Genomic DNA, 143,186 nt, shown 5'->3' with positions numbered 1-143,186 from the left:
CTGATGAGGATGCTAATAAATCTTCTATCTATTTAATTAAATTTACTGCTATATTATGCACTTTTGGCATTGCCCTGTACCCCTGGCACAGCTTGATGGAACTGTCTGGTGGATGCTAAAAGCACTGAACAAATACTCAGCTTAAAACAAACCATACAGCAGAGGAAACTTAACGTGATTTAGTCATGGGATAAGCCTTGGATGAAGCTCTCAATGTGTTCTTAAGCCTTATAACCAGAGGAATTTTAGGTTACAGACAGAAAAGTTTATGAATAGCATTTGTTATCAAACCAGTTTAGTAAAAACACCTTTAGTTCATCAGAGACAGAAAAAAATACAAGGTTAAACTTTCCTTAAAAAAAAAAAAAATTGGAAAAAAATCAGGTTTGGGGTTTTTTTTTCCCCTCTGCTTCTGGCTTTTCAGTGCATCCAGAAGAAGCCAGGCAAGAGGAGCCACGCAGTTTCTGGTACATTTTTCTGTTTCCAAACTCCTCTCTTCTCCTTATCCTTCCTTTCTCCCACAAGTCCCTTTTAGAAACCTCTGCCCTTTTCCCTCGAGCCTGGTACCTCTGGGCATGGATTTCTAGGGCTATGATGTGGAAAATCATTTTTATCCTGTAGAGGAAGCTTGGAGAAGACGATGCCTTGCAGAAGCTGTTGCACAGAATGCTGTGCTGAGTTTTAGGCAGTAGGCAAGAGCTGCCCACCCTGTGAAGGTCTACAGCCCTTTTAGGTAAGAAAATCCATGAACATCATCCTCCAGTCCAATTCTTTGCAGTAATGTTTATTTTTTCAAATGAAATGAGTAATTCCTGAGAGAATCCTGTAATATTTCCCATGTATGGTTAGAAATGTAAACATGTTGGGAAGGGATTCAAGTGACCAAGATTTGGAGGGGTGAGGGATGTACTTTAGCCTGTTCATAAATTGGAGAAAGTCACCAAAAATTTTTTGCTAAATAAACTAGATGTAGATATAACTGCTTGGTTTGGGATTTTTATTTTAGGGTTTTTTTTTTAGTGGTTGCAGAAACTGCTGGTACTTCCAGCCTCCTTCTGGAAGAGCAAGGCAGAACAGCAAACTCTTTCCATCAGGCCACAGATCATGCAGCAGATGGCAACTTTGGACAGCCTCCGACCAGGCTGGCTGGAATTAGAGATGAGTCCCATCCCCTTCCAAGTGAGCACAATGCTAGGCTGAACTGGGAATTGGATCATGTCTAAACATTGTGTCTGGACTCGGGATGCAGCAGAGTTTTGCTGTACCTGATCCAAGGGCTCGACTGGAGCCAAGTTCTAATTAGGGCTCGTACCTTAACAGAGAAATGCTCTGTGTGCTGCCAACAGTAGCTCTGTGTTACCTATCTTCTCTGCTGAGGTTTTAGGGAAGATAAACTGTCTCCAGGGCACAGCTGGTCTCTGAAGGCTGCTCAAAGCAGTCTGTTTTAACACCTGAAAACCAAAAAAAAAAAAATTAAAAAAAAAAAAAATCCCCCCCAAAAGAAAACCAACAAAAAACCCAACTCGTTATCTGATTTGGTAACTTGTTTTCCTTGCAGACAGCTGGACTTAGGAGACACATCTATGAATACTCTCCTAAAAATGAAAGCCAGGTAACCTCTGAAGTAATCAGCAGCTTTTAAGTAGTTGTTTGCAAATCAGGAGCAACTTGCACTTTACCAACGTAGCGTGTAGATGAAAAGAGGCAATAACTTGAAAATGAACTTCAGAACAGCAAAAGGCAAAGCTTGGGAAACAATTCTGAGGGCAGTTGTTAATAATGTGGATGACAAAAACCAGAGGAGCCTCTCTAATTGGTTTTCTGAGTCCCCCGTTCTCAGGCTGGCTGATTGGAGCTGTGCTGCCTAATGTTACTTTCCACTCTGTAATCCCTTGCTGTGCAGAGGAAGGGAGAAAGTGTTGTGGGACTGCAGCAAAGGCAGCCCTGTTTTCTCCTCCCTGACAGTCCATGTGCTCTTGTGAAAATAGCTGAGGTTTATTAAATGGGTCTAGTGTCTGCATCCTGTTGTAGGCAATCCTTCTTCATGAGACTCCTTGCTGTGGAGCCGAGCTCAGCTGCAAAAGGATCTCAGCACCTCATTCTTTTTAGAGCTCACCCTGCCAAAGCCCTGCACCAGGGACAGAGGTGAGGCTCTCCCTGGCCAGCAAAAGAGGCACAGAAAGGCTCACTCTGTGCACTACACTCAGGGTAACATCAATCTACCCTTAGGTAGGTATGTGTTGTCTCCCTCTTCTTTTTTTTTCTTCTAGAAACTACTGTTTTACAGAAAAAAGCCCAGCTGTATTCTGTGCTCATACCTTGTGTTACATCTTGTGGACATCTGACGTTGTAGATTGTTTTAGGACATGTGCCTTTGGATTTATTTGTATGAAGAGCAGGTCTCAGTCATGCTCTTCCCCAGAGCTGTGCTCCCCAACCTGCCCTGGGAGGAGGATTCACAGCTCCCTGTGCTGGGAAAATCACTCTGGGGGGATCTGAAGGGCAGAAACAAAGCTTCCTCCTCCCCAAGATATCCAGAGGGAAGCCAAACCCCAAATGGCTGTGGGTCCTGACGCTCTGCCCATCAGGCCAAAAGAGCAATCTCACATCTACTGCAAATTTATGGGTTAATATCTTGAAAGTCTGTCATAGTAAAGGCCATGCAATACTTCAGGCTGCTTTAGCATGCGCATCTTGTTAACATGCCAGCCTAATTCCACTCTTTTGCTTCACAGACAAGCACCACTTTATTAGCCACAAATCCATTATCTTCTCATTTGAAAGGCTCTGAATAGCTTATGGCAACATTCTGCCTTTGTAATACAACAAGTCTTTTCACGTCGGTTAAAAATACTTTAAGAAATGAAAAATAAAAATTCAACAGTGACAGACATTCCAGTCGTTCCTTTCATCCTCCCTGTGTGAACCAGCAGGTGCAACTTGACATTCTTTAAACAAACCTTCCCCCTGCTTTGTGGCTGAATAAAGGCTTTGACAAATGCTTATCCTTTGATATGATGTGTACTTGACAAAATTCACAGGGAGATCTGAACTGCTGCTTTGAAGCAAATACTTATTAGAACACTGGAGCACTAAAGTGCACTGTGATTTGGCTCGGTTGCTAGTAAGACATCAAGTAAAATGTGCCCATTATGTCAATTCAAAGCCAAATCTAAACACTGACTTCTGAAAAAATCTGAGGAGAACTTGGGGCTGTGCAGCTCTCCTGATTTATTGCTTATCTCATTTGCATTTCCTTCTCTGTCTGTCAGTTCCCCTCTGCATTTCTAGCTGAGCAGTTGGTGAATCATCTGGAATGCATTAAATATTTTCCATTACTTTATTTTGCTTTCCACTTTTAAGCCTTCTCCCCTTCCCCCCAGAAATGCAATGCACTTCCAGCTGAACAGGAAAGAGGATGGAAACCTGTCTCCCTTTCACAGCTTCAGGGCTGCTCCAGATTTGTGTTTCATCCATCCAGGTATTCAGCGTGGAATATTTGGTCTAGATTACTTGGAAAGGTGCCATGACCAGCAAAGGGTCGAGAAAAGACTCAAGTTGTAGCCCAGGAAAGATTTGTAGGTGGAATGAAATTCATTCACCTCTTTTTGCCCAGAGAGGGGGAAAAAAAAATAAAAAAAAGACTTGTAGAGAACACCTTTCATCCTTTCTCTCTATTAATGCCTTGAACATTGCTGTGAAATGTCACAGTTCATTGTGAAATCTTCTTTCTTTGTTGCATGTTTGTAACCCTCAGCCTGCTTTTAGCTGTCTGGGCACAAGCAGGCTGCTTCAGACATGATCCCCCAGGTCTAGAGAGCACTCAGAAAATGCCTGACCTGCCTCTTCCACAGCAGCTGGCAGGTAATGCCATCCTGGTAGAGGATGTCTCTCTGATCCTAACAAGCTGTCCAATTTAGCAGAGGTATTTCAAGATGCATCTTCAGGCATTCAGGTTCAAATTTAAAATCTGTTGTCAATTTTAAATACTGATTATAAGTAAACCAGGACAGCTTCCCTGGATGCGTCATTTACTCACTTTACCTTGGCAAATTTATGGCAAGTCTTGATAAGTTTTTAACAGATTTTCTGTAGTCTAATAACCTCAAGCAGAAAGCTTTTCTCACAGTTTGGGCTGAATAAATAAATAAATACATCAAACAACAGCAAGCAAGTAAGTAAGGAGAAAGGTGCTCCAGGTTTTTTGTTTCCTGTGCTGTCACAGAAAAAGTGCTTGGAATTCTTGGTTTGTTGATGTGTTCAAGTGGGAAATTACACTCATTTATTTTTCTGAAAATGACCATGTAAACACATCAAATTTTAAGTTTTGCTTTGAAAACACAGGTTACACTCTGAATATCACACCTTACAGCACATAAACACAGATATAAATACACAGAAAAAAAAAATCGACTTGCAAGGCTTGCTGCCCTGGGGAATGGTTTTGGAGGATGTGGGCAGGGAGTCCAGAGGGCTTTCCTTGGCTTGGTGAGGATTGGGCCATTCAGACATGGCACTGGGCTGGCAGCAGGTGTACTGAGGTCAGCCTGCTCAGCCCCAAGTGGAACTAATTTTAGGAGAGAGTCGTAGATAACTTTCAGGTAATCCTGCTGCAGAGAGTGCAGTGTGGGCTGAGGCTCTCACACAGGGTTTGTCATGAATACATATTATTATATTGGCTCTTCACAAAATATTGAAACTGGAGTTAAAAAGGCTTTGCTCTAGTTTTTATTCCTATTAACTGAACTTAGGCATAACAGTGGAATAGCTGATAGTTATGCTTGAGACTGGTTGGGATAACACCCCATGATGAGGACTCCTGCTGCTGATATGCCAGCCATCAGCACCTACTGCCTGAAGAAAACATGCACCAAAACCCAAACTGGAGCTGATAATAAGAACAGACTAAAACCACAGCCAAGAAATGTACATGCTCTGGAAAGGTGGTCTCAAGGAGGAGTCATGTAAAATAGTTCTTAGAATGTGTAAACTAGTTTGAGGAAAAGTTTAAATATGTATAATTTATGAATATGCAATAGGCTGATGCAATAGAAACGGTACAGAAAGGGTGTCTCTGAAATAGGTGTGCTCCTGGCTGAACACCAGGCTGTTAATCTTGGTTTTGTCTCCTATTGTCTCTTATTAAAACCTTTAAGTTTTACCAGGGAGTGTACCTCGTTTTTCACAGGGTTCGTTTCTATTTTTGCACCTGGACAGCGCTAGGGGCTGAATCCCTCGGGACAGTGAGGGCACAGCAGCTGTCAGCAAGCCTGGCCCTGTGGCCCTGGGGAGGACAGTGCCACCCGTGTCCCCTGGGCCTGGCAGGGTGCAGGGAGCCCGAGCAGAGCTGGGGAGCTGTGTTACCCTCCTGCCATCCCCACACTCAGCCACACGTGTCCAGCAGGGAGCCAGCAGCACCCTGCCTGGGCTCAGCAGGACAGCAGTGCTGAGCCGGGGAGCTGGGCAGGGCTCTATCCCAGCAGGCAGGAGCTCAGAGCCAGTCCTGGCGCTGGCACCGGGGGAACGAGGCAGACCTGCTGATGCTGCTGCTCTCGGATTTTGGCTCCTGGACACGGGGCCAGAGCTCTGGAGACGCCGAGGCTGTGATATCCCAGCAGCATGGCTTGGCAGCATCACCTCCTGCAGCCAGAGCTGCCCTGCTAATCACCGCAGGGGCTCAGCAGAGGAGCTATTAATTAGTGGTGCTAAGCCAGGAACGGCAGAGAGTCCTGCAAAATTCATATCGGTGTCAGCCCTGAAAGAGCTTCGCTCTATTGAAGAGATTAATGGGCAGTGTAGAAAGTGAAAACCTGCTGCTGCATGTCTGCTTTGGCTGCACCCCTCGGTCTTTCATGATAGTGTGAGGGCTGTCACCCCTCTGCCAAAGGCTAAAGGAGGAGCTTTATTGTGCTTTTTGTACACAAACTGCTTTTCAGAGAACCTGCATCTGAAATAGATGCAGCTCGTGAACTCACATGAGACATGGGGCATAGCAGAGCATGCAGGGGAAAAGAGTGCACCAGGCTAAATGTAGAAACCCCAGAGAAATTCACTGTCAGGTTGGAGTAAAGGACAAAAAAGAGGAGCCATCCTTTCCATGTCTGAGTGTTTTTTTATGTATGCCAGTGAGACTCTCCCATTTTCTTCCATGGGAAATACTGGAAAAAGCCAAACTGTAATGTGATTATATTCCTCAAACTAGCTATTTGTAAGTAAAATGTATTTCATCTTCTCCAATAGAAACCGGGGGAGTAGGTAAGGTGATTTCTTTCCCTGCCATTTTCCACGAGTTTCAGTCTCTTCCCACGTCTGGTAAATGTTTCTACGAGTCTGTAAAAAGACATCTGGGAGGCTCCCAGGCTCCCAATATTCAATTAGCATTTAGTACTACACTCTTCTCTTTTCAAATTAAAAACTATGCAGTTACCATAGCAACCTAAACAAGATAAGAATCTGAGTGAAGACAAGCTGATTTAAGTGAAGATAAACAGACAGCAGTGTAGATATTTTAAATTAGTCTGGGAGTTTCTTGATTGGCTGTGGTTTTTGTTTGTTTCTGAGGGGTTTTGTTGGCTGTTTTTTGTGGGGTTTTTGGTGGTTTTTTCTTTCCTCGTCTCAAGGTGTATTTGGAATAATAAACTGTAACCCTAACCTGAAAGATCTCTGGCAATGACTATGAAGTAAGAAGACACTGGTTTTGCTACAGAAAATACATCCAGCACAAAACCATGCTCTTTTACAAAACTCCTTGAGCTCTGCTTTTAAAACTGATTTTGTTTAGACAACTGCAAGTAGTTATAGCCATCTCCCTGTTTTGTTTGTTGTTATTTCTTTTCTTAATTAGGGGCTGGAAGAGTGTGCTGAGATTTGGTGTGGGCAAGGAGTGCTGAGTTTTGTTAGGTAAGCAGGTGGGTTTGTGCCATATGACATTTAAAGTGCAGTCTATAACATGTTTGCACAGTGCTTGGATCAATGGATGTCCCTTTGGACACGGGCAGATGATGATTAACATTTGGTTTTGTGCAGATGGAGCTTCAGAGATACAAAAGCACACATTCTGTATTAGTTTTGTGAAGATCAACCACAGGTATGAACCTGAACTTAGAGAAATTTCCCCCAAAATGCTGGCACTGTGCTCCCCTTGGTCAGGGTGGTGCCCTTGAGCTTGTGGTGAATGGGACGCTTCTAAGCCACAGAAAAGCCCTGAACAGCCCACAGAGATTTCCTGGCCTTTCAGAGCAGTATTTCTCATGGTTTCTGGGGCATTCTGTTTAAAATGAGGCTGAGGAGAAGGAGCTGATTCCAAACTTCCAGTGTGCAGTGTTTGCCTGCAGTGTGTTCCCTCTCCCACACGACCAGGTGGTTAAAGCTGAAGCTGGAGGGTCTGACCACTGACTCTTCTCTGCCAACCATCCTGCTCAGTGAGTGTTTTACCCTGTCTATGGAGCCTCTCAGCCAGGATTTGGCCCCAGGAAGCCAAGCCAGTGCATGTGCAGCTCACATTACCCTGCGGGGTGACGAGCTCAGGAAGAAGTCACTTCTGCTCAGCTCATGTCAGTGCAGCACAAATGTTCCCGTAAGAGGTGATTCTCTGCCCTGCATCCGGTTGATTGAGGTGATTTTTTGCTGTGATGACAGTGAAAATGAAGGCAAAATACATTGCAGTAGTTTATGGCACATTTGTGTTGTCCTGATACCTCTACAGCAGCGTTCTGTGTGAGATCCTATACGGTGTGGATAATAAGAGAAATTAGGTATTCCAGCTGCAAAAACACAGTGTGCAGAGAATGATGTGCAGTTCAGCTGCAAAAATACAGCATTTTTGTGACATTATGTTCAGCCCTCTTCCCCTGAGACCTCTCCTTCCAGGTCAGTGTGGACAAGGCAGCCATGGCCAACACGATGGGAGTCCATTTGCTTGGCAATCAGGAGATTTGCCTTTCTGCAGTTGCCAGTTCTGTGCTTCTAGCAAATATCAAAGTCAAGTGAAGAAAATTGGATTGTCTAAATCTCTGTTAGTAGAGATAAACACATTTTGGTTGGGGTGGGGAGGATTTTGTTAGAGAGAGAGAGGGTAAAAATACATATGTTTTGAAAATATTTAGTTTCCATTAAAGATGCAAATTCACAGCTTAGACCATTTCAGTAACGTGTGTCCCTTTTTGTCCTTCTCAAGTTAAAACATACCTTTTATTTGGCTTTATTTATTTCCATATTGTCATCACTATCTCCACCTTTCATCCTGGTAGATTCACTGTATGATCCCTGTCAGAGATGTTCACTGATCCAACCCTAATTTGTCAGGTGTGTGTATATTGCATTACACACTTGCACCACTTAGGGGTGGGCAGCAACTTAAAATTCCTCTGGGAAAAACCTTTTGGGTTCCCTTTTCTTATCATGTGCCTATCCTGGATCATACATGGCTGGATGCTTTAAAAACTGTTTGAAAATGGGAGCTCATAGAAAGAAAATCCATGAATTGCCTGAGTTCTGTCTTCAATCAAGGTTTATGAGATTTTAAATTCTTATTATGTAATTATAAAAACAGCTTTAAGGATGCACAACCAGAAAGTCTCAGCTGGTAGGATTAGGGGAAAAAAAGTCCTTTTGCAGCAAATCTACTGAAAGAAACAACTGAGATTTTGTGTAGTCTTAAATTTTCCCTAATCCAATACATGCTGTATTCCATTCAAAGCATCACTTCACAGTGTGACTCTCAGCTAGTGTGCATATAATTCACTTACTAATGCAAATTGAATGGCCCAGGAAATAGCTCTTCTTTAAGAGAAAAAAAACCAAAAAAACCACAAAAAAAAACCCCACCTCTTGTAGGAAAACTAAAATTTGTTTGTTGAACAGTGAAATTCAGAGCTTTGTACTTTGTGTACTTGTTTTTCTTACACACACATCAGCCTATTGCAAACCCCTCAGTGATATTTTATAGCCTAAGGTGGTCAGGGAAAATCCCAAAGTGGATGAGCTGCAGGCTGGACACGCTAACAGGTTCCTCCAGAGCTGATTTTGGTTATGGACCACGTGCCAGTGGGACAGGCAGAGTGCAGAAGGCTATGGTCTATTCAGAAATTCAGATTTTCAGGAGTCCCAGATCACAGTGACAGATTTGGTGCTGAGACTTGGGGCGATGAGGGAAGTAGGTGTGTTTGTCAGCTGCAAACACTGAGGCAAAAAGCATGTTTTAAAGAGGCTGAAAAATGGTGTGAACTGTGCCGTCCTTAGTGCTGGATGTGGCAACTTGAGGCATCATCGATGAGGTTTGTGGTTTTTTTTTTGGTTTGGTTTGTTTGGTTTCCATTTCCCCGCTTACAGTGGGTCTGTTGCAGCTGCAATAGTTAATGAAGTGCTGAAAATGGAGCTGTTTTTCTGCACAGGGGGAAAAGCCTTCCCTCTGCTGGCTCCCCACGGGCTGCAGGAGTCCCTGGGATGGGTCAGGAGGAGAACTTGGCCGTGAGCTCAGGCAGCAGAGCCTGATGAGCAGAGCTGGGGAGCCCAACAAACAAACATCCCGGCAGCTGCATCCCACCCAGGCTGGGGAGGTGTGCCTGCAGCTCAGTCCTGTGCTCCTGCCTCTCCCTGCAGCAAGGGGGGCTGTGAGCATCCTCCTGCAGGCAAAAAGGACTTTCCTTCTGGATAAAGCCCTTTGTTTTGCGTTTGTCAGCCGAGGTGTTGACATTTGTCTTCTTTTGGTTTATTTCACGTAAAGCTCAGCCACAGACATTCTCACAAATAAACAGACATGCAAGACTTTTGCTAGAATATTTACTTTTCCAGTGTGAAACTAATGAGTGACATATTTCTTTACCAGCTGCCTTGGCTGTGCAGTCCCTTCCTGCAAAGATCATGCCCTGAGAATGAGAAGGAAAAATAAAAAATAGTTCAAAACCTGGTAGAGTGATAGCAAACACATAAGTATAACTGAACAATTAATTGAAATAATAAATTACTCACTTCAGCAAGACCCTGAGTGAATCCCAGCCCTGGACTTCCTGTGCTGTGTGAACAGCCCTGATAGTGTTTATTTAAAGGGGAAACATTCTCTGCAAGGAAATGGGTAAATAGAGACCTCAGAAGTTCAAAGCTAAGGTCCTGCAGAAGAAATACCAAAGCTCAGGGCTATGCCCTTGATTTGTGTACACCATTGGTCACAATTCATATCAATCAAAGATCTGCCTCTTGGTGCTTATTCACATTATTTAGTCTTACTGAGCTTGCAAAAGTTGATCTTTTGATTTTAGCCTGTAGGAGCTGTTCAAGCTTTAATGACAGGTGAAAGTAACATCAGATTTACCTGATTTGGACAGTGGCTGCCTGGTTTTGGTTCTGTCTTGAAACAAAAAAGAAGATAGATGTATCTAAGCATAGAAGAAATTATCAAAGCAGTTAAAGATGTACATGTTTAAAACTGCTTGTCTTATGTTCTGGAAGGCTCTGGAGAAACAATTATCCAAAGACATTTTCTGGCTGCACCAACAAGTCGAGGTCAACCCTTTTATTTGCCAATACCTTCTGCAGTGTTTATGTGAGTTAAGTAACAATAATTTTCTACAGCATGGGTATTTCCAGCATGTGTGAGACAAATTTTGCCAAGTAGATGAAACAAGAAGACATCTCCAAAATGTGCCAGTGAGGCACAACATCACATTTACAGCAGGGACAGCTTGTCAATAGAATTGTTCCTCTCCCAGCAGCATCTGCTGGAGCAGCAGACAGAACATCCCAAAGAAGTGTCAGAGATGCCTAAAATAACAATAAAGTTATTTTCAAGTTATTTTCTAAGGAGGTATCTTCTTCTGCCATGGCGTGACAATAAAGCTGTCAGAGATTTGAGCAGGCAGTTGGCCCCAGAGCACAGTGCATCAGATCTGAGTGCTTGCACAAGTCAGATACAGGAGCTGTAGCACAAATATCTCTGAGAATACTACAGCTCAAGTGGTCTGCTGTGTTCATCACAGACTGAGTGTTGGGGGAAGTACTAAACCCAGTGATAAATTCAACTTTCTACTGAAATTTCCAGCTTGATCGTTGCTTGCACCACCCCCTGTTGGATACCTGGACCCCACAACACACCAGGGTATCTCTAGAGCTGCTGTGGAAGATGAAAGGTGTAACATGGCCTGTGCCCAAGGGCCATCCATTAAAATGCTTGGCTTTAGCTCTGAAACAGTGTGGGTAACTTCAGAGGGCACTGCATTATTAATTTAGGTCTGTTAGCAGTGGCATGAGCCCAGGAACACCCCTTAGACCTGTGAGGGCAACTCAGTTTCTCTCCTGTCAGTTCACACTTGGTACCCCTCTTTCAAAATTGTGTAATTCCAGAATGTAGCAGAAAGCAGTCTGGGTATTTTGGGGAAAGTGTGTGTGTGTGTGTGTTTTGTTGTTGTTGTTTTATAGGGTCATTTGGTTTGTTATTTTCTTTGTTTCGTTGTTTGACTTTTTGTCCTCTATTCTTAACAGGAGAGATATTTTTCATCTGCTATTTGTGGAAGTGTCTGAGGAAATGGACCACCACACAGACATGGTAAATTGGCTTTAATTTAGTGATAATTCAGCACCAAATTCTTGATCTTTATAACGACTCCCAGGGGGTTTTCAGTCCTACTTTTCCCTGGTTTCATTCCAACCCTTGCTAACCACATCCACAGGATGACAACAGTGCCCATCAGGAAGTTTGCACTAGTTTTACACTGTATGTCTAAAGTGCCTGGTTGGGTATTGTTTGACAGGACAAAATATGCATTAAAAATAAAAAAAGAGGAAAGCAAAAGCCTGTGAAAAATGATTTGATGCTTACACCAGCATGAAAAGTATCTCACTGGCACCACTGGTGCTGTTTCACAGTGCTGAGATGATTTTAGCCCTTGACAAATTTAGAGCCTGAAAAGGGACACAGCAAATGTTAACGCAAGTGCCTCCAGGGCATTGATTTTAAACACCTCAGCTTCACTTTGATTTGCCATTTTTAGGCAGGAAGTTTATTAGAAAGGAAAAATACATGCTGCAGGAGAGGAGAGGCTTGTGGTAGTTTCCAAGTCAGCACTTACGTGACTCAGGTTCATTTGGAGGAGAATAATTTATGGTGGTGTGAATAAATAATAGCTGTGAGTTCTAACTGTCCAAACATGATACATAATACCCTGGGAAAGCTTCCTTTGCTGTGTGCTAATGACTGATTGTTGGCTTTTATGTCACGAGTGACTGTGGAGAGTAAATCATTGGGAAATAAGTGACGTGCTCAGGTTTGCTTAAGCAGCACTTGTCAAACTGCATCTTCGAGCCATGTGAGACATGAGTTCAGCTCACTGCTGCAATCACTGTGGTCTCTTTGCCTGCACTTCTTAGCAACCATGCAAGATCAGCTGCAGAATTTAAAATATCAATGGTTCGGTGTGATCTGTGTCGCACAAAATCTCTGCTATATCAGCATCCCTCCTTGTGGAAATAAATTTATTGAGACCTCATGTAAGTGACCAGCTCATCTGGGGAGATCATCTGTCAACTAATCCTAAAAGCAACACAAAAATATATTCTCTCATGTGCTCATTTTGTGTGTGGAGAAACATTTTCAAGCTGTTGTTAATCTCACCATGTTGGCTGCTCCTCTAACAGCATCCACAGCAGGAAACACTTCCCTTTTTTTCTCAAGGCAGCTTTACTGAAATGGCTCTTTTTCCATTATTTTTTTTTACATCATCAAAGAGAAGAGTGCTGCATGCTTTTCTCCCTGCCTGACACTGCTGCTTGACAGAGAACCTTGAAACTTTGTCATGAAAGGAAACTATCTAAAACGTTGCTTTGATTTTCAGTTGCATCTCTTTGTTGTTTCTATTGAGGGACCTTTTGAAAGGCAAGGATTTTTTTCTCTATTTGCAGATGAAATAAAATTTTTGGGTAAGGAGATAACTGGACAATTCCAATTTTTTTCCCTGCGTGTTGAAGCCTACATTTGTTGTGCTTTCTGCATAAGCAGTTTTCTGAGTTGTTTCCAGGGAGAAAAAATAAACAAACAGAAATAGTGCAAAGAGTAGTCTCACACCTTACAGGAGCAATAAAAATTTCTGTCTGTTCTGTCACCTTTCTTATCCCAGGTGACAATACATTCATGGAATTTTTCCTTGGCTATCCTTTTTGTAATATCCAGGCACTGAGGTTCACTATCAGTGCTGTGTAGGAAGGGAGGCTTGGCCTTCTCAATCTCAGGCTTTTGACAAGGACACAATTGCTTTCAATGTCACAGATGAGATTTAGGTTTTTTCATGTCTTCCAGCCCTCTGAAAGTGCAGGTTTGGGGTTTTTAATTGTTTGATGTGAACTACTGTTCTTAATTGGATTAAGAACATAAAGGCAGGAGGATACCAAGACCTCCTCCTTGTATTTTGATGGCCATGGGTCATCACAGGTTTGAAGCCAGTCTTGAGGTGGTGACATGGATTTCCAAGCTTTCATCTCTTATTTAGAGGTCACTGAGCCTGACAGTTCAACAACTCAGCAGTCATCCTAGTCAAATCAGCTCTTCTGGCCTTTTTTTTCCTCTTTTTCTCTCTTTTGCATGTATTCATGGCAAGATAAACCTGCCCAGTGAATGACAGGGTGAACCAACCCCACTGATAGTGAATAGGTAGGTGGTTGTGCTACTGCACATGGCTTTATCCTGCTTTAATTTCCCACAAAATACTTGTATTATTTTTAAACAGGTTTTATACTGGAGGGAAGTTGTCCCCTGCCCACATTTGTGCTCAGTTCTGTTTACTTTGGATCCAGTGCACTCGTCTGAATTTAGCATTCAGTGAGCAATTCTCTCTGGCAGTCATATGCATAACTTCTCACCATCTGGCATCACTGTGGCTACTGCTGGCCCAGTGCAGTTGCCATGGCAGTCAGTGGAAATTTCTGAGGGTGACTTCACAAATCCAGCACAGGAAAGAAAACCTGTCAATCCAGAGAAGAGCTCAGCACCCAAGTGTACCTCTTATCTTTTTCCTTTTCCCTATTTTTGTTTTGTGGAAAGTGTAAGCCCCACCTGGCAGGTGGGAGGCACTGTCTCCAGATTCATCCAGGATTTCTAAAGGGGTGGAGGATTGTAAAAACAGGTCCAAGAATTGTAAAAATAGGTCTTCTGAGAGCCAGGTGAGCAGCCTAACTCTGGTGCCATCCTTGAGACAACAGCTGTGGCAGGAAATCATAAAGGTAGGAAAATCAGGGGGGGAAATCAGCTATCACAGCATCACATACATAGATCTGGAAACAGATCTTTGCTGCTACTAAGAAGAAAAGGAAAAAAATCCCTCTAAATCCTTCTATGGTTAAGTTTGTTTTAACAAAGGTATGAGTGTGTTCGACGTCTGATTAATGCAAGTCCTCCACGGTTGCTCTGGAATCAGAGAATTAAAAGGTTATGTTGAACAAGGTTCTTAAATTAGTTGAATGACTGTAATCAAGGGCAGGATTTGGCCTGGTATCTTGGTTTTATTGATGTCATCTACTTCATATGTCTCTAATACAATGGAATTACGAGAGTGCTTTCAGTCCCTGTGACCCTCTTATGAGTGAGACCAGAACCTCACTAGGAAAAAGAGAGCTACAATATTTCAGAGTTATTTTCCTGCAGACTTTCATACTATTATCTTTTTCTCCCCTCTTCAGTGTATTCTTTTTCTGTGTATTAAAAACCACTTTCCCTCCTCTGGAGAGATTTTCCCTATCCCATGCCCTCTCTACTCCCAGCTTCCTTGACCCTCTTTTTACCTTTCTTTTCACACGATACACAATGTGGGTTGTTTTCAAACAAATGTGAACTTTTGCTTTGTTCTGATTTTATTTGTGGCCTGAAAAACAAAGCACATTAACTTGAAACAGACACTGAATTGCTTATGGGGGTAACTTGCAAAGTACTGATGCTTGGAAAGCTCCCAAAAGAAAACAAAGCCCAGCAGTCTTGCCTTGTTTGTAGAGCTGATGGAGATCATTGACTCCTAAACCTTTGCCATCTCCTTCTAACCAGCCCCCTAAAATAACAAATACATGGCTTATGTCAAACAGTTATGGTCTTCTGGATGGTGAGCCAGACATGAGGGTGACATCCAGACTGTTCCTGCACATAAACATGAGTAGCTGGTTTTGGGGGCAGCTCTGTGCCACGCAGCCAGGCTGAGCTCTTTACTCCCACCAGGAATCTGGCCTGATATTCCAGGGAGAGACACCCAAGAGATGGATGTAGAAAACAAAGCTCCCCCCACGTGGCCTGAAGTGCCTCCTCAGGGATTTTCCCTTGGTGGTGTCCCGATGATGTGCTCGGGCTAAGGGGGAGAGTGGGATTTTGTGGTTGTGCTCTTCCCGCACCTCAGTGCCTCAGAGCATGTGTGATTTGAACCAGCTCGTGGGGAAAATGCAGTCCAGTCATGACACATCAGCATTCATTCAGCTGAGTGAAATGTTTTTCTGTGCCTGTGTAAAAATAAGAAAACTAACATAGGCAGGTGCTGTGGTAAAAGTGTTATTTAAGACAGTTCCGAATAGAGCAATTGCTCACACAAAATTAAAACTTTCATAACAAAATTTCACCTCATTGCTAAAGAAATCTAGCATTTTACACATATGGTAGAAAAGTGTCATTCTTTACTGATGCCGTGCTGTTCATGCAGTTCCAAAGTTCAAACTTTGCAGCCTTAAGGGTGGACCCCAGCTAGAACTTGCACACAGAGAAGAGGACACCTCTAAACACAGCTTTGTCTAAAGGCACGAAGGTGGGAGTTATTCTCCTGCTCAAATGGGAACAAAAGAAGGGCTGCTACAAGAAATGCCATTTGTTTCTAGTTCTTTTTTGGAAACAGCAGTAGTGTTTACAAAGCTGCTGCTGGTAAAATGCAGAGGCACAGCTTCTGCCTTTGCAGGGTCCCCCAAAGAAAAAATAAAATAAAAAAACAGCAAAAAACCAACAACAAAACCAAACCCTAAAATAAGAGTGATAGTATGGATTCTAAATGTGTGTTTGCTTCCTAGGCTTGGTTGCCTTACCTTGCTCCATGGGAATGTTTCCTGCTTGTCACAGAGCTGTGCCTCCAGTGCTGAGCCCTCCAGTGGCAAAGGTTCCTCTGCAAAGGAAACCTTTGTGTTTTTTCATGTCTTCGAAGGGCTGCATGCCAGACTTGCAGGGCACATTAATGTCATCAGTCCTATGAGTTAATGGGAATATTAATTACAGTATACTTTTCTTATTGATCTCCCCCTCATATTTTCCTAAAATATGTTTCCTCTTTTTGCTTGGGTTTCCTTATCCTTCTTTCTTTCCCTGTCCCTCTTACTTTCCTTTGTTTTGGACATGATAAATTCAACTGTATAAACACCCATCTGACAAAACCAGCATGTGATAGGCAGGCATACCAAAAGAAGGACTGGGTTATTATCTCTCACTCCTTGTACACAATGGATGACTTTGGTGAGGAGTGGGATGCTGAAAACCTCATTTCTCTCTCTCATGGCTCTCTGGAGGGACCCCAGAGCAGGCAGTGGAGTCACCCTCCTTTAAAAACTGACAGGAGACACCAGCCCTGAGAATTTCCTCTCACAGCACTCTCTCTTCCACTGCATTATGCAAATATATTACTTGTGTTCACTGCTCTCAGCATTTCTTTTTCAGGCCCCATTTAGGCAGAATTACTGAAGTCATCTAGGTAATAACGTGTAAGAAAATAGACTCATTCAATGACAGAGTTTGAAATTGCAATTGGCCCTTGAAAAAGTGGGTGAAGTCAGGGACAGGTAACAGATGGTGGCGGTGGCTAATATTTCAGCTTATTATTTTACCACATGGGGGTCTGAGCCACAGATTTTCATGCTGAAAATAAAAGAGAAATTAATCACTGTATGACAATATATTGGTTAAATAGTGCAGTGATATTTGCCTCCATCCAGAAACCATATGCAAGGAAATAGGTTCCAAAACAAGCGTTAGGCTGTTTTTTTGTGGTGACAGACGTCATGTGACTTCAGAGGGAAAAGAGCTCCACCATTTAGTTTGTACAGAGAAAATGAATTTTCTGGCTATGCTAAGGAGTCTGAGAAAGGAAACCAACATGCAAACACCCCATGGACTCTAATAGGAAATGATAGCTTCTCTGTGGAATTGAACTGGGAATTACATCACATGCAGAGGACTCTGTAGGATGGTTAAAAACAGAAATTATTTTGTTCTGTGTTATTTGACAGTCTCTCAGCCTGCCTTTCTTCACTGAGGGTAGAAGTGCTTTGGTTCCTGCAGGCCTTTTTAAGTAAATTCTATTCAACTATAGTAAACTTTCTACAAAAGAAACATACAAAGAGCACTTCTGTCATTTCTATTTCTCTGTAAATGCCTCCCAAAAATTCTATCAAGGTGAGATCATTTTTCCATTCTGGTCATCCAGAACTTAGGTACTAAACTTCCAGATAACTTTCCTGCTATCTTCACTGTTGTTAACTGTGATAAGGAGAAGGACCAGCTCCAAAACACTCCTGTCTTTATCTGACTATCAGAATGTGTTCCAGAACCCACTTCAGACAGAGAGGACTTGATTTTAGAAATCAGGTTCACAACTAGAGAGAGGGTGGAATACAGCTTGAGCCTGCAGCAAATCCCACAGCCCTGCCCATGCTTTGGCATGCAGAGAAAACCTCTGAGAAGAGGTCAGGACTTGGTCCAGTGCACTATAAATATAAATAACTCTCAGTGGTGATTTTTGGAGGTGCATGTATGGGAGTAGGAGCAAGAAAGGGCCTTTTCCTCTGTGTGTGTGTGTAGAAGGAAATAAATACACACAATTTGGTGATGTATTTCACACATGAAGTGCTGACAGAATTATTGGAGGTATCTATCACAATTCACAGTGCTGCACTGGGCCTCAGTGAACAGGTCCCCTAGAACTTCTCCTGTGTCTCTACATCCAAAAGAATAAAAATCACCACTAAAAAAAAAGGAAATTAGTCAATTCTTGTAAAATTGTTGCTCAGATTAACCTGATGTTGTGGTTAGTGGTTCAAACAGCCCTGGCTATACCTTCTTTTCATTTGACTTCCTTTTAACACTGACCCCAGTGTAACCCAGGGTGTTTGATCAGAATTTTTGTTACTAATGAAGGTGTAGACCAGGCCTCTGACACTGTCATTCAAACCAAGGGGTGCAAGTGAGTTGAACCTTAAAATGACTCCAATTGAAATAATTTGTAACAGAAATCCTAAGATTAATCTGAAGAGGTTTTTAGTGTTTCTTTTGTTTTTTCTTGTATCCCCCAGATTAATGTTTTGCTCATTTGGCATTTCTTAAATTTCTGTTACCTCTAGTCCTTTTCAAACATCAGTAGAAACTCTACTTTGTGAATTCAGGTAGTGAAGTGAGTATTTAGTATATTTTAATACTAAAGAAGCCCCAGTGTTGACAAAGGAACATGAAATACAAGTTTTATTTTCAATAAAAACTGTAGCTACAAGACATCACCTTTTCAGTACTCATCAATCAGATTTTATGGACAGACAGTTAACTGCTCCAATGCATAATATCAGAGAGTCTGATCTGCTCATCACACTGGTGGTGTCTTCCCCTTCCCAATGGAACACTCACATGGTAATGTGAACACTTTCCCTGGGTTTTTAGAAGGGTTTGATTGTGCAAACTTGAGAAGGTGTCCACACCAAACCTTCCCCCTGGCTCCTAGAGAGCAGGAAGGAAGGAAGGAAGAAAGGAATGAAGGAATGTGTTCCCTCAACAGAAGAGTCATATTTTGCTCACATTTCAGTGTGAGCCTGCCTATTGTGTTTGTGAAACACACTGAGGAGGCAAAAGCTGAAATTGCAGTTTATCATCCAGCCAGACTGATCCATGGTTTATCTGCAGCTAATTGCTTACTGCTTACCCTACTTTTAGCTGCATCCCCATATGCAGGCTGCTTCAGCCTTTAAATGCCTTCATTAGGAATATTAATTTGTCCCTCAGCCCAGAAGGATGCCCAATTGTTGGGTCAGCTGTTAAGAAAGGGAAAATAGTCATTAGCACCAGGCAGCTTGCTTTCTTCCATTTGATCAGATTACAAATGATTAATCAGAACTAAAGACTTCCTACAAGCAGGCAGCTCCATGTTTGAGGAGAGTCCACATTGTCCACCTCAATGCATGCCTTTTGTGAGGTATCATTTGCCATGATTTTGTATTATTTATCCAGTAGCAGCCCCTGGATGAATTGACTTATCCTCTGCTTTAACCTGTACTGTCAGAGGGTGTAGTTCAAACAGGAACACACAGCCCCTGTGTTATTTAGGTAAGGAAAGTTTATTACTTCACATTTATAGAGCCCTGGTTCTCCTGTGCCTTATAATCACAGAGGTCCTTTACAGCACAACCAGGAAATGAACTCACATCCATTTCTTCTGAAGAAATTCAGACTTACAGATTGGACTTGAAATCACAGCTTCTGCAGCTCTATGAGAATATAGTGTGACTTTCATCCTGTTGCTCTACAGTGTATTTTAAAGCTGTTTTGGTCAGTTTGACAGCTGTTGGAAATCAGTTATCACTCTCAAAGCCAAATGAGCTTCACTTGTTCAGAGTGTACTGAGGACTCGGCCTCTTCCAGTTCCTGCAGAGGAAGAAATTCAGTGTGCTCCATGACTTTGGAGCTGCCTAAGGTGGTAAATCTGTGTTCCTGAGATGCTCAGCCCCTTTGAAACTCTCAGCTCCTGAAACAAAAATGGATAAAGGAAATTAATGAGCCAGGCTGTGCTTATTTTTATCATGGCCAAAGTAGAATAATCACCTTGCCAATATTGGATGGACCATAGTGACATTTAGAGGACAGGCCCATTACAGGTGACCTGGCTGCTCTCTAAAGAATCTCTCTGCTTGGAAACTCAGGTTTTCCTTCTCCTCAGGGACAAACATGCTCCAGTGTTTCCTGAAGTCTGCTTCCCATCAGTGAGGCATCTCCATCCAGTCCCTTGATTGCAGCTCTCTGGGAAACTTTGCTTAGTTGGAAGTTCAAATACCTCTTAAGAATTTAATCTGGGAAGGCAATATGCAAATTTTTTCAACAGCCATGGGGCAAAGGCTTAAGGAGAATTTGTTTGCCTGCATCCTCCTCCTCAGTGACTGTGCATGGCTACAATCAGCACTTGTTCTTAATGAGGGAGCTGGCCTGGAGAGAGGAACCCTGCTGGATGGAAAGCCCAGCACCAGCACTCCCACCGAGCCTGGAGCTGGCTTTGCATATCTCCACCCTCCAAAGAGTGTGTTTCAAAAGCCCACAGTCCTTCAGGGGTTCTGCCCCAGGCGGTGTGAAAAGGAGAGATGGATTTTCTGAGCACAGGATTGCCCTCAGAGGAGCAGGAGGGCAGCACCACAGTGCTGTGTGCAGCCACCCCAGTAAATCAGAATGGTTTCCAGGGGTCTCCAGCTGTGTTACAGCCCCTCTGCTGCTGCTCCTGCAATACAGCCACTGAGAAAAGCAGCAACTTACACAAGGGCTGTGATCCTCTAAGTGCTGCAGCTCAGAATGCACCCACATGGAAGCACTTCTTGAGGGAGAGAACTTTGGTTTCTACATTACCAAACTCTTCAGCTCTCTCTGGGCTGGCTTTATTTGGTACAGAAGATGGGAAGGATGAAGGCACCGCTGGTCTGGCTTTTAAGAAGAAATTCTGGCTGGCCACACAGCTCTTGCTCTCATCCAGCTGGGGTTTGTCACATTGCCACAGCTGAGTGGCTTCATCAGTATCACAATATGGGCTGAAATCTGCTTTTCACCTGAGTTTTTATTGGAAAAGAATTTTGCCCCCCATGGATTTTGAAATACTTGAATTTTATATACTGTGAGTGCAGGTGGGCAAATTAAAAAACCTAAGCATTTATTGATTTTAGGCCTACTTTTTAGCATATCTCAGGAATTTTGAAGCTGGACATGTAGCTGAGGGTTTCTGCAATGCTCTGAGGTGATGGTGGCACATCTTTGGAACTCTTGATACATGGCTGAGGAAAAAGCAAGACATGATCATGCCCTTTGCATGTGTCCTGTGTTATCTGGAGCCGTACTGTGGAAGTGAAAGGGATTGCTTCTGCTGAACAGAAGGTGTTCTACTGGCCTCTGGGCTTGGGAGAGAGAGTTTCTAAACTCAAATTTCCTTTCTGTCAGCTCATGTAACCATAATTACCAGGTACTGGTCCCTCTTATCCCAGTCCCCTCTCTGACATCTGTGCAGAACTCTGAAATTCCAGACATATTGGTGTGAATCTGTGTGAGTACTCTGGTTGTGGGAATTTATTTTATTTTTTTTAAAATTTGGGGGATTTATTTCTCTTTTTCTGATCAGGTGCACAGCACACTTCTGGTTCCCACACCAGAGAGGAAGCAGCCTCTTGCTGTATGCTCTCCTGGGCAGTAATTACAATTTCTCAGGAACTAAGTTGAGTTTGTAATTCAACATTTCCCTATAGCACAATTGTGTAGCACCTATACAAATATTTGTTCCTCTTAAATGCTTGGAGAAAGAATAAAAAAACCCAAACATTATAGCAGAAATCAGAATAAGTGTAAGGTAGTCACAGGAACAAAACCTTTTATTTCCCTGTCCTTGAATCTTGTACAACATTCATTAAAATTGTTGTAATACTTCCATTGACTTCTGTAAGAATAACTGCTAGATATTTGTAGTTCCTGGTGGATTCTAGATGGATGTCCCTTAATCTATTTATATATTCAGTTGGCCTTGTAGAGGCACAACAGGCACATCCTTGGCCAGGTATGAATCTTAAGGAGCAGCAGCATGGACTCCAATTCCTGTGCTCCTCCAGTCCTGGAGGATTACAAGTCAGATAAAGGAATGAAAGTAATTTTTTTCTGATTAACTTTGTACTCAATCTTCTCCTGGTGTCAGGCTAGTACAGGTTACACCATCTTTTATTCTGTACCAAACAGTCACAGAGGAGAGGATAGCATGACAGATAAAGCCGTGGTGGCTACCACTTTCTGGTCTTTTTTTAAGTCCTTACAGATGAGCATTTAGACCTGAACAAAACCTGTGAGATCTGGAGGGTGCCACCCAAGATTTCTTGTGATTTTTGAATAGTTTTAGTATTCCGCAAGTCCACAGCAAGAGAGATGGAAAATGGAATGTAGACCAAGCAACTATGACTTTTCCCACATCTTTATTTTAATTTCATGTGGAAGGAAAAAAGGCCAGGATGGAAAATATTTTAGAAAATTTATTTTTATAATTGAATATTCATAGCCAGCTGGTGAGAAATGCTGGGATTATTAAAATATGTGTTTCTCTCATGTGGAAATAAGACATCAGATGTCTGTCCCCATCACAAAGAAATGAAATTGAAATGACTGTCAAACTATTTACACAGTGATGGCTCTTATTTAAGCTGTCACCCTTAACACTCTGCAGCAGTCCCCCCCTCTGCCTGCATGGTGGTGCTCCCAAACAGGCAAAGGTGTGGACTCAAAAGCAAACTTTCATGGGGGCTGTGGAATTTTTGCCTGTGTTTGGGTTGGACTGTATGAACTATTTCAAACATTGCATTTTGGTGAGTGATGTTTCAATATAATCTATTTGGGTGGGGAGAAAAAAATCCCTCAGTGATTTGTGGGGTTTTTTTTTTGAGCACCTACTTGTTTGTATGAAATTTTTATTTTTAAGAGGGTCTCCTTTTTATTTCGCCCATGTGGAGTGGGAGGCCACGTTAGACATCCAGATGAACTGATAAAATTGTTTTATCTCATTGTGTTGAATGACAAGGGGCTCAAGAGTAACAAATTCATGATCAAAAAGTCATAGAATGGCTTTGGTTGGAAGTGACCCTAAAGCTCATCCAGTGCCACCCCCTGCCATGGCAGGGACACCTTCCACTGTCCCAGGCTCCTCCAAGCCCCATCCAGCCTGGCCTTGGGCACTTCCAGGGATCCAGGGGCAGCCACAGATGCTCTGGGCACCCTGTGCCAGGGCTCACCACCCTCACAGAGAACAATTCCTTCCTAAAATCCAATCTAAACCCATTTTCTTTCCATCTGAAGCCCCTTCTCCTGTCACTATGTGATCCTTCCTCTGGGTGACTTCTGAACCAAAGACTGTCCACGGGGTTCCAAGTAAAACAAAAATTGAGATTCATTTTAGCTTTTTACAATGCAGCTGCAACTTAATGTTTGTGTCCAAAGAGGCCTAAAGGTAATGGCATGTGAAATTGTTCCTCTGCAGCACTTTGGATCCATGAGAGATGAAGCCATCATCCTTATCTCTGTCTGCAAAACTTGCAGCAAGGAGAAGAAATCAGCTGTAGAAAGCTAAGTGTTGGTTAACTTTAACTGGAAAAAAAAGTAGATTAAAAAAATTACAATATTCTCAAGTGCTCACTACTCAAAAGTTAGTCATGAAAAATTAGGATATCAAAACCAAATCAGAAGTCTTAATGAAATAAAAAGAGGTGCTCTCAATTTGAATTCCAGTGCTAAGCTATTAAGCAGCACATTTCCAAGTATTTTCAACAGCCTTGCGGGTGATGTGGCATATGTATATTTTACTGTGCTTTGATAGTAATTGTATTTCTGCAAAAGAGATTTGTTCTAGGTTATCTGTTGAGATTCAGCCAGGTCTTTAGTGGAAAAAACCCTGCCTTTTGTCCACGTTTCACTTCTGCATCATCAGCCAGACTGTTTCCATATAAAAACCGTGACTGGAATTTGCAGGTATGTTAGTTATTGGTGATTTCACACCTGCTGAGAAGCCAGACCTTTGACAGCTATAAACAGATGCCTCTGTAACACATTTGGTTCTGCTCAGAAAGTGGAAATGTTGTTTTAGTCTCTATTAAAATAATAATAGTGAAACCATAGTTTTACCCTGAATAGTAAAATTTATGCATGCACGGTCAGGAAAAAAAACTCTACATGATAAAACTATTCCTCTGTTCACTCAGAAGAAATATTTTTTGCTTAAATTATTTTTTTAACTACACTTTATCTGGTGCAAATGTTGAGCAGAAGCAAAGTTGGACTGAGGATGTTAAATCTGTGATTATTCATCAAGCGTGATCTTCACCTGGAGTTTCAGAGCCAAATCCAATGGGTCTGCAGGCAAAGTGCATTACCTGAGAAATACTGCTTTTCCATCCTTTAGGTGTGAAAAGAGAGGTCAGACATTCTGTATAATAATCCCTGGTTAGACAATTTTAGCTTCTGAAAATTGTTGTGCTGTAGCAATCCAGAATGTAGCCAGAGATGAGCCACTAAATTGAAAATGGCCCAGACGTAGCCTGTGAGGCCTCAGTTAACTGCAATCTTAATTAAAGCTTGACTGTGGGCAGAAAAACCAAACAAAAAAGTTCTTAAAAAATGCTTAGAGGTCGTTACAGTGGTTAGTAATGCTTTGCAATAATGTGTGTGCCTTTTCAGTCATAAATGGATTGCATAAATGATAGATGGAGAAGCTCCCATAACCTGATGAGCTCATTATGGAATTAGATCTTTAACTCAAGTGCAAGACTAATCATAGAGGAAGAATGTTCATGCTGAAGCTGGTTGAAAAGAATGGCAACTCAAAAAGCTTTAGAAGACATCAAAAATCTTTAAAAATCAAGTTACACAGGTAACAAGAGCAGAATGTGCAGAGAAATCTAAGTTTCGATTTATTTATTTTTAATTAGTGAGTGCTCTGTGTAGTGCAGTGAAACAAGCCATGTTTGCCAGTGTTTCCCCACTTAATACACTTTATGAGAAAAGTCCAGGTCCTGAAACATTTAAATCTAATTGCCTCTGACATGCCTATGTCTATTTTTATATTTTTTTAATTCTATTTTATGTATTTCTCTTGTTGGTATCCAGCTCTTTCTTGATCTCTGTTGTCTCCCACTTTCATGTGACCTTTCTTAACTGTTTTCAGCTTCCTTTTCCTTTCATCAATGGGGATTTCAATAGGGGTGGCACTAAAACCTGCAGAAGCTCCTTTGGTGGGGTGTTGTGCTGTGCTGTGGTTTTGAGGATGCCTGTTTCCATCAGGAAGCTGAGAGCTGGAAGACACTGCTGGAGGAAAAATGCCTGTGGTGCACAGGAATTTGCACAGCTTCAGGCCTGGATCCTGCAGCAGCTTCCCCTCTCCTCCACTGGGGTGAGACCCTCAGTGCTGGGAGAGCTTTGGTTGTGATCTGGAGTGTGGAGATTAATTAAGCGAGGGGTGGATACCCAAGACGTTCGTAATTAACACCTTAAGTAAGTCATAACCCAGGACTCCAAAGATGAGAGCTGCCTGCTTGACTGATTTACTAAATCACACATTCCCTCTTGACCACTCTTTTAAGGGTACAGTCTTTGCCAGCTCCGTGCACTTGCTTTGGGAATCATTCACCTCAGATCATCCTGCACTATCAACAGCTCAGTATTCTTTCCCAAGCATGTTAAATCCTTTGAACCTGCATGGCTTCAGAAGAGCTGATTAAACCTTTTAGACCTGTGAGTGGATATTTTGTGTGTTGAAGGACTTCATCTCGCCCTTAAAGCTTGCTGGCTATGGGGGTTCCCCACATGAAAGGTGTTCTCCCTCACCTCTGCACATGCTTCTATTGTCACCCTGGAAAACTGTCATCACTCCAAGGGGGAGTCTAAGAGGGAGAAAGTTACCTTGAACCTTATTTTCTGCTACAGAGTGGGCACAGTTTTCAGCTTCACTGAAAAATCACTATATATATAAAAAAATAATATTTTTGTCTTCTTTCAAGGAGTTTCTTACTTTTTATTTTCAGAGAGAGCATTTGGAGTCTAGTCCAAGACTCCCGAAGTCTAAGAGAACCAGGGACAAGAAGGGAAGCCAGCATGGCTAAAAGCAAGCTAAGGAGGTTATTAGAAGTATAAAAGACACCCTTCAGTAAGTGGAGTCCAAATGGAGATTGCAGAAAAGATAATAAACCTTCTGGCAAGCTAAATGTGAAGCCATAATAAAGCTGGCCAAAAACGATTTTGAGGAGGAATGGTTCAAAATTTAACAATAAAACCTTTTTTTTTTTTTTTTGATACATCAAAAGCAGGAAGTTTGCCAGCAAGTTGATGGGGACAATATATTACTGAAATGTAGAAAGACCATTCTAGAAGGACAAGTCCATAACAGAAAAGCTGGAAAGTATCATTCACAAGGGTGAATGTTCATTAAGGAGGGTTTCCCTGTTGGAGCCAGTTGCTGGGGACTGTCCTGAGGAAATGCTGATGCTGGGGCAGTTTGATAGTAAAAGAGATTAGAATAAATCAACACAGCACAAGGGGTAAGGGCCGTGTTGTACCGGTGCAATTTGTGCAAAAACTCTAAAGAAGCTGAAGGAGCAGTCACCTCTTATGGCACCTTACCCCCTCAGTCAGCCTTGGGCAAGAGATTTATGATATTTTGTGTCTGACTCTGCTTTTCCAAAAGACTTCAGGACAACCAGGCAATGATAAATACGTGTCTGGCTTTCATATTTCCAAACTGATCTAATATTCCTTTGTTACAGTCAAAACAGCAACAAAAAACCCCAACCCAAGCCCATGCTTATTGCAGAGCGAAACAGCTCAAATTTCCAGCCTCAGTTCTTTTGTATGAATAATTGTTCCAAATCCAGTTGAAAGGTAATACTGGGGTTTTATCTTTGCTTAATGTTGACAGGAGACCAATTTCTGTTCCAGCTTGAAGTCCAACCAGCTCCTTCAGTCTGATTCAGATTCATGCACTGCCCAACTGGAGTGGAGAGGAAGAAACAATTCCACCTAAAAATCAAACAGGGACTGAGAGACGTTTGGTGGCTCATATTTAGGAGAAAAGCTGGTGTTCCCATTCCATGTGTATCACTGTGGCTGGTTTGAAGGGCTGGACTCAGCTCTGTCCCTAGTGCTCAGGGGGAAAATAAGGATTAAGTGATAGTTTTGGTTAAGACATACAAGAGCCACCTGGTCCCTGCCTGATCACCAGAGAAAGTCAGAACAGCCAGTTCATATCCAATTTCCTCTGGTGCCTCTGGAGCTCTGGAAAGCAAGGAAAAAGCCTAGAGCTCTGCACTTCATCTCTTTCCTTCAGCACTCCCATTCCTTGGCACAAACACTGCCATCTGCATGGAGAACTGAAGTACATTTGAGGATAAAAATCCATTTTGCCCATCTTGTACCTGCTAAGCTTCTGCACAGAAAATCACTTCATCTGGCCCTTTTTTTGCCCTCTGTTTTTACAGTCAGTGCCATAAACAGGAGGCACATAAACATTCCTAGGAGCTGTGAGCAGGTAAGCTCTGTGTGGTAGGGCTGTGCTGAATAACAGCACAAAGCTCCCACTTCTGTGCAGTAAAACTCTTCCTGCCTGTGTGGTGCAGGGCTGGGACATTTTGTGTGTGGAGATGAACCCCAAATGCCTGTTGATATAAACCAGATGGGCTCATTCCATCCCAGTGCTTCTTAAATACAGAGAATGTTGGTGGTGGTAATATGTGGGCTTGCTGCTTTCAGTTTAGGTCAAGGTCTAATTTTACTTTCCAGTTTTACTTTGGAGAAGCAGGGTGGTTGTTCCCAGCTGGAAAAACTTTGACCAGCTTATCTGAACATAAAGATAAGCTTTACCAAAAATGGGGAATTGGAACCCAGCTGTACTGAAGAGGATCTTAAACACTGATCCCTGAACCCATCTCGTTTGTTTGTTTGTTTGTTTGTTGTTTTATTTGAGGTTTTGGCTTGGTTTTCCTCTAGTCATGAATGGCACATAGAGACAGTAACTGTAAATGAGCATCCCCAGGTGATTGTTGCATTTGTTATACTTTGAGCTGCTGGTTTTGGTCCTCTTTAGTGTCAGACACAAAACCTTTTGGGTGCTGTGGTGCTGGAATTGCCTGCAAAGCCTTCAGGAATGAGCAGGCCATTCAGTGACCCTTGTAAACATAACTGGAAAGGACCACCTGCTTACCTGGGAATGCCTTCAGAGCATATTGCTGATACTGTTTTTGTGAAATATTTTGGGTTAGCTACAAGAGAAAAGTAAGTAGTTTCTCTTTAATATACTTCAAATATATTCTTTTTTTATTTATGATGATCATAGCTGTCTACACTAACAATTTTTTGCTTTTATCTTTGTTTGCAATTCAAAGGGTGAGATTTTTTCCAGCTTTATGAAACTTGCATAATTATAAATTTTGTAATTTTTCAAACTGAGACAGAACTATCTTAATTCCCTTTAATTCACAGACAATATGACTTGTGGAGGGGAGGATGAATTTACTGAGATTTACTTCAGATGTGCTGCAGTTACTTCATGAGATCTTCACATGCCATTTCAGATGGTCATCTAAACTAAATCTCTTCCTTTTGCATTGGTGGGGGGAAATCCTCTTTGCCCATCAATTGAAATAGAATAAAACTGTTATGTCTGTGCTTACAGAACATCACCAGTCTGCAAATGGCAGGACTTGGTGAATTTGTACCACAGCTGTTCCTGAGGATTGCTTTGCTCTTGGTTTCTCCCGGCAGTGTTTCTGCCTAAAATAAAATAAAATAAAATAAAATAAACAGAAATTACCATTTTTGCACTGGTCTTTTTCTTGCTTAAAACACTGTGGGGGTTGTAGCTGCCCTGTGGCTGTGGGAGAGGAGGAGGATGAGGATGAGGATGAGGATGAGGATGAGGATGAGGATGAGGATGAGGATGGGGAAAAGGCTGGGAAAAGGTCAGAAAAGCGGGATGAGGATGAGGATGAGGATGAGGATGAGGATGAGGAAGAGAGTGAGGGGGAGGATAAGAGTGAGGATGAGGATGTTTATCTGGATGAGGATAAGGACGAGGATGAAGATGAGGATGAGGGTGTGGATGAGGATGAAGGATGAGGATGCAAGTGAAGATGAGGACAAGGATGAGGATGTAGATGAATATGAGGATGAGGATGAGGATGAGGATGCGGATGAGGATGAGGATGCAGGTGAAGATGAGGATGAGGATGCAGATGAAGATGAGGATGAGGATACAGATGAAGATGAGGACAAGGATGAGGATGTAGATGAATATAAGGACGAGGATGAGGATGAGGATGAGGATGAGGATGAGGATGNGATGAGGATGAGGATGCAGGTGAAGATGAGGATGAGGATGCAGATGAAGATGAGGATGAGGACGAGGATGAGGACGCAGGTGAAGATGAGGATGAAGACGCGGCGCTCTCCTGGTGCCGCAGCGCCACCGCGCGTCCCCTCCCGTCCCCGCACCGCTCCAGCATCTCCGGGAGCATCTCCGGGCGCATCTCCGGGCGCATCTCCGGGCGCATCTCCGGGCGCATCTCCGGGCGCATCTCCGGGCGCATCTCCGGGCGCATCTCCGGGATCATCTCCGGGATCATCTCCGGGCACATCTCCGGGATCATCTCCGGGCACATCTCCGGGAGCCTCGGCATCCGCAGCCCGCGGGGAGCGGGGACACAAACACCTCTGGAGCTCCCAAAGAGCCTCGGAGGGGTGCTGGGGCTGGGTGTGAGCCTGTCCCTTCCTCCTTCAGCTGGGGATGTCCGGGATGAGGAAGGAGCACCGTGCCTCGTGATTTAATAGGAAACAAAGAGGTGCTGCCCCGCTGAGCTCCACAGCAATGCCGGTGTCCCCGGGCCATCTCCTGCCTTGTCCACACGGGAAATTCCATGCCTGAGCAGCCTCGGAGAGGATTTTCACAGACAGCAATACACGCACATGTATTTACCCTACAGCAAATCTGAACAAAACCTTTAAAAGGGGGCCTTACTCCTGGAAAATTGATTTATGGAACAGCAAATGGAGAGATAGGTGATCCCCAGGAGGAAAAGAAAAGGTAAATCATCACTGGGAAGCATGTGGAAAGATCACCGAATTCCAAGTTGATGTTGTCAGACTGATAACAATATTAGCAAATATTTTACATAAGCCTAATTTGTGTGTTTCCAGGTAACTGTGCTGGGTTTAATAGCTCATGTAAACATAACAAGATCTGGTATATCACATAATATCAAAGCACTGAGCGAGAAACTGGCAATTGCTCATCCAAAATAACGCAGTTTGACATGAAAGGACTTTTGCCAGCCAAGGTAGAAACTCTCCAGTGGCGGGGGGATGATGTGTTTTGTCTCTAAAATATGGGATTCTCCACAAACACAGGCTCCACTTCAGTACTCAGCCATGAGAAACATCCCTTTCTCGTTGTTTTTGGTACCTTAATTGAACACATTTGCCCAAGGAGGCAGAGGTGGAGTGTCTGAGTGGTCACCTCACCGTGGCTGATGTCAGCAGACACACGGCACATACACCATCCCCTTTTGTCCCCTGAGCTCCCCTGCCCCACAGTTCAGAGTGCTTTGTATGGGATTTCTTATTTGTGCTGTCTCAGACATCGAGTGTTTGTGTTCCTTTTCGGATGAACTTTGGTTCTGACCCTGCTGAGGGTGCATTGCTTGTTTTGGAAACACTTGCAATATCCCTGGACTGTTTGTTTTCCACCCCAATATGCTGCTACATTCCTGCAAGCTTTCTCTGGTTGTAATGCAGTGTTTGGCCGGGAAACAGAGGATACAAATGAAAAACAGTGCCCCAGTCTTAGGGAAATGTAGTGAAACTGTGACAGAAAGTGTTTTATTGGAAACAAGACAAAGATTTCCAGAGAATTAATAAACAAGCAGCTGCTCAGCATCTCTGCAAGACCATCAACTCCAGATGTGTATTTCCTGGAAGGATCAGAGTATTTTGTTTAACTCTCTTCCTCTGCCCTCAGCAGGTAGGAGAAACAGAGTTCAGGTCTGGTGCTTATGCTCCAAAGGAGAAAATTAGATATTTAATAAGTGTAGCAACAATACAATTTGCATGACCAGCTAACCATCTGCAGATTTTTTTCCAGTAATAGATCCAAACCACTGACTTTCTCCAGGTATTTGTTGAAGACCAGCACTTAGCAGCACATAAAGAGTCAGGCTCCAAAGGGGCAGCAGCAGGAAAACACCTCTCCCCTGCAGAGCACAGTCTGTCTAATGTCAATGCTGGGTCTCTTTTGCCAGGGCAGTGGAGTTTTGGAAGGGTCAAGACCTGTATTTTCCAAAATAAGGGCCCAAATCCTCCACAAAAAGATAGAAATTCCAAACACAGTGATGGAGAACATGAAAGCAGACCCTGGTCCCCAGGAAGTCACAGCACCATCAACTTCTTGCACTGGGAGAGATGCAAGTTCAGCTCCTGAGGTGAGACCAGGTACTGAATTCAACAGCAGCTGGTTATGCCACCTCAGAGGGCTAGAGAGGAGTTCTGCTGCCCTGCCTCTGCCCTGACTGTGCTAAAAATCCATGATAGCTAACATCTTTCCCTTCAAAACTGCATATCCAGAAGGGTACAACATATTCCCTGTGGAGAGACCACAGACTGGCCCAGGAGAACAGCAAGGGACTCTGTTCTCCCAGAAGTACAGCTTGAAGAGCTATTGAACCCAAGTGTTAAGACCAAAATATTGCTGGATGTCACCAGATGCTTTGAATCCAACGACAGAAGCAGAAAAATAAGTGTGAGGCAAATCAGAGAAGGAAGCCCAGGTAGGCACTGCCTCATCCAGAAGCATGAGGATGCTTGGAAATCTTGGAGCTGAGAAAAACTGAGTGAAAGAGATGACCTTTTACAAAAGCTGAGAAAGAGGTAAGGTCCTATCTGACCAACCCAGTTTCTTTTCCTGGTTTTTGAAACAGCAAGGGAACTGATCATTAAATACCAGTGGTGGGCTCGGCAGTACAGATGTGGCTGAGCCTAGCAGAACCCAGTGTGCCTTTTAAACTGCAAACAAAGCTATTTTATTGCTAAGGTAAGCAGGTGAGGCACAGACACTCACAGGGACCTCAAAATGCTTTGTTTGCACTCAGGTGAATTTCTGTGTGAGCACACAGTGAGCAGCAGGACATCCAGGAATCTGCTTTCTCTTCATACATGAAAGGAGGGGACTAACAGAGAGAATTTCCCTCAGGACACTCTTTGGACAAACCTTTTCTTAGAAAGTAAGAGAGTCAGGAGACAGGATTGGCTTTTGCCCTGTGAGGTGGGGTAACAAAATTGGCATTGCACTCTGGAAAAGTGAACCTTGTGGCCAGCAGCACAAAGTCTGAGTGGACAAACCCTTGGTAATGTGAAGGTGTGGAACATCACATGAACATTGCAGCTCCAGAGCCACCTGGACCTTCTCTCCCCGTAACAAAGCAGCACAAATGGGCTGGGAGCGGCAAATAAACCCAGCTGCAGTCTGCAAAAGACATTGCTGTCGTTGCAACTTCCCTCATCTTTAGGAACTGAGCATCTGGACAGAAAGTTCCTGGTGGGGGTTTAAACTTGGTATCGCTGCAGAAAGCCAGCATGGCTTATGTTCAACACTTTAAAAGGTTGTAAAAGTTAAAATACTGTGCATTTATATATAGCAAAATGTACAGCAGACATGGGGAGTCATCAGATTTCTGGCCTGTCTGGAAAGCTGCTTTCTCACTCTCTGTATACATCATTCAGCAGGGACAGCTTAAAGCTGGTGTCCCCATGTAGGACTGCCACAAACATGTTTTTTTTGTTCTTTTTTTAAAGTCAGAGATCTCTGGACTTATTGCCTTTCTCCTCTGACTGAAAACATAAACCTCTGCAATTGCATACAGGCAGATCTTTGCTCTGGTGAAGATCAGCACATAACCTAAATTTTGGCTTTGAGATCCTCAGTGTAACAAGACAGATTTCCAGAGGGACGAAAAGTTGTGGGGTGCTTGACTTCCAACAGCAAGGGGAAGCCTAAATTCCTTCTGTGCCCTTGGATATCATTCCTTTGTGTACTGTTCTGCCACTTGCCTAGAAAAACAGTTTTTGCAATTCAGGAATTAAACACAGCATTAGCAGCAGGAAAAACAGTGCACATAAGGAAGAAAACCCATTTGGTTCTGGGCAGAGACACAAAGAGCTTTGGGGCTCTGTTTGAATATTCACTATGCAAACTTTTGAGAAATTAATGTCCACTTTTTAAGTTTCATTGGTTGCTTTTTGTTTGTTCAGTTTTTGGGTTTTTGTGTGGGGTGGAGGGATGGAGGATTCTTTTTTTTTACACTACAACAGGGTGTAGCGTAAAACTGATTAAATCCATTTTATCCTTCATTAGCAATGGTCTCTCCAGGCTTCTGGTAGCAGCTCAGCACTTCAAATATTGACAGAGTTTGTTCTTACTTTCTTGTAAATGAGCTAAACTACATTTTTAACCCTTGAGATCGTAGATCACAGCTCTGCTTCACCAGCTTTAGCTAAGGATGTCACTGACACCCTAAACAGAGCAAGGAACAGCTAAATGTACCCACTACTAATACTGTTAGTGGTGAGGAACCTGGGACTCCTGGGATCTCCACCTTTTGATGTAAGTCCAAAGCCAATTGAGAAGAAAGGTTGCTACAGAGTGCATAAAGGTGAGAGAGTAACCTTTGAAGTTACCTGCTTCACAGTAGCTCTAAAAACCATTTTATTTTCTGTGGGAATAAAACATGGAAAGTTGACTCACTCATCATTCACATCAGTGGCTGGGCTTTTCAGTGACATGTAAACAACTCATCAATCCCTCTTAAGCCAAATTATTGTGATTAGATTCTGTTTCCTTGTTTGAAAAAAAAAATAGCCTGTGTTTCTAATTCTTGTCAGGGTCTTTGTTGAGTCTTTTGTGTGTAAATAAAGTTCAGAAAGTAATAATGCAAGGCTTAAAAAAGATGCAGAGTGCTCATCTTATGTGAAGTGTTTATTTTTATAGGGTGTGCTTTTAAAGAAGAAGACTGTTTTAAAATAGAGCATGCTTGGAAATGCTGTTCATTTATCCTTGTCTAAAATGCTGAGTGCCTGCAAGAGCAGCCTTTTCCTGTGGGGACAGGACACCAGTCCCTCTCTGGGCTGTTTGACCCAGACTGATTTCATTTCCCCTGCAGAGAGGGGCACCCCGAGCCCTGGGGTTTGGAGCCACCCCAGTTTGGGGCAGGCCCTGATGTTGGTTCCCATCTGTGGGAAACAGCAAATGCAGCACAATGACTTCACTGGGAGCCTTTTGTGAAGCTGCCAATGAACTACTTAGGAGACCTCTGGAAGAGTGTGGAAGTGTAAACCTCCAGCAAGACACAAACGCCAGCTCATCTGTACAGCTTGGGTAATGCCTCTGTTGCCCCTGGTGCTTGTATAAAGTCAGGAATTACAAGGTGATGGGGTTTGCCTGCTCCAGGCAAATGGGTTTGTTAAATCCACATGACCTCCTGTCCCAGAAAAAAAAAAAAAAACCTCTAAGCAAAAGGCTGGATTTTACCCAGGTTTAGAAGAGCAGATTGCTTTTCCATGGGCTGAGCTGGCAGGAGTCTGTCACCAGCTGCTGGCAATGATCAAACACTCTGTGATAAGCTAGGAAAGAGTTAGCCTTGCTTTAATGACAACTGTGTTTTGGTGAGGTTTTTTGTGAGCTGAGTTCTGGTTGATGAAAATCATGCCAGAACTTAAAGAAGGGGAAACAACGTTGCTGGAAAGGTGAAATATTGCCAAGTGGCAGTCAGAAATATTGTTTTATAGATGGACTGCTCTTTTTTGAGGCATGTTTTAGGCAAAGCCATTTTTATTTGGTATTTTAAGTTCCCCAAAACGTAAAACCATTCACATGCAGCTTAGCATGTGTCTTATGTCCTACTAATGATGTTTTAAATATTTTTTTAAATATTCTGGAATTCTGGAAGCATTGCTCTCCAGTTCTGCAGCCCTCACACCTGCTCAGTTTCCACACAGAGGGTGGCAGCATTGCTGGTGCTTTTTTGTGTGCGTGTTTTGGGTTTTGGGGCAGGTTGTTTCAAGTTCAGTGTTATGTCTGAATGGTCATTTTGGTTCCTTGTGTGTGTCCTGCCCCCAGTACTCAGCCAGAAGCCGGTGTACCAAGGTGGGGTAAGTCTCTGACTTTTTTCCTTATTTGCTGAGCTACTAGAAATTCCTGAAAAAAGCCCTCAAAACATAAACTCAAAACTTTTCTTTTTAAAAACCATGTGATTAAGTCCTGAATTGCATAAAGTTGTAGCAATTTGCACCCACTCAGTTGTTCCAAGTGCCTGTAAGCAACACACCAGCTCCCTTACAATTCAGCTGCTTATTCACATATCCCTACTGGAATTAGCTGCCCCTTGAGCAGAAGGATGTGCCCAGTGTAACAAGGAGAGTATAGCTATTTTGTGGACTGAAAGCATTTATCAAAAGCATGAATATCTCAATACCTTGATTCTTACTCAGAAAGTGGTGTCTAATGATAACCTTCTTATCCACTGGGTGTTAGCTATTCTGGTTTTCCTTGTATTTCTTTTTTTTTTGGAATATGTAACTTCTATTTTGGGCAGATGAAATGTGAAATTGTGCCCAAATCAGGGCGGTAATTTTTATATAAAAAGTTTTTGTGGCAGTAAAATACTAAGTGTGTACATATGATGAATGACATTAAAGAACCAACATCAATGCCCCAGTCAGTGACAGGCAGGACTGGAATGACAAAAATGAGGGTGGCCCTCTTTCTTTGAAAATGATCTAGAGCCAATCTTGAGCATCAAGACCCCTCAGTCCACCAGAAAACATGCAGGCATCAAAGCATGTAAACTAAACTGCTGTAGTGTAATTGAGAACCAATTTCAGGACTGGCTTTCACTTTCAAGGAAATTGGGACATGTGGATTTGTAGCACAAGTGCACAGGAGCTGAAAATGCAGAGCAGGTCCAGCTGTTCTGTATAAATCCTGAATGGCCCTTGCTGAAATGATTATGCCTCAAAATACAATGAAATAAATCTGATGAAGGACAAAAAACAGGAACTGGTCCCTTGCCCTGATCTTCTTTATTTCCACATGTAGTTTTAAGCAAAGTCTGTTTTCCTCAGGTACTATTAGGCAATTAATAAACTTAAATATCTAGAGAGTATGGATGCCTATTTGGATAGCCTATTAATTGGAGCCTGTTCTTTTCTCTGATGCTGGAGATGATCACAATCTCCCGAGTAAAGCATTAGACCACTAGAACAAGCACAGCAAAAATGAACAAAAATATGCAAATACAACTTAAAATGAAAAGAAACTTGCAAATACTGCTTTATTTAATTCTTACAATAGGGAGGCACTTTTACATTAAAAAAGAAGTGCAGATGTTTCATTATTAACTACAAAACCCTAAAGTATTATTCCATGAAAACAAAGAGAAATAGTGTCTGTGTGACAAAGTGATTGGTTTTTTCCTTTCATTTCATTTCTATACAATTTATTACATTTAAACAAACAAAACCCAAAAAAATCCCTAAAAACCAACAGCAAAAAACCTTTTCCTCTGTTCCTGCAGGCCAGAGGCATTTAGAACACTGATGACACTTTGCTTTGTGCTCCTCATCTCTGACTTTCTGTGCTTGCTGTAGGAGGCAGAGTCTGACCCAGGGGCTTTCCAGGATTAATGGGTGCCACAGAGATACTGTAAATAAAGTGATCATGTTTTTATTCGATGTCAAAAGTCTCAGTTCAGCTCTGCCTTGCAAGCAAAACCTGCTTGTTTCAGTCAAGTTATTCTACAACCAAGACCTGCACGCAGAGAGTGTGTTGGAATGGTGGAAGAACAGGGAATGATGACTGCAGGAAAGGATTTCTCCTCCATGGAGTCAGAATTCCAAGCTTGTTTTCCATGCCATCCTACAAAAGTGACCTACTATTAACGACACTGAGCTCCTGGGTGTCAGCTTCTGCTGGGCAGACTGGGAGGTTGTACTGGGTCAAAGCTGGGAGCAAATCCTGTATTCCACTACCCAAGTGGGAAGTGGAGTTATCAGTAAGCTCAGCCAAAGCAACAGTAACACTGAACGATGGGCTCAGATTCTGCAACAGTGCTGTACTAACCCTTGCATTTAACACTGGAAGAAACCTCACTGATGCCACTGAGGATATCCCTGGAGAAAGGCAGTCCTCCAAATGAATATTGTCACAATCCATCCTTCTGGACGCACATCTCCGCTTCAGCGTCTCAAGTGAAGACAGCAGAGCTGGGGTCAGGAATGCTGGCAGATAAATGTCTCTCTGCTTGATGGATGAGAGGATATATTTATACCTCACAGCAATTCTCTTGCTATTTATTTGGTTTGGGGTTAACAAAACCACCAGGTGAGCTGCAAAGGGAGGCTTCTGGTGGGGTGAAAATGAGCTTGGAAGTGGAAAGCACACTCAAAGGATGTTAAAGAAATATCGGAAATGCTCAAAATCAGCACACCTGAGGAAAGCAATACTTTTCTAATTACCTGTTGGTTTATTAAAGTTGGCTGAGCAGAATATGGCTTTACATTCTGATTTTACTGGCAAAATTCAGGCTTTCAGTGGCAGCTGGACTCACAAATAAATCTGTTCTGGAGCTCTCTGAAGGCAAGGTTACCCAAAATAAAGGGAATATGATGGATCATCAGACTGTGCTTATGTCGAGCAGTGCTAGATTTGATGGAAGAAGTATTTGCTGCAATTCTTTGGTTTTACTCAGCAAATTCCTGTTTGATGTCCTGTTCAGCAGAGCTACTTCCTTCCTCTGTTTTTCAAAATTGCCTGGGGTGTACTTAACTCACTTTGAAAGTAAATGACCTGACCTGATCCAGAACTCTTTTCAAATTCTAAAGCTGGGTTCTAAAGACAGACAAATTAAAGCTGGTCCAGTGTAACCAAAACTTTTCAAAAACTGAGCTATTTAAAGGAACACTTCCACTTTGAAGTTGCTTTACCAACATAGAAACAACCTGTAAACATATTCAGAGAGAGATTCCAGGGTATTATTTCTTTAACCAAAAGCATATATTACAAAACCTGTAGAGATTCTTCTTTGCATGTTATGACTGAAAAAGTTTAGTAAGTCTGGTTTCATTTAGGTTCTAATACATTAAAATTGTTTGCAACTTGTAACTTTGTGCTGATATATGAAATATAAGAAATAAAATTATTTCTAAACAGAAATTCCTAAACTTTCTCTTCAAGCTAAATATGTCAAGGACATAGCATGAACATGGAAGATAAATCTAGCTTTAAGATTTCCCACTGATATATAAAAGAATGTCTTACAAAATTGTCATCTTGATTGTCTCTTTCCAGCTGAACAGAGAGCGTTTTTCCCTCCATTCTATATTAAAAGGGAGAAAACCGTGCTGCTGCTTATTTCCCTGGCACATCTTGCATGAAATAATGCAAGCTCCATTATGGCAAGAGACTAATTACACCAATTACATTTGAAAGGGAAAAAGTTAAATTAAGATCTGAGCAGTTACTGCATGATCAGTGGGCAGGAGTGAGATCTGATGTCGTTGTGTTTGGAAATGGCTTCATCCAGATCCAGCTGTCTGCTGTTGACCTTCACCTCCATGCAGCCATTATAAAAAGCAGTCACTGGTGTAGCACCCAGAGGAACATCTGCACAGAAAAACATTCAGTTTATTAGGCCAAGGAATGCAAATTCCTGTGGATTTTTCAGATCAGTCAAAACATGGGGAATACTCCACTCCCCATCCATTATTTAGTCATGGGAGAAAAGGAGCAATTTGGCAGGAAACACTTCAGTTCTTCTCCCTTTTCTTTAAATTCAAGATCAAGTCAGCAAAGCTGAGAAAGGCCAGTAAAATGTTAAATATGCATTAGAAGGCTGTTCCCATCCAGAAGCCAAACTCCAGGAATGTTTTCCATAGTAGCTTTTCCTGTGTTATCAGCAGTGAACCAAGAGCTTGTTTCCTGGAGGCCACTGTTCCTGTCCTGAGCTACAAACAGATGTTTCTGGGCGTAGAGGTCACATAAAGAACTGTCCTGCTTTTGCCAGGAAGCTACTCTAGATTCAAATCTGCACTTGGGGCACCCCTGGGAACTTCAGACATTTTACTGCTTCCTCATTGCTTCCAAGTGAATTCTCTGTGAGAGACTCACTTTATCTGCTGCTCATTTAGGTATTGTTTGGCTTAGGGCAGCATCAGATCATGGATATTCTTCCAGGAAACAATATGTTAAGCACAAAATCAAGCACGCATTGCTCTCAAGTCTTAGGGTACCACTGGCTTCTTACAAGGTAGACCTAATGGATGCAAGCACCTTCAGCAATTAGAATGAGGGTGATTAAGAGCTGATCTCAAAAGCACTCTCTTTCCTCAGGTGTTAATCACCCTATCCCTCCTTAGGAGACAGACATGGTTATCTTAGGAACAAGAGACACTGTTTTATTGTGATTTTATTTTGCTGTAAGCTGCACAAAAAGTCCTGCAGAATCCTTCCCTTCTGCTTTTTTCCCCCAGCAAGGAAAACATTACTATCAGAGAACCATGGAAATTTCATGTAACCTGCACTGGTTGTGCTGAAGTAACAGGAATACTCCCACCACTGTCACAAGTTTGTAGAAAGGGTTATCAAAAATGGGGACTTATTATCTTCATTAAATGCATGGGGGTTTTTAATACAGAGACTTGTTTTTGGGGGGGTTCATTTGTTTGTTTTATTGTGTTAATTTGCATGTTTAAGATACTATGTAGAACTTAAAACAAAGATGACAGAAAACTGAGATTAAGGAGCAGCAAGTAGGTAATACTTGCTTCTTTTGGGATGCCTGAATAATGCCAAGCCCTTCATTCTTAAGGTGTCTTATTTCTCTGTGGCTGGCAAAGTACTGAAAAAGAATCATTTAAACATCACAAAGATGAAGAGGCCAAAGAAATTACTGGAATCTTAGTTACTGTGGCTCTGTTAAACTGCTGACTCACCTGCACTAAGTAAATACTGACCCATTTTTTGTCAATTCAAGACATGTCAGTCAAATTTGTAGCATTTTCTTAGGAATTTTGATTCATTCTCCATAAAGTAATAGAGAATGTAAAATAGTTCTACTAGTAGCAACTTTGTAACTATGGCACCTTTCCTCTAGCATTTTTCAAGTTTTAATTCCGGTTTTGACTATTTCTCACCTGTGGCAGTGCATTTTTCCTCTTGATTTAGCCTTAAGTCAAACTATACAGAAGTATGTGCACACTCCTGGACAAAATAAACCTTGTGATAAGGATAATGTTAACATTATGTCTCAGTAATGTTAACTTGAAGCTTGCTTTGAACAAAATATTTTCTGCTTCAACACATTCTCTGTCTCATAAAGATTGCAGGTCATCTCTTGTCCAGAGTTTAATTGTTGAAACCGTATTCCTGACTTCCCCTTCTGCACTTCTGATGCTTGGGTTGTTGACAAATGCCTGCTTTTCTTGCATTTTTGATGCAGTTCCTCAATTGTGCCAGATGGTGGCATTTCAGAAACGTGCAATGCTCACCCAACTCGAAAATCAAGACATTTTCCAAATGCAAACCTCTAGAGAGCGAGCCATGTCTTAATGTCCAAATAATGCTACTGTTGAAAAGCTGGCTGCCTCCAAAGCTGAAATGACTGGAGGAAACAAGAGCCACTTGAGAGAAAAAAAAAAAAAATCTATTTTTTTTTTAATTGTGGGCTTTTCCTAGCATGGGGAAGGCTGAATACAATCAGGCTTGTAGAAATAATCAAATTAATAAAAAGAAACAGGCCTCACCTGGCAGGCCACCCAGATAGGTGACAACATTTGCCATCATTGCTTGATGCAGAGTTGAGAGCTGCTCAGAATTGCTTCTGTCTGTGTGTGAATCAACAGCTAGTTCAAGTTCCTGTTTGGTCACTAGAAGTCCAACCTGCACTTTTCTGGGGGTACATAACTTCTTTGATTCCAGCTGTGCAACAGTGATGTTCCCAATGGTCACAGTGATTTTCTAGGTGGAAGAATGGTAGATCACCAAAGATGTCACATGTAACTTTAATAAATCATTATACTTGGTCCTGGTGCACTTTGTATTTTCAAGTAGAAGAAAATATTAAATACTGGCACCTTCAGCTGAAAAGCTGAAGTGTAACCATCACTTCTGATAATAAATGCTGTTCTTAAATTTATAAGTGAGAATGTTTTACAGGGAACAACTCTGGCTACAGTTCTGAGGTGAAATCCTGTTTCACCTACAGTTTTAAAGGTAGCCAAGTGTTCACTACAGGTTCTTATTTTGGGAAAAGGCCTGCATTAGCCATGGTGCATAATTATACACATATATACATATATGTATACATATTATATACATAATATATATATTATATACATATCTATATACATATACATATATATACACATATATTATATACATATATATATAATATACATAATAGCTTGGGATGGTTGATGTAAAGGGATGTAAAACTTAAGGACAATAAAATCTGTTTATAATTTGGAAGCATATGAATAAATTATGAATAATATATTAATATATGATGATAGATGAATGACATATTACAAATAATAAATATTTAATAATTGATGTAATTATAAACATGTTTATAACATGATGCCATTACTGTATACAGTGCTGTCATAGCTCCCTTTCTGCTCTGTGCATTTGGAAGGAAAGGTTAAAGAAAACCTGATGTAATGGATCTGAGCTCAGGTTACATAATGTAATCTCCCTGGCAGGAGTGATTAGTGCTTAGTTACTGCTGCAGCAAATCATTAATAGAAATATTTTCTGTATGTTATTATATGATGTAGTTTTCAAAATATTGAGGCTACCAGCTGCACTGCAAGTGTGAGTAGCTTTGTTTTAGTTTGGTTTTTCACCTGGCAGCCACTAGGAGAATTGTAAGATCACCTGTGAGTCAGAGGAGTTAGAGTCCACTATGGACAATGCAAGAGGCACTGTTTCATTAGAAACCAAGGCAAACATAACACCAGTGTCTGTGGATGGGCGAATAGTCAGAGTCACATTTATTAGCCAGTCTTCAGCACTGTCAACATTATCTGTTTTAAAGAGAATAATTAAAATTAGTAAATCCACCTGCTGATGAAAAATTAATATGGGGTTAAAAATTAGTATTTAATCTCCTCCCTACTGTGGAAAAATTAGTGATAATTTTTGAACTTATAGAAAGAACAATAATTCCAAAGAAACCCAAGCAAATAAAACAAAAATTCCCCAGCAAACTTTCAATCCTGGATCTCCAATAGTGCCCAATCTCTACAAATAAACTTGTGAATGTAAAGCACTCCAGAAACTGAACAGATGACACTACTGGGACCTGAATTCTCATTCAAGCAAATTCCTAACAGAAGTTAAGGGAACCACTGGTGGATGCAGAAGTGTATATCTTAGTTTGTGTGCCTTTTTTTATTTTCTTTCTTTTAAAATGTCATCAGTTCCATCACCAGTCAAACAAAAAACACAGGGATAGAAAAATACTTACTATAGTTTATCTGGAATGCTGCCATTCCAGTGCCAGGGTAGAAGGATCCTCTCCCCACTGCTACTAAGCAGTGTTTGCTTTGTTTTTCTTGAATAACTTCATTTACTCCTGAATGTCCCTGGTTCATCAGGTTCCAGGCCCGGATACAACCATCCAGACGAGGGTTAATCTACAGCAGAATGACAGCATTGAGGGTTTGAGTCCAAAGCTGGCTTTAAAATATTAATAATGAGGCATTATTTTACATATCAGCTTATCTCTGTGTAGCCAATACCAGTCTTAGTAATGCTATAGTTTGCAGCAGTGATGCTGGGAGGAAATAAAGGGCAGGAATTTGGTATCTCAGCCTTCAAAAGGTATTTCTGGTTCAACATTTCCCACTTTGCTGCCAGGGATCTGGACAAGAAGAGATTTCTTCCACTTTTAAAGCTCGTGTTGTGACCTAGACAAAAGGGCAGGCAATTTTCTGTAGCTGAAAGAAAATGATCTCTAGAAACATTCCCTGTTCAAAGATTTATACCAGAGTGCAAAGAAATTTCTGGAATTGTTTTCTATTGGATAAAGGGATGCTATTGTGTTGTTCCATAATTTTTTTCTCTGATTTGCTTTTGAGCAAAAATTGATTTTTTAAAATTCATTAAAAAAAAAATAAATCTAAGCTCTCTGTTGAGGTCACCAATTAGTTTGAAGGCTCCTGGACTGTAAAGAAGACAGTTGGAACAACTTGACTGTACCCATTCTTGAGGCTGGGAGACTGAAAGAATCAGAGACCTTGTCCAGCCTGGGCTGTTGTAAAATCTTGTGAAAATGAAAGCTCACTGTGCTGCCTACACAGTGAATGCTGCACTTACTTAGAGCTTAGCAAAAGCCAGGACTAGGACATGAATCACCCTGAAATGCACCCTCAGCAGCAGCAGTGGTGGTGATTTAGGGAATCTTAAAGCTATATTAGGAAACAGGCTATAGAATCCTCAAAGATTAGACCAGAAGTGCTGTGTTTTTGCAAGTGAAGCCTTACTGAAAGCAGACTGAAAAGCTTCACACATGTTTATTTTCAAAACAGTGGTTTAATAACCACATTTTCATTTCCTAAATAGGTTCCATGCCAAGCTTGCTTCTTCTGTGACTCCCAGGAGTACAAAACTGAATAGAGTACCATCAGTCAATATTAGTCTTATTATTATTTAATTACCTGTTTAACAAGAGCACCGCCCACTCTGCGAGGTAATCCTGCAATGTACACCTTGGTTTCCAAGAAACCCTGGGACTGTTTAAACAGAGTTCCTGGGCTGTTAATACTCATCACAGCCTCTTTAGCTATTTTTACACTGATGCTGTGTTCTAATTCTTCGACTGATATCTGGAATAAAATACAAATAATTATATATACACACACACACAAATGTAGAATATACTAAATACTAATTACATAAGCCCTATGAAGCCTGATTAATGTTTATTTAAATATCTACCTTATAAAAGAGTTTTAGTGCAGTCACTATTTAAATTATATTTAAGTATATAATTATTCACAGGGAAGTAGCAACCAAAATCTAACTGACATTAAAAATTTGGGGTGTTCTACAAATTGTGTGAGAAAGGCTTTTCATTTCACCTCAGGTATGAAGGCTTGAAAAGCAAGATGAATTTTTCATCTAGCAGATGTAAAATTTGCTCTAAACACGAAGTATCCAATAAATGTGCACTTGACCATGCAATCAGAGTTTTGAATATTCTGCCACTGTCCTTTCCATGTTTAAAATTAATAATTGCTATGTTGATAGCTAGAGGTAAATATAATTTCCTTGATTCTTAAAAGGTAGCAGAATTTCCTAATGCAAGGCATTCCTATGCATTTCTTGGTTGGTTTTTTAAATCTGGAGCTTGAGTGCATCATTTTAAGTGTTTCAGCAGTTGCTCAGTTTCTCTCTACTTTATTTATCAACAACTTCCCACAGTGAGTAAAAGGAAGGGAAGAAGAGAAGAAAATCCAACTCACTATATGCCACAGTCCATCATTAATGGCTTTGCCTCCACTGGTGACTTTTGTTCCAAACTCATTCTTGAATTGAATCTCAATCTTTCCATCCCGAAGAGCAAGCAAGATCCATGCTGAGTTGTCCAGGGATTCTGCATACAGGATAACCCCCTCTGCGTCGTACGTCCGGAAATCAAACTCTGCTGTAAATCTGAGTTGTGAAGAAGGAATCTTAATAAGAAGACAGGAAAGGTGAAATACTGTATAGCACAGGATAACTCATTAGTAGGGTTAGAGAAAGGTTCACAGGTAGTAACATTTTTTGTCTCTGTTTCTGAGCAGTTGTGATTTTTGCACATAGTCAAAAGTCAAAGTCAAAAGGAATATAAGCCTTATTCACTCAAATCCAGTGGGAAGTTTTCAGGTTAACACCCTGACCTGGGATTTGAAAGAACCTTGGTGCAGTTCCCAAATTCCCTCTGAGCTTTACTTGTGAAGAATATCCCACTCCCTTCTGAGTAAGAAGAGAGATGTAATATTCTTATTGTATTTTGTAGGGATGCAAGGAAGACAAAATAAAAGATCTGTGATGTGCTTCAGTACAACCAAGGGTTAACCAAGCGTTGTCCTGAGAGAATTATAACCTAGAAATTCACTCTGCCCTTTATATGCCATTTCTCATTTGAGGATTTGTTGGCTGGATCTAGGTTGAATGTGTGTATGTAACAAAATTAGGATTTACTATGCAGTGGAAGAAAGGAGAGTAGAAGCAGAGTAAACAAATAGTCTTTGGGACTAGACAAAACAGGTTAAGGGTGAAAGGAGAAAGCAAAGCATTTGGAAATTGGAAAGCTGGGGTTTGGCAAGGCAGGTGTCACTCAGAACTGGGGTCGCTGTCCCTCGCAGTGCTGCTCTGTGTCCCCTAGATGGGGCTGTCCCTCGCCAGACGCACCGAAACCCGCTCTGTATTTACACGGACTTCAAACATTTATCATCTCAGGAAGCTCTTCCAGGACAGCATTAGCACCCGGTCAGCTTGGAACAGCGGCAGAGGACAGAGTTCTCAGTATTTATGTCCATCTGTACGGTTCTGAGGCTCTGGGGATCACCAGCTCGACAGCTGCTGCTGCTGTTACCTTCCAATTGTTTGGTCACTAAGTCAGGGATTGCTGCAATTTCGGCTGCGGCAGCAAAGAAGTCCAAGAGCAATAAAGGGGGTCAGTGCCACGAGCAATCGCTCTGACAGCTGTAAAGAAATCATCCAGCTGGTGCCCTAGACAAGGCACCGTGCTCTGTGGATGTCCTTGGAACACTCTGTGTGTGAAAGGAAGTCCAGGAAGGGGCAGGGGGGGTATGGCCTGATTTTGCTGCTCAGCAGGGTGGGCAGAGCATGTCCCAGCTTCTACCCAAAGCAGGGGTGAAGCAGCAGCAACATCCAAACTAAAGCCATTCCCATGTATAACTGGAAGCTACACTGCAACTATTTTCATATAACTTCTGAATTTTATGTAATAATTCTTAATGCCTTTCCATCCATCCATCCATCCATCCATCCATCCATCCATCCATCCATCCATCTATCCATCCTTCCTATAAAAGTATCTTATCCAAGGGGGAGATGGTGATATAATTTAGGTATGCAATGCTTTCCTCCTAAACCCTCAGAAAATTAATGGAAACAAATGTCTGTCATTCCAATGCATCCTTTAATCGATAGCAAATGCTTACCTTGTGACATTTGGCAGTTTGAACTTTAAGTAGAGAACGGGAATTCCTATAAATTGCTCTGCCAGGTAAAGCAGTTGATAATTCTTTTCAAGATTCAGTGGGATACACTCAGTAACAGACTGAAAATGGTAGAGAAAAAAGGCTGTTAATGCATTGTGATAGCTTATGAAGCAACTCCTGTTGTTGCCTGCTACCCTTTTTTATTTTTAAAGTAACGGCTTACCTCTGGTTTTTTATTTTTTTTTTAAACTTGCATACCTATGTACAAATGAAATGGTGGTTTTGCTTTTACTTGAAACATCCATTATTTATACTGCTGGAGGATAATCCAGGTTGACACACAGTTCTGGTGGATTGAAACTAATATTTAAATATTTAGTTTTTAAACTAAGAATTCCAATCTTCCATGAAGCATTTTTCATTTACCAGGAATATATGACACCCACCTTCTAGAGAACTACCCAGCTTCATTATTAAAGTTCTGCAGCTTTAAACCTAAACCTGCTCAGGTGTTAGAAGGGAACAGACCAGAGCTGTATCTTGGGAAGACTGCGTTAAAGAGGAATTGAAGAATCACAGTGCTTATGGACAAATAGGAATCTTAAAGTCTCTTTGATCAAATTTGAATCCCTCAAAACATTCTGTGACTGTCTTCTACACTCTGACTTTGCTATTCCTGATGCAGCAGTTCCATTAAATGTACAGGTGCTCTTCTTGAATTTTATGGCTACTTCATTTTATGGCTGGTGTCACTAGTCTTTAGATTGAACATATTTTCAGATGACTGAACTTTTTTTTTTTTTTTTTTCCCAATTAAAAAGCATGAACTAACTTCTAGATAGAGAATTAATCGCTTTTGAACAACAGTACTGAAAATAAGAGCATCTTCCAACCTCATTACATCTCACCATTTCAAGGATGAGCAAAATGAAATAGAATGACTGCCAAGTGTTGTTCATTAAATATCAGTAAGTGCAAACAAGACCTAATACACGGATTCTGGAACTCGTGTCAGATCTTGTTCCTGGACTTTAAGCCAAATTTTCTTATACTCTGTTAGAAGTGTTTTATTGTTGTTAGAAGTGCTTTATTGTTGGCAGTTATCTGAGCTCACTTCATATAACATCTCAGACTGCCTGAACTTTTCAAAGTATACAGAGAACCACTTACAAAAAAATCCTTGGACTTCAATCCTTGAACACTGATTCCCTGGAGTTTCAAACTTTCTGCTCCTAAGAAGTGTAAATTTTCAAACTGATCAAGAGCAGCCAATTTTGGCTGCAAGATGTTCTCCAAATGGCAAGTATTACTGAGTGCTTTTCCTTAAGCTATGGCAGATGAGAACTGTGGAAAACAATCCAGGGTGGTTTTTTTTTTTTTTTTTAAATCAAACCAAGTAATTCTGAAATAGTGAGTGAAAACTTTTGCACAGCCTAAGGAAAACTTGGGAACATATGGACAAAAGGAACATTCTGTCTCTGAGTAGGCTGAACAGGAATTATTTGTTTGGTAGGAGAAAGCTGAGACTTATTTTGGAAGCAGCAGGGAATAAAGATGCCTGGCTAAAGCAAGCTGCTTTTGACAAGACTCCTGTAAGTGAGCATGCATGAACTGAGTGGCATCCAAATCCCTGCTGCTTTGTGAGCCAAACCATAGATCAGAATCCCTGACATATTCTCAGGAATTTTTAATCAGTTCTCAAATAGCTTCCTATTTGCTTTAATCTAAGCAATCCTCTCATCAAGAAATACCCAACTTTGTGATTTTCCACATAGAAGTGTACATAGTACAGTTTTACCTCGCAATTCTTCATGTCCTTAGAGAGCTTGAACCCTTTTTTGCCATCACAATAGCAGCTGTAACTTCCTGGTGAGTTCACACAGAGCTGAGCACAAATATTTTCAGCACATTCATCAATATCTAGGGGAAATTGAAGCAGACAGAAAGATTTTTTTTCATGGCACGGACAGAAAACTAACACGAATTAATGGAATAACAGACCAGAGAGGTTCTCTGGAATAACATGAATCCAAAAGGTGATTCAGTAATCTGATAACAGGCCTGGACTGCAGAGCTGGAGACAATTTGGTCTGATTTCTGAGGCATAAGCTGGCTGAATAGTGTGAGACCTCATAAATTGCTACCACAGATGGCATAAATCCTATTGAGACAGATCTCTTCCTCTCCTTGTAAAACATGATGAGAGCTCAGATTATTAAAAGTATATATGGCAAATATGTGAAGAAAAGATGTGCTTTATTAATATAAATCCCAAATAATCTCAGGGCAGAATATCTTTTAAAATAACATACAACAATCTCATAATGCCTAAGTTTCAGACAGCATCTACTTGTGGAGAATAGTCTGATTTGAGCTGATTTAAGTGATATCAACTAAAAGAATTTCATTTTATATTTATTAGGTTGTGCAAAATAAGTAATTTAGAAATGAAAATCTGTTTAAATGGCTAATGTAAGTCTTACATTTCTAATATAGAAACAAAATCTCTCCTTGACAAGAAACTCCAATGAGGATGATTTGGGCTTCAGATAAAGAAATTGCAACATTTATTATGAAACAAATATCCCTTCTAGTGGGAAGAAAAAATTTATTTTGTACCAATGCAATGCATTTAAATCTGGGGGGGTTTAAAGACTAAAGTACTTTTCTTTTTTGCTGCTGTTGCTTGGAGGAAGAGAGGTAATGAAAAAAAAACAAACCCTGTTCTGTTCTTCAGTCTAATAGTATCTGTCATCATAGAGAAAGCTGTGCATAAATGTATGTAAATTCAATTTTCCTAATAAGCATAATTGAGTTTAGCCACCTACAAGCAACACAACAATGAAAAGCTCATGTCATTTAGTATTTCTGTAAGGCTATGTTCCTGTCAGGCTGCACAATCCTGTCCTTAGACAGGATTTGGTGACTCATTTAATGTGGTTACAACAAGGTCTAAAAGCTTAGCACCATAATCCTCCTGCTAGGGAGGTAAGACTTTCCCTGTTGGAACGTCGTCATCTTGCAACCTCCTGAACCCATGTTCCAGCAGAAATACAACACTTACGTGGGCTGCATCAAATTGAATTTATCTGAAGGAAACCCTAAGAGTAAGAATTAATTACTGTGAAGTTTTTCTCACTTTGGTGCATTCAGGAACAGAAAATTTTCAGTAGTGTTTTAATCCCACTGGACAAAGAGCTGACACCTGGATATGCAATCACAACCACTGTGCAGAGCTTTGCCACAAGAGACCTGCAGGAAAAGCCATGGAGCAAAAGACTCATGGCCACCAAGAAGCTGCTTCTGTGTCCTTTTTAGCAGTAATATAAGGCAGCTTTTTCACTCACTGACACGTTTTTCTTAAACTGACAGTGTAGATTTGTCTCCATTGTAAAATTCTAAGAGCTTTCACATCTGTTTAGATTGAAATTTAATTTCTGAAGTGCAGTAAACAGAAGCTTTAACAAGCAGAGAGAATTAAAAAAAATATTCTAAGACAAATATGAAAATACTTTCAACACTGGAGAAGTTATGGTCTTTGTATGAGTGGCTTCTTGCTACATCACTGCTAGCTACCAATACTTTTCAACTCTGCTATAATTGTTACAGAACTTTGGAAATTTTTAGTTCCAGATTTTAATTTCAGGAAAGATTCTTTTGGAGCAACTCCTTTTCTTCACAGTTCTTTCTCTGGATATTTAGGAATAGTTTTATTTGACATTTGAGGTCTTTATAAAAAACCTTTTGAAAAAACCTTTAGAGAACTCCCATGCTGTCACATAATAAAGCCTGACAACCTAAGAAACAGCTAATTTAATAAAGAATATGAAGATTTGTCAGTAGATGAGGAGCTCAGTTTGGTATAGCAGTGGATTAAAAAAAAAGGGGAAGGGGAAGATGAAGGATATGGAAAAGAGGGAGCTGGGGGCAAAGACCCACCTTCACAGTTTTTGGAAGTTGAATTATATGTGTAGCCTTCTGGACATTCACACTCATATCTCCCCTGGGTGTTTTTACAGGTGGCTGTCCCACAGATGTTTGGATGTAGCACACATTCATTTATATCTAGAAACAAACAAGTCATTAAAAAACAACTCCCACTCTTGCACACCATTTTTCTTCCCAGCCTTATCCAACACTATGCAAACTGAGTGAGGCTGGCAAATTTTCTTGGTAGCTCTACCTCCTGTCACAGCAGACTAGAGCTACAGCCAGAAAGATTTCCAGAGGGCTGTAAAAGACACTTTTGCATGCCCCCAGTGAAAAAATTCTCTGCCTGCCTATCTTTCCCATCCCTTCATGCCCTCTGTGGGTAACAGGGAAAGGGATGTATGTCTAGGAAGGCATAGAGAGAAACAGACTGCAGATTTCCCATAAACTAAACCAGACTGCATGGTAAAATCCCATCTTAGAAAAAGACATCTCTTGTCCAGAAAGACAAGAGATAATCCAATCAGAGGTTCTTCCATGCTACAATCAATTCATGTCAGTTTTATTTTAATTGGCTATGCTGAGAGGTGTTCAAGTCTCTCACTCACTCTCTATCCCTCAAACCATTTTAGTGTCTATCTTCTGTCTTGTTTCCAATTTGTCAATGTCATTTTGCAAATGCAGAAGTGACCACGGGATTCAGGGTATCGTATCAATCTTATTAAGTGTGTTTGAGACAGAAAAGCATCAGATCCCTGGTAGTACTGCACTCCCACTTGTGAATGCAGGGATCATTCTGATTTTCTCTGTGGTTTTGTAGCAGTTGTGGAAACAGGAGATTCTGCCACTGGCTTGCTTGGAGTCCTGGAACTGTATTAAGTCAAAGCTGCCCTGAATTCAGACTACCCTTCTACAGTTAATAAGTGTATTCCAAACTTCTGGTTGTTTAACTTTGTAGTTGCATGTAATAAAATACTTAAATGCAGTTTATCCAATGATTAAACTAACATTCAAAGCACTAAGGTATATTAATTTATTTTTGATTAGTTTTTTACCAGATTTTCCTGTGTCTTTCCAAGAATTACAGAGGTTCTAACCAATTTATCTGCTTGCCCTTTTTCATAAACCCTCAGTCTTCTGTCATTATGACATGTCTTTAGAGGTTTTTAATTCACAAAAATATTTAGACTAAAGAAAGTGGTAGAAGATGGCCATCAAGTTTAACCTCTAAAATTATCTGACATTATCCAAAACTGTTGTCATAATTTGGTAATAAAATATGACATTAAAATGAAATTAAGTTGTAATTTTTTCTAACGATGCAGTAAGAATTGCAAATTATGTCAATACAGTCTTTATTTGGAATGGAATGAAGCATGTAGGTCATGGCCAACGGTAGACACAAGCATGTACAGAAAAAATTATGCTGGGTGAATACAAGAAAAATCTTTCCATTATGAGATTTTTTTGATTCATTAATAGTTTCTTCTCCAATGAACTTCAAACTGCAGAAAGAGCAGCATGGCTAATTAGGAGTGATTTAGCCTAAGTGTTTACCAGAGAGAACTTCCATGGTAACAATATCAGCTATTCATATCACTTTAGATTCTTGTTTCAGCAAGCTTCAAGGATATGTGAAACTGGTGAGAGACCAAAATGAGCTTTATGGAGCTCCAGTAATGAAGAAGAATCTCATCTATAGCTGTTCCCTCTTTCTTTCCTTGCTTCTTAATCTGGTTCATTATTCAGCTGCCCAAATGCCCGCAGTGTGTCAGGAATGAGCAGCCAAATTAAACCAGGACTGGATATTTCAGAGGCAATGCAAGAGTATTTATGGAACTATTGGATCAAACTCTTCCCTCTCTCTGGTCAGCAGGCACTATGGTGGCATGGAAAGATGTTCCTCTGGAGTCTCCCTACCTCCACAATCCCGCTTGTTGGAATGCATGAAGTAGCCATCTTCACACAGGCAGCGGAAGCTCCCAGGGAAATTGGAACAGCGCTGGCTGCAACCTCCATTGAAGTCTTCACATTCATTGATATCTGTAAAGAAAAGGGAATAAAACTCTCTGCTGTGAGGAAAGCATCAATTGACCAGCTGCCAATACTATTCAACAGTAAAAATGTAATTGTGCTTCTGAGAACCAACATGAAATTGAAGACTGCACCTTCCTCACAGTTCTCTCCTCTCCATCCTGCTTTACAGACACAGGTATACTTGGCTTGTCCATCTATGCAATCCTTATATCCATCTTTATGGCACGGCAGGGGGCTGCACTGGTTTGAAATTTCTGTGGGATGGAAAACATAAAATCCTTGTTATTTGGGGTTATTTCTCCTTAATCACTTTAGTAATTTTTCTTCTCTTCCTATAGGTACCAGTTATGAAATAGGAAAGGTCTTGATGAATAATATGAAGCACTCCCACAACAATCTTGCTACTCATTCTGTCAGCAAGAATTTTTAAGTGAGTGAGAACATATAAAGCTACTGGTACTTTTCCTTTGTCAGGCAGAAAACAACTAGAAAAAAAATTACTTGCTAAGCTAATCCCTGCAAAATGTGACCAGACTTGATACTATTATATTAAAACCTGTATTTCAGTTTTTAAAGAACAGTGCTCTGCCCCCATCATACTAGCACAAATTTCACTAGAAAGGTCAAAGTTTCAAGAATTCAAGATTAGAGAGTTGAGTTTCTCTGTTCAATAGTGGTCTGACAGAGAAACTGGTAATTTATTGCATTATTACAAACTGAGCTGGAAAACATCTTCAGCCATGACCATTGCAGTGTAATTATTAAGAATTTTTTTGCCTTCCATTGCTTTCAATGATAAAAACAGTGTCAGATAGTAAAGGATAAGTATTTTTATTCAAATTAATTGGAAGTTTCTTTACATTTGAGAAACATCCCAAGTTTCATGCTTTGCGATCTTTTGTTTGGAATCAATGACTGTGTTCCAAATAATAATTTGATTTGTTTGGTTTTGGTTTTGTTTTTGAAATTTTTAGCTGGTAATGCAACTATGGGCTAAAGAGTGGTAGAAATGACAGTTAACAAGAGAATCTCTTACTCCACCTGACAGAATATGACTTACTAGAGGCAAAGGCTTTGGCATAACTGTTAAAGAAGTGGTAGAGTACAGAGGACACACAGGGGAATATTGCTGGGTTGGTATAGGACACTTCTGTTTGCAGAGGAACCCTGTCTTCCAGGTTGCAGTCAATTGTGTTCCTTCTATGAAGTTAAAAGCAGTCACTTAAACTACTTTCTCTGGAAATGCTCTGTCTCACCTCACGTATTTTGGTCAGTTTCTGGTTTTGATTATTGAATTTGCCTGAGGTAAATGATTATTTGTCTCTTTTTGTGTCCCTGTGAACTGCTTTTTAGCCACTGTGTGTTCCAACATCAGGACTTACCCTTGACACAAGCCCTCAGGTCAGCTGGAGAGTCTGGAGTGACTGCAGCCACCCTGAACACCCCTGCTCGATGGGAGGCAAGGCAGCCTGCAAATGCAAAGCCACACAGTCAGCTCAGGGTCCAAACAGCTCATTTACACTGAAATTACACCACTTGCTGCATGGCATCTTCAAAGAGCCTGCTCTCACAGCTCCAATTGCAAAACTGGTCTGGGCATGTTAAGGACAGCTGATCACAGCCCAACCTTCAGAGTGCCTCTGTGAGGATCTCAGCACACAGGACATGCTCTGCATTATAATCAGCATGGAAATCATCCCAGTGCTAGGGGCAGAAAAACTAAACCAGTGACCAAATTACCCAAATGAGAGCATCACTGAATTATACACCACAGTTGTTTAGGGTTTGTTTTTGTACTTACTTAAATATTTGGGATAAAAATATTCCTGCAGAAAGAAAAGAAAAATCAAGGCTAAGAAAAATGTCAGGTAGATAAAATGACAGCAAAATACATCACTGAATATATTCTAAAGTATATTGGTATTTTAACTACAAAAGAAGACAAAAGTTACTTTGAGTCACAGAATATAGGCCTGGTTTTCTATATGACTATTGTTTGGGCTAAAGCAGAAGATCATTTAATATACACAGGACTCAGTGGAGAGATAAAAATACTGCACTGAATTGGACACTTGGAAAATTAAGCCAATGCAAATTAACTGAGTGTCAAAATTATTTTGAAAATTGTCTCTTTAAATGGAGAGATCTTGCCTAGTGTTATTACTGGGAGCTGTGAATTCCATGTGCTTCTGTCTTTCCCCCTGAAAAGAACTACAATCTATGTCATAGATACTCATAAAATACTTACAGTTTCAGGATTATTTTCAAAGATTTCCCTGGCTTCTTCCCTGTTGCATAATTCTTCAATGCATTCTCTTTCTAGATTTCCCTTCTTACTTTCTTCCATGAAAGAGTTTGCTCGGCGTTTCCTCAGCAGGAACTGAGAGGCATACTGCTGGGGTAAAACTTGAGAGAAACAAAGCAACTCCGTTATTATTTTTGCAACAGCTGAAAAGTGCTGTAAACACTGAGCAACTATGAGAATTTAACACAAAATTCTGAATTAAATGCTTAGTCAGGAGTTGATGTTCGCTATTGTTTCGAAAAATGCGAGCAAGAAATTATAGGATTCTCTATGTGGAAGCTGTTTCTGAGCAAAAAAATCCTAAAACTTTAATCTGTGCTATTAATCCCTAATAGCATCCATGCCTGAAGCCTAATTTACATGTCATACTCAGTACAAGATTTATGTTTTTAGATTATGGTTATTACAAAGTGAGATATGTAACCAACAAGTAGATAAAAAAAGCTGATTATATTACCAGTTTCAGTGATCTGAAAGTAAACATTCTGACCTTATTTAATTTATACGAGACCAAAATTATGTCTTACAAAGTCAGGCTACCTGTTATATGTAATTTTATTTTTCAGAACAGGCAAAGGTGAGAATGCTATCCTGGGAATATCAAGGCAGGCAATCTATAAATACATTCACATTTTACAAGGTAAAACAATCCTTGCCACCTTTTATGTCTCAGCACAAGTCATTATTTAATTTTCACGTATCTGTTTTTTGTCATTTTAGTGACTTTAAATAAGTGATGAACATTGAGAAATGACACTAAAAATGAAAGATGTCTGCTTCAATGTTCTTTGCAGAGCACACAACACTCCAGGAACAGCCTCTAAATTAGACTGCCTGGTTTAATTTTTGGATATAGCTTGTGACCAAAGAGAAAAACAGATGAGCACAGCTGGAAGAAGTCCAGCTGATTGGGTTAAAGTGTGCAGATGACAGATATTAACTGAGAGCACCACACTTTCACACCTGCCCTCCTTTCTGCAGCCTCTGCACAACTTAACCTTGCAGACTGCCCAGCTGTGTGAGGGCTGTGACACCTGCTGTGCACATCAGGTGTGGTGGCTGTACACATCCATCCCAGCCCCACAGAAAAGAGCCAGTCAAGCACAACCTCAGTCCAGGACTGCCTGTGACAACTCCTCAGACCCAGAGCACCCATGAGCCACACCAGCAGCCAAGTGCCACAGCAGAGCTCCCAGTTTCTCTGCACTAACAGGAAAGAAAAAAATTAAGGAAGCTGACTAGAAATAGGCCCGGAGCTTGAATGGAGCCAGATTTAACGCTTAACTAATACCACACCATCCTAAACACATTAAAGGTCTCCATCAAGTGACAGGGAACATTCTGAAGTGCTGTAACATTGGGTAATGACCTGAAGAAACCTTTGTGTTACAGCCTCCTGAGTGAATTTGACGTGGGCTGAGCTTGTAACTACAAACTAATCTATTTGCTTTCATTCTGGTAAAACTAATCATCCTGGTAAGGCAGTAAATAAGATTTCCTGAGCATAAGGTGGATGTACCACAGCTCACCTCCAAGGTTTTACAGCACATCTCTATCTCAGAGAGCAATGAGCAAGTTGCTTAGAAATGTAAGAAGTGTTAATTAATCAGACTAAATGCTTTATTTCTCACTAATAAGAAAGATGCAGAAAGACCATCTGTCCTGAGGCAAAAGCAGTGACAATAAAACAGGAAAACTGTGTATTATAGCTGCTGGGTTTATTTCCATGGGACATTTTTGCCCCCACAAAGATGTTGACATCAAAGCTGTAGTGCACAGGCTCCGTGGTGTAGAGATGAGGCTTAATTCGCAGCTGACTTTAAACCATCTTGTTTTGACCTTTATGACATTATGGTCATTTTCACACAGTTTTACAGTACATAAAAGAAATTTTCAGTTGTGTACAAACAGATGTAATAATTTCTACTTCATGTCCTCAATACAGTGGGGCAATGGGAACAAGCTGGTTTCCTATAACTTCTGACTTAAAACATGTAACTCAGAGCAAATTCTGTGTTTTTGTAGTGCAAATATTTCAATCCCCATGCACTGAATTAGCAGTGTAATTCTTCATCTGTGTTTTAATTACAAAGATTATGATAGGACATTTATTAAAAACAAAAATCCCAACTGTTGCTGCTGCCAGTCTGATTACAGGAAACTCCAGCCCATTTCTGACCCTGCCAAGCCAAGTTAACCCTTAATTCACTCGGGGTGCTTCATGTGGTGATCACTTGTGCAACTCCAGAGCCTAACAATTTCCAGAGGTGGTGTACAGCCACTGTGTAGTGAATACTTATCAAGCATCTAAAAAGAAAAAAAAAATTGTGGGAGAGGATGAGATTCAGTGGTTTCTTACAGCTGTTCTGTTGTGCAGATGCAACCAAAAACCTGCTTAAAGTGGGCCACTTAAACATAACTTAGAGCAGCTTACCTTACACCCCAGCCAAGGAAAGGAGTTGAATAAAACTGAATAAAAAGTGACACCACTGTAGGAAGTGTCATAATCTTGTTTGCCCAGCTCTGTAACACCAGTGACAAGAGTATTCTGAAAAGCTCATCAGTGACATTATGCAGCCAACAAAATAAAACTGGCCACTAATATTTACTTGCACCTTCTCCAAAATGTGTCCCTCATCTGATGTTTGACCAAATCCACCTGCGCTGAGGCTTGCAGAGGCAACTTTATGATTACTGAATGGCATGTGCTGTATTATTAAAGCTGTTTTCTCTTCTTCCCCCTCTCCTCCCCGCCATTCCAGAAATCTCTGGCATTGTTCAGAGCCAGGGATAGGAAACAGGACAATATGGACCAGGAAAATTCTGGATAAGCAGGACAGCTTATTTCCTGCTCTTAAGAAAAATGACAAGGTATGCAGTGGAGCAGATAAATATAACAGAAAACATGACAAAAACAGGAGAAAATATAATTATGAAATATTTATTAGACAATTTATTTTCAGGACCAATTAAAAAAATTATAAAATTAACTTTCATCTTTTGATACTACTCCCTAAGTCTGAAACCCCAGCACCTTACAGAATAGTAAACATTCGGTTTCTGTTCTGCCAGTTTAATCATTAGTAAAACAGGTCAGGAAAAGGCTTACTTTGAGCTGCAATTCTGTTTGTTTCAGCTCCACTGTCTTCTCTCACTATTAAGCTCGAAGACTTTTGTGTCAAACACAGAATAGTTATATATATGGGGGTTTTTGTTTTGTTTTTTTTTTTTAATCTGTATGTAAGAGCAAGTAGCTCTTACCTAGGCTAAGAGGTCTGGACTTACAGGAAGGGTCAGTGCCGCTTTCCAGGACTGCACAATAAAGCCACTCTTCTGAGCAGACCCTGATCTCCCGCGGGTTGTTCTAGCAAGGGAACCGAGCTCCCTGTGCAGACACCTTCCCTTGGGCGGCTGAGCGGCGCTGCGGCCGCACACATCTCCAGAGCCGCGCACAGCCCCGAGCCGCAGCTCGGCTGCCCCGCGGGATCCGCTGCCCAACCCCCGGCACCGAGGGGCTGCTCGCACGGAGCAGAGCCCGCGATGCCCCTGACGGCCGGGAAGGGCCGCCCGGCCCCGGCACCGCTCCGGGCCGCCCCTCGCCCCAAGCCACGGCCCCGCGTCCCCCCGCCTCGCCTCACTCACAGGTCGCCGCCTCGGCCAGGGCGATGGCCAGCGCCAGCAGCGGGAGGCACCGCGGGCCCCGCGGCCTCATCGCTACCGGGGGCGGCCGGACCGGGCGCCGGGACTGCGCGGCTGCTGCTCTGCGGGGCCGGGCGAGGCTGTGGGGGCGGGAGGGAGGGGCAGCGGCGCGGCGGGGGAGGCTGGGCCGTGTCCGGGCAGCGCTGCCCTGCGGGAGCGTCACCAGGGCGCCGCGGACAGCGCCGCGGGGGCGCGGGCGGGTCGTGCCTGGCCCGCCCCGCGGAGGCGGCGGCGGCCGCACGCAGCGGGCTCCGCGGGCGGCCCCGGCGGCAGAGGAGGGAGCACAGCGGGCAGGGCCCCGCGCCGGCGGGGGCTGAGAGGGGCAGGACGAGGCGGGCGGGCAGCGCCCACAGTCCCCCGTGGCTGCCGGGTCGCCCCCATGGCTGCGGTGTTTACCGCCGGACGGCGCCGGGGGGCCGAGGGCGCCGACCCTCGCCGCTGATTGGCTGATCCTCCGCGGCCGCCGGGCAAGCCGCCCCCTCCTATTGGTCGGCTGCAGCCCCGCCCCCGGCGATTCAGTGCGCGCCATTAAGTGTGTCCCTTGCCGGACGCCATCGGCCGTCTCCCGGGGTGACGGGCTCGGTGTCGCGTCCCCGCGGCCGCGGAGCTCCCGGTGCGGCCGATGCTCGGCCCCGCCTGAGCGCCTCACCGGGAGCGGCCGAGCGCGGCCGGAGCGCGGCCGCTGCAGCCCGGAGCTGACGCCGGTCCCCGCCGGCCGCCGCCGCCGTGGCGGGGCCGCGCCGCGCGTGGCGGAGCGCTCCGGGCCGCGGGCCGCGCGCAGCCGTTGAGCTGCGGGGCCTCGGCGGAGCCAGCGGTGAGCGGGGCGGGAAAGGGCCCGGGGGAGGCGGCGGGGGCTCGGCAGCCTGAGGGCTGACTCTCTCCTTCCGTATCAGAGAGGGGATTCTGTAGAAAGCATTAGGCTTGTAAGCTAAAAAACCTCTTCCACAGGGGGAGAGACGAGCAAGTGACACATGCGTGAAGTGGAGCCGGGGTTTTAGAGTTGCTGCTGCTCTCTTGGAAATGGGAAAGGAAGGTTGGGAACGTGGCCACAAAGTGCAGAAGCTCCCTTGAACTTCTGGACTTGTAGTAACATCTTTTCACAGGAAATGTGACGGTCCTAAAGCTGTTCCGCACAAATATTTGAGTACTTCAGGCTTTCAGGACGTCACAGTTGTCCCTTGCACCTCATTTAGCTCTTAACTACAATTCTGGCAGAGGGGATGGTGTTCACATGTCTTTGCTGAGTGTACCTACTTTTCTGCTCAGTCCTTCGGTTTGCTGTTCAAAATATAACACAGTAAAGTGCCCTTATAACTGACATTCAGACAAGGAACATTACAGCAGGAAGTTAAATAATTAAATTGTGTGAGGAGGGTCAGCCGTAAATTATTTGTTTACCTGTGTTTCCAAGAAAGGGAAAGCTTGGTGTGACTGAAATAAAATCTGTATTGTAAAAGCGTCTTCCAAAGGTGGTGAGCTAAATGTACTCTACTAAATGGTGTGCAGGCTTCACTCATAAGTTTGACAGGTTTCTGGGCTTGTTGGTTTTGTTTGACCTCAACAAGCTGACAGATGTAATATCTGGAACAGGTTTGAGATGCTGATGAAGCCTATAAAATGCTTCTCATATGTTCCCTACATATTTCAGAGATCCAGTCTCTCCAAACTGGCATATCAGGATACGGATTTGCCTCCCTACCATAATATTTTCAGCAGTGTTGAATGTCCTTTCCTCCTAGAGTGGTTTGTTTCCGAAAATTTTTATCTATTTTGTCAATTCCTGCGCATCCCCTTTTATAATTTTGTATTTAAACAAAAAAATTCTTTTGCTAGGGCATAGTTACTTTCTGCTTTTCATTCTTGAATAAGTTCTTTTGATCTCATGAATCCCATCTGAATGCTCTAGGCCATATATAAGCTCAAGAGCAATTTTGTGTCAGTTTGCAAAGATAGTCTGTATAAAATGGGATGGGAATTGTTCTGTGGGGATGCTCAGGCATTGAATATGTTACATCTTTGTCATTTGACAAAATGACAATGGCACATTTTGTTCACTGAGCTGTTACATTTTGTTTTCTAGAAATTCGTGTAGCTCTGTTCTCAAAGTGAGCTTTGTTCAGACTTGCTCGTGGGTTGAGGCACCACAGCCCACTGCATGTGGGCTTTTTTTCTTTTTTAAAATGATTTTGTATTCTTCAGAGCTTGATTTTAATACTTGTAACAGTTGTAATCATCTTGCTCTTTTTAGGAACTTCTCTACTCTTCATACACTCGGGTCTCCTGTGGAGAAGCTGTTCTCAGGTTCTAGTGGATAATGGAGTATAAATGTTTAAAGAGTATCTGCTGTCTGCTTTGGATGAAACCTGACCTATTTCTGACACTGAATGACAGCAGATCCATGCAAAGGCATCCTGAAAATGAGCTTCATAAGATCAGGAGGAGTTCAGTTCCTACCTCTATAAATTATCTAAGCCATCACAGTTTATTAGGATTGCTGTAATCTTTAATTATTCAATTTATGGGATAATTTAAAATTACATTAGTGTGAGGTTAGTTATAATTTAAAATATGAAGGGAATTTTGAGATACAAGCTTTAGAACACCTACTATGGTAATCCTTAAAAAGAGAAATATTCTGTTTCTTTCTGCGTGAAGAGTGGAAAGTGGGATTGTGGAATGATGGAAGTACTTGGTGCTTCTATTTAATTTAGGGACAATTACTAGATATCATTGGCAGCACCTCAAAGTACTCACAAGACAGCCACAGTTTCCTTGCTGTGGGATCTTTTTGTGCAAAAGAAATTGGCAGTTAAATGAATACACTTAGCAGGTAGAGATGTTCTTTGTTTGCTTTTAATGCCTTATCCTGTTATGTTCATGTAAGTCTTACTCATGCTTGAAATTGCTCCTTATTCTCTGTCAATCAGCAGGGCTGTGGGACCTGTTAGTGAGACAAGCACTGAAATTTTGTAGCTGGATGTGTCTTGCTCCTCTAACTTGAAAGTTTCTTTCTGTGCTGTGGCCTGGCATTATTATTTGGGATAAGTAGTGTGTGGTGACTGCCCAGATCTGTAAAAGGGGGTGTGGATGAAGTGTGAGGGGATGGAAAAGGGAAAGATAACAAGACTGAGCAGCCAATTCTGCTGCCTTTTTTGTGCAGGATGCCTAACTATGTTATTGTTGATTTGGTTTTCTTTTTTTCCCTTTTTGTTTCTAGGAGTGATAAAACCTTGGCTCTGAAGTCTCTCTGCCAGTCTCCTTGGGTTGCTCTGGCCTGCCCACATTATTCCTGTAGCTTTGGTGGCTCTGGATGGCTGATGAAGAGAGATGTTCAATCTAATGGCCAATTGCTGCAACTGGTTAAAACGGTGGAGGGAACCTGTCAGGTAAACATGGGAAAATATTTTATATTTCTCACCTTCCCAAGTGTGTTTCACTTGTGTTTTATTCATTGTTTCATATTGGATCACGTCCAGCCTCTCACCCACCAGCACCCCCAAGTTCTTTCTCCCCAGGGCTCTTCCTCATCTGCTCACCCCCCAGCTTGTGCTGATGCCCTGACCCAGGTGCAGCACCTTGAACTTGCTCTTAATAAACCTCCTGATCTTCCCATGGGCCACTTCCTGAGCTTGTGCAGTTCCCTCTGGATGGCTTCCCATCCTTCACGTGTGTCAGCCTCACCACTCACCTGCAAACTTGCCGAGGGTGCCCTCAGCACCTTTTCTGTCTCATTAAGGAAGATACTAAATAACACTGGTCCCAGTATGGACCTCTGAGGGGCACCACCAGTCACTGGTGTCCATGGGAACTCTGAGCTGTCACCACTGCCCTCTGGCTGTGACTGTCCAAGCAGTTCCTTACCTACCTACCAGTCCATCCACTGAACCCATCTCTCCAATTTGGACAGAAGTCCAGATAAATCAAACCTGTAACCCTTCCTTTGTCCACTGCTCTGGTCACTCCATCACAGAAAGCCTCTAAGCTGCTCAGGGTAAAGTTTGTTTGGTTTTTGCCTTAGTCTTCCAGTTTCTGCATTTTAAGATTCTAAAGTATAATTTGTTTAATTTTGGGTTTATTTTCTCAGAGTTTTCTTCCTCTTCTGAAAGAACTTGTATAAATTCCACTTCATGTTTGATACCATTACAGCTTTAAGTCTGCAAATAACAATGGTTTTTAGAATTCCTTCACTTCAGGGTGTATAAAATTGAGCAAATTAATTTGACCACCAAGCCTTTGCGAATAGGAGGAAGAACTGAGTTATACACCCATAAATATGGTTTTCCTGTGGCTTTTAAAATCCTATCCTGCTAAAAGTATTAACCTGTATACCAGTTTGCTAATAAATTGTGCATTCCTAGCACCACTGGTTTACATATTAACAGTCTAGAAACAAAGTCATGGTGATTCCCACCTATTTTGAGCATCTGGTGTTGCCTACACAAGTGTTGTATACTGTATGGTGTTGTTCAGACAGACTGATGGAGACAGAAATAATTTTCTAACACAGGAAAAACTTGGAGGCACAGACAGGGGAATGCAACTGCAATTACAGAAATTGTTAAAGGGACCATGACCACACCAAATAAAATTTACAGTACCGTGAAATTAAATTGCAGCAGGCAAGTACAAGTTGAAAGCAGAATCATTGTCTCATGTGAAACTTAGACCATGATATGAGACTTTTCATTTTATACCTTGTTCTACCATTCTGTCTAATCAGGTTAAACACCAGACACACAATGGGAACAATGCCTTGGTATTTTGATACCTCTTCTTTCTATTATTTGGTGGTAAATCTGCTGTGCATGTGTTTAAAAAATAGAATAAATTATTTGTAGCTAGAGGAAAAAAAATAAATCTCTCTTTTTTTTTTCCCTCCTTATGGAGGAAGGTGACACTAATAATGGTGGGTCTTGATAATGCTGGGAAAACTGCTACAGTCCGAGGAATTCAAGGAGGTAAGTGGTTATTTTATCATCCAAATGGAGCAGTGAGAGTATCACTCCTAATTTTCAATCATTTAAATTTGAAAATATTGCTTCATCTCTTAATGTATCTTTTCCTCCCATGTTGAAAGAAAATATTGGTGGTTGTACATTCAAATATCACATATATCACATCTTGATACAAACATTACAATGGACAATACCATCAATGGACTTGATTGTTTTCTCTTTTTTCTTTGTTTGCATGTGCTGAAGTTGCTTTCAGGTGGCCATTCCAGTAATGTGCATACAGAAGTAAACTTTTATGTAAAAATCAGTGTTGTAAGTAAGTGTATATATAAGCAGAAAAGGTTTAAAAGAAGGAAATTGGTGTGTATAACATTAAGGATGGTTTTAGTGTTACATATTTTTTCTCATTATTTATAATCAGAAAATGATGATAAATTGCCACTAAGAGACCACTCGATTTTGAAGGGTACTTTGCCCTGGCACATGCAGGATAAAATTTGAGATAAAACTTGTGCTTATGAAAACAAAAATTCTGTATTTTTTTTTTCCTCCCCTTGTGGGATTGTCTTTCTAAATAACTTTCATCTTGTGCAAGAACAAGAATTTACTTACTAGTGTTTTGACAGACTTGGAGACTCCACCTCGAGTTTGTTTACTTGTGTTATGCAAGTTCACAGACTTGCTACAGGAGTGTTTCATTATTTAGCATTCCATTTGAAAATCACCTTTACTATCTTTACAATCTGAATGTAACAGTTCTATTACAAGTTCCACTGTCTACAGAACAGTATTCTGTTCTAGAAACAAAATCTAAAAGTTCTATTTTTCAGGGGAAAAATTGAGATAAAGATGTGCATTTCTAAAGGGAAATTCAAGGAAAAGATAGTTCAGATTTCTTTGAGTGTTTCCCAGGGCTTAAATGTCCTGAAAGCCCATCTTGGCTGTCTTAAGGGTAGGAGCAGAAGGCTGGTGGGGATTCAGTTTTTGCACTGCTCTTCAGAGCTCGGTGCTTTTAGCCAGGCCTTCATTTTTTTTCCTCTCAACAAGCTGAATTTTACATATTTCTCTTGCCTTGTGCTACCCAGCTGCATAAAACAGAAATCAAATTATCTCAGCCCTGCAGGCACAGCTTAGTGGTGTGAGGTGAGTCCAGGCTTTCTTTGCCCTCAGGAAAGGGAGACAGCAACAAAAGTATTAAATATAAATCTATCATTTTTTTAGCATATTGCATGGCAAATTAGAAAAAAAACCAAATAGAAATAGGCAAACAAACAAAGACTATAAACTGGCCTTGAATAAAGGGAATCAAATAATTTACATCACAGAAAAACATGGTATTAGTCATTTCATCTTGGCCCTTAGTTTGAACTTCTGAAGCTGTTCTGGCAACCATGAAAGATAAAAAAATTAATTTGGCAGAGCACAAGGGTTCCCAGGTCATAGTGCATTAACTGTTTTGGTTGTTTTCCTTCTCAAAGTTGGATTACTACCATGGAAATGAGTGGAATTGAAAATGCAGTACAGTAACCATCACTGCAATGGACTTGTGGTGTGAAATATTTAAATCTGCCTTTTGGGCCCTTCTCTTTTCTCCCCACTTCCACTCCTCCAGTGCTCCTATCTAAATTCAAGTAACTAGTTGAAAGACTATTTAATTTAAAATCCCCTGAGGAGAGGGAAAAATCTTCATTTAAGCAAAAATGTGGTCAGCAATATTTAACAGGGAGGTTTCACTCCATGTTTTTAAAATGCAAATTTTGCTACACAAATCCCACTATAAAATCCTCTTTAAACTGAAGGCTTTCTTCTTTGGCAGAATCTCCTGAAGATGTGGCTCCAACCGTTGGGTTTTCCAAAATTGATCTTAAACAGGGACGCTTTGAAGTCACCATCTTTGATTTAGGAGGTGGAAAGCGAATTCGGAATATCTGGAAGAATTATTATGCTGAGTCCTATGGTGTCATATTTGTGGTGGATTCCAGTGACATTGAAAGAATGGAAGAAACAAAACAAGTCATGATTGAAGTTTTAAAAAGCCCTAAGATAGCAGGAAAACCTGTGTTAGTGTAAGTAATGTAATAAATGTTCTCCTAATAATCTGAAATGGGGTGAATTTAGTCCTAAAGAACTATTTCTGTTGTAACTAACACTGCTGTAGCTTTAGCACTAACCAATATTACAATTAGTTTTATGGTTGTATGTTTTACGTAATCCTTCTCAGGGATATTTATATCTCTCCTCTTTCATTAGCCATGGAAAAATACTAAGGTGGGGTTATTTTAACACTTTAAAATTCTAGTATTACTTGAAATGCTAGGTTAAAAGGCTTTAAAAATTTGGCATGGCAACATGATGTAAAAATATTGTTGCTGTTTATGCCTACATCAATTAATTAAATGGTAAATGGTTGATTATGTTCAGCACTAGTGTGATCTCTCAGCAATAAATGTCTTGTACACTTAACACATAGTGCTGCTGATACGTGATCAGCAAAATCTCATTAAAGGAGGCTTGCTTTAATTGCATTGGACACGTGCTTTTTCTCTATTTAATAGGGTTTGTAAAATATTGGAAAGAACATATTTTATTAAATTCCACACCAAAAATATTTGATAACAAATACTCTTTCAAAGTTAAAACATAAACTCTGAAAGTTTAAAATGGTTTATAAAGTCAGTATCTTTGTCTGGTGAGCATAAGACCTCCATAATGCATTAATTGCACAACATTCCAGTGCTATCTATCATAAAGAATCTGTACACTTAAGAGGAGAGGCCTCTTATTTTTAAGAAACAGTGATGCTCTGCTGGTTTGAAGCTGAACCTGCTTAATTGTCCTGATGAAGTGGAGGGTAATTCAGCAAAGTAATGGTGTATATTTTGAAAATAGATTAGATTTTACCTTTCATTGCTCTGAATGTTAGTGGCACAGGGAAGAAAATAAAGCAAACATAGTTTAACTCAAATGTGTTTTGAAAATGCAGCTATGACAGTGAAAAACTGTGCTGTGTTTTTTTAACTAAATACATCTTTATGGGGGGGTTGGGTTATATTTTGGTTTTGTTTGCTGGTTTTTTTTGGGTTTTTTTTGGTTTTTTTTGTAGAAATCTGTGCTCTAATCCTATAATGGAGTTTGTTTGGGTGGCTGACTGGATGTATAGAGAACTCTCACTCATTTCCCTGGATCTTGATACTGCTTTTTGATCTTTATCAGTAGCTAACCAGAAGGCAGAGTGTATTTATTAATTTCTCTAATGGTGACTAACCCGAGTTTGTTGATGTTATTACTGTTTATTAGATTAAACATCAAGCCTTTGATCAGAGTTTGCTTTTGCAGTGTCCCAGTTCTCTGGAGGGATCCAGTAGTTCTTTGGTTTATGCTCCCTGTGTGACTGCCTCTTGAGCTAAGAATTCTCTTCTGTATTGTCAGATTTCCAAATTTATGCTGAAAGTTGGCCTTTTTTTAATATTATATTAATTTTAGTGTTCAGATTTTGTTTGTGGGTTTTTGGTTTTGTTGTTTTTTTTTAATAATGAGATACTTGCTACCCATGGAGTATTAAATTCTCTAATACCTTGCCACATTTTTAATTAGTGCATTTTAATCTGTGCAGAAGACTCTGAATTGCAAAATGTGGACATAAAATTTGTGTTAAATACTCTATTTTACAGAAGTATGGGAATATGAGAAATCTGATGTTCAGTGTGATTTTTCTTCTACAAATTTAATTGCTTCTCTCCCATATTGTTATTTATAGCTGCCCAAGGAGGTGTTACAGAGTCATTTTAAGACAATTTTCCTCAAGTGTTGATAGTATTGTCTTGTACTACCTCTTGGTATAAATTAGAGATGTTAAACTTGTCATTTGGGTTTTTTTTTTTACTGTTCAGTGTTATGACCTTATTTATGTTTATGGGTAAATTCTTCTGGCAGCATCCTCAAGACTTATATAGGTATGCAAGTTTAAATTTTCTTCACTTAGGATTACTTTTGTCCTTTCTTTTATCAGAAAGGAGCACACAGACATCATATTATGCAGGCAAATGCTGGTTTTCTTTGGGATTATTTGCATTTGTTTGGAGTCCTTGGTTTGGTTTTGGGTTTTTTTTAAAGTTGACATAGAGCATGTGCAGGAGGAAATGCAAGTCCATGTGCTGTGACTGATATTTTATACCAAGGAGATTTTTGAGTAGGTATTTTGTTAGGAGAAAGCTACTTTCTACCTGTTATTTTGCTGATAAGGGATTATAGCTATTAATGTTTCAATTTTTTTCTTAGAACACTTGCAGCTGGGCTTTAATTGGTTTGGTTTTCTGCGTATTTATGTAACCACTGAAAACACTGGAAAGTTATTTTAGTGATTACTGCAAAATTTCTGCTGCTAATAATTTTGAATGCTTAATATCAAATTCAGTGTAAACTTTATCTCATACTATTATTTCATAGTATTTGTTTTCAGGTAATAGTACCCCCTGTCAAGGAAAAGGTTTTCACAAGTCTTTCTCACTTTCCAGTTCTTCAGTGTGTTTTATGTGTTTGGCCTGTTTCTAACCAATTTACACCTGGAAATTACTTATTCAGGCAGCTGTTTTCCCAAGTATTGAAACTTGAATTTTGAAAACTTGAGTTTTATTCCATGATTGAAAGTACAGCTCTTGTTTATTGGCTAATTTCTACTCTGCCCGTGGAAGATAAAGGTATTTTTAACATATGCAATTAGAGAGTATTTAATGAAATAGTTTCAGTAGTGTCATCATTTAAGTTTATTTTTTGCTGCTACTGTGTAAGTAATTTTTTTCCCTTTAAGGTTCAGATCTTTGATTGTATTTTGACAGCAGTTAATTTCAGTTGCAGTTTTAATCTGGGATGGAGGAAATCCAACTATTTCTAAATATCACAATGTGAAAATGACTTGATAGCAGACTATATTTTTTTCCCACTACATGCAACTAAAAGCATCCAGTTCACTCAGTGTTTTGCTGAATTGCAGTGCAGTTTCTTATGCCTTCTCTGACTACCCAAATAAAGTGGTATTGTTTGTGTCCTTGCACAGTGCAAGGCAGTTCAGGAATACATTTCTGGTTTGCTGTTTGTTTTTAGTGTGGAATTCCTTTTTTTAATTTCTTTTGGAAATAACTTTTTGTGTCTCTGTTACATTGCTATTGTCTGTTAAATTGTATGGAGAGCTATTTCCCACTCAGTTCCAAAAGGAGATGGTTACAGGAGGTTCCTTCCAACCTAAATAATTCTCTGGTTCTAGAGTATGGGGGAGGAGTAGGGGGTGTAAGGATGGAGTTCTATTTTTTATTTGATTTTTTCGTTAATTTTTGTGCTAGCAAAAGTGAGACTGCAGATGTGACTGTGTATTTAGGTAAGACAGGCAGCATTAAGAATGTGCCTTGTGAGTGTGTAATTAAAGATCTTATTCCCCTATCCTGCTAGGGCTCTCCCTCTGGAGCTGAATAATATAAATATGTCTGTGTCAGTTTATGAGAAGTTTATGAACTCTTCCTATAGAGGTAGTATTGAAACATTCCTGGTAAGTTTTCTGACCTCTTGTTTGGTTTAGGCATCCCATTCTGGATTGTTACTAGTGGTGTCTGCTTCATGTGTGGATTTGTTTTGTAGAATTTCAGATTCCTGGGGAAAAAAATGATTTAGAATTTGAGCAAGTAAATATAAATGCTAAAAAAACACAAGACAATTAAAACTACTTGTTACTATTTTGTGAAAAGTAGATAAAACATTTTTATGAATCCTGTCTTTGAGATTAACAGTATTTTCAATGCTTCCCAACAGCACAGTTTGTTGCCACACTGTTTTAGGTGGAAGAAGCAAACTGTACTTTAGAACTTCTAAACTTTGAATAAGTTCAGAAGAACCAAAAAGCGTCACTTTTATCCTTTGATCCTTTCCTGTAGTTCACGTGTTTCCGTGAAAAGCGTAAAATTCTTTACTCTCTTTTGACAAATGGATGCAGTTTTTCCTGAGAGCTGTGCTGAAGGGAAGGTGGGAAGAACAATTAAGCAGTTGAGGGATTCCAAGAGTGCTTTCCAAGGTCAGTTTGGTGTGGAGGAACCATTGGTATTTCAAGCAGTTCATTTCTTGTGTCATCTGCAGCACGGACAACACCAGCAGCAAATGGCTTTGCAAGGGTTTCTTTTTTTATACCTGACTGCAAGCCCAAACTTTTCTTTAGACACTTGAGTATATTCTTGAGTGTTGTTCATGCAGATTTCTATGTTATTGATCATCTCCCCTTGCTCCTCCACCAGAACTGAGATCTGGATAAAGAGTTCTTTCACATCTTTGATCTGGTTCTCCAGATTGATCAGTTCTTTGTGTCTCTGCTCAATCTCTGACAGCTGAGCTTTAGTAATCTTGACTTCAGTGAGCAGATTTTCATTGAAGATCTCCCATTTTCCTTGCTGGAGCATGTCATTGACTTCCTCCTCAGACACCTCTTTCCCAGCTACCTCAAGCTGGCGGAGGATGAAGGTCCTGCACTTGTCCTGCTTGGCAGTGATAGCCTCGTTGTAGGAGAGCATGGCCTGCAGGTAGCGGTGGGACAGGAAGGCGTGCTGGGCTGCCAGGATCCTCACCGTGGCTCGGGCTGGCCCGTGCTCAGTTTCAGCTTTCCTCACTGCTTTTGACAGTTCATCCAAACATTTGCGTACGTGTTCTGCTTGAATTTTGATTTCTCTTGCTATGTTAGATTCCTTTTTGAGAACGCTGAATCTTCTCATTGAAGACACGAGGCTTTTTTGTTGTTGGCTGAATTTATTGACTTCTTCCACCAGATTATTAATTTCGTTCTGAAGCTTCTGGATTTCATGCAAGTGCCTTTCAGTTATGGGCTCTTTTTCATAAATAATGGCCTGCTGTTCAAACTCCTCCTGCTCCTCTTCTTGTACAGTTGAACCATTGTTTTCCCCAGCTATCTGTAGTTCCTTAGCCCTCAATTTGAGCTCTTGCAGACGATCTTTCATGGTTTATGTGGTCAGGATTATTTCCTGCGTTTTTTGTTAGGTGCTTTTTTTTTTGTTACGTTTTTTTTACCCCTCTTGCAACACAGGAAGTTAATTCCAGTGTCTTTTTTGTTTGGTTTGTTTCATTGCACTGTAATCAAAATGTAACAACAATCAATGTTAGTAGTTACATGTATATATGAAAAGCAGTTTTAGAGTTTAGAGCTATTTCCCTCTGCACCAAAGTAAAAGTTGCAATGAGTTGGAAGTGGGGAGTATTCTGAATAAATTGTGATTTGTAGCCCAAGGCCATTTTGTGGTAAATTTGAGCACGGAACTTGGACCAGAGAAGTGTGGAGAGGACTTTTATTTTGGGGAGGAAGAGAGGAGTAACTCAAATTATTTTATCGTTACTCTTTACTTGATGAAAACTAATCTATAAATATTTTTGGAAGTAGAAGTGAGTGGGGCTGTTCCATTTTTGGATTCTGAGTATGAAATATTTGTTTTCGAGATTGAGACAGACCTTGTAAGGAATCAGCATTATGGCATTGAATTTAGATTATTAATTTGGCCACACTCAAAAGCCTTTCTCCATTTTCCTTGCCTTTCCTTGCCTGGAGAGTTAGATAGCAACTGAAGCAGTTAGCTACAGCAAAACAGAACAACAGGACTCTCATCATTTAAGAACTCTAATAATTTAGCATGAAAATCAATTGATTTTTTATGTTTGAGTTTTTGTGGTGATGAATCCATATCAATAATGTTGCAGCATGAAGGTTTTCTAAGCATTCTTTGAATTACTGTTACCTACTCTTACACTGTCATTTACATTCTTCATAAAATTGATGCAAATGTACATTGTGAACCCATTGTGAACCACAGTGAGCTACAATTCAGTGCTGTTTCTTATTTAACAGAAAGCAGATAGAGTTTTGTTTTATTCCCAAGCTGTTGTGCAAGCTTTACTGGAGAGATAGTTAAGAGCAAGATATTTTCTAAAACACGCCCAATGGAAACTAAGTTCAACTATTTTTAATCATAGGGAAGAAGGTATTTTTCTCAAACTCCATGTAAATTATTTCCTTGGACTGTGATCAAGAATGGAAAATTTCAGTCAGAAGTAACATGTTCAGGACTGAAAGATTATGGGATTTTTTACTTAGGGTCTTCTGGTTCAGTCAGATGTGTGTCTTTCAAAGGGCTGTTCAAGCATAAAGGTTAAACAGCACAGTGTTATCTCCTGGCTGTTTCAGAGCTTTTAGGGCTGTTCTCTGAAACTGCAGCATTAAATAGGTGCAACTCTTATTTAACCCTGATTCTAGAGATTTTATTTTTTCTTAGCAAGCAAATGTACAATTTCTTAATAGTATCCAAAAGATGCATTTTTAGAAGCTGCAAAAGGTCTATACAGTACCCTTTCAATATGCAAATTTCTTTTATTTGAACAGTTCCAAATGATACTGCTGTGGTATCTCTGCTCCCCTATGCATATGTAGTCTCTAAACAGATTTTTGTGTAAGTCATGTAGTTGAGCACTGTGGACATGTCTTCACAGACTTAAATCTGGCTTTCTGCAGGAGGATTAGCTGAAAAACAAAACCTGAAATTCTTCATAGGTTAGTCATGAGAAAGAATGTTGATATTCTACCCTAGTGTGGATTTTCCTTACTCCTTTTTTACACCATAATATTTGAATTTAGTGTTTGTTGATTCACATCGAGACAATCCCAAAAGTCTGGCAATCATTAGAAGTTACAATAGTGTGCTCAGATTTGTGATCAGACAAGAGTGCAAGTTATTTATTGAAGAACATTATTCTGGGGTGGGGAAGATGCAAAATTTATAAATTTCATGACAATAATGCCTCTACATTGCTGAACTTTTCAGTGGATGTCCCCATGGCAGAAGTCAGGCAGTTTCTCCCAGATAACATTCTTCAGGAATGTTCCAGGGCTGCTTGCTACCAGCAGGGAAAGTTCAGCTGGGGGCATGTGAAAGGACCCGAGGCTCTAAACAGGGCTTCAGAGAAGTGACCTGAAAATCTGTTCTAGTCCAGCCTCACACATCTGTTGACCCATTAATTTAGCAGGGCTGGGCAGACCTGGGATTAGGTGCAAGTTCTAAGGGCACCATTAATGCTTGTGCTATGAGGAGACAAGAATTTCTTGTATCTAAGAGAATTGGTGCATTGCTCTTGAAATAACTGTGTTCCTTGGGGCTGGAGGGAAGAACCTCACAGAACTGGAAAACAAATCTGCAAATATTGTTAAATATCAAAGGAGTGAGCAGAAAATACTAGAGATTTTTTTTTTTTCTTTTTTAAAGATCGGTCTCTCAAAAGACTGGAATGTAAGCAATTGAATCTTAGTTTCATATCTTCTCTGCTGCTGGGCTTGCCTTCAAAGCCTGCTACTGAACAGGCTTGCCAATAATTGTACTTGATTATACTGGCAATTGGAACACATGCTGGTTTCAAAGAAATGAGGATGTCTCCATGACAGAGATAACCTTGGAAACTGTTGGCTTGGCTTCTTGAGTGTTCCACAACAATCTCTGTTCATTTACTGAGTCCTTGTTTTGTCCTATGTGTTTGTATATAGGGGTACATCCTGTTTTTCTTTTCACTGAGATGAAAGCACTTCATTTTCCTTGACGTTTTTGTCAGTAAAAGGAAAACATGCCCATTCTTTATAGTGGAATAAATGGAGTATGTGGACTGAAAGCACTCCAGTGACTTAGTGTGGCCCCTACATTCACTGCCCATTGCAGTTATTATCATGCAAACCCATTGGTGATTAAGTTTTTTCTTCTTGAAGCATCTTTATATATAGCTATAAATACTTGTCAGGTTCAGAAATGCAATTTTCACATCCTTGTCAAATATATTTTAAGGGTATTGCAAGAGTCTTTGCCTTCTGATAACTTGGCTGTGTTGTTCCTCAGGAACAGGGTTATATGAATCTCTCCATTTAAACAGATGCTATTTGTGACTGGAGAAGTCTTGATAAAGACAATTACCTCAGCACACTGACTAGGGGAATCCTACTAGCTGGACCACCATAAGAATCTGTCATGATGATAAAGTAAGTCCAAAATTCAAAGATAATGAGTTTGACAGAAATGAAATTTTTTGTATTATCTTCTCAACTCAAAAAAAAAAAAAAAAAGGCTAGTTGAAAGGTCCACTTGCTTAATTGCAAAGCAACCACATAGAATATTCTTCCACCTGTCTGATGAATTTATCAGTAGACCCAAGAAACATGGAGCCTACATCCTAAAATAAGATTTGGGCTACATTAAGTTAAAAGACATAATTGGATGGGTGAAGTAGGAAAATTAATTGTGTGGAACTCTTTTGTTTCTAGTTGTAATTGGGTTTAATGGCTTTTTATTTGGCTTTGCTGGATTGTTTTATTTTTTCCTCAGTCCCCAAATTAACCCCAAAGCCTCTTGTTTATTTTAATTTCTGCTTTTGTTCACTAGATCTTGGTTATTCAGCACCTTGATTAAAATTCCTGACAGCAAAGGTGCTGTTTCTATTTGATCTTTTGATACAATTAGCCACCTTACCTGAGTTTTAACATCCTGCACTCTCTTCCAGAGAAGAGGACTTGCAGGCAATCAAGAAACAGAGTCCTTTCATTAAGAGCTCTTTGAGATGGATGATCTGTGTTCTGGCTCATGCTGCCTTCCTTACCTGTGCTGAAACTTCTGGCTTTTTGTTTGTTAGTAGTTTTTTTGTTGTTGTTGTTTTGGGAGGGTTTTTTTGTTTGGGTTTTTTTAAATGATTGCACCAAAAATAAGGGTAGGTTTGTTTTCCTGACCCTTAGCTATGAGTCAGTTAAGGGCACTGGGTAGACAATGCTTTCAGGCAACATGTCCCAAAGGAATTTCATGTTACATGCAATCCTAAGCTCTTTTTTTTCATTTTTTTTTTTTTTTAATTGTTATTTTTTATGCATTTCCAAGCTGCAGTGAAATTACATTACAGCTCTGTCATGTGTTGCCAAGAAACCCATCTAACTTTTTTTCTGAGCACAATGGCAATGAGTAAATCTTGGTGTCATACTCTGGAGCTTGATGACTGCTTAAGTGTCTTAAGTTAGCAACAAAAAATTAGACATACACTATTTAAATGAATATAGTTTAAAATCCTTATAGTAGTCTTAGGGGAAAGCTGGTGTTTTGTGTAGAAATGCAGTTTGTGCTCTCTCATGTTCTCACAAGGAAAGGAAGAACTTGTTTGGCGTTGTTCTGGAATCTTGCCCTGTTACTCAAAGATGCATCAGAAGTAACTAAAGTATCTTGCTATAAGTTTCATTTATTTTCTCCTTTGTTTAAAGAGTTTCCTTTAACTTAAATACTTTGTAAACTAATGTGCTTAAACCAAGGATTATGAGACACAAGGTGATTGGATGAAAATACCCCCTTAAGCATCTCTGTTGTAAAATAAGTCCTTGGCAAAACATACTTAAAAATAGTTGTAAGTTCAAGTTTCTGTTTGTGGGAAGTGTGGGAGTGGTTCAGCAAGAAAATACCAAAGGCAGAGAGCTTACTCTGCCTAAAAATATGCCACAGATGAGATGACAGTGCAAAATCAGTAACAGTTTCAGCAACAGGGATGATCAAAACTTCTCTCTGAGCATCCTGTGCCAGAGTCTCACCACTCTCACGGTAAAGAATTTCTTCCTTCCTAGCATGTGACCCAAATTTTTCCTCTTGCATTTAAAACACTTCAGCCTTGTCCTATCACTTTGTAAAAGCTGTCACAAGACTTCCAGGGAAACCAAAATTACCAGTATGTACAGGAATAGAATTGCTGCATTTGAAGCAAGGTAGCTTGGGAATTCTCTAATTAGTGTGAAATGGATTGTGGGAGGTGGACAAATGTGGGTATTGAGTAAAACCAAGAAATTCAAATGTAATAGAGCAGACCTGAGTATTCAAAGAATTTGTAAGGTGGGGAAGAATTAGGCTAAAGTTGCTGGAAAAGTGTAGCCAGATCATGCTGCTCTGGAGTGAGTTTTTCAAGAAATATGGAGAGGGGGAAAACAGACTTAAAATACTTTTAAATATTCTTGGGCCTTTGACCACAAATCTGTAACACAGTCATGTTGTAGGAGATGTAGCTGTCTTGTGTTGGTGTTTTGCTATTCCTGAAGTATTTGGTTCTAAGATAGATGCAATGAATCAGCTGCAAATCTGAGCTTGTTCCTTGGAGTTTTGAAATCTTTGTTATGATTGTGTGGCTGCAGATGTAGACTTGAGGAAAAGCATCTACCAGCATTTCTATGTCTGCAGACATTCCTGCTGATACTTTGGATAATAGGAGGTGAGGAGTTCATGCTTTTGCACTGACATAAATCCCAGTGAGGGTGAAGGGCATTTCACCTCACTGACAAAACAATGATCTCACTCTACAAGTCGCTTAGTCTGCAGCTAATTCTCTGTAATTGGTAAGAACTTCATGTTTTGATGGTGATTTTTTCACTTGTTTAATCAGAGATTGGCTGTCAATAGTGCTCTTTAAGAGTCCTGACAAACCTAGAGGCTGCAGAAACCTAGAAAGAAAATCATCATCTCCTCTGCCCAAAGATCACCTCGTTAAGGTCCAAATACTGATATATTTTAATTCAGTATTTGCAAATAAAATAGGAGCAAGAGAAAGGGCTGCAGGAGGATAGAGTACAGGTGGGATGGCTTCTATTTAATAAGATATATAGTTTGAACTCAGTAGCTTTGTATTGCACTAAGTGGTGTGAGAGATTTGTCTTCCTGACAGTAGAAGTGCAGACTCAGAATTTGTGCTGTGCACCATCCCACCTGCTTTACATTACCATTTCTTCTCTGTCAGACCACAGAACTGCCTATCACAGCCTTGGAACTCACCTATAATAAATGTAAGGTAGGATTTTTTAAAAAAAACATACAGACAATTTGACTATACTTAGTTTGCCTAGCATTTGATATAGCAAATTGAAATAGAGTATAAGAAAGCAATTAATTTTTTTTTTAATCTTGTCTAAAAATATATTGTTATATCATTTATTGCCATTTGTTTTGGAATTACACATCTGGAAGCTGAACATAACTTGCTTTAGGTGAGCTCAGACATTGTTGGCTGCAGCCTGTTTGACCAAGAGGTGGGATTGAACTGATAGCAGAGTGTGTCAAGAAACATTTTCAGTAAATAGGAATATGATTCAGACTTGTGGTGAGAATGAGGCCACTTAACAAAATGAAACAAATTATAACTGCTGATGTTCTTGTGACATGTTCAAAAGCTAATATGAGACTGAAGTTGCCTAGAGATACTGTAAACAGGAGGAGTTTACAATCTTAGTTTTAACTGTTCTCTTATTTGTGACGTGGAGGAACTGTCTAGGGAAAATGTTGACTTTCAGAAATGTCTCCTACAAGCTCCCTGAAATTGCATGAGAGCAGGGCAATAATCTTGTGGTACTTTATTCACTTTCTTTTAATTATAGTTCACCATACTACTCAAAGTACTGTTTTGCATGAGAATTGAAGGCATGAATTGAAATAAGTCCATTTATTTGAGAAAGAGGCACGTGTCAACCATCAAAATCTACTGATTGGTTTGTCATTGCTGTCAGCAACCCAGAAGGGGCAGGGACTTGAAATGCTGAAGAAGAATGTGCTTGAAGGTCTGTTAACACTTCCATTTGGAAGGCACTCTGCAAAAAAATCACCTGATAGAGCAGGCTCAGAACTTCATCAAGACTGCCTTCCATGGGCCACTTGAAACTGTTGGTCTGTTCTCCTATTTGTTAAAAGTATGAGGAATTCTGTTTTCCATGACTTCCTCAAAAAGCTCGTGAACTGCCAATAATTGAAGAAGAAGGAACAAGCAAAACAAGTCACTTATTTTTGCCTGTGTGTGGGTCAGGAGTTTGACTTTCATGGATGTTGACATGAGCAAAGCATGAAGAGACAAAATTTTTCATGCTGCATCAGCTGAGGCCTCATTTCTCTGGAATAAAAACATCCTTCTGATGGCTGCCCACAGGATTGCCCAAGAAAAAGGTTAATGGATGAGAGAAAAAAACTCCAAAGGGAGAAAGGGTAGAGCAGCATTTTTAAATAGAAGATTCACTGTAGAGGGAAGAATATGGCATTGTTCTTTCCCCTTCTTTAGACTGCTCTTAATTTCAAAGCTTCTGTCTTTGCTTTCCCAGCTAATTCCATCCCTCAAAGCTATGGCTTCTTGAAGTATCTTAAAGACTAATTCTTGATCTTAGGTAAACCATTCTCATAAAAATTCATTTTCCTGCAGTTTCTTTCAATCATGGGGGTAGTTCTGATGCTGTAATTTTGACCTCAGGCATCCTTTGCTCTTCATTAATTTTGATGGAGACTATGCAGATCTGACCCAAAATGTTGGGGTTGTGATCACTGATTCTGAGTAAATATAACCCCAAAAGTAGCATATCTGGGACATTTTTACAGATCTTGTATTTCAAAGTAAACTTTTAATACTGGTTTGGTTTCTGTTGGGGTTTTTTTCCCTCTTTGCTCAGTAATGGAGATTTTATAGAAAGGTCAAGGAACTTCCATAGCATTCAGACTTTGTTTTTCTCTGGCAGAAGTGGCTTCTAAAGAGAAATATTGTTGCTGAGCTGTAGATGTCAGTTGTGCCAATGCACACATAACACTCCCTTTTCACATTGTTTCCTGTGACTCTTAAAGTTCAAAAGCTCTCAAGTTGCTTAGAAAAATCCTACTTGATCTAAAAGCAGTAGGTGCCTACTTTATTTCTTGCATGAGGTACATTTGTTACACTAAGACAATTCAAATATACTTTATGTGAAACTGAAATAAGCCAAGCATGATTTTATAGATGAAAGCTTCTTACTCAGCAAACTTAATATGATAAACTAACAGCCACTCCGCTATGCTTTCAAGTATGGTTTGATATATACCTCCTACAGGTTTTTAAACATGAAAAAATTGCTATATATGAAGTTCAACTGACTTGAAAGATTAAAATGAAGGTCTGTCTTTTAAGATAAGTGATGTATTCCCTAAAGAAAAGGTTTTTTTGCAAAAAACTTGCCTCAAACCCTGGTGGCCCTGTGCAAGAGCAGCAGAGCTGTAAGTCCATATTCACCCACAGAAATACCTAACTCTGCAAAGCAGACATACATACATTATTTTTATGTCTTGACACTTACACACATTTCCATTCTAAGCCCCACTAGAAAGTCTTTTACTGATATTTGCAAATTTAGAAACATTAAGAGAAGAATATTTACCTCTGAATCCTGTGATGGTGGCTTTTATCCTTTACACAGGAACTCCTGAGGTTGAGCTTCAGTGTAGTCCCAAAAACATTTTTCCAGAATATTCCCTAAGGAACGTGTCTTGAGTAACATTCCCTGAAGTATTTCCTTCATTCTTCCTGCTTCTAATTCTTATATCGTTGTCCAAGTGTGATCATCCTCAGGAGTGGTAGACTGAAACTGCCTTCTGCCACTGCAGGAGACAGGCAAATTGATTACTTTGTGCCTGGGGAATCTGGTTGTGCCTGTTTGAAAGCCAGCCCTGCTGGGAGGCGGATCCCTCTGGAGTGCCAGCAGCAGGAAGTGCCTTGGAGCAGCTCCCCTTAGAAGCTGCGAGTGGAGCAGTGCCTACCTTGGAAGCACAAGTGTAAGTGCAGGCTTTGCTTTCTTCTGTACCAAAGCATGGAGGGAAAAGGAGTTTTTGAGGGTAGATGGACCTGTTCATGGGGGGGAAAAAAAAGCCTCTGCAGAATAATGCATTTGTCTACAATATCTTAAAAATACTTGAACTCCATTTAGAAGTTTGACCTAAAGTGTGAAGTGGGCAGGGGTGTCCAGCAGTAGATGGACCTCAGCAAAACCACCTCAGTTCCTGGGAAGATTAGGCACAGACAGCTATTTGGATATGTTGCTTTTCCAGGTACAGCACCTCAGCCACATTTTTGGAATTCAGTCAGTATTGCTGCAGAGAAAGTGGAAGCTAATTGACCAGAAAGACAAATATGACACCTTTCAAGGTGTTTGAGATTAAAAATCAGCAGGTACTGCAAGCTGTGGAATGTTAGTGTCAAACTGCCACCGAGCTATGCAGTTTACCAGCATTTCATTCTGCTTCAGCTGTGCTTTGTAGGGTGTGCAGAGCAAGAGCAGCAGAAATAGTGCAGTTATTTAATCTTCAGGTGAGGGAGGAATAGGCTGTGGCAACAAACACTGCTCAGAAATACTGCCTTCAGTTAGATCTAGATGAATTGACAGCACTGCTGAGGAATGCTTTTTGAGACTAAGAGGCAGCACAGTAGGATTTTCAGACTAACAGAATAGGTTATGTGGGGGAGAAAAAAAGTGAAGTTAATTGTTTCCAGTCTTTTAATTACTTCCTTGCATTGCATCTCAGTTTTTCCCTGGTTTAACTTTGGTTTCATAGCTAAATACTGAGGGGATAAGTCTTGTTCTAGCTGGTTGATGAAAAGAAGCAGTGCCAGAGTTTTATAAACATATTGAAAATACCACAGGTTCTGTATATGCATTGAGCAGCGGTTTGGGAATCCCTGCACTACATCTTACAAAGCACTGTAGAAGTTCTCTCTTTAAGAAGTGGGAATTCAGTATCAAGGAAGGGCAGGGAGCTTTGTGCTCTCTCCAGCTCTGCAGGTTAAGCCAGCAAAGTTTTGATTATCAGTAGGACATAGGGATTTTTATCCTCAGGATGATGATAAATAAGTGAATGGTTTGAATGGTTTGGACCACAAATAGTTAAGAATGGTGAAGATTGAGAGAGACTGGACATTTGAGAAGCTGCTTTTCTATGGTCTCCTTCATAAACAAATTCTTGAAAAGGAAGATGAAAGATTAGATAATGAATCGTAGCTCATGAGGGTAATGGTGACAAAGAATATGGGGGTTTGGGCTGTAGATGCAACACAGCTTTTTTTTTTAATGCTTTTGATGCAGAAAATTCTCTTGAGAGTAAAATAATTAAGAACTGAAGCTTTCATACTGGGATTCTGGAGAATATGGAAGAATAAGGTCTTAGATCAAATTAAGGTGCTGACAAGTTCTGGTAACTATGGAGTGAATTCTTACGACTGTTCCTTCCCAGCAAGGAATTAACATAAATTCGAAGTACAAGCTTTGGCCTAAGTTCCCTAAAAGCCATTTGAATTAATGATAATGACTTGAGATTTCAGGAGGAAGGACTATGATGTCTGGTTCCAAAACCTTCTGCCATTTGTCTTCTTATCTGGAAAACTGAGTCAGAGTTCTTATGTCATGGAAATGTTGCTAAATTTCAGAGGAGCATTGTTTGAGTGGAATTCCTTTATTAGAGAGAAGCAAGTACAAATTTCCTATTTTCTAATGCTGTGCAGCACTTGGCTTGGATTATTGATGTTGTAGAAAGTGCAAAATGAGGTTGGATTGTATTTTTATACTCGTAAATGAATGTCTGTCTTCTAGAGTCCTGTTTCCTATCATATATAAGTGGCAAGACAGTGATCTTCATCTTACAGAATACTTACTTTGTGAGCTATGTGGGTTTTTGTTTGTTTTTTTTTTTTTTGCTTTCATCAATTTAATAAAATAAGGTTTTTAGAGCCATTCATGCAGGTCCCTCCCTCTACACTGCAAGTTTTACTCAGGAAGAGCAAGTTCAAAACATTGTTTGGCATCAGAGAGAAATGCTGGGTTACAGGCAGTGAGATGATCCTGAAGCACTTTTACACAGGGAAATTCTCATGGTTTGGGAAGTTGCAAAACCGTGAACTTTCATCCAGAGGCTCTAACAGATCTTCCTGTGCTGCTTTAGATGTAAAGCAGGATGGTCTATTATGTCCATTTTCTTTACTGTAAATATGATTGATTTCTCTAGAAATAATATTAAATTATTACTGAGCACCTTAGTGATTATCTAACATTAGTATCTGATGAAAATGGTGCCTAGACTAACATACTTATTAAGTGGAAGAAATAATTAAAGCTGAAACAAGGAATTTTATCTTTTCTTTCTCAGTCTTCCCCTTCTTCCTCAGCTTTTGGAGATGTCAAAGTCTCTCTAGTGGCAGGATGCTGAGTGTTTCTTTTGATCTTCCCTCTAGGCTGGCAAATAAGCAGGACAGAGAAGGAGCACTGTCAGAAGCAGATATAATCGAGTCGTTATCTCTGGAAAGGCTGGTTAATGAACACAAGTGTCTCTGTCAAATTGTAAGTAGATTTTAAGATGCTGTATTTTCTCATATCTTTGTAAAGCTTCCATTAAGGTAGGAAATTGTGCTATATGGCATAAAACTGAAATTTAGATGCAGTATTCACTGTCCTGTTAAGAAAAAAACCTAGCAGGAAGTCATTGTGGGGGGAGCCAAAATCAGAAATCTTTATGAAACTTACTTAATATTGGTCGATATTTCAAATAATATATCCACATTAGTAGTCCCTGAAGTTTTTCTTTAAGCCTTTATTTTAATCAACCAGTGTCTTAGGTAGGGTTTTAATTCCACAATCTTTTTCTGATGGCTTTAAAATAATTTTGAAAGATAATAAATGTTATGCTGTTATTAAGCAAAATAAGGCATTTTTGCAAAACCATTTCAGCTTTGGATTTTAAAATTTAAAAATAATTTTAATTCATTAGGGAGGTTTGCAAAATTTATTGAGCACTACATATCGCTATTATTTGCTACAATAGCTGAGTTAGAGCAGGGCACAGCTCTGTTTATTGTGTCATGATTATCTGAGTGCTTTCTTTCAGTTAGTGCACTTTGCACTATGCACATATAGCAATGATAAAAATTAAAATCGCAAGTTCATCCTTGTTTTATTTTCGAGGAACTTCAGTGCCAAAAATATTTTCTTGAAAAATTTTCAGTAAAAAAGACCTGAAAGATACTAGTGTATTCCAGTACATCTGAATTGCCTAATTTCTGACGTGTCAGTAAAATGCTCTTCTTTTTCTTTATTTCTATTTTATGTGTAATTACTAAAGATACCAGATCACACACTCATAAGACTGTTCCATACTCTAATGGACACCTTCTTCACCAGGCTTTTTAAGATAAACATGGTCCCAAATTCCTTCAGTGGGATGACTCCTGGGGTCAATTTAAACAGAGGTATTGTGAAACAAGATAAAAAGTTGGGCAGGGACCAAAAAACCTTTTGTTTCTTCTTATTCTTTTAGTTAATTTTCCACTGGATCTTTAAATTTCCCCACACAGTATTAAAACAAATGGGAGGAATAATTTGTCTTGCTGTTGGACAGTGTCAGTGAGAATGACCTACCTCTTTTTCTTATTTGTCTGTGTATTCCATATTTCTAAATTTTTATATTTTGTAACCAAACTGCAGTAACAATGATCTTGATGAAAACTGAGAACATTGTCCCGTGCTGGCCAGTGTTTGATCTTTGTTTCCTCAAAGAAACAAGTTGTATCCATCTTCTGTACATCTCCTTTCTGAGTAGGTCCTGCTGGAGGTTTTTGTAGGGTTCCATAGTGAAAAGGACTCATATTTGAACCTTAATTTAAACATAACTGGTCAGAATTCTTTTTTTTCTGTCATAAATTGCACATTCAATATCTGACTGTGGTGCCATTTAAATGCTTGTCAGATGGAGAGAGCACTGAGAGTTTTTCAGATCTTGACACTGGAGAGTTGGTCTCTCCATAAACACAAATCCTGAACATGATCAGCATGAAATACCATCTCTACATGTTATACACATAGCTGGATCTATTCAATTGTTACTCAGAGAATGTTTTAAGAGACACACACAGTGCTCCAAAACATTCTGGAAAAGAGTTCCCAGGAGATCTTGACAGAATATCTTCTCCATGTTTCAAGCCTGGATCAAGCCCCATCTCTTTTGTCCCAGTTAAAGCTTGTCATCCTGAAATGAAAAATTAAGAGGAAATTATTCTTTTCCTATTTGCAGTTTCATCTTATGTTTTTGAAAGCTATTATTCTATTTGCCTGAAGTGTTTTAATCTCAAGAGAAGCACTCTTGGCCCTTCAATGTTTTCTTACCAGATGTGTTTTCATAACTATTTCAGAACTATTTTCTCGATGAGGTTTGCCTGTCACTTCCAACAGCTTTGCCTAGATCATGTTTCTCTCACTTGCTGCTGAGAGTATAATGACAAAAAGTTTTACTCCAGGCGAGGTGCAGTGCCTGTTCTGGTACAAAAAATTGAATTGGTTTGACAGCTTTTCTGACAAATTCTCAGGAGATTTTATTTATCCCCGAGGTGCTTATGAACATGCTGAATTTTTTGTCATGAACTGAAGCAAAGCTGATTATTTTTCATCTCAGATTTTTCCATTTTGACTGATAAATCTAGCATGGACTATTTATAACCCGTATTTGTTCAGCTAATTTCTTGTTTCCAGTCAAGGAATGTGGTCTGAACCACAAATATTTTTTCCCTCCTTCTCTGTGTATTTACAGGAACCTTGCTCAGCAGTCATGGGCTGTGGAAAAAAAATTGATAAATCAATAAAAAAGGGGTTATTTTGGCTCCTCCATATCATAGCAAAGGATTTTGATGCCTTACATGAGCGCATCCAGAGAGACACAACAGAGCAAAAAGCACTTGAGGAGCAGAAGAAACTGGAACGAGCTGAGCGAGTCAGGAGGATACGGGAGCAGAGGTATTTTGCCTGTGATTCCTACTCCATCCTTCCTCCCTTCTCTAAGATATTTGGTTCAGTCCTGTGCATAGTTCTTATGGGAACCAGGCTGTCCTGGATTTAAAGCTTACAAGCCAAGAATCTTTCTTTTGAAGCTTTTGCCTCTTCATCCCCTTTATTTGATTTAGTGCATGCTGGAAATGTACTGTGAATGAGAATTGAAAGGTAATTGTGGAATAAATTTGGCCTTACTAATACAACTTCACAGAAGGCTGGCCTAAAAAATAATTCCTGTAATTTAATCTGAAGTTACCTTCTAAAATAAAGTATTAAGTTAGATTCTGTAACCCATATGTGAATTACCAAAGACTAGATACGAAAATTTATTTAATACCATGCTTAATAAACTTCAGGATATCCAACAGGTGAGTCATGAAGGAACTAAAGATGATGCACTGAGGGGAAGCAGGATAAGTGATTACTCCCCTTCAGAGGTTTTACTAGTCTTTAGCAGCCTGTTGTGGTGCCTATGAAAAACTGATGTTAATCATTTTACTGGGGCATTCCTAAGATATTTGCTGAGCACTATTGTCCTCTGCCTTATATAGGCAGAGAATTTTGAGTCTCAGTTACTGTGTGAAGTATCTGGGAAGTGTCTTGGACTATATTCTGGCTGTTTTGGTTTAAATCAGCTAGTAAATTAGTAAAGTACATTTTAAACAGCTGGAACTTGGCATGGTCTTCATATGTTTCACAAATTTCTAAAAAAATTGGTTTTCTCCTGATCTGCCACGTGTCTCTACACACACAAAACCTCTTGACCATGTTGGATTGTTTATGCCACACTAAGAGGTGTATTGGGGAGGGTTGACATTGTTCTCTATAAAATTTATGGTTTCTTCATAATTCTTTATTCTTTCTCCCTCTTTGCCCTTCCCTTGCCCCAAAAAAATACCCTCAAAACCAAACACCAAAACCACTGAAACAACATAAACCCACCAACAATGCCAAAGGGAAAAAGAAGAAGGAAATGCACCTGAGGAGGAAGACCCTGAGCCTGGGAAACATGGAAACCCCTTCCAGCCTATATCTGCTGTAATCTCTGAGGTAGGATAGTATGTGGAAATCTGGATCTGTTTAGCACTACCACTAACAGATGTCTGAGAGGCAGTGAGAAAAATGGTCATTTGAAAGAGTTGTTCTAAGCCTGTCTGCACAGCACTTTTTTTAACTCTTATTTTAATCTTGACAGCCTTGTATTCTGTGTGTTGAATCAATGTTTTTGTGATAAGAAAACCTCTATTATTGATTGGCCAATAAAACTTTTGTAGATACAGTATAAATATAAACACACGACTGAAAACATTTCATAATTAAACTCCTGGGATTCAGAAGTGGAAAATATTCAAGGTCTATTAGTTTCTTCTAAAGTGTTTTAGTGATGTGGTGAGTCATTTCAAATATTCCTGACTTCTTCAGTTTTTCAGTTTCGTGAGCATAACCTCTTTTCAGTTGAAAATAGACTCCTGAGAATTTTTATTAATTTTGAAATATGAAAATCACATTCATATATTAAAGTTCCCTCAACCTACGTTTCTGACTTCATATTTTTTTATTCAGTTGCCTGGAGATAACACAATCTAAAGACACATGTGAACTTTTCCAGCAAGTAGTTCAAACATTTGCCTTTCTCCAAGACAAAAGCACCCATATCCACAGCACATGTCAAGGCAGCTACATGCACAATAATCCATTGAGCAATAACATCAAAAGCAAGAAAATAAAGGTGCAGCTGTGAATATTGCAGAAAATTGTGAAGCAGCCTGTCATTGTGGTTGTATGCCACAATAGGTATTTATCCAAACTGGGATAGCATTTTCTGAAGACTTAGGATCTGTGCATCTGTATTTTTTTTAAGTAATTCATTAAAAAAAATAATTGAAGGGAAAGAAAGTAGAAGATAGTTTTGGGGTTTTTTTTAATAGAACCAATAGTAAAACAAGAGAACAGGCAATAAGTCTAAAGATCCTTCTGTTTTATGATTCCCCCTCCCTTCCTCTGGGTAGGGTATTGGAAATTTAATTTCTTCATCTATTTGAAAATAAATTCTATGCTAAATGTAGGATATTGAGGGAATATTTTCATTTTTTAATAACCTTCCTGACTTACTAGACAGTTTACAGCATTTGAAGTCATTAAAAAAAAAATCTTGTCCATTTTGTTAGAATGAAAAACAGCTGGAAAAGGAAAAGAAGAGGCAAAAGTTGGAGACTGAAAAGGCTACAATTGTTTTGAATCCTCAAGCAGAGCAGGACCACATATCAAGTAGCAGTAGCCAAAACACAAATGACAGCAGGTTGGAAAGGTGCAACTCTACGACTGCCCAGCTTTTGCAGCATACAGAAGAGAGTGACCAACAAGCCTCAGAATGCCTTGACTCAGGTAAAACTGCTGCCTTTTAAATAATTTCATGTGATTTTTCACATGCTTCTTCCTTCTGTCCATATTGCCATTATACCACATACCAATGTCATCTATTGGAAACAGAAAAATGCAGAAATAGATTATATAAGTTGAATTTCTTCATGGAAACATAGAGTTTGCATATATTTTATGCCCATAGTTTATTTTCTTATAGAAAAATATTGTGTGACCTGTGTTTGCCAATATTTTAGGCCCACAGTTCATTAGCTATAGCAAACTGTTGTATGATTTACATTTCCCATAATTTTACGTCTAAGTTTGGACTGAAAACTGATGTATCTCCCCAACAATTGTATTAGAATCTGATGTAGGATATGTTTTATTTCTGTTGGATGTAGATAACAGTAAGAAAAAAAGTAAAAAACCAAAATTAAAAAGGGGCCACAGAGTAGAACCTGTTAATGCAGAGGACTCTCTTCCCAAGAATCCTACACCACCACCAGCTCTTCCACCAGGTAAGTATAAAAACAATAGTTGATGTCTCAATTTGTGGTTGGTAATCCTTTGAAAGTCTCACTTGTGAATTATGAAACTTGACTGGTCTTCATACAAAGAGGAGCTGCTAAACCTTTCTCTCTAGAAAATCTTTGATACAGTTTCCCACTTCAGGATATGAACTTCATGATATTGACTTAGCCTATTCCATGGAAGAGAACATAATTTTCCCAAAAAAAGAGCCAGAAACTTGATTACTCACTGAAGTGATTAAAATATCAATATTTTTAAGGTGGATCAGTTTCTTTTTTAAGTATTTCATCATTTTTCAGCATGGATGCAGTGTAATGCATAGCTTGGCATTTCTAAATGCTTTGATTTCTCCCAAGGAGATGTGGTGTCTGTACAGCTCAGAATAATCCAGTGCAGTCATGGAATGCTCTGACAGTTTTTGTTTTCCTTTAGTTGGATGGGGAACTCCCAAACTTAATAGACTTCGAAAACTTGAGCCTCTTGGTGAAACACATCATCCTGGTAATTGAAAGTATTCGGGGTTTTGTACCTTTTTAAACCATTCTCCATTGTCCATTCACTTCTATGTTCACTTCATTCTTGATCTGTTTTTCATTTCTGAATTCCATGTTTTATTGACCATAAGCTTTTTCTTTTGCTTAGTAGAAAGCATCTTTTTGATTTTTTCAAGTCTGATTTTTTATTAGGAAAAACAATGAATTCTCTCCAACTCCCTCATTAACTTTAAAGTGGCATGGCATGTCAGAAGTTGTTAATGATCTGAAGTTATTTGCACCTAAAAATTTTAAAGTGACACATTGCAAAGAGTAATGGGGACAGTTACTTGAAGAGTCCAAATACATACTGCATTTAAAATGAACATTTTTAACTGGAAATATCAAAGAGTCTTGATTTCTTGCTTCAGTAATGACTATTTTCTATTTTTGGAAGATTGTGGAAGACTGTTTTTTCATATGTTGGTATTACATTTTTTTCCTGAATTTGAGATTATAGCTTCTTCATTTTTATTACATTCTTATTTTTCAAATTTTGTAAAGTGAATTTGGAGACATCTGGAACACAGGAACAAGGAGCTTTTCTGCCAGAGAACCAAAAGATGCCTGAAGGGGAAATAAGATTTCTAAACCCAAAATATTTATTTCTCACAGGAATGAAATTCATCTGTTTAAAATGTGATTTGTAATTTTAACTGTAAACCCATCTTGCTCTTTTTTTTAAAGGCAAGTAGAGAGAAGTCGACAAGAAAGGAAAGCCAGATGAAGAGGTAGGGAGGGGAAGAAAAGGAACTCAATTTTTATTTGTGCCTAAGGGAACTGTTGCATTCTGTAGGAAGAGCATGGGTGGGACAAAGAGGAAAAAACCTGCTTAAGCTAAGTGTTAATTTGTAAAATAAGTAGAATTATTAAATAATTTTGGAAGTTAACAATGGCAAATACATTGGTAGGGAAATTTCTTGACCAGAGGTGTAAGAGCAAACTTTATGTACTCAGAATTTACAGCTGAATTCAAGGCATTGCCTACTCTTTGGGAGATTTATTCTTTTTTTCAGGAATTTTGAACCACTCACAAGACTCACACTTAAAAATCCTAGCAAGGAAACAGCTATTAGGAAAGGACTATTTATAAATTAAAAAAGTCCTTTCCCCAGCACTGTCAAACCTTTAGTTGGGTCCTGATTTCCAAAAACTTCATTTATTTATTTCTTTTGCTTAAAGCAGCTGCGGGGCTTTAACTCTGTCAGTTGGAGAACCACAGAGTCAGGGAATTATTGAGACTGGAAAGGACCCTTAAGATCACTGAGTTCCCCTGTTAACCCAGCACTTGCTAAGTCCATCTTGCAGTGATTTAATTTCCCATCTGGCCTTGCCCATTGTCTCTCACACAACAGTGTTTCTCAATGAATTTTTACCTATTTTGCATACTGAAAATCTGTTCCTGACTGGAAACTCAGAGTTTCCCTAAGACCAGTGGAGCCTAACTTGGATTCTTTTTTTACCATAACGCCTAAATTGCATCTTTCTGAAAATCAGCTTATTTTTGGTTGTCACTTCAGCAGAGAAATGAATCACTGTTGATTTTTGTTTTTCTTCCCCCAGCTCTGCCCAAAATTCAAAGGTGGGTTTAAAAGTTTTTTCAGACATTCAAACTTTGTAATTACACTTTTTGATTACTTGCATTCACTAAAGACTGCAATTTTTCCAGTCATGCTAATAATTTTGGCACAACACAAGGTGATGAGTGCCTGTTTATTGTCAGTGGAGGATGCATTTGCAGAAATATTAAACCTCTTTCATTATAGGAGGTAAAATTCCCTGCCAGTCCTAAAGTGCTCTGCCAGTCCTCAAAAAATGGGTGAATAAAACCATCCACTGACCTTAGAATTATTTGTTGCAGTTTTCTTGCTGCTGTATTTAGTGCTATTGAAATCAAAATATTTATGACAATAATATAAAAATATTTTCATTTTGCTGATAAATGTAAGGATAATTAAAACCTTGATCCTACAAACAGGTCCACATATGCTTAAAGTAGTGCAGTCCAGTTTGTTAGCTCAGGAATGAAATTTTAAGAGAAGTTACTGCATCTGTAGAACAAGTGGGATATATTCTTCATTGAAAATGATGATTTATTAAAGCTGAATTTTGTGTTGGCAGGCCATCAAGGCTTTGTTGGGGAAGAGGTGGTCTGTATAAAAAAAAAAGAGATTTGAATGTTTCAAAAAGCTGCTTTTATTTTTTCTTGATTTCTGTCTCTTTCCTCTTACCATCTTCCATATAATTTTGCTTGTGAAGTGCTTTGCATGTTCCAGTCTGCATGGGTTTTTTATTTTATATCCATTACAAATGTTTTTGAACACTTGTCACTCTCTCCTGATGTACTTATTAACTTTGTGTTGTACAGTTTTACCACTTTAAATTCTTTTACTGATGAAAGGAAAAGTTGCAGTTTTATCTAAAAATTCTGAAATAGTTATTTTAGAAAGTTATTTTAGCTTCCAAGACAAATGCCATCCATAACCAGTCCCAAAATTTTTGATTCTGCACAGTTTTACTGTCATTTAAAACTATATTGCAGTGCAGCCTTGACTACAGCAACATACAAATTTCAGTGCTTCATTTTTTCAGTTATTTGTACACTTTGGATTTCTCCTTTCCTATTTTCAGGGATGTTTACAAGATCCCCTTTGGGCTTGATCTTGCTAATACTGATGCACGTATGACAAAATGTAATTAAACCCTTGTTTGGCCAGTCCATCTCCAGACATTCATTAGCCCTAGGTTTGAAAGTTTGCTTGTAGGAATTAGCTCTAAACTCATGGAATACCTGGCTTTCATTAAGGAAACAAGAATCTAGTAAACATTCTTAGAGCCAGGAAGGTAGTAGGTGAGAGACTGATGTGTTTTTCTGCTCTGGGATTTCTTCCACAGATTTCTATGGAAAGCCTCTGCCCCCACTGACTCTTCGCCAGAGACCCAACAGTGATACCCATGATGTCATTGCTTAACTGGAGCACAAAGACAATTTTAAAAAACATAATTTAAAAATCCTATCATTTTTTTTACCCTTGAAGGAAATTTTTTTAAATGACATTTTATCAACATGGGACAGCTCAACATGGAGTTCATCCTGTTGTACTTAGGTGGTCAGACTTTATCATTTACTTTTCACATCACCAGCTCTTCAGGATTTATTTGGTTTACTTGTGAAAAGACATGGCTATAAACCTGAAGAAAAATACCTTCAAGATCCTACAATACTGGATTGTACATTCCCACCGAGACCTTTCTTCAGGTGCTGTGCAGGTGTTGGCATTTTTTCAGGGAATAAATGATTCTAAAGCATTTTGTAAGATTCCTGTATGATAGGGTGAATGTAGAAAGGTTAAACAAATATTGAATATATTTTTCTATCTTTTTATAAAATGAGTTGGAAGTTTGTGTGGAATGGTGTACCTACAAACTAATAAAGTAGGTAATGTAGGTAAATGTACCTGTATTACCAATAAAATGATACCTAGGGAGCATTAGAAAGCTGATAGTCAAGTGCATAAAAATAAAATGTGTTTGACTCTTACATTTATCTTACAGTACCAATAACTTTTCTTAGGTATTACATTACATATTTCATATTTCTGGCAATCTAAAGCAGAGGGTAAGATAAAAAAAATTAAAATAAATGTATTTTATACAAAATAATGCTGTTTGAACTGTCTGGAAGTTTTCTTATCCGTTGTTTTCTTTGTTTTGTTAACTGAGTTTGACATAGGTAATAAATTCTGTGAAAAAAAATAGTCAAATCCTGTATTGTCTACTACAACAAACAAGAAAATTGCACATAGTGGGAAATTTGCACTAATTAAATCATCATTTTTGATGGGAAACTGAATCAACCAGTATGCAGATGACCTCCCACAGGTTTTAATCTCAATAATACTAAAATACCATCTTTCATACTAAAGAAACCCCAGGTTTTTAAGGATTTATATAACACTTCCATATAATGTGTTGGAAGTCACATACAAGTGATATCTAAACAAGATTTACAATTTGCTATATTCCTGTTTAATGTTTTTACTGTTACGTTGGAGACAACCAGTGGTGTATTTGTAAAGGTTCATTGTTCTGCCTTTTAATGACAGAATGAAGTGCCCATTCAGGGGGTTTTTTGGAGAAGCAGTGTTTGATAATTTTATGTTATGCTCTGTTGTCAATAATGTGGTTTTACCAAAGGAGTTTTGATGTTGGAACAATGTGTTGTGTTACATGTTCAGCACTTTTTTGGTACTGGAAATCTTTGCCATACGCCCTTTGCAGCAAGGAGTTGCACAAACATCTGCCATACTAAAATGAAATTATTAAGATTTTAAAAGAGTAAGGTGGAATCAGTCTTAAGGGTACTAAGTTTGGTGGAGAGGTTTATTCCTCTATGTTTGCTAGTTTAGAGAAAGGAGGAAACAATTTCTATGTGACTACCAGCATGAGAATACTTTTGTTGTATTCTAATACTGTAACACAATTCTGTTGGATTATTCTCAGGATTTGGTCATTTTCCCTTCAGACAACACAATACTAAGTGGAGGCGAGGTTGCACAAAAATTTTATATGTGCAATCTCAACTTTACTAACACTAGCTCTGTTACCACTTAAGTTTTTGGCTTAAAGGCTCTACATTTTCAGGCTTACTTTTTTACAGCTTCAATTTATAGGAATGTATTACCCTTTTGTTTTCTCTCTTTCCTAAAATAAAGTCATGGAAGTCTTTATTAAAAATTAAGCTAAATACTGCTGTGGTAACAAAATTTGAGAAACTAATATGTTGATGCTTATATATGAACTGTGTGTTGTGTGCGTGGACACATGTATCATTTTTGATTTTTGCTTTTAAAATAAATTTTATCAGTATGTGACCAATGTACTCAAAAATGTTTTATAAGTTTGTATTTTATTAATATGCTTTGTAATTATTTACTGTGGTGGGGTTTTTTCAGCTATTTATACTGCTATGACTTTTTATTTGCTCAAGATGACATTTATATATAGAATAAAACTAATGCAAAACATCAACATGTTGCCTGTATTACCATAAATTTACAATTTTTGGGGGTAAGTCTAGACATAAAATATTTAAGGGCTACAAGTCTCACATTTCTACAATGTATGAGATAGATACCTTATAGACAGAATCTTTGCACATTTTTGCAGGAGAAATGCAATCAAATTTAGAATGCACTGATAGATTGGCAATAAGTTTGGTGTATATGTATATCTATAAAGAGGTTTGATAGTGCACTTAACGTTTGAGAGATAACAGTTGTGCAGCTGTAAACTGAGAGTACAAATTAGACTTGGTCAGACTTTTTCTTATCCATAGCATCACTTTCAAATCATCATTTTTCTCATCATAGCGTCACATCATCAGTGCATGCAGCTAAGAGTATTTGTATTTAAACAGAGGAGTGGGAAGTACACAGGAATTCACTATTTAAGCAGAACAATTCGCATTATATATGTGTAACATCTTAAATACATTTTAGACAAAATATTTCAAAGGTAAGTATATTCTGAGAATGAATAGTAATGTTCATTAACCGAATTAATGTGAGACTCAGTACTTCAAAATACGTTGTTCAGGTAACAACCCTTTTAGTTACATCCTAGAATTCACAGAAAGACCTTACTCATAGATTTTAAAGGTTCTAAAATCAAAAATTATTAAAATCAAAATTATTAAAAATAGACATATTTGGTGTCCATTAGGTCTCTGATGTGAGATTGGAAAGGATTGATGGATTGTAACAAAGAAAACAATGTAGAATTTTTTTCCCTTTAATTAAGATTCAAGCAGTATTCTTTTCAGTAATATATTCCAGTATTTTAGTGGAAAGTTTACTACTCTAACTTCAGGATGCTACCCAATAACTTTGCCATCATGTTAGCTTTGTGGCACCTGGGATTCATTAAATTTGAAATAGTTTACTGTTTTGAATAGAACATACCCACCAGTATTTCAATAGATGGATTTGTAAATGGAGTAAGTAATGGAGCCTGTTGTAAATGTAATTTGAGATAAGTTTATCTGCAGTAGGACATGAGAGAGATACAAGATGCATTTTTGCTGTTTGCAGTTTGGCTGTGATGGTGGCGATGCTGACTGAGTCCTTGCTTTGCTTTGGTGCAAATCAGGTTTCAGACACAGTAACACCGATGGCACCATCTATCATACAGTGGAATATAGCCACAGATTTAGGGGAAGGGGACTCATTCAGCAAACCTTTGTTTTATTAGTACAGTAAAATTCAATTCTTGTGCATATTTTCTGGTATGGTACGGGCCCTGGCAGAATTACAAACACAGAGAACTACTATTTATACCAGTTTTGTTCTGTTGGTAAAATTCACTTAGCAAAATGCCTTTCAGGTTTCCTTTGTGTTTGAGGTCTCTGTTTTGCCTCCAGGCCCTTTGTCATAACCCTGATAGAAGCATTTTAAATAAGCTTTCAAGCCTGATGCTAATCTGCATGATGTGAGCAAAAACGCTTAGTCTTCATTAGCTGGTGGCTGAAACTCAAATATTTATCCATACGATAGCACTCCTGCCATTACCTTTGCACTGCTTTCCAGTCTGGGTTTCAGAGGCTGCGTTCAGCCTGCAGAAGCTTTAATTAAAACTCTCTTAAACAAGTTTGCTGCTTCCATAGGGCTTGTTCTTAGCAAGAGCTGACCAATGGGCAAGAAAGGGAGGGTGTGGGGGGATTTATTTTGCTGGGACACTGATTGCAGCAGGTGATGTCCAACAGAGTGGGATGTCCTTCCTTGCGGGAGCAGTTTGCAGGTCTCGAGTTTTTTCCAGATGAAGGGATCACAAGAGAGCAGCCTCAGATTTTAGTGCTGCTGACCTGGGGTACAGTGGTCCTCCTGATTCCTATCCCCAGAGTGTTTTATCTGAAAGTGTGTGTAAGAGAATTCTGTGAATAGTTCTCAAGCCTCCGGCAGTTTTTCATGGCAGCAGCAGCGGGTGAAGCTGGAGCTGATCTCCGGTGTGCTTCAGATGAGCTGAGCAGCACTCCAAAGCCTGGGCCAGACAGGAATAAAGGTCTGGTGAGAAGGCACGAGCAGAGGCCTGATGGTGCGGGGGATGTGGGTGCCATCAGAGCATCCAGAGCGCTGGGATGAGGATCACTCCTGTAAATTGATTAAGTGAGAGCCCTGGGGCTTTTTCTCTATGGTGAGGCAGAGGAGTCTGGACGGCAGGTCAGCCTCCCACGGTAAAAAAATAAAAATTTAAATAAATAAATGAAATTAGGAAGTGGGGTTTTTGTTTTATTGGGGTTTTTTTAGTTTGTTTTTTTTTGCTCTGAAGCATGGGAACAAGGTGCCCAGGGAAGTTGTGGGATGCCTCAGCCGCGGCAGTGTTCAAAGCCAGGTTCAGTGGGGACTTGAGCATCCTCTAGGGGTTTGTGTCCCCACCCCTGGCCGAGGTGCCTGGGACCAGCTGCTCTTTAAGGTCCGTTCCTTCCCCTTCACGTTCTGTGGCGCTGTGAAAAGCTCTTATTCCCAGCCGTGCACGCTGAAACGAGAGCGGGGGCCGAGCCGCGGCGCTGCCGGCCCGCCCGGGGAGCTCGGGCCATGCGGGGCCCGGCGCTGCCGCTCGCCTGCCGTGCTGGGGCCGCGCTGCGGCCGGGCCGGGCGGCCGGGCCGGACCTGGGCCGGGTGAGCTGGGGCCGGGTGAGCTGGGGCCGAGGCTGGGGCCGGGTGAGCTGGGGCCGGATCCGAGGCCGGGGCTGGAGCCGGGGCCGGGGCCGGGGCTGGAGCCCCGGTCAGAGCTGGCGCCGGGGCCGGGCGGAAGCGCGGCAGCAGGGTCCCGGCCGCTTCCTGCGCGGGCAGAGCGAGCGGCAAGAGCCCGCCCGTTCCGTGTGCGCTCCCCGCTGCCTCCGCCACAGCACCGAGTGTCCCCTGGGTTTGTGTACCTCCTGCGGGCAGCTGCTCCGGCACACAGAGGGAACTGCCGGCCCCACAGCCGGCCCCGGCCCTCCCTGTCCGTGTGCCGCCTCTGGGCCGGCGCGGTGGGACGGGACGGCTGCTGGGTGCCCTGAGGGAGGGAAATTCAGCGTTTGCCCCTGGGGTTTGCTCAGAAACCAAAAGCTCTTTCCCTTCCTTTCGTAGGTTAAACTCCATCAGAGGCCCAGGAGCCTCTGCATTATCAGCACAGCGGCTATGGAGGGGTACTTATTAACCAGCCGAGCAGAGAGGAAAACTGTGCTATAGCTTAACTCCTTCGCTCTCTGAAATGTCTGTTACATCTTGATCACATGAGGATGTGGTCTTAATATTTGAGCGTTCTAATATCACCGATACCAAGTTGATGTCATTAGAAAAATGTTTTTTATTCATTCTAGTGAGAACTAGAGAGGGTTTAATTTGGCTTTACTACTTTTCTTTTTTCCTCCTTTCTCTGAAGCTGGAGAAAAAAGGGAAGCTCCAGAAGCAGATCTGTCAGGTGGTTCTGGATCACTTTGAGAAGCAGTACACGGCAGAGCTGGGAGAGGCATGGAGCACTGTCAGGTCTGTGGCTTTGGGGACATGGAAGGAAGGGGAGGATAAGGAATTAAATTAGTAATGACATGTATGGCAAAGGCTGTCACTTAATTTGGGTCTTGACCACGCAGCTGCTAAAGAACCTCATTCTTAAAAAACAAAAGGCATAGATGCATAGCATTAGTTTAATTGAGTCAACATAAAAACTCTTAGATTGGATCAATGTGTTTTTCTGCTTTAGGCACTGAATACTCCTGAAGAATATTTCTTTTAGATTAAATGAAAAATTACTAATAATAATTCAAACAGAAAGGGGGGAAATCCATGTAAGAAAGTCCTGAAAGAGCAAACTGAAATCCAAACAAGCATGTTTCTATCACATGCCACTGCTGTCTCCCTTCCAAAAACAGCTGTTGAATTAAGTTTTACTGGGCCAGTGTTTGCAGAACATAAAATGTAAAAAAGAACACCTGTGAAAATGGCATTTTAGTGTTGGCTGGAATGAGCATTGTAAAGCCAATGTCTGTGTGATTATTCTTGTTGGTTACAACTAATATTACAGTTATTCTTTGTCCCTAGGGAGGTGCTTTATAATCAGGAAGAGTGTTATGCTTCATTTATATCTTCTAGATAAAATAAGGAAAATAAAGAATGCCTTGTTGCAGAAGAAATTGGGGTTTTAAATGCAATAACTAGAAAAAAACAGTGACTTGATTTCCTATTAAAATTATTTTCCTGCATACTTTCCTAACCAAAATGATTAATTTCTGACTACTCCAGAATTATCCAATGGTGAGGTTGTAACTAATGGCTTCCTACACTGTTTTATTTGTTGGGTTATTGAACAGCTTTCCCTTTTTCACCCTAGAGATGTGCTGACCTCGCCGTGGTGCTGGCAGCACGCCGTGCTGCTGAACAGGTTCAGCCAGAGCCCCGGCCTGGAGAGCAGCCTGGCTGAGCAGGGATATCATGCTGCCTTCCCAGCAGCTCTGCCCTACCTCCCAGCAGCCTTCAGGTGTTACACCAGGACAGCTCCTGGCAGATTCCCTGCACAGAAACACCAGCCTGGCAGACTGAAGGAGTATTACCTGCTCAATGCTGCCTCGCTGCTGCCCGTGCTGGCCTTGGAGGTGAAGGATGGGGAAGATGTTCTGGATCTCTGTGCTGCACCAGGGGGGAAATCTGTAGCTATCCTGCAGTGTGCCTGTCCAGGTAATGGAGGGAGACAGGTGCTGGTGGAGGAAAAAAAACCAAACAACAATTTGTATTCCACCTAGTTCAATGCTGTTTAATAAGAGTTTTATGAAATCTGATTGCTAAAAGAGGATTGAAAATGCAGTCCTTACTTTAACATAGGTTACTGCAGAGTGACAGGCAGAAGTGGGGTGGCTTTGTGGACTTTTTTCTCCACTGTTTCCTGTCCAGAAGTTACTTAAAGCCATGTCAATTTGTTGGCACAGGGATGTAAGTAATCAGCAATCTTAGAATGCTTGTCCTTTTTTATTTTATTTTTTCTTTTCCTCTGCTGCCTCATTTTTCAATGCTGTGCAAATATTACAGGTAAATTTAAGTATGCAGATGTAAAGCAGAACATAAGAAATGATGAAATGTGCAAGATCTGGGCAAAGGGAGAAGGTTTATGGTAAGGAATTGGTTGGAGAAGGATTCTGAGATGATCAGAGTCTTTAGGAGGCAAGCAGCAGCTTGGGCCAAGGAGTTAAAGCAAGCTGTGAGTGCTGTTTCCAAGTGTATTTGCTGGCTTGGATAATAATTGTTTCAAACTGTTCACAGCACCTTATGTTCCTGCTGACGAGGCCACTACTATAACCACCTGCACCAGCTGATTGCAACTGGTTTCCCTCCCTCTTCTAGAGGAATGAGGTGATGCTAATGAAGTAAATTAAATAGGAATTGTCCTTTTAGAAGGTTTAAGGAAAAAAAACCCCAACACCCTCTGTCTGCTTCTGAACTGTTCTAAACTGTTGCTTAGAATGGAAGATGTGAAGGATTTGATTCTTAACATACCTCAGTGAATGCTGAGATGTACCTTAAGATACAGAAAATCAATGCTTTATTTATTTAAAAGACAGTTTAATAACAATATGGGGCATGCACTTCATTTAGTTGGTAGCTCAGGGAGCCCAGGAAGGCACTCACTCTTTGGATATGGGTCTTGATTAAAGTTTGTTTTACTCTGGAAATCTATTGCTACAGAAGAATTTGCTAGTAAATATTTAGGGTTTGCTCTGTAGGAGCATGTAGAAATTTATTTAGGTGTATAAAAATTAAGTAATATTCTAAAAAGTGTAATAACACAGGCACATAAGGTATGAACTCCATGGTAGTCATGGCAATGTAGTAGAATTTCTGAAAGGGGTCTAGCTCCTTGCATTTGTAAAAACATAAGAGAAAATAAATTATAAAGAATTCTCTTCTGAAGTTTACTTCTCTTTTTTTCGTTTGTTTGTTTGTTTTTTCCTTAATTTTCTAAGGTCATTTTCACTGTAACGAATATGATGATTTGAGGTCAAGATGGTTGGAGCAGACAATAGAATCCTTCATCCCAGATCCTGTGATCAACTTGATAACAGTCTCTAAACTGGATGGTAGACAGATTGGAGATCTTCAGCCTGAATTTTATGACAAGGTAACATTATTATTGGCAAATTGTATTTCTGAATTCTGATTCTTCTTCTTCCTATGCTGCTGTCTTTTTAGTATTTTTGTTTTGTTTTGTTTTCCTGGACCCCCATGAAAATACCTGACCTATCAGGGGAATAAACTCACGTACAGGATTTGCAGAGAAAACACTTTATGAAGCTTTTTGTGCATTTATTCCTGTGTTGGATGATGTTGTGCATTCATCCTTGGGAGGGAAGTCTGAAGACCTTGTAGCTGTAATCTTTGCATGATGTGTAATTAGGAAAGGGTGGAGAACAAGAGGGAGCTGCTCAGGTAGATTTTCCTTTCAGAGCACTGATTTTTTTATCTCCCCACCTGCTAACCCCATAAAAACATCTAAAAATAGTAATGGCATCATTTCACCCCCAAAATGGAAAGTAAAGTTTTGGTAATACTTGCAAAAAAAAATTGAATATATTTTGGCACATGGTGTTTAAAGAGTGACCATCTTTGTTGACATTTTTAAAGTTTGATTTTATTAATTGTTCAGGTACTGGTTGATGCTCCTTGTTCAAATGACAGAAGTTGGCTCTTCTCTGCTGACCCTCAGCAAGCTGTGCTCAGGCTCATGCAAAGGAAGGAGTTGTCCTCCCTGCAATTCCAGCTTCTAAGGTGAGAAGTGCAAAAAATTATTTTTTTAACTTATTTTAAATTTAATAAGTTAGTAATCTTAATTATTTTGATAATTAATTGTAATTAATCTTATTTATTTTGAGGACTTCCTGTAATAAATAAAAATTACATGGGGTCAAGATTTAATAAATGAACCCAGGATTCCTCCTCTGAAAATAATGTCAGGAATATGTGATTGTGATGCTGTTTAGAATAACCAGTGGGTCTGAGATTATGAGGATGTAGAAATCTCTGTAGGTGATACCAACAGTGAGGCCATGGTCCTCTTAACTCACTTATTCACAGAAATGTCCATTTGCAGATGACTACCAGCAGTCTGTTGTAAAATCAAAATATTTTAGGTGGATACAGCTAAAATGGGTTTAGATATATTCCATATTGATTGTTTGTAGCACAGAAAGGCTCCTAGGCCTAACTTACAGGGTAAAAAAAGTAAAAGAATGTGAGGTTTGGTGGGGGAAAGAGAGGATTGTTTATTTTTGAGAATATCTCCCCAATGACCCAAAGCCAGGCTGTTGTGTATTACACATTTTAATGCTACCAGCCCTGGGCTGGCATTTGTGAAGCATTTCAAACTGCACAGGGGCAAAGAAAAGAGTGACTTTTCAATAAAACCTTCTAAACTTGAATGTTATTTGTGGAGTAACAGTCATGTCTGAAGTCCATCTGTCAAAGCAAATTGAGGGAAAAATAATCAAATAATTTTTTATTATTAAAAAAAAAAAGGAAATTTTTTATGGAAAGTTCCCATTGCAGTTCCAGATAGTTTAGCAAGACTTCCAGTTGAAAAAGGCCTGGCAGAAGCCTGTGATTTATAACAGAAATATGAGGATCTTATTGCAGTAATGCATCATGTCATCCATTTCCTTTGAAGAAATCAATCACATTTAAAACACTGACCTGTTTCAGTTTTCCCTTTTCAATATCTGACATAGAAAATCCAATTTGTGAACCTGTAGCAAAAGGAAGCATACATCATGCAGAGAAATTTTGAGAATTTGCATAAATCATTCCACATTGTAATCCTGGAGAACTCATGACAGCAGAAACCTTGTTTTTTAAAAAAAAAAAAAAAAAATTCCTGTCAGCTCAAATCAGATTTAATTGAATTATTCCTAAAGAGAGAGAGAACTTTCTGTTGAAAATATTCTTTACTTTAGAAACAGTAATAAGAACTTGTAAAGACAAAATACCTTTGCTATAAGTTGTAGCAGGATGGTTACTTTCAAGAGTTAGAATTTGTAAGGGTTATTGGATTAAAAGGGTTATTGGTAGAGGATATAAGAGTTATTGATTGGGTTATTGGGTAAAATATTTGAAGTATGGCTGGTTACTGTTCTCTTTACCTGATCACTTTAGAATGAAGTTGTAAAGACATCTCAGATCCCACATGAAAGGGGGAAAAAAGAAATGATAAAGCAAGATCAGAAAAGGCTGAAGGGTTCATGACAAGCGCATTAGAACTAAAATTCTGGAATGCTTCCCTATTCAAGCCTGTGTTTTATGACTGGAGTGCATAATTACAAAGAAAAAGTTGAGTTTGAATCCCTTCTGTAGTACTTCTTGTAGTATTCAGGATGGCTGAGCCTCTATGAATCCAGCTGTACTGCTTTTTACAGCAGCCAGCTCATGCAGGGCTCTCTGGTTCATTGGTTCAGGTTACCTGGTGCTTTATGCTCCCAGGTGTTCCTGCCCTTGGTTCCTGTATCTGTAAACAAAAATAAGTGTAAGGCTGAATTCCAGCAGTTCTGTTGAGAGTAATGGAAGAAATACATGATAAGAGCAGGGAGTGACAGGACAAGAGGAATGGCTTCAAACTGAGAGGGAGTGGGTTTAGATGGGATAGTAGGAAAAAATTCTTGACTGTGAGGGTGGGCAGCCCCTGGCACAGGGTGCCCAGAGAAGTTGTGTCTGCCTCTGGATCCCTGGAAGTCCCCAAGGCCAGGATGAACAGGGCTTGGAGCAGCCTGGGACAGTGGAAGGTGTCCTGCCCTTGGCAGGGGTTAGGAAATGGATGATCATTAGGTCCCTTCCAACCCAAACCATCCTGTGATTTGAAGGTGAGGCTCGAGGGACCAAGCATTATTTCAGTTTAGCAGGAGGATTAAGTGAATCATATAAACTAGTAGAATGAATGGCAAAGTGGAATTCTGTTTTTATTTCTGTCAAGCAACAGCCTAAAATCTGAGATTCCCTCCTTAATAAAGGGAATGCTTCACCTCTAATTTGTTTTTATGGATCTGTTTTGGAGGAAGCTGGGGTCATCAAAGAGGGGAGTTAAGGAAGGAAAAGTAGGATTTGCAATACAATGTAATTAATTAAGTACATAGAGGCTTCAGAGAATGAAGATCTGGAAGAAACTGTTGCAACAACCTTCCTCCTGCAGCCTGCTTAAAATCTGAAATGTAAATAAGTGATATATATGCTGAACAGCAAATGTTCTAAGCAGTGAGGGCACCACTGATTTGAGGGAAATTGAGATTGTAATGATTGCTCATACCCAAACCAAAGCATCCCTGCTGAGTGCTCTAATCCAAGAACACACTGCAAATCTTGTTATTATTTGGAGTGTTTATGCAGAAAACAAATCGCAAAGTGGAAAAAAAAAAAAGTTATATTCATTTCCTGATGCTAAATGCTAACACAAAATACAGTGGTTCCCAAAAGCAAATTTACCAATGTTACCGGTTCTCAGAGAGAAATTAAATTTTGGACTAAGCTTGAATGCCCAATTATGTAGTGGTTAAACTGTAATGGATGTTGTAATTATTCTTAGACTGGTTTCTGTAGCTGAAAGGAACTCGTGTTAGGGCTCAGCAGAAAAGAAATGTAACAGAATACAATTTAGAAAACTCAGCAAAGGCATTCAGACTGCTGGAACTCTTCTATACACAGCATTTCTGAGTAATTAAACAGCTCTCTATTTTCACTGGATTGTGGAGTTTTCCACAGGAGAGGAATTGTGTGCCCTTAGCTGAGCTTTTTTGTGGTTATAGAGTGAAGGCAAAAATTGTGTTTATAAATATAAAATCATACATTTAGCATATGTCACCACTGTACCATTTCTGCTATGTGGAGTAAATTGTGCTGAGAATTGCTTCATCACATCTTCCGCTCTTCCCACTGGAATTTTTCCTTTTGATCCTCTGTAGCTGCCCAGTTAATCCTTTTATTGTCCAAAACCATCTTCTCAATAGCTCCACTAGAAATTTTTGAGAGTTCCAACTGTTGGACCAACAAATCTGCTGTGGGTTTTGTGGATGGCAGGATTCTTTAGCCACCTTCTGTCGTACAAAAAGCTGAATATTTTGTGTGTGTTTGTGTTGTGCCATTCCCCAAAACACTTTTGATTGGGTTGTTGGAGGTTTTACATGGTTGGTTGGAATTCCTTCACAAAGAGTGAGTGCTGTGCCACTGCTGTTGTTCATCACAGATGTTAAAATAAATGGTTCCTGATTTTAAGTGTGGCAGCACCCTGTGAATAACTTATGGATCAAGTCCCTTAGGATATGTTGCAAAGCCAGGTTTATTGAATATATAAATGACCATATGACTAAACAAATAAGCTACTCAGCAGCTTTTTGGGATCACATATTTGAATTCAAGCACATTTTGCTTTAATTCCTCCTTCAGTCCTTTCTCTGTGTGTTTTATGAGCTGTAAGGATAACCACTAACCCTAAAGTTCTCTTTAGTGGGCTTCAAAGGTCTTTATTCTCCCTTCTGGGCTGTCGCATATCCCTGTTTGAACAGGATGAATATTCCAGAATCACCATGCATTAAAGGAGAAAGATCAATAAATATAGCTGTTTGTTTGGTCTCTTCTTTAGAATAATTTAGAGTTATTTGTAATAGAAACATTGCTTATCAGGATTTTTGGGACAAATTTTGTCTAGAGTAGCATAGACTGGGGTTTTTTTGGATTTGTGGATTTTGGTTGTTTAGTTGAGGGGGTTTTGATGCCTGTGTCTCCTTTTATTTATAATTCAATTTAGTGTTGAAAAAGGCTGTTGATTTTAATGATTCTCCTGTTATTCTGGGCTTCAGTGTTTCTCCACAGGAGCAAAGCTTACTTAGAGAGGAGCAGAGGGAGTGCATGAACTACTGTCACTGCCCATCACAAAGTATTAAAAAAATTGGTATTTTGACACAGAAGGATTTTCTGTATCATTTTGTCTAGTTTGAAAGAAATAGAAGCAAAACCTTTAACAGGCACACAGGCCATATTGCCACAAAGTGTCTGGAGTCTTCTGAGAGGCAAAACGTAATGTGGATATTTTAAGTCAAGGAGAGGAATAGAATTAGCATTTTTTTATTCTGGTGAGACATTATCTTGCCTTATTGAGCAGAAATACCTCATCATTGCCAAAAGATGGCACTGTTGAAGTGTTGTGTTAGTTTAAAATTGCCCTAAAACTGTGTCATCTTTTCACTTTAATGCTGAAAATGGTCTAGTGGTTAACATAATTAATGCTCCCCCTTCCCATGGCATGCAGCATAAACCCAAGCACAGGAGCCTAGGCTGGACATGCAGATGCTGCCTATAGTGTGAAATATATATTTTTGTGTCTGCCTATTTTTAAAAGGATGTTTGAGACACCAAGAGTTTTCTCTGTCAGAGGGAAAAATCCTTTCTAGGTCCTGGCTAGCTACGTTTTAGTTGCATGGAAGAGTTTTTTTTGGGTTTGTCATGTGGCTCTAGCATGATCATTTTTTTTCCCCTGAGATATTAGAACAGTAATGCTGGTTTGTTTTCCCTTACTTAGCAAATCTTGAGAAATAAACTAAAAAAAAAAAAAGAGCTTTGAAATAATATATTTCTTTAAAAAGTCTTTTCTGGTACTCCTGTGATACAGGGAGTTAGGATAGATTAAGGCATCTGTTGTATCTCTGATTTCCACAGTACAATATGAACCTGTACCCAGAGACACAACCTGCAGAAATAAAAAGGTTTTTTTACTTTTCTTTTTTTTTTTTCTAATGCTGTAAAATCTCATTTTGAAAGAGGAGGGGAGAAATTTGCATGTGTTAATTTTTTTTACAGAACTTGTTGAATAAGATAAACAGAAAAAGGCTCCAGAAAAAGTTTCCCGAGCTTTTAATGTGTTCTGTGTGAACTCATTAAAATATTAAAATGTGTATCACACATGGTGTGTGATATATCATGTGTTCTGATGTATCTTCATGTGACGCATGAAACCTTGCAGTGGTAGTGCCTGTAAACATGTGAAATTCATTACAGAAAATATATGTACCTGAAATAACATTATTATGTTAACTAGATCTTTATTTCAGCTGGAAGTTTTAGCACTTTAATAAACACAAGTGTCATGTGTTCCACTAAGAGAAAAATAACCGCAGATTAACTACCTTTAAATATTGTGGGTTTTGTTAAACAGGGCATTGTAATAAGAGGAAGGTGAAAAAATATTTTGGCATCTTAATCATTCTAGATTTGACTTAGATGGTCCTATAGTTAGTAGGACTAAGTTATGCTTTATCTCCAACCTATCCCTTGGATGAGCTTGTTTTCCTTCAGTGATTAGAGAGGAAGTTTCTTTAGATTTACTTGGAACAATTCTCTGATGATCTAATCCTCTCCTGAATGAAACCTCTGTGCTGCTGGTGAGGAGAGGACCAAACTCCCTGGCTCTGCTGGCCCAGCTCAGTGTCACCCTGTGTGACTTTGAACCCAGCACTCCCTCACTTGGAATTTTGCAGTTCCCTGCAGGTTTATCGGAAGCCTAGCAGGGTTTAATCAGGGCTGGCGGGCGTTGACTTTGAGCACAGGCACTGAAACAACTGTTGCTGCACTTGACAAGATGGATAGATACATTGATTAACCTTGCTGCCTGAAGTAATTCTCCTCAGGTGTTTTAATTCGTGGTTTAGGTTTAAAATAAAGAGAGCTCCACTGAGCAGGCTGACCTTTATGGGTCACGGGCCAGTAAAGATTCACAAGTTGAGGTTTAGACATGGGGGAGGATTTGAGGTGAGATTTTCAAGTTTTTCTTCAGAGGCCTGTGCTGCTCTTTCCTCTGATGGACTCAGCTGGAGGAGCATGGTGTCCTTGAAAATGTTGTGTTGAGGGGTTCTTGCTTTCTATATGGGTAGAAAAGGACATTTAGCAAGTGTCCAGGCTTTTAGTCTTGTAAACTATAGCTACATCTACTTTTTCTGTCTTTTACCTTTCCCACTTCAGATGGTAAAAGAATTTTCTCTCTTGTCTAAATGCTGTCTTAGAGGTAGGAAAGTGGTTGCTATTATCTGCTTCTCTGAGTAAAATTCTCAGGTCTGCTAAAAGTACATCTCAGTTGTCACATTAAAACATTCCCAAGCTTACTGGCTGCCCTCAGGGCTTGGCACTCCTGCATGCATGGAAAAGGTGTAGCTGGCAGGGGAAAGTCTATCAAAAATGAGTTATGTAGGTGGATTCTGATAATAATCTGAACATCAGCTCGATTTTATGAGAGCCCATTTAGATTTCAGCTGTGTTCTCTTTGAGTTCTAATGTGAAAGATAAAAAACAAGATCCAATATATGGGGGTAAAACATTATTTTAAATTTCCCCAGATGGGAGTGAGGCTGAGAGGTAGTGCATCAGGCTCTCTTACTGGTTTGGTGTTCATGAGAAGGGAAGGTTGCACATCCCTGCTTTGCTTTAATTTAGCAGTTAATTCCATATATGTGGGTGCACAGCAGCATGAGTGAGCCCTGCCCTTTTAAATGGGCAGCTGCCAGCAAGGAAAGGAGCTGGACAGAAGTGGGGACAGCTTTTGGGTCCAGAACTGCTTCTTTTGGAGCCCTCTAAGGAGTAAATGTGTGTTGAGATGCCAGGATGAATATCTGGCAATTCAAATGGCTGCTGGTAAGTGCAGAAGTTTAGAAGATGAGAGCTGGGAAGGATGTCAGGGTTCCACCTGCTCTCTTTCACTCTCTTGGGATGGCAGTGTGAATGTTGTGCTATACCAGCCTGTGGCAGGAACATTCTCAAACGTTTCTGCAGGCTTTGAAAAGCTACTCAGGGGTGTGAGATAAGCTTCTAGTTTTAACTAATTAATAGGTTTAACTGATTTTTGGAGTATCCTCGAATGAGTCCACTAGGCCCAGTTAAACTGAAAACCTAAGTGCACTGTAACCCATTTTTGCCTTTATCAGGCTGAACTTGGAATTGCTCCCTCATTAAGGCTGGATTTGCTCACTCTCTCCATCTTTTTCTGGAAACCTGATGTGACAGAGGCATTAAACACATATTTTTCTTCGAGCACCATGAGTTAAGAGAGCTCTCTCCTTTTACACTAAGTAAAATCATACACTTCAGTAAAATACATACCTGGATTGCTGATTACCATAACCAAGATTCATAAAAGAATTGAGCAAGGTAACTTTTATGCTCCCAAGAGAAATAGGTTAGGTATAATCCTCAGGAGTTTTCACGTGGTCTTATCTGACTGAAGCAGTCATTTGTCCTGGTGTTCCCATACTATTTTGGACAGGACTTTCAGAGCAGCTTTGATCTGTGATCAGCTTTGATCCTCTTTGAAAGCTGAAGCTTTTCTTTATTGATTATTTTCCCAAAAAGTTGCAATTTTGTTAAAAGGGCTTATCTTTCCCCCCCTTTTATTTTCTTCTTTCCTTTCTCAATTGTCACTGTTTTTGGTCGTTTGTCACCCTTGGGAAGTCCTCAGCTTGTTTCTGGAGGAATTGCTATTTCCATAGCATTGTCTTTGTTTATCTAGACTTGGAATCAGACTTTCTGCATTTGGGGGCTGCTCACCTCATCTGGTTTCAAGAGATGGTTGTTTATTTTCTTCTTTTTTTTGTTCCAGGATATTTTTTTCCCCTGGGTTGTTGGGGGTGTGTGAGCACAGTTTTGTCAGTAATAATCTCTGATTATTCAGTGTCATTTACACCATTCACGTATTCTGATTTTCTTGTTATTAAATAGAAGAAATCTTACCTAGGGAACAATTGTATTTAATGTGGTATTTCCCTGTAATATCCATTTGTATATCAGCTAACAGTGCAGTCTTTCAGCCAAAAATGGCTCAAAAATATATTATTTAAAGGGATTTATCTTCAGTGTTTTAATAGCAAATGAACCTTTTGTGTGGCTTCCTCTTTTAGAAATGTGGTAGCACCAGGTTTGAAGAATACTCTTCTGTGGTGCAAGATTTTTGAGTTTTCTGCTTACTCTCCTAATTTGGAGTAGGTGAATATAACTTGCATATCTCATTTTTATACGCATAGATTGTATTTCATGTGTCTGAATGAGAACTTGGCAGATCTACTCTAAGGGGAAAATAAGCAGTTTATTGAAATTCAGTTTCAGTGGTCAAGTGATAAAGAACCTCTGGCCCCTCCATCCACCAGTAGCTGAGAAGTTTTCAGGCTTTAAGCCACAATTTTGCCTTTGTTTAGTCAGAATTTGTCAACAGTTTAATAAGTGAAGGGCACATAAACAAACAATATATGATCCTTAAAAAATGGGGTTGAAAAGCAGTGGCTCAGTGACATCCCCAAATCCTCTTACCTGCTAAATAAGTTGCAGAATTATCAGGAATATTTCTAAAATTACAGCCCAGTCATTAATTCAAGCTGTTAATTCAGATTTACACAAGCATCTTGCCAAGTGTCCAACTGGCCCTTTTGATGTGGGGTAACCCATTCTGTGGATAGTTTTAGCATTTTCACAGCAGTGCTGGGCACAGGAATGCTTGATGTATATTCTGAATAAATGCTGCTTTGTACTTGTCACTGTGTGTAAAAAATACCTTCTGCTAACTGAGAATACTATAATAAATGAAAAGCAAAATTGTGTTGTGGGTGGTTTCCTGAACTGTCAATTATATACAGTTAAGACATTTTCATAATGTTACTTTTGTCAGATTTATTTATACTCTGGATTTAGAAGTCTACACATTCTCCCACTAGCAGTATGTCACTTTTGATGTTGATTTTTTTCCCTTTTTCCTGTTGTTCTTTGCAGATCTGCTGTAAAAGCCCTGCGTCCTGGTGGGTCCTTGGTCTATTCCACGTGTACCCTCTCCAAGGCAGAAAACAGCGATGTGATCAGTCTCATCCTGAACTCCTGCAGGAATGTGATGCCTGTGGATATAAGTGGGATGGCCAGAGGTGTTTCCCAGGAATTCACTTTCCTTGTTGGAATGCAGCAGCACGAACTGCTGGTTCTCCCAGAGAAAGGGAGAGCGTGGGGTCCCATGTATGTGGCTAAATTAAAAAAAGTGTCCTCCACCTGATGCCGGTGGTTTACAAGCAGTATATGATAAATTAATACTGATTTAAATATAGTGTGTGTATATGAACACATCCAAGGCAACTGAAATCAGTATGATGCAATTTCCTGATCAAAAGGAACCAAGAAGTTTAATTTATTTTAACTTAAAATACTGAATGTGCCTTCCAGCTTGGGCTTGTGGGCGTCTGAGAAGTCCTGAGGAAGTCAGGGAGATTTGTATTGTTTTCAAGGTGGTGCTTTCAAAGGGATTTGGATTCCAGAATAGAGGCTTAATGTGGTAGAGTTTTGCACTGGTTTTGGTTTTCTATTTAGTAACTTGGTTCTAATACAGTATATTTTTAAATAAATGGTTTTCAGTGGTCTGAAGTCATGGAAATCCTGCATTCTCTCTAAACACATCTAGAAGTCTGTGTTTCTGCAAGAGCTGATTTGTATGTACAGTGCCATCTTCAAGCACTGGCAGAACAGGTCTCATATTTGCTAAGCTGTTTACTTACAAAACAAAGGTGTCTTGTTTACACAGATGCAAAGGTCAGCACTTAGATCAACACCAGCTTTTTTTTAAAATTTATTAATATTCTTCTATTTTGAGCTTGCAAAAATATGCATTGAAAGAGTGATGGTGTATATATTCCAGCCTATGCTTGTGTTGAAGCAGAGTGGAACCCTTTCATCCCCATCTGGGTTTTTCTCCCAGATGGAAGGTGATAATCATTGTTTTTAAAAATGTTGTTTTAAAGAGGGGTGTGTGACATTGTACATTTATTAATTTCACAGAATCACGGAATGGCTGGGGTTGGAAGGGACCTTAAAGATTATCAAGTTCCAACTTCCTTGCTGTGGGTAGGGACACCTTCCACTAGACCAGATTGCACAGTCCCATCCAAAACAATTAATCTCAAATTAAACACTTCCAGGGATGGAGCATCCACACCTTTTCTGGGGCAGCCTGTTCCATTGTCTCACTGCCCTCACTGTAAATAATTTCTTTTTAATAATTTCAATATCAAATCCAAATCTGCCTCCCTTCAGTTTGAAAACATTTAGTATATTTTATGTGTATATTACACAGTTTGCTCTCAGGACACTGCTGTACCTTCTGCTGAGGCAAACAAATACATCAGATGTTCTGAAACCTCACCCTTTGTGTGAGCTTTCACTGTTATCCTTTCCCCTGCTTTAGGATGAAAACTCTTTGAGGTGGTCCTGTAGTGTTAAATTATCAGCAATGTCTCTAAAAACTCGAGAGGCTGTAAAGTTCATGCAGTTTGAGTATACAGATGATTCTGTGAAAAGGCCTGACAGCATCTGTCCCAGGAACATTAAATGTAATACCAGATTTGGAGTCATGTCAGGCTGCTGGGGGAAATAACCATACCTTTGGCAAAAAGCTTCCTGTCAGTTTCATTTGCCCTGTGGAAATTGAAATGGAAAGGCAAGAATGTAACTTGCTCAGGGATGGAATTGAAATATGTGCTTGAATTGGATGGTTGAGTAAGACATGGACTGGGTAATCACAGGAAGAGCAAAGAGAGCCTTGAAAGCCGAACTTCTCTTAGTCTCAGCAGATGGGCAAATCCCTGAGCCCTGCAGCAAGGCCTCCTGGTGTGTCTAAAAGCTGCTCTGAGTTCTGCACAACCCTTTGCTGATCTCCTGGAGTCCCTTTCCAACTAGTCTAGAAATGCACCAACAAGGGAGGTAAAAACAAGGCTAATTAATAAGTGATAGTTATTTTTGTTTGTATTTGATGAATTTTGGTTTGTATTCAGTTCCAGAGTGCTGTGGAGTTGGTTTTCTTCTTCTGTTCTAATCAGTTCTGGCTGGTGACAGGAATTTGGCGAGCACATCTGGAGTGAGAAGGGAAAATCAGAAAGGATGGAGTCAGGCCTGTAGAGATGAGGGGCAAAATTTGCACATGTTGGCAAGTAGTGTCCACCCAAAGGCACTTCTTGAAAAGGCTTCTTGTCCATTCAAGTATCTCTTGGGTGCTTCTGATTTCTGCTCCCCTTCATTACAAGGCTGCAACATTTTCCCTTTTTACATATATTTTTTTTTTCCTTTTCTTTTTGGTCAGTGTAATTAATTCCTTGCCATGTCCTCCCTCCTCTTTCCTAAGCAATGATGATGGAGATGGGTTGGAAAACAAGTCATGTCATAAAGAAAATTGCAGCCCCAACAAGATGAGCACAGGAAAATTACCAGTTTTGTTGGCTTGAGGAGTCCCAGAGAAATCTTCATGGTCTGTATTGAAGCTGCCCACAATTGTATGCATAGCACACCACCAGTGCCAGCACCTCGGAGGCCACAGAGAGCTCTGGAGTTCAGCTGCTCTTGTGCTTTTCTACCATTCCCTTTTCCAACATCCAAAAAGTCACTTCCTTGTTTCAGGGGGGATTGGCACAGAAAGAAATTGGAAAGCCTTATCTAAAGGCAGTTTCAGTATTTAGCAAATTTTATCCTTTATTCAGTGGCACCTGACACAGTTCAATTATGGCTTGTCAAAAGCATTCTCCACTGTGGAGCAGAGCGGAAAAACAGATTACACAATGTCTGTGGACTGATGCAGCTGACCAGGGGACTAATGAACTCTTGGCTTTCTCAGTAAGGTGTGCAGAGAGAAGGTGAAGCATGTTAAAGGAGGTGCAAAATGGAAATACCATGACTACAGCAGTGGGTGAAAAATGTGAAATAATGGAGAAGAGACTCTGTGGCTTTTAGCATGGAAGAGCAGCAGTGCTGCAGCCTGTTCAGGAAGAGCTCTGTGAGTGGTGAGAGGAGGGGAAGAGTGGTGGGAGAGCCACAGGTGCCTGTACTCGTCTGGGAGGATCCCCTCATTTCATTTGACTGTCTTAGAAGGAGAATTGAGGACATCAGTTATGAAGACTGTAGTGGAATTGCTTTAAATTTGCAGGGTCTTTAACTTAGCTATAAGCATTTAAATCAAACATGTCTACCTGTTTCTTGCCAAACAAATGGCTTTATTGGTAGGTGTTCCTATCATAAAAATTGATTTAGTGAGTGGGAGGAAAATTTGAGAATCAGGCCTGGCTGTAGTAGAATATGGCTTACTTCTAAGCTGATGTAACTTTATGCAGTATTGGCTATAAATGAGATCCTTCGTTCCAGGGGAAATTGGAACAGCACATGCTGGTAATCTTTTAACTTCCAGGGAAAAGTGAAATTTGGAGTTCTCTGTTTGCCAAACCTGGGCACACAGTCACTGGTTACACACTGCTTTTAGATGTCACCCCACCACGCTATTCCTGACTAAAGATTTTTTTTTTTCAGACAGATCACAGCAATCATTTGTCAGAAAATGTTTTCCTTCTGATCTTCCTGTCTGCATCCTACATCTTGAGGTGAAGGTCTAATGACCTTGGCAGGTTTTATTTTCTTAGTAGTTGTACATAGTTTTCTCAGCAGGGGCAAGCATCATACAAGCTTCCACGACTCCATTTCAAAAAAATTTGTGTGCTACCAAAACAAAATGCCTGGATCAAAAAGTCACAGCTGCTCTTGAGGGGAAGAGATGGAGCATAAACCTGGGCCGGTTTCTGTATTCCCCTGAGGAATTTCTGCCCCCTACAGCTGTGTCCAAGGTGCTTCTTCACATCAGTGTTTTCTGCTGAGATGGCCCTTTGCACATGGTCACTATGGTGTCATGGTGATGTGAACCTTTGTGGGTTCAGAGGAAAAAGAAATGGATCTGCTGCCCTAAACCCACAGGTTAATCCTATAATAATCCTTTAGTGAGAGGTGCTGCAAATGTTGCTGCAGAACTATTTTTTAAAATATAAAGGCACTAGAAGACAGCACGGCTATCCAGATTTGAATGGAGGCAGCACTTCATCTGGTCAGTGACATCCTCACCTTGTTCTTTCCAAAATGATGCTTTCCTGACATAAGGCTTTCATCTTTAAGGACCACAAGCATTTGGCCTGACCTCACTTCTGACAAGGCAAATCAAATAAAGCAGTCAAAACAGAGAAGGGGCTTGTTTGTATGCAGTGTCAGAGCAGATCTTGCAGCCATCCACAAGAGATTTAGGCTGATGTTGCTTTGTCTCAGTCCCTGTGCTGCTCTGGGGTCATTCTTGTACAGCAGCATCTGTGTTGGGGATGGACCTGACACGAGTCCTGCTGATTCTCTCTGTCCCCAGTAACTTCCTTTGCTGCTGGGGAGATCTTTAGAGTCACATATCTTCAGTGAGAATCTGAATGGCTTTCAAACCACCTTTTGATGTCATTTGGCAAAACTTCTGTCTCAGAATAGGTGGTGTTGTAGCACCTTAACCTACTCGAGGTCCCTAATCTGAGGGTGCCTCATAGCACATCTTTTAGATCTACTTTTTCCTCTTTAATGTGCTGGGTCCTTATTGAACATCCTACCCTAAAAAACAGAGGAGACTGGGTTTTCTCTACCTTAACCAAAACAGAGTAAAGCCCAGAAGTGTGATGAGGCTGTAGGGAGAAGGTGGGAGAGGAGCAAATGAGGGTAAAATCAGAAAGGTGGCTTCCTTTTTAAATGATTTCAGCCTTATTGAGAACTGTCCTACCACTAACAAATGAGCAGCTCCTCCTGCCTGCATTTGAAAATGAAAATGCCATGAAAATGCCATGAAAAGCAGGGGAAAATGTCACTGATAAAGTTCTCGACAAGTGTTTCCTAATTGTCCCAAAGTGGAATAAAATGCTAAGAGCAAATTCAGAGCAAAATATATATATATATATATTTTTAAGAGGGAATGTTGCTTTGTTGATTTACTCTAGGAAAAATTTATCTTATCTGAATGTGTGATTAAGTAGCTGATGGAATAATTCTTTACAGGGAGGAGAACATGCCAGAACATTTGAGTGGTGTAAAGCAGGGCTGCAGAGAGGATTAGAAAAGGTACAAGGAGGAGTAATTTTGTGTTGGCAAGAAGTAGACTTAATAGCACTTTTTTATCTGTAATTTTTATGATTCTGTGGCTAACCAGGGAAATGTTTAATGTTCCTTGTACAGCAAGTGAAGGTAGAAGGAGGCAAATTGACATCCCCAGCACTGTTATAATTCATTCCATTACTTCACCAGGGCTTTTATATTGTCACGCCCATAAAGCGCCAGTGTGCACGCTCAGAGCCAATCCATCTTTATATACTGCTGCTGATCCCATTGAAGGCAATGGCAAAACTCCCATCAATTTTAATGGCAGTGGGATATGGCCCATTTTGTAGATATACAATGGATATTTCCTGCACACACATTTTTTTGTGTATAACGTGCCCCTCATCCGAGGTTCAGAGAGTGTTTTATAAAGTGGTGAAGTCACAGCCATTGATGTAGTCTCCAGCTGATGAGATAATGTGATCTGCCTTCAAAACAGGATTTAAAGGTTGACATTTATTTATCTACCTATTTTTTAATTTATTAGGGGCACAGGATGCACAGAGAACATCTCCTGGCGCAGAGTACTGCCTTTGAAAAATTTGCCCAGATAAATTGCAGGAGGTAACTGTGTTAGAAATAGATGCTGCACTTGCAAGGTTAACATTATGCTACAGCACTTAAAAACTAGAAAGCATCAAAGAAAATTGAAGGCAGTATGGATCAGTGGGTTAGTACATAATACAGTAGTCTGCAGCACCAGAGGCTAAGAAAGGTCCCTTTTGAAAAGCAGTTATTTGGATAGCAGCTCACTCAATCAGCAAGGTACAAACAAAAAAAAAATTAATTGGATGAGTATTTTAAGTTATGTTCTAATTGGGAAATGTTTTGAACAGAGGTAAGGTGCCTGTTTCCTGCAGAAGCCATCGTCCTTGACCCTCTTTAAAGAAAATGCACAATGTATGAGCCATATTTTAGTGGCTGTAAACCTTGTTGGTTATGCATTGAAAGCTCTGGATTCATAGCAGCCTTCAACATGTGCAGAGTGGAAATGGAATGAGCTGCCAGGCTGATGTTTTCACTCAGGAGGCTTCCTTTCCTCACCATAATGTATGCTGGAGAGCAGTACATTCCCAGTTTAAGGCAGGAGCAGGGTTTGCAGAAGGCTCAGACAAGAAGTTTTCAGTGTAACTAAAACTTTTAGGATGTTGTTTTGAGTTATGTGCTGGTAGAGAGTAAATAATTCAGCAGGCCTTGCTGTACAACACTTCACTTAGAGCTGGCTGCACTCACAGCTCCTGCAATTGCATTATGCAAAGGCTTGGGAACTCTTTGCTTAGCTGGGTGTACACAGGAACATATCCAGCTTTTGTCGAAGCACACGTGCCTCAGGCAGTGCCAGGACATTGAAGAGTCCCTCTTTTTGATGGTCTTAAGTGCTGTACTGTGTGGGGGTGACACAGCAATTGAACAGACAAATGCCACCATCTCAATGCACAAGCAGCCCTCTTGTATCCAGTCTCTTACAGCATTCGTGGAAAACAGCACTGATTTAGGACCTGTGAATTAACTGGTTTTAGTTGACTGGTTTTCACCATCTTCATATGTTCAGGTTTCTTTATGTTGTTTATTTAAAATATGTAAGATATTTTGCTTTATTGGTTTTCACTTTACTTGGGGAGGGGTTGTTTGTTTGTGTTAAATTATACATACGAAATTTACCTGAACTGCTAGGCTGGGGTTTATATTCCTCAGTGGTTCTCAGGAGATTGCAGACCTTTAATTCCAGTGCTGAAAGCAGTTTCAGCTGGAGCTGTGTCCCAAGTGCTCAGCTGTGCACCAGAGCACCATTCCTCGTACAGCACCTGTAAACCACCCCTGAGGCTTTGTGGAGAGCCTCAGGGTGGGTCAGAGTTCAGTTCCTGGTTCCTTTTCTATTGATTTCCTTTGGCAATTTGCTTCTGCTGTGATTTTTAAAAGCACTTAGTGTAGGTTTAGGTACTATCAAAAATCAAATCTTCCCATTGCCTTACCTGAAAACAGAGTTAAGGCTTATTGGAGCACATTGGCTGGTTTGCCCTCAAAGTCTCCAGGATTTATTTTTTCCATCTGTCTCCTGATAATTATGGACACATATGAGCCATCCAGATCTTGGAACAAACCCACGCTTGCACCAGGAGCATTTGTTAACTTCCACAGAATCACAGACTCACTGAAGCTGGAAACAGCCTCCAGGATCATGGATTCCAAACTTTGACTGAATCTCATTTAACCATAGCACTGAGTGCCACATCCAGTCACTTCTTGGACACTTTCAGGGATGGTGACTCCACCACTTCCCTGAAAAATCTGTTCCAGTGCTTGGCAACCCTCTTAGGGAAGAAATTCTTTCTGACTTCCACCCTGAGCCTCCCCTGCTGCAATTCACACCTTTTTAAAGGTCTGACTGACTCCACCAGTTTTCAGAAGACAGCTGATCTGGGAATTTATTTTCTACTTTACGAGGCTATTTTGTGCTTAGAGGATTCACTGGTTTTGCTGAGACTCTACAATACTTTAATAGCAGAGGGTGGGGATGAAGAAAGCTTTTTACCACACTTTATTTCCCCCCAGTGTAAGCTCTCAAATGACAGCCTGGCAATCCTCAGCAGCTGTCAGTAACCTGGAAATTATTTCTGCCCTCCCTAGCAGATGTCACAGTGGCTGTTGGTAACACACTGTCAGGTCCAGAGATGATGGAGATTAGAATATGTGGAAGTTGTTAAACAAGAACTGTATAGAATGTTCTTTCTTAGACAAAAGAAAACCAACACAAACCAAAAAACTCGCCAACCCCAAATCATAAATGCCTGGCTTTCTGACAAAAGCCTACCTTCCTTTTTTATTATTATTATTTTTTACAGAATACTAATTGCATTAGCTTCTGAACTCAGCTTTGCTTTAATCTAAGATATAAGCTGCTTTTTTAAGTTATTGATGCTTGACCCATGAAATAGAAAATTACACATAAAATGGATTTTGAGCCCAGATTTTCCATGCTGGAAACATTACTGTAAAGTTCAACAGCTATCTAGAAGATCTAGTAAAAAAGAAAATTAAGGTAATTACAGAAATGGCTGAAACACCGCTTTTTCTGTTATTTCCAGGTGTTTTCAGGTGGCAGAAAACTTAGAAAAAGGAGTCTTAAGAGTATTGGGAACAGAACTCTGAACTTCTGGGTTTGTCCCCTTTCAATGGTCTGAGTTACATAAGTTTGTAGCTGTGGAGCTTCTAACAATATGCAAGCAGCACGTTCTTCATCATTTAAACTAGAGTATGTTTTGTTTTGTCTGTTTTATTGAACCTGTTTGATTATTGTTTTTTCTTCCTAGACTTTGAATAAACAGGACATTTGGAAAGAAACAAACCCATGCTAGGGAGAAGTATATTAAAATTCTTAAATCTTGTTAAGTTTCTTCTTTTTCCTTTTCCTTTCTGTTGAGGAAAAGAAAGGAGGGAAATTGCTGTTTCTGAAACAGGCTGTAAAAGAAGGATAATATAAAAACTTCCCAGAAAAGCACATCCTGTGTTGAATTAAAAAGAAAATGGGAATTCCCTTTCCCTCTTTACATGAGCCCTTTAGTCTGTCTGCAAGGTTAACAGTGGCTAAGTGACCTTGTCTAATCCTTTTCACTTCCTTGGAGCGTTGGGCCTTCTAAATAATTTCATCACTTTGAAAATGTTAAACTTAATGCTCAAAACAGACAGTTTCAGCTCTATAGGACAGCTTTTCAGGTACACAACTGCTGGTGGAGGAAAGTCTCGTTGAGCTGCTATGGAGGGATTTTAATAAAAATATTGTGTAGACTTCTGTGGGAAGAGCAAAGGTAAAGTTTTGTTGGAATACCTGCAACTGTTTCACACTATTTAATGGATTATTCTTACAATGAATGAAGCAGGATCAGGCATGAATGGGGTGAAATTTTGCAGTCCTACCTACCCATCCTATCCCACCTAATATTTTCTGGCTTCTCAGAATGGAAGAGACTTTTATTCTCTCTGCCTGGTGAAAACTGCTGTTCAGTATTTATGCAGGGCTTGCAAACAAGTAAAAGTTTTCGGTCTAATCCTATTTGAATTCCTGCAGCTGTAAACTTTTAATGTCTGGAATGGCAATAAGTTCAAAATATATATATAAATATAAATATATATATGGAGAGAGAGAGATGTATATTGGTATGTATATTCATGGCAGACTGTATTAAAGTGTAATGACACAAATGTAATTTTCACTTCAATTCCAGAGAATAAAGCAAACCTGTCTTCCATCGGTCATAGTTCTCCCACGTTGCTTGCCTCAGAGAATGGGACTTGAATTTTTCCAATGAAATTAGAATGTCATGGACTTGACCTGAATAGAAACAAATGTTAAAAAAATATTTATACAGAAGATGCAAGTGTAATCCATGGGACTTCTCTGGCTGTTAATTTGTGAGCATTGTTAATTCAGTAGCAATAACCTGTATTGGCTCAGCTGAGTGTCAATATTCACACATGGGATTATATGCATTAAAAATGCTCTGTTTGCCTTTTTTCCCCCCTCCTAACATGCATGATCAGTTTCAAGTATAACACTCTCAAATTTGTATTATATTCAGCCAATCCAGATCTCATTATGTTGGACAAACACTGTACAGGAGGAAAGTGGATCACATAAATGCTCCTAATATTATTCATGAATTTTCCTACTGCAGTAGTTTGGAAATGTGCTACAAATATTCTCCTTTAAATTACTTTGTTTAAGTTCTGGTATTGTATTTCTGTGGGGTTTTTTTGTGGTTTGTTTTTCTTTTCCATTATTATTTAGAAGGTTTTGATTGATTGCTTCAGATAAAATTAAGTGCTTTACTATTGTTGTTTGTTCTCTACCATTGATGGTGATGCTCATTCCACCTCTTATTATTTTTAAGCTTTTTTAAAGCATGCTTTGAATCAGCCAACATTTATAATAGTTAAATACTGTTTATAAACCATTTCAGCTACTGTAGGTAATAGTTTTGACTCCCTCTTGTCTTCTGATGTCAAACTGTTAGCACACTGGTGGTTGATGTTGGACATCCTGTAGTGTTTAATAGAAATATTATCTGTGATATTCATTCCTGTAGGATGCTTTAACACAATTTTAAAGCAAGGTTCTATCTAACAAATTCCTCAAATTTTTCTTCACAATAATTTCAGTATAAATCCATGGCATCTCTGTGGCATCTAATTGTCCCAGTTACCCCTTTTTAGGCTGCACAAAACCTTCCATAAAGAAGTAGAGTATCTCCTTCTTGTGGTTTGCTGAAATCTTGGTATGACCCATGGCATAAAATGCAAAAGAAATGTACTTTTGACAAGGATGGGTCTGTGTTTACTGAGCATTGTTGCTTATTTAAGAAGATCATTTGTACCTATTAATTGAAAAAATCTCTTATGTTGATTATTATATGTTTACTAGGTCAATTTATTTTCATTCTTTGTTTTGTTTTTTTTAAAATTCCAAACAGGTGAGATTTTGCATGATTCTGATTGATGTGGGCAAACCAAATCTGTGACTGACAGTGGACTTTAAAAAGATTCCTCCAGAAATTACAAGGGCAACTTAAAATGAAAGTTTTGAATTGGTATTTACACTCACATGTGGATATTCAGTGATGGATTAATTTTAGTGGTGTTTGGTATATTTTTATTGTAATTATAGTAGATCTGCTTTTCTGATAATACAAATATATTGACTGGTACAAAATGTCATTCATTAGAGAAATCTGAAACACTTGTGGGGTCAGAGATGTGCTGCTCATTGTTGGTTATTTCTTTTGACTAGGCTGGGACTTGTGAACTGCATTTTTTGGTGTTTAAAGTATAACTGTCTTCATTTTAATACAAAATTGTTATAGGTGCTGAATTTCCTGTAGTCTCTTTTCCAACTGGTCCTGGTTTTGACTTCTATTCACTAAAGTTATTAAAATCCTTGTGCATTCTGGGTATGAATAATAAATTAAAAATCATTATTAGTACACTTTTTACTACAATAAATCCACTTTTTTTTTCTTTTTTTCTTTTTTTCCCCCCACAGCAGGTTGTTGGGCAGAATATTTTGAGTCATGGCTCTATTTCTCTTCATCCAAGAATTTTGCAGTGAAGGGCTGCAAATAAATTGCAGCTGGAAGGGAAACACCAGAAACAAGGTCAAAGCTTTGAGGTCAAACCATTCGCTGTGTGGGGCTTTCTAGGGCAATTACCACCTTTTGTCCTCCTTTTCTGGTGTTTCTGCAAGGTTTGACATTATTGTGTTCTGATCCACAGCTCCACATCTGAATGTTTATTGGGAAATACACACCTGGTGAAACACATTCCTGTTGATATGGGAGTAGGTGAACACTGCTGGAATAAACTGCTTTTTTTGGTTTTTTTTCCTTGGATCTGTCCCTAAATTATGCATGGAAAAACAAATCTTTCTGCCTGTAGTTAAGAATGCAACATATCAAATCCTGCTATCCAATGATATGAGAATTCCTATTTGAGAGAGCAGAGACCAAGCAGAATTTTAATCTTGTGAGAATGACCTAATTCAGACGATGATTCCAAAATCAGAAAAGCACAGGCTAGAGATGTACAATTTGTCATGCCAAGGAAATATTTATCTTTAAAGTCCAAACATTGTCTCATACCCAGTGCTGCACATTCCTGGCTTTGATTAAACAGCCTTGTCCTTTTGCAGCTGTCAGACCTGCTGTACAAGGTTTGACAGTTGTCTCTGGGTTTGCTGTTCCCCCACTGTTTTCTCTGAGCCTTCAAGCTTAGGACCATGAAAGCAATTAGCTAAATGGTTGTTCTCTAAATATAGAGAAGCCTTCTAAGTAAGGGCATAGAAAGAATTAACCTTTTTTTGCCTTCACACACACCTCCTAAAGATTTGAACAATTGATTTCGCACGGGTAACAAATTAAAGTGCAGCAGCAGTGTGACAAATGCACTTTAGCTTTGCAGCTTATTTCACATACTCTTGAAAAACAATGCTTAGGCAGATTATCAGTAAAGGACAGTTTGGGAATGGGCAAAAGCACAGAGCCTGAGAAGCTGTTTTACTCCTTCAACTCTTGATTTCTTGGGTTTGTTTTATTGGTTTGGGAATCTTTATTTTTTAGGAGAACAGCTATTGCCCACATCAGGATCTGTTTTCACGTAATTCATTTCTGGATTCTGAACTATGTAAAATCAAATCAGGAAAGAGGATAAACTGCTTTGAGGTAGAGGTCACAGGCTTTTAGGTATTTTGATCTCAGCCTGCTCTACTCAAGTGTGATACTTGATAATTCATTTGTCAAATTATGATTTTATTACTAAAACCTCTTGTCAGAAAATTTGTAAATTGAAGCCAAGAAGTCAAAAGACAATGAAAGAAGTAATGTATAACTAACAAAAGATGTGTGCTTTTAAAAACTCAGGAATATAAACATTGAATGAAACCTTCTAAATGGAACCAAAATCCCTCACTAAAGGAATCACCCTATAAATAGGAATTTGCAATTAAATGTAAGCAGCTTACTTCACAAATCTTTATAACTATTTCTTCTGTATTATTAACTGTATTTTGAATGTGTTGAAGCAGATATACAGATCTGAGCTTGAGATGTGGTTTCCAGCTGGGCTGGAGCTCTTTACTTTGTTTTTTGGTTTTTTTTTAATATACATATGTATATGCTTCATGTCCATCAATGACTAAACATATGTGCTCTGCCTTTCAGAAAATCAAACACCCATGTATGATCTGGCTGAATATGGAGCTGGCTGAATCTAGGAAACAACTTCACTGGCTTTAGGCATCAACTTTAATGTGTAAATGTGAGGGGGTTTGGTACTTCTGAAAGGAAGAGCTTTTCTCTTTTGGTACTCTATGACTTTCTTGCCCTTCATCAGAACAAGAAGTCTTTGCTAATTTGCAGTGGTGAATGAAAAAAAAACTTGTCCCCTAATGAACTTTGTGCTCTAGCAACTATGTATGGCTACTGCTTCAGTAAACTTCTGTTGCTCTGTTTGGTCAATCTTTATTTAGGATGCTTAACCATTTACTATTCAAAGTTCTGTCCCCTGTCTGCAGAATAATGAAACAAGAGTAAGAAGAATCTTGAGTGCAGCTCTCTTTGAAAGGTGAGAACATTCACAAATGCTGTTTTCTCCAAACAGTAAGCAATGCTATTTAGGAAAGTGCTTATAAACAAATGTCTTGCAGGGCTCTCACACAGCATCATTTTTAAAGGTTCTGCTTTTGTCAGAGAATTAAGCTAAAAACCATCTGCCTTCTGTTTTAGAAACATTGGACTAAATCCAGACTGAGAGGTGGGAGCCTCAACTGCACTGAGGTGTGTTCACATTAATGCTAATTGTAATTCCAAGTAGCTGCAGTTGCTTGTCTCACTGTGAGGAGGGAGCAGCATCGCCCCTGTCTCTTCCCCTGCTTGCTACAGCCCTCCTCTGAGAGAGATGCCCGAGGACAGGAGTCAGCCTGGGCTTTTTGCCCCACACAACCATTCTCCTCCTTCCCCTGTCTGCATCCTTCCTGCTTGTGGCTGCACCTTCTCTTGTGGCTACCTGTGGAAAGCTCACCTTCTCCTCTGAGCTCCTTACATCCCTCACACCACTTGGGATGGTCGTTCCCAAATTCCTCACTGCCCCTTTACCACACCCCCAGCTCCCTACCACTTCAGTTTAACTCTTCCCACTGACATCCACTGGCTTTCCATGGTCCCTCACTTTCCCTTGCAGCCTTCTGCTTAAAGCAGCACTGCAGGAAAGCTGCCTGTCTCAGGCCCATGGGCCAATGTCACCCCAGTGCTGACAGGAGCTCTCTGTGCTATTTTCAAAGGTAGAAGGGGGAAATTGCTTCTGCAGGGAATGCAAGACAGATGGCTGCAAGTACAGCAAGCACTTACTTGGTGGAGGGAAATAAAACCTGTGCCTATTGCACTCTGACAGATTGGTTTGAAAGAGTTCCATGCAGTTTATTACCTCCAACCTGGTAAAAAGAAACTTATTTAGCGTCAATGACACCCCACATTTAATCCTAGCTCTTTCAGTGGGGAGGCAGAAGATTATAACTAGTGGTTTGAGAGCCACCAGCAGCTCTTTTAGACATCTTAAATCAATTTATCTGTAGGCTCTGTGTAATTTGCAGGATGAGGGAAGACTGAAAGTGAGAGACAGTTATACTTTTCCATGAACAAAAAGGTCAGAAAAAAATTGCTTTTCAGCCACGTATATAGTAAACATAAATTTAGCCTTGTGTGGATCAATATGAGGTTGTGTGTTCATATCTGGTTACCTTAGATGGATTAAGATGTTGGATATTAAGATAATAAAAGACAGGATTGGCATAATAATGATGGCACTTGATCCTTGAAATTCTGTGGCTGGAGAGGTTCCCATTTGTAGATGCCAGAACTTGGTTCTTGAAACCCAGTTGCTGAAATGAGGGAAGATTTGTACCTGAACAAAGTTTTCCTGTGAAGTTTCCTTTGGATATTCTCTTCCTCCTGTTTTCTACATATCTTTCTTTTGTATTGTTTTTGTTTTCAGCCTCAATCCACTTTCCATCTTTATGTTTTGTTAATGAACAATCACTAGCATGGTATCTTGCTTCTATAATTATGTTTTTACCAACCACCTGGCCATGCTCAGGGTTACCCATATTATTTTTGTGGTAATTTCCTTGAAACTGGGCTCAGAAAATTGAGAACACATATTTTACTGAGGGCCAGGTAAAGCATCCATCTCTCCCCATTCTCAAATCTGGATTGTGAATGTGAAAAAATGTCTGTTTCCTCATTAAAATTAGTCTGGGGTTGAACACTTTTCCTACTCCATTCACCCTAAAGACCAGGCATCCTTTAGGCTCCCCTCCCTGCCTTTGCACTGTTCTGTTAAGGTGCAATTGTTCCTTTCCAAAGTGTCATTGTAAGGACAGGATTCTTCTGGGTGATTTTTCACAGACAATTATTTCAGGCTACACTGTTATAATTGATCTTGCTTTACAGCTGTGTTGTCTTTAGGAAAAATTATTTTCATCCATTTTAGATTACACCAGAATGGCTTTTTCAGTCTGCATGCAAGTGTGTGTTTTGAGTACATTCATTTTGGTGGGTTTTTTTTGCTTTATATGGCATCTGCTAATGTCTTATGATAGGAACAAAGTTTAGTTTGACCTTTATCCCCTTCTGATTGAACTCCTGCTGTAGTAACACATAGTTTTCATATCTCTCTGTTCAGATAAAACATAAAAATATTAATATTAAATATTGATTAAAATCTATTGCATGTGTGTCCTGGCACAGCAGTTTTCTAGTGCCTCTGTGAGAATACTCCTGTTTTTTCCTTTGACTCTTCTGCGCTGAAATCCTGGGGATCGCTTATGATGAATCATTTTAATTGCACTGAGATTTGTAACAGCAAGTGGAGGTCTCTTGCTCTGCTGTGTCTGATATAAATGTAGGCTTTCCTTCCTCTGAGTAATGGGTTAAGATCAAAACATCCAGCACAAATCAATATTAGACAGAGCCCAGCATCACCTGTAGGTGGGCACTGCACCAGAACAGTAAACATAAAATGAGTCACACTCTCTGTGGCTTCCTTCCTTTGCCCTGCGTGTTGGATAAGCTCTGACCTCTGCAGAGGTGATGGTGTTTGTTTGCTTCTTTGTTTGGCTTCCCAATTGTTTTATCTCTGATTAAACTCCAGTCACAAGCCCCAAGTGTCAGAAGATGGCTGAGTCTCAGGGTAGAGTGTTACAGATGAAAGGGGCTGGAGGCATCCTTCCTTTACCAAGGAAAGGATGGATGTAACCAGAGCAACCTGTAATGGCTCTTAGCGTTTGGCTCTGGCTGGGAAATGAGAAGTGGCCCTGTCAGTGTAGCAGCCACAATGCTCTGGATCGATCCTAATGCAGCTTTGACCTCGTTCAGCTGCAGGCTGACCCTGTGAGGTTGTCTCCGTTCTCAGCACCAGCAGAGGACACAGGCCTGTCCCACTGCTCATGGAAAACAAGGATGGTGACAAACAGCCGGGATGGTGACATAAAAAATTCTGCTCTCCAGGCAGCAATCTGCTTTTCTTCCTTGCTTTTCATATTCCAGAAGGATGCACTGCATAGAAAGAATTTTTCTGCTCCTTTTTATATTTGTTTGGGTTTCTTTAAAAATAGCCTTGCCTTGCCTAGTGGTTTATCTGAATCTAATTGATGTGTTGATAAGATGCCAGCTATTGTAATCAATAGACAGGAGACAACCAACTGCTGCTGTTGCTCCTTTGTAACTTCAGACTATAAAATAAGTGTAAGGATTAACATTCATGGTCAGCATTTCAGGTACTGAACATCTCAGTCTCTTCCCACTCCTTTGGCCCTGCACACTTCACAGCCACTCCCAAGCCTCTCTGTTGGTGCTAAATGGATGTAGAAAGTGGTGGAGTTTTGTTTGTGGGGTTTTTTTGGGTTTGTTTTGTTGGGTTTTTTTTTGTTCTTCTTCCTAACTTCAGTAGTGGAAGTTGACTAATCATCTGAAAAGTTCTGGTTTCTGGCCCATCAGAGTCCTGCAGATTTTGCTTCTGCCTCCTACTTTCAGCCTTGCTTTGAATGTTTCTGAGAGCCACACATGGGAGATCTGCTTTTAACACCCTCATTAGGGAGGAGGAAATATTTTGCTTCCAAAAGCTAGTATTTTGTTGTTTGTTACTGCAAGCTTAAAAATAACAACCTTAGAAAGATTTCAGAGTTCTCTAGAGAATGAAGCCTGGTTCAGGAGACTGATGGCCAGATTATGCTACCAGGTATGACATAAATCAAGAATAACTCCACTGAATGCAGGGCCATTTCTCCAGCCTTACCAGGGGCAGAATGTGACCCTCAGTTTAATTTCTGAAATGGCATCTGAATTTATTTGAGCTCTGCATCTCTGCAGGACCTTTCTTGGCTTTGCTGCAGTGGTAGCCTGATGTAAATCAGATTTCCCTGCAGCTGAGAACAGTGCTGATTATATATGGAGGTCTATTAGTGGTTGCTGGAGTTTTGTGTTCCTGAGACCATGCTAGGCATGCAAAGAGCTCACCCTTCTGCCTGTGACCTGCAGAAGGAGTAAAGTGTTTTACAGTAGTAATAAAGGGATTACATTAGATGAAGTTATTTTCAGTAACTATATCAGGAAGATTGAGAGTCAATTATCCTGGCCAGGTTCATCTTTAGGACACCAGCAAAGCAGAACATGCAGACTGTATATACTGTACCAGCAAAAAAAGATTTAAAGGCTCTGTGTTCTTCCCTGAGTACTTGGGCCTTATCTGCAGGAGCAGCCAGGGAGGTCACTGAGCATATTTTGGGAGCTGCATGCTCTTTTGGGGTGCTCTTTAACCCTTTGGACACTTTTACACAGCAGCAAAAGCAGGTTGTGTGGCTTTTGTCACCTGGGGGAGTGACTTTTGGTAGGGACAGTCATGCTGATGCTCCTACTATTTCTGTTTTCTGTTTTAAGAATTTCTACTCTCTTGCAAAATCTCCTCTGATTGCAGAAAACTTCCCAATACTTTTCTCTGCTGTCTCTGTGTGCACCCTCACATCTAATCTGCACATGTATAATTTCCCTACGATATACTCTTTGTCTTTCTCCCTTTTTAAGATAATACCTACAAGATGTAGAATACTTCCTCTCCAAAAGTGTCTTTGCTATTTGAGAGCCCTGTTTTTTGTAGTTTTTTAAGTGAAACTGAGTGTCCTGTAAGTCAAAAGATTCTGTTTCTTCTCTCACACTTCATCTGCAGAGGGAAATGTTGCTTGCAGGAAGGCCATATGCACCGGTGGATGATTCTGATAACTATTTTTAAGGAAAGATGTCTGTTCTGAGAATGTGACAGCTGAATCTGTCACCTCTGCCCCTCACAATTAAAATAAATTGTTGATCAGATGGTGGGTGGGACTGACACTGGTAAAGATATGCTGACATAAATCCAATGTATGCCCTAGTTACTCTGTCCACAAGATTTTATCTGTTTTGTCTGTTTTTACCCTTTACTTACCTTGTGAAGGAGATGCTTCTTTCTCTTCATTCCTCTGTGGATTTACTGCATTTTCCATATATTGAATTTTTGCCCATTGGAACTGTGTTTCTGATCCAAATGTGATTCCTATTTGAGTGAATGAGTGAAATCCCAAATCCTTCCAGCATGCAGTGGTGTCAGAGAAGGGTTATTGTGTTTTTAACAGCTCATGGTGTACCCAGAAACAGATATTGTTTTCCTTTCCAGCCCTTTTCCTTCCTTTCTGGGGACTGTAATGCAGTTCAGCTGTTTATAATGAGGGGATTTCAATCTGGCTTAATTCTAGCAGGTGAGTGCCTTTATAGGCTCACCTCTGGCACAAGTTAAAATGGTCTGCTTATTCAAAGAATGAACCTAAAAAGTGTAATCATCACTTGATCTGCCATTCTGAATCAAGACTGTCTATTAACAAGTCACTATTTTGTTTTGGTAGTATTGATTCCCCAGAACTGATTACATTTCAGGAAGCAGCACGCCTATTTCTTCCTCAGGCTGTCCTCAACAACCACTTTGTCTTAGCAGTGGTGGCTGAACTGCTAAAGCAGCTGCTGCTGAGAAATAGGGAAACCTAAGAAACCAATCTGAAAACAAAAAGATAAAAATTAAAAAAAAAGCTACACTCCTCAAAGGATTGGCATTGCCTTCTCATGGGCCAGTGTATTGGGGTGGTTAGCAGTGGAATTCATCTACACCTGCACCTGCTGGGGAGAAGTCACAGAGTGAAGCAGGATCTGTTTTTACTGAGGTCCAGAATGTGAGCATGATTTATCCCTGTTTTGCCCCTGTACAGCTCTGTTAGCTGCACTTAGTGGTCATAGTTTAAGGGGTTTACTCTAAAGATGTTTTTTCCTGGCTCCGTTCACAGTTGCTGTAAATTAGCAGCTGTTTCACTGATTTTGTGACTTGAGTTGTATAAAACCAGTGCAGATGAGGAAAGAATTCTGCTTATTGCATAGTATTTTTGGCAGTCAGCAGCAAATTACTATTTCTGGATGAATTGCTGCTCCTATATAGGAGATGCCTGGATGCTGCTTTAGGAAAAGCCTTGAGAAGGTTCTGGGTAAAATTGCTCAGTCGAAAAAATCTTCTGTGATTTCTGGAAGTCCTAAAGTCACCAGAATCAAGCTTCAACTTTTGTAAGAAAGACTTTCAACAGCTTCTGTAATGAAGTTTTTGTTGAGGGAGGGCAAAGATTGCCCCAAACTTTTGCAGTGTCTGTGAAGATGCTGTGTGGGACTGGGGGAAGGAATCTGTTTCTCCTGCCTTGGAAAGGACTCCAGTGTACCTGAGGACACAGGCTGCTGATAGCAGGATCACAGATCCCCTCAATTCCTGGTTAATTCTGAAAACTGTGTGATTTTGCACGCTCAATTCTGGCAAATTTAAAAATATTATCCTAAATCCCTGTCCTGTTGTTCACAGCTGCTTTGCAAAGCTGGACACTGCTCTTTCTAGTTTCTCCCAATACTGAAGTGTGGATCCTTACCTAGTTCTTTTTTCCACTTTTTTCACCACCAACTTGTTTAACTGGCTCTTGGAGGGGAGCTCTTCCTTGTCTCAAGGCAAACTGAAATAAAACACAAAAAATTAGGAGGTGTCTGTCTGACATTGAGGTGTTGGCAGAGCTCCAAACATCTGGTACGACTCTGCAGGGTTAGGGGGCCTTACACTGTAAAACAGCTTACACTTTCAAACAATGGAATTTACATGCTTCAGAGGTTTCCTACCTCCTTATCTTGTCCGTGAGGAATTAATAAGTTGGAGTCATTCAGCTGAGAGTGGTGGCTTGGTTGTGTGCCTTTTCTAAAGTAGCTGAGGCGTGAGGAGACTGTGGCTGTCTGCATTTACATGGACGGCGGCTCGTGGACATGGAGACTTTTCCTTTGATGCACTTGCTTTTAATCCTCTGCACTCTTGACTTATCCAGCAGGTGATAAAATACACCTGCCCCTTGCAATCAAAATGTTATGCTTTTATGTGCTGACTTATCCTCTGGGATCTCCAAACACTTTGCAAACCTTTTGGCTAAGCTGTTGTGAAGGGAGAGGCTTTATTCTTGTTTCCTGCTTAAACAAATTGAGGAAGAAAGGAGTGATTTGGCCAAGGTTTGTGTTTTTAGAGCTGAAAGGCCTTGAGCTGCATCTAAGATCAATTTCTTAATTATATGTAGCAGTGAATCTTCCAGAATATTTTGGGTATTTGGTTTTGGGATCAAAGTAGGTGAATCCAGAAAAGTCCGCAGCATTTGGAAAACATTTCTCAAAACATTTTGTGGGAAAAATATGGGTCCCAGGCAACTCTAATTTAGCTGGTGAAGGTTGTGAGTGTATAAACTGGTGAATTTTAAGTCTTTTAAAAGTAGCACTGATCAGAGCCTCAAAAGCTGCAATATGTTTCACTACCTATGTACTCAGATATTCCCCGCAGCCTCCAGTGCCATTCCCAGGCACACCCCAAATGAACAAATCTGCTCCCATCTTTCCATTTCTTGGGAGCAATTTTTCTCAGATGTTCCTTTTCCACTTTTTCCCCAGTATACAGAAGAGAGATGGTCTGCTTGATTTCTGTTTAAGGCTCAGGAAAAAGAGTGATGAAAGGACCATGACATTCATTTATGCTGGTATTTCATGTGGTAGATTTCCTCATTTTCTCACTGGTAAATTAGAATGAGCTTGAAGAATCCCCTAAATGATCTACAGATACAGTGACTACCATAAAGTGTTCATGGATGTATTTTTAACAACAAAAAAATATTAACGAAAATTTTGATGAGAAATTTGTACAAAAATGATAATTCTGTGGGATTTCACCTGTTAATTTCCAAGGTGATCATTCATATTTGGGTCTCTGTATTTCCTGATGCTTTTACTTCAGAATGATTGTTCTATAGTAAACGAGACAAATATATGAAAATATGTCAAATGTGTGTATGATGATTTAGATAATTCACCAAGATAATTTTAAAGTGCCACTGGCTTCTTCATTTATTGTAGTCAATTCTGTATCTTATGTTTCATGAATTTTTAGTCTTGACATCATAATTTTCAACTGTAGGAGAGACTTTAGTACTAAAACTACCTTAAACTAACAGCAGTATACACATGAAGTAATAAAACAAAGCAAATTTTGACCTGGAGTAGAGGGAAGTACTGTGTTGATCCAGCCTGGAGTGGCTGCAGTTTGTGGAGGGAGATGTTTTTTTGCTGCTCATGTCACAAGCAGAAATATGCAATCATAAGGCAAAAATGAGTAGCTCCTTCAACATGAAGGCTGCCTGCATAATTGAAATTCAAGGGACTACCCAGCTGGTGAGGAGGAATTGGTAGGTGTGGGGTATTTTATGATAGCAACCTTGTGGCGTGCCTGCAGCAAGAAATGCAAACACATTAAACTCCGAGGTAATGTTGCTTAAATAATTTGTGTGCTTCTGTATATATACGTTTGCACAGCAGCAGCAGCAGTTATTGAAACTGATGCTAGATATTGCTGGAGTTTCCATTCAGTGCAGGGGTTAGCTATGTGTAATTTTGAGATGTGATGGCATTAGACATTTCTCAAACACACCAAAACAAACAACCTGGTAATTGCTTTTTTGCTTTTCCATTGTACTCTGCTATTGTAACTGCTTTCATGTGTTATTCCTATCTGTAGTTGTTTGTTTTTTTAAAAAATCATAAAATCTACAAACAACTGATACAAATTTAGAAAAGTCTAAAAGCTACAAACACTTGGATCATCCAGCACAGAGGTGCACTAGGATATCTTGCACAGCTTTTCTGAATCAGCCATATTTGTGTTGCTGTGATGATCTAAAATAGGTTTTATAACTGCATTTTTGCTCAAAAACATGCTCAGAACAGCACCATTATGGTCAAGAAAAACAAACAACCTGGCTTCCCTGGGAATAAAATATTTACAGAGAAGAAGCAGGTGTGAAGTCACTGGCAGTTCTTCGGGCAGAGAATGGAACACACAGCAGATGGGTTTCACTTCCAGCTTGGGTGGCTGTTCAAGGATGTTTCAGATTACATCAGTGTTTGAAAAGTCCACAGATGCATTCCCAAAGAAGGGAAGGATGTGGTGTGGATTCCCAGGCAGTGCAAGGTCCTCAGACCTCTGCTTTGGCAGAGCCCTTCTGCACAGCTGGGCTCTTCCTTGGGACCTGGGGCTTGTCCCTGCAGGGCACTGTGGAAGGCAGGGGGCTGGAGGTGCCCCATGGCACACAAGAGGCACAGGGAGCTGTGAGGGGCTGGCCTGAGCTCTGCTTTCCATGCTCACAATGGGAGCCTTTTGCCTCCTTAGCCAACTTTTGTAGGTAAAGGTCAAATTTTGGTCTGCATAAATTCTCTTGTGTCACCAGAGGTGGGTAAATCTGTGCCAGGAAGGGTTCCTATATATGCAGCATGTTAACTTGAGATACCACTACATGCTGCCTATCACAGTGTACTCCAAAGTCCCATCTGATCATCCAGGAAATTTTGCAGATTTTGCAATGTCTGTGATGGATATAATAAGACTTTATCATCAAATGTCTCTCAAATGCTAATGAAGGCAAAAGAAACAGTAAAGCAAACATCTTGTCAAATTAATCTATATTTAAAAATCTGTTCAATTAATAAAACTGGCAAAGAATCTAGGAATGTGGGATGAATCCAGAAGAGTGACAGGTTTTTCAACCTCAGCTTCAGCAGTTCCTTATGTTAGGGAGAAAGTAGTTATTAAGTGAGATGGAATCCATGAGATCTTTCCCTGACCTTTGTTCTGTGGAGAACCCAGCACTAAGAGAGATTAGGATTAGACTGGTTTATGAGGGAAGAGAATGAAAATGGTAAAAACATGTAAGGCAGTCTGGGAATGTAGCAAACAGCAGATCTTCATGGTTTGTCTCCCCTGATGACCAAAGCTAGTCCACCCAATGGAGGAGAGAGGGGAGAGAAGAGCAGCAGTGTCAGGTTCAGCTCCTGAGGTTATGAGAGCTGGCCCAGGAGCCTGGAGAGCACCCACCAAGGCTCCAGCATCCATGTGGATGGATCTGGAAGGATCCATCCCACCTGCAGGGAGCTGGAAAGCTGAGATCAGCCCCTCTTGGCACAGAGACTTGCTGGATACAGGCTTTGCATTTCTGCAGGTCGTCTGTGGATTTCCCCCAGAGAGGAGGTGGATTTTAGGGCTCCATTTGAGAGCAGAAAACACACGGCACTGAGCTCCCATCTGCTGCCTTACACAGAAATGTTCTGCTTTGCAGTTAATGTTCTGTATTAACACAGCTGAAGGCTGTAATGGATGTGCCCATGTCTGTAGGATGCTGGTAGTTGTATTTAATAGGCACTTATGTGCTTAATATGATGTAATTGTTAACACAGGCTTTCTACACAGTTATAAATCCACTTATTAATAAAGCCTCTTGAGAACTGACCAAAAAAGAAATGTTGATGGTTTTCTAGAGAAAAGCAAGAAATCTCCCATTTAGCAGACTTAAAATAGTAAATACCCTCCCTGAATAGACAAAAGGAGTCCACTGGATGTTATTGACTGAACTAGCACCCGAGGGACATAAATTCGGTGCACATTTCTTTCCTTGGCATTTAAGAGTCTTTTCCCATGTGAAATGGGATAACTGATAGAGAAATTGCACTGATTCTGTTTTCCAGTTCTGTCCCTTCAGCCAGGACAAGGATCTCTGTCTGGCAGTGCTTGAAGGAGAGGAAGTGCAAGATTTAGAGATCATAACCCTGTCACACTGCAGTTCATGGTGAGGTGGCCATTTATACAAATTCATTCAGATGCTTCTTTCAAGTTATATTTATTGTATTCCACAAAACTGGGCCATGAGTTTCTGCCTTGGAGCAAGATTATATTTATTTTTCCCTGGTAAATAGAAAACTGTTTTTCAGACTTAGTGCAATGTAGACCAAAAAGTTACATATAGAAGAAAAGAAGCCTGTGCTTGATGTAAAATTTGAAATAGTGTTAGGTAATTCAAAAGAAAATGTCACTACTGCTCATTTCAGACTTGGGTTGGGTTGTAGGAGTGATGGAAAAAACTCTGCATGAAAATGGATTCTCAGAAAAGCCTCAGAGTATTCAGTGCTATGCTTTGTAGTTTGTCCAGAAATAACACCATGATAAAACAACAGCAATAAATTTGGCAGAATACATGATGAAAATTGATTATGTATAAATTAAAATGTCTGTTCTCCAGCTACAGAAGTATCAATTAAATCTCTTCCTTTTGAGACTAAGAGTAGATCTTTAATCCTAAATAATATTTTTACCTGTAAAATTTGTATGAAATGAGGAATTACATGTTACTGAAAGTAGTCACAATCAGCCAGTGGAAGGTGCCTGTTGATTTAGTATCACATGGATGAAAGGCATGATGCTATGGCTGCATCCACTTATAAGTGGCCTCCTGGAAAATTCAGAATTATGTTTTAAATGTGGGTGAAATGTTGACTGAGTCAAGCCAGACACAGAATTCAAAAGTGTCATGGCAATAACAAACCTGCTAGAAAATCCCATCCCAAAAAATGTCATGGCAAGAAAGGGTTAGACATGGGCTTAGAAACTCCTGCTAAAATGCAGTGGTTCCTCTCTTACTGGATGGAAACTCCATTTATTCTCCCTCTCTTCTGGCCTGATTTGTCCTGATAATCAGCCTGTGTAGGATGTTGTGTTATTTATGCAAATATTTGCACCATATTGATTAAGAGCAGAGTGCAGCAGAGCCTTTTTTAAGCCTTAATAAAATTCTGCCTATTGTCATCACTTGGCAACTCATAAAAGGCTGTGCTAAAATCCCATAACCTTGTCTGCTCTGTCAAGACTGTTCCCCTGTCAGATTCATGTGGTTTCAGTCCAGCTTTTTCTTTTGTCTGTTTTTATGCAGGCATAACACTTAACAAGTGATAATGTGTAAACAAGAGCATGCATTATGCAGATAAATAGACTCCCACTGCTGAACAAGTCCTTAGCAGTTTGCATTAAAAATACAGATGCAAACCGGAATCCAATATTTATTTTAACAGCAGGGCTTTATCATTGGTAGCATTTCCCCAATGTTTCCAGGATTAAATAAGTGGCTTTTAAAAGAGATTCACCAGTCCAGAAGTTTGAAGCAGTTTAAACCTTTTCTTAATAGCACCAAAGGGAGAGATAATAACAATTAGCAGTTCTTCACAATATCAGGAAATTACATCTGCATTAACTGACTGAGAGCTGTGGGATCCATGCAGCCACAAGTCTCTTTACCCACTGATAAATGTGGCCATCAGAAGTGAGAGGAAGGAGGCACCAAGATATCCACAGATCTCAGCATTTTGAGTAACACTGACGTTTTATTCAAGGCACAAAATGGGTTTGGATTCCATGCTCCATTGAAAACCCAGAGGAAAGAAGCAAAACTCTCACTAGGCTGTTAAATAGTTCCAGTATGTGCTTGTCCTTTAAAGGTTTCTGCTTAAAAGTAAATTTGTCAGACATTCAAAAATAACAACAAAAAAGTGGTTTCTTTTTTCTTTTTTTTTTTTTGAGAGCATCACATTTCTGAGCTTGCCTGCAGCATTTATTCTTGAATGCTAGACTCAGTCCAGCTTCAGTCTAGTTTCCCTCACCTCCCCACTCCAGTGTTGTTGATGTGGTTGAGGTCAGAGGGGTAAATATGAGGTTCAAGGGATCAGTACTGGAGAAGGAAACAGTGTTTACCTCCAAGTTCTAGATCCAAGATGAGATCAAAAAACGTGACCTGGCGAGGAGCTATCAAATGAGCACAGCAATGGGAGCACAGCAAGAAATGTTCACTGATATTTCTTGGAATGAAATTATAGATACACTTCTGCATTTGAAGTATTATAGCAAAAAGGTAAGAAAAAATAAAAGCACTGTATTTATGTATACTAAAAGGGGTGTTTGTACTCTGTCTTCTGTTCACTGGGGATGTAATTGTGCTTTTTACCAGGCTACCTGTTTAAAGATGCTTTCTCTTGCATAGACATACATTGAAGTCATTCCATGATTTTAAATCTCTTGTTGTTTCTTTGTACCTGTCCATCAAAAGGAGGGAAATACCTTCACTGTATGAAAGCTGCATTGTTTGGTGTAGTCAAAGTTAAACCTGTTCTTTATAGTCATAAATCTTTCTTCAACCAAAGGATCTTGGAGAGAAGTTTTATTCTTTTTGCTGGCACAGAGGTAAAGAAGGAATTTGAGAACTATTCTACAGCACCAAACTGAGCCCAGAAAGCTTGAAGTTGAAACTTTTCAGGCAGCATTTGTCAGAGTGGGAAGGACTCGAGGTAAGTCAGAACTGCTGGCTGAGATCTCTCTTGCAGAAGGTTTTCTTTCCTATTGCAAAGTGAGCCTTGGAAATGATGACACTGGAACCAGTGGGGCTTCTCCCATCCTGTTTGTATACAATTCTCCAAATTAAGATCTTGCAATGTGCGTGTGTTACTGACAAATTTCAGCCTTGGAGGTTATCAGGATTTAGAAAGAGCAAGGATCCATGGTGTCTGCACCTTCATGATTGGGTGAGCTGTGACAGGAGACTGGGGCTTGGCTCATGTCAAGTCCATGACCACATCTAAAAATCAGTAGATCTGTTTCCCCTCACACAAGCAAGGGGGGGGATTTTTACCCTGCAGAACTCAGCAGATGCTTAGGAGACTGTGTCAGGCTTTCTGTTTTGCTCTCTCCTCTCCTTTAGCAAAGTGCAACATATGGTTAACTTTCCTGTTGCATCATGGTCTGTTAATGAAGCAGACACTAAAGATAATTATACTTCCCTCTTCAAACTTCCTGATTTGGCAAGCTCATCTATCTGGAATTCTGGGGTTATTGCAAGGGGTTATTTTTTGTTTCCTTAGTTCTCATTATACATGAAAAGCTGCATATTTTGATTTATTGTCATTTGAAAGTCCAATTAAACATTTCAGAATCCGGAAGAACCTCTGAAGACATTCCCCTCCTCCTTTTTTGTTGCTGTTTTTTATTGTTCTTGGGTGTATTTTTGTGGGGTTTTTTTGGTGGCTTTTTTATTTATTTGCCAGCAAAAGCAAATGTAATGTTTCATTTGGGTGATGCCAGCTGTCCATTGTGAATGCAAACGATGAGCAAGTGGAGCTGCATGGCTGCCCTGAAAGAATGTGTGAAACACAAGTTACACATCCTGCAGGTGCCTCTGCTAGGAGAATCTATTCTCTCAGAGGACATTTAGCTGATGCATTGTACAGCTGGTCAGACAATGCCTTCAGGCTGTCTGAAAGTTTTCACAGGATAATTAATGCTTTGGAGTTTGCTGCTAAACATTATTTTATAAAACCAGGGTAATTTTGATAGGGCTCTTTTTAGACATCTAATTTCAGTTCTCTGCCTCTTCTATCCAATTTGCCTCTTTTATTCTTTGTTTTAATGAACTATATACAATAAATTTCCAAGTGGATTTGTTGTGGATTTTTATTTTCTTTTTTTTTTTACCACTTTGTGGTGCTCAACTATAGACATGGCCATCATTTAAGTAATAAGGAATATGAATTGTTTGGTCTTTGACCCATGGGGTGTTTACTGTGTGCTTCTTGGTGCCCTAATGTTCTGTAATCTGCAAAACATTTATTCCCATTCTAAAAGCCATGTCTAGATTTCTAGTCCAAGGATACTTTATAAATCACGACAGTTTAAAAGGCACCAGGATAGCAAATGGGGAGTTTTTTGTGTGCCTCTCATGGAAAATGTACACACTTAGAGAAAGAGTAAAGTAGCATAATCTGTTCTTTCCAGCTCCAATTTCATCAGACTAATTAAAGATGCCTCCAAATCCTTTTGTATTCAACAAAGAACACAGGTTCTTAAAAGCCATTGGGCTTCACGTGGCTGAAATGCCTGCCTGAAGTTGAAAAACACCTTCTTAAAAGCTCAGAATAAAAGGAAACTTAAAATAAGTGCCCATGTTCCTCACAGCCAAAGCTCTCATGCAGCCTAATTAAGAGCAAGTTTGTTAGAGCAGCACAAAGTACGAACTCTTGGAGACCATGCTGAAGAAAAGAATTACAAAATCAACCAACCCATCAAAACTTTAAATACCAGAAAACTTCCTCTCCTTCCTCACTCTAATCCTAGGGGCAAAACTGCAGACGTTCCCAGGGACTGGAAGAGGAGAAAAGGCTGGTGAGAGAAAGAGGCACAGACTGCATCAGATTTCTTTACTTCTGATATAAGGAGAGTGGACTGCACAGAGGAGGAGATTTTTAACATCATCATCCAATGTGGGATGCGAGGGCATAAGTTTTATTTTTTGTCTGAAGCCTAAAGATTCAGATCAAAGGAAAGCAGTCCTTAAGAGCTCTGATGAACAAAATGAATATTCACATTAAATTTGAAATCATTGATAAACCAGTTGGATGACATAGGTGACTTCTCACATGACATCAAGTTTGAGATGCAGTATTTTTCTGGGAGTGACTTCAATAACTGCAGCAAAAAGAAAATCCCTACATTTGCAAGAATTCTAAGGAGCTCTGATTGTAGTTAGTGTGATGAGCTGGGGAGAGGGTTCTGGGGAGCTGCACTTAATTCCCAGGGGTGTAAGGGAAGGGAGGAAACATCAGCATCTTCCTCTGAAATGGTCCCAGTTCAGTGGGAAAGCCCAGCTTGACCTTGCCTAAACGTGAGGACAGAAGATGGCATTAGGAAGATGCTCAGTGCCACATCAGGTGCTCAGATCCCTGTAGAAAGGAAAGGTTATGCAAATGAGTAGGATTTTTTTATTGTTTTTTTTTTTTTCCTTTCCTATACTGCTGACACAGAACACTGATGAGATTTGGGGGAGATGTTTTAAATTAGAAACTTGGGAAGCGTTGACAGTTGCAGAAGGGTACTGAGGTCACCCAAAGACATCTGGTAGGATTGTCAGTGAGGAACACAATGTGATTTTGCCAAGTGTAGGGTAGGATGGAAAACTGAGCTGCATTGGAGAAGGAATAGATGAAGGTCAGGGTTGAATTCTCAAAAAAGTAGCAAGGTTACAGATGTGAACTACATCAAATTAGGCACAGGGCCAAAAGTGCACGTTAGAAATGCTGGTATGCACAAATGTTTATGAAAGTTGGAGTAATTTCTGCATTTAAACATAAACCAAGTCAGCAAAAATTACAGGAGGAAACAAGGTACCTCTGAGGACTGTTGATTACAGATCTCTAGCAGACAGTGAGCATAATCACCTCTGTTTATTTGGGTCTCTTTGGGCCCAATCTTTGTAATTTCATCCTTCCTACCCTGTGTTCCTTCCCACTCTCCCCACCTTGGAATTTTCAGTGTTCAGGAGTATTCAGGTATGATTTCTTTTACTTCCCACTATTTGTTGCCAGCTCTTCCCCTGACTGCTAGCACAGGCTTTGCTGAGAGCTTGCTGGTGATTGGTGCTGGGAAAACACCAGGAGGTTGCTACTGTATTAAAAAATACAGGGGTATCCTTACTTTGTCCATTGCTGTACTGAATTCAGTGCCTGGGAGTGTTTTCTTATACCATCTGAAGGATGGCCTGTCCAGGTGCAGATGGTTTGCAAAATGGGGCAGGAAGTGTTTCAAGAACAGGCATTTATGGAACACTGAATGGAAAAACCAACCAACCAACCCCCTGATACAAAAGAGGCAGAAAATTAAGTCAGAAGAGGTAAGAGAAAAACAGAGCTATGATCTAAATTCTGGGATATCATTTTTGAGCAAAATGATAGGTGTTCTTGTTATTTCTTTTTTCCTCTTGGGAAAGCAAGATATATGGCCCAGTCTCTAAAACAAGTGTCTTGTGAGCTCAGGTGAACCTCAGAGCCAAATCCAAGGAGAATCTCCAGCATTGTCTGTCGTGGTTTAACCCTGACAACAAAGTGCTGTGCAGCTCCCTGCTCGCTGTCCCCAGTGGGGTGGGGACCCAGCACTACTCAGCAAAAATCAAAGCAGTGTGTTCTCAGGATCATTCCCATTCTAAATCTGAAACACAGCACTACACCTGCTGCTAGGAAGAAAGTGAACTCTGTCTCATCCAAAACTAGAGCACTGTCCCCTCAAAGGGTTATGTTGCAAATACTGAGCTGTGGCAGCTGAGGATGAATTGGATAAGAAAACCAAGCTGACAACAAAGCACTTTGCTTTAATACAGAAACAGCTTGGAAATCAATCTGGCTGAAACTTTAACATGGCTGCAATGACATTTCTGCAAAAGGCTCCTTTGCTGGGCGATCATGCATTGCCACTTCTTAGGGAAGCAGAATTCTTGGCTGCACTGTGAACCTTAATATTCATAAGGATAAAGCAAAACATACAGAATACACTGTGAGTGTGGAATAGCTATAAGGACATTTATGAGCTTGTAAGAGAGATTTCAGTGGGATCTTCACATTCTCTCAGGGCTAATTACTCACTGTCTGGGAGAATGGTTCTCATCTTTGTTATGGTGGCAATGTTTTGGGCAGCGCTGGCATATTACCCTGAAGATGGCTGTGCTGGATTGGATGTTAGTCTGGAACCCCAACATGTCAGTTCTAGAAATGGCCCAAACCTCCATGAGCTGCAGGGGTGCTGAGATCTGTGACACCACCCTTCATTAATCCTTTTTTCAAATTTGTTTCTTTTGTCCAGTGATCTGTGAACGCCCAAGAAGTGTGCTGACCCAGTGGCTCTATTTACCCTAAAAGGTCTATAAAAAGAGAAAAAGCTGGACCTGAACAGCAAGGTTCTATAGTTTAGGGAGCAAAAGGTAGGGTAGGCTGGTTCTGTTGCTGTTTTGTCCAACCCAAAGGTTCAGTTTCCTTGACAAATGATGGACAGTGCCTCCAAAATTGGAACTTTGATCCCAAAGGGGCCCTGTGTTATTATAACATAAAGAATGGTTATTAAACTGTCAGAGGGTTAATAGTTTCATCTTAATAATCTTGATAGATGGTGCACATTTCACCAGTGCTCCAAAAGCCCTCAATGAGCTTTAAAATATTTTACTATTGGCTTGCTCTTCATTTCCCAAGGAAGTCTAAGGAGAACTCTTCTTGCTAATAAATTCTTTATCATAACATAGCTGGTTGTCCCCTTATAGAAGGAAATATATCCTTTGCTGTGCTCTCTGATTAATTGGTCTAATTTTATCAGGAAAATTAAATTCTCTTCGTTATCTAGGAAGTTATTTAAAGAGGTCTGAGCAAAACCCCAGCCCATGAGCCTAATGACTTTATTAACTTATTACTTTTTAAGTGAGTTCTGTCTGAAGGTTTCCCTTCAACTTTGAGTGGTTTTTGTCTTATGTTCTCAGGATTTCAGGATGACAAATGGGATGTCAGATATGACTTACTGTAAGACCTTATGGAATTCATAGAGGGTAGCTTTTACCCTCACCTCTAAATGCTCTGTATGAGGCAGCCTGTAAAGATGGCCAGTTTTGGTGACCAAACCAGGTATCTCACAGGCAAAGTAGCTGTACTTTTAACTGAAGCAGTTCTTAAAAGATTATTGATCTTTGAGTGAAAAAAAAATAATAAAATATATGTGTAGAAATATGCATGGGAGTTGATCCGAGTTGTGTGTGTGTAGTACACAAAACAAAGGAGATTCCTGAGAGTTTTAAAGCATTGTAAATTAATCCTTTCCTTTTCTTTTATTTGCTTAGACCTGTATCACAAAACAATCATTTCCCCAGATGTGTAAAGCTGATGAAGATCTTCATCTTTGTATTTTCCAGAACTCCTTCAAGGTGAATTTAACAACCAGACTGAGGGACTCTGCTAATTCACTTTATTCTGGTCTCATCCCTGATGGAAAGGACAAGAGTTGACAATGAGGTGAGACCATGAAGGATATAAACCCTCATGCTTTAGATCATAAGCCAATTTGCAATAACCTGTGTTTAGGAAGAGCTTTTCCCACAGGTTTATAGGATTGTGAAAGTATATTTGCTGCCCAGGACCATGTCCAGATGCCTTCCATGTGTCTCCAAGGCCCACGAATGTCTCTGCAACATCTCTGATCCACCTGTGCCACTGCTTGGTCACCCTCACAGTGAAAAAGTGTTTTCTGATGTTCAGGAAGCACCTCCTGTGCTTCAGCTCGTGCCCATCTCCTCTTGTTCTGTCCTTGGGCACTGCTGAGAAGAGCCTGCCTCAGTCTTCTTTGCACCCTCCCTTCAGGATGAGAAGACATGGCCTCAAGCTGACCCAGAGAGGGTTTAGATTGGCTGTTAGGAAAAATTTCTTCACCAAAAGGGTCATCAAGCCCTGGAACAGGCTGCCCAGGGTAGTGGCTGAGCTGACATCTCTGGAAGTGTTTCACGGATATGGATTAGCGGTGGACTCAGCAGTGTTAGGCTAAGGGTTGTACTCCAAGATCTTAAAGACATTTTCTAACCCAAATGATTCTGTGATTCAGGTATTTATCTCCACTAATCAGCTCTCCCCTGAGCCTTCTGCAGCCCAGGATCTTCTCAGCCTTCCTTGCTGCAAGGACACATTCCTGGCTCATGTTCCCTGTGTTGTCCACCAGGAATCCCAGGCCATTTTTGCAGTAGGTTGGCTCCCAGGCTTGTTCCTTCTCACTTGCAGAAAACTCCTCCCCAGGCACAGGAGGGCTGCTCCTCAGTTTTAAAGCATTGGTTTATCAGTTCTTTCAACTCTTCACAGAAGGCACTGAAGGATAACCTGCATCCACTAAAACAGAGTAAGTTATGACAGTAATGCAGACAACATCCCACTGTGATATATTATACTCCATGAAGTTTGGAGTGACACATTAAAACATAAGTGAAAGCCTTTTATTGATTGCCCAGAAAGGGGATCTAGAGGTTAAAAAGGAGAACAAAAAACACAAAAGCTGCATAGTTCTGTTCTTGGACACTCTTCATTTACAGTTCACTGCTTTAAGTTTTAATGCTTTCTGATAAATCATATGAAACACTCAATATTTGTATGTAGCAATCTGAAATGTGTATCTTTATAAGATTAAAAGTACACTAGAACATGGAAAAGGTTGTCCATTATTTTTATTAATAAGTTTAATATAGATGCAGTGGATAGGCATATACAATTTATATATATACTTAGATTTATATATGATATAAACCTGAGAGGAATATGATGTGGGAATGGCTGTGGTGTCATCTTCCCTATCCATAAGAAAGGTGCACTGAAATATCCTAAACCTCACAAAGCACAAAGTCTGGACAAGTATTTTTATGGTAAAAGATAAAACAAACTCACATGTATTGTGCCCTTCGCTGTCAACATGATAACTTGTAAGTGTTCTTTTTCCTGCATCTTCCTTCTATTATTATCATCCTGTCTGAGCTAAATGACCTGTGACAGATGAGAAATATAGGATAGTTCATGGACAAATAGCACACTCAGAATTAGCTATATTGTGAGAGCATTGTAACCTTCTATGCTGAAGCTTAATAGAAATGCAAAATAATTTTTTACATTTAGTCAGGAACAAGTTTCCAGGTAGTTGATTAAATGAAGTGCAGGATGAGGCTTCACTGTGTTAGGCTTTTCTGATTGAAAGCTTGGTTTCTGTGACTATGTGTGGAAGGTAAGAGCTGTGGGAACTTCCTGGTTAAATAGATATAAATAAATCAGACTCAATGCTGCAATAAACATCATATTCCTGGCATTCATGCTGCATGCCCTGAGGGTTTTAGGGATATTTCCAGTTTTAATCTTCGGTGTGGAAGTTGGATGCTTGACTCTCCTAAGCCCAGGTTGCAACAGCATCTTTATTTTGGACTGAGCTTAAACACACATAGTGGTGCTGGTGTTGGGACTGGGGCAGGATGAAGTCACTACTTCTTAAGATCCCTTCTAGCCTGTAGTTCTGGAAACATGTTCCACCATCAGAGCTGGACACAAAATAGCTGCCAGGTTTTTTATGTCCATGTAAAGTACACATTTTGCTCTTTCACAGAACAGAGAACAAGTCCTCCCATGTGAAGCCACCTTCTTTTCCTTCTCAGGATATTCATCTTGTGGTAACCTGCCATTTTGCAGGAGAATGTGAATAAATGAATTATGGTCCCTGAGTTTTGTAGCCCTTTCTGTACAGCTGAAGTGTTATTTATAGTGAATACTAGGCAGGGTATATTCCATGGTTAGTCTGTTCTTTTTTTCATGTGCTACTTCCAAACTCTTAAGTTTTTTCCTTAAACTGATGCTGTTCTGGCCATGTAAATCCAGCATTAATTTCATGGCTGATGTCTCAGCTGGCCCTGGGAGGGGACTCTGATGCTCTGATAGAGCTTCTTTCAGTAAAGGTGGTTGGAACAACAACGCCAGCAGTTCAGTGATGCCCTCTTCTTATCAATCCATTTAAATAAGGTTTAAATCTGGGGACAGGTGAGTGATTTATTTGATGTTAATGACAACCAAATGAAAGGATAAGATAGTTCAAAGATAAAGGCGAGGCAATTTTACTCATCTTGACTAAGGGGCTTGACTCAAAAGTGTTTTGTTCTTCAGCTGCTCCTTGAAACCTGATCTGGTTCCTGAAATTCTTATTTATTGGTTTGGCTGTTGGTTTTTAATTCTGTATCTGACAACTTAATGACTGATGCTTATTTTTTTTTTAAATTTGATCTGCAGAATTAGTTGTTATTATCCTGAAGTAGTTGAAGTACATTTCTTGAGTATAATGTAAGCCGTACACTTTCTGCCAAATTTTAGCAGCTTGTTAATGCTAATCCCAAGGACCATCTTGTCTCTGACAACAGCATCAAACTACAAATTGTTTTTACCAGAAATTCAAGGGATCAAGTCAGTATTTTGGAAAACAGCTTGGGTTGTCACTGAGCACAATTTGTTTTCTTTGCAATGCAAACCAGCTCAAAAGCTAAGTTCAGCTGTGGTTTGCATGGGCTTTCCTCAGGAAGGTATAGATCTTCAGCTCTGGAATTAATGTTCTCTGACTCACAGTTTATTTTGACCAAGCCTGTATCTGGTGACCAGTTCTGTATGCCTCAGAGCTCTGTTGGTCAGTAGTTTGTGTAAACTTTAAAATTGTATGTAAGAAAAGGGCCTTGTGTGCTGGGGGGAGGAATTCTCTGCTATGTTGGTGTGTGGTGATTATCTTCCAGTGATCAT

At 40.1% G+C, this 143,186-nt stretch overlaps 4 protein-coding genes across 12 annotated transcripts; 2 read left to right on the top strand and 2 right to left on the bottom strand.

Moving 5' to 3' along the window:
- Positions 1 to 36,086: 36,086 nt before the first annotated feature.
- Positions 36,087 to 58,074, bottom strand: PROS1 (protein S). Of its 2 annotated transcripts, none has more exons than XM_015628591.1 (15): positions 57,933 to 58,074; positions 54,234 to 54,391; positions 53,787 to 53,811; positions 53,368 to 53,454; positions 52,117 to 52,239; positions 51,869 to 51,991; positions 49,958 to 50,083; positions 47,817 to 47,938; positions 46,019 to 46,137; positions 44,312 to 44,501; positions 43,505 to 43,672; positions 42,313 to 42,481; positions 41,721 to 41,869; positions 40,586 to 40,799; positions 36,087 to 38,447 (listed from the first exon to the last, which is right to left on the bottom strand). In XM_015628591.1, the coding sequence occupies exons 1-15, from the start codon at positions 58,000 to 58,002 to the stop codon at positions 38,302 to 38,304; spliced, it is 1,989 nt and encodes a 662-aa protein (XP_015484077.1). In that variant the 5' UTR covers positions 58,003 to 58,074; the 3' UTR covers positions 36,087 to 38,301. The 2 variants fall into 2 exon arrangements, with proteins under 2 accessions (XP_015484077.1, XP_015484081.1); XM_015628595.3 differs by lacking the exon at positions 57,933 to 58,074 and adding an exon at positions 57,576 to 57,857.
- A 641-nt stretch (positions 58,075 to 58,715) lies between these two features.
- On the top strand, positions 58,716 to 92,074 carry ARL13B (ADP ribosylation factor like GTPase 13B). Of its 8 annotated transcripts, XR_001521763.3 has the most exons (12): positions 58,880 to 61,375; positions 62,881 to 62,947; positions 64,761 to 65,010; positions 81,032 to 81,137; positions 83,377 to 83,579; positions 84,572 to 84,665; positions 85,784 to 86,000; positions 86,381 to 86,497; positions 86,943 to 87,011; positions 87,731 to 87,774; positions 88,607 to 88,625; positions 89,939 to 90,022. XR_001521763.3 is itself a non-coding variant. In XM_019006755.1 (11 exons), exons 2-11 carry the CDS (start codon positions 61,307 to 61,309, stop codon positions 90,013 to 90,015), a joined length of 1,269 nt encoding a protein of 422 aa, XP_018862300.1. In that variant the 5' UTR covers positions 58,716 to 58,803; positions 61,207 to 61,306; the 3' UTR covers positions 90,016 to 92,074. The 8 variants fall into 8 exon arrangements, 6 of the variants coding, with proteins under 6 accessions (XP_018862300.1, XP_015484133.1, XP_015484104.1 ...); XM_019006755.1 differs by lacking the exons at positions 87,731 to 87,774; positions 88,607 to 88,625 and adding an exon at positions 58,716 to 58,803 and having other exon boundaries at positions 61,207 to 61,375; positions 89,939 to 92,074; XM_015628647.2 differs by lacking the exons at positions 87,731 to 87,774; positions 88,607 to 88,625 and adding an exon at positions 58,716 to 58,803 and having other exon boundaries at positions 61,207 to 61,375; positions 62,877 to 62,947; positions 89,939 to 92,074.
- On the bottom strand, positions 68,645 to 78,493 carry STX19 (syntaxin 19). The gene is made up of 2 exons (XM_015628667.3): positions 78,192 to 78,493; positions 68,645 to 70,063 (listed from the first exon to the last, which is right to left on the bottom strand). Exon 2 carries the CDS (start codon positions 69,931 to 69,933, stop codon positions 69,055 to 69,057), a length of 879 nt encoding a protein of 292 aa, XP_015484153.1. The 5' UTR covers positions 69,934 to 70,063; positions 78,192 to 78,493; the 3' UTR covers positions 68,645 to 69,054.
- Positions 92,075 to 94,620: 2,546 nt separating the features above from the next.
- Positions 94,621 to 108,493, top strand: NSUN3 (NOP2/Sun RNA methyltransferase 3). The gene is made up of 6 exons (XM_015645973.3): positions 94,621 to 94,719; positions 95,468 to 95,571; positions 96,413 to 96,756; positions 98,037 to 98,191; positions 98,717 to 98,838; positions 107,848 to 108,493. Exons 1-6 carry the CDS (start codon positions 94,636 to 94,638, stop codon positions 108,116 to 108,118), a joined length of 1,080 nt encoding a protein of 359 aa, XP_015501459.1. The 5' UTR covers positions 94,621 to 94,635; the 3' UTR covers positions 108,119 to 108,493.
- The last annotated feature ends 34,693 nt before the right edge of the window (positions 108,494 to 143,186 follow it).

The sequence above is a fragment of the Parus major genome, chromosome 1, assembly GCF_001522545.3.
Source record: "Parus major isolate Abel chromosome 1, Parus_major1.1, whole genome shotgun sequence".
Taxonomy (NCBI): domain Eukaryota; kingdom Metazoa; phylum Chordata; class Aves; order Passeriformes; family Paridae; genus Parus; species Parus major.
Note: the sequence above shows the minus strand (reverse complement) of the source record. Positions and strands in the feature narration are given on the sequence as shown.

Coding starts and splice junctions, on each gene's coding strand:
- STX19 (XM_015628667.3), bottom strand. CDS start 69,933: ATGAAAGATCGTCTGCAAGAGCTCAAATTGAGGGCTAAGGAACTACAG.
- PROS1 (XM_015628591.1), bottom strand. CDS start 58,002: ATGAGGCCGCGGGGCCCGCGGTGCCTCCCGCTGCTGGCGCTGGCCATC. Junction 42,482..43,504: donor GCGGTGCTCTTGTTAAACAG/GTAATTAAATAA, acceptor ATTCTGCTGTAG/ATTAACCCTCGTCTGGATGG. Junction 41,870..42,312: donor AGCATTCCAGATAAACTATA/GTAAGTATTTTT, acceptor TCTTTAAAACAG/ATAATGTTGACAGTGCTGAA.
- NSUN3 (XM_015645973.3), top strand. CDS start 94,636: ATGCGGGGCCCGGCGCTGCCGCTCGCCTGCCGTGCTGGGGCCGCGCTG. Junction 96,757..98,036: donor CCTGCAGTGTGCCTGTCCAG/GTAATGGAGGGA, acceptor TAATTTTCTAAG/GTCATTTTCACTGTAACGAA. Junction 98,192..98,716: donor AGCCTGAATTTTATGACAAG/GTAACATTATTA, acceptor TTAATTGTTCAG/GTACTGGTTGATGCTCCTTG.
- ARL13B (XM_015628608.3), top strand. CDS start 61,151: ATGCCTAACTATGTTATTGTTGATTTGGTTTTCTTTTTTTCCCTTTTT. Junction 62,948..64,760: donor AGTCCGAGGAATTCAAGGAG/GTAAGTGGTTAT, acceptor CTTCTTTGGCAG/AATCTCCTGAAGATGTGGCT. Junction 86,001..86,380: donor CTCAGAATGCCTTGACTCAG/GTAAAACTGCTG, acceptor TGTTGGATGTAG/ATAACAGTAAGAAAAAAAGT.